Source organism: Cryptomeria japonica, chromosome 3 (assembly GCF_030272615.1).
Source record: "Cryptomeria japonica chromosome 3, Sugi_1.0, whole genome shotgun sequence".
NCBI lineage: Eukaryota > Viridiplantae > Streptophyta > Pinopsida > Cupressales > Cupressaceae > Cryptomeria > Cryptomeria japonica.
Window position 1 is genome coordinate 695,320,845 of NC_081407.1, and position 134,317 is coordinate 695,455,161.

The window sequence follows — 134,317 nt, forward strand, 5'->3', positions numbered from 1 at the left end:
AGTCTAAACCTACAATTACAGCTGCACACCTGCAACCTACACACAACAAAGAGAGGAAAAGTTGTTGGGATTGGGGGTTTGCCTTTAGGTCAAACCCCATTTTGGAATTAACAAAATGATGAAAAAAACTTGCAAGTAAATGAAAGGAAATGTATGAAGTAGAATTAACCACAAGAGAGGATGCAATTGAAATGTAGATAGAGTTCTTTGAAAGGATATGTAAATTTGAATACTTTGAATGTTGATAAGGATCTCATCTTCAATGGTTGAATCCTTGACTTGAATGCAACACCTAGCCTTGAAAGGAGACTTGAGATGCTCAATACTTGAAAGGAATGCTTAATTTTTCTTGTTATCAACTTACTTGTTGTCAGTAGGAGGGGAAAATTCTCCTTATATACTTGCCAATTAGGGTTTGTAACTGATTTTCCATCTTAGGCCGACATAGAAAACCTTTCCCCGCTTCACAATTGGCAAGTCCAATGTAGGGTTAAGTAGAGGGAGCCCAAAATAGGGCAAGGACAAGGGAGCCACACCCCTGTCCTAGGAGGACAGGGTGCCACTCCCCTATCCTACCCTAATTTAGGATAGAAAGCTAGAACAGGCAGTGCAGGGTGCAAGGAAATGCATGTTCTAGGTGATATGAGCATGTCACGGGTCTCTAGTCGGGCTTAGGGATTCCTTCACCAATGTGAAGACCCAAATGCGATCGAAAATTGCAAGGTCACAATTTTATGTTGCTACAAAGATATACAAATTTATCCAATAAGAAACTTAGAAAGTTCACTCGAAGAAGCTAAGGAGGATATTAATTCATTTGAAGATCTGGATTCAGAATCACATTCAGACTGAGAAGCAGAGGATGGTGATGAGTTGGGTCTAACAATGATTATGGGCATCATGGACAAGAAATCGTTGGACCAATTTTATTTTTTTAAACTGAAGGCATTAGTGGGGGAAAAGAAGAAGACGGGTCCAAAATTAGCTAGAGTAAAGTTGGAGATGGCAGGTAGTGCATCGGGTCAAAAAATTGAGATCAGGAAAAGGCTATGCCTTTTCTCGAGAGACATGAGGGTCCTATCATGGAATGTCAGGGGCTGCAATGCCCCTGACAAAATTACTTTGATCAAGCGATGTTTTGATCAAATGAGGACTGAAGTTGTGCTTTTACAAGAGATGAAATTAAGTGGAGTCAATGTTGATAGATTTAGGAGAATTTTTAAAGGTTGGCAATGCCAAATAATTGATTTGGTTGGAGCTTCAGGTGACCTGGGTATTCTGTGGAATGAAGCGGTGGTGGAGATACAAACTATCAAAGTCGAGAGATCTTGTCAATGGATAGAGGTATGGTCAAAACAACTCCAATCCAAATTCTACCTGATCAATGTTTATGGACCTAACAATATTCTTAAGTTGAAGTGTGTATGGGAAGCTTTGTTGGAGGTTCTTTTGGGTAATGGCAGTAAACTCTTTCTCCTAGGGGGTGATTTCAATGCTATGAACTAGTTGGCATAACTAGAAGCAAAGAGATTTCAGTGACTTTGTCAATAAAAATGGACTGCTTGGTGTACCTTTCAAAAGGGGTGATTTCACTTGGACAAATAGACATAGTGTATTCTCAAATATTGTTGAAAAGTTGGATAGATTTTTATTAAGAGGCAATTGGAAGGAGTCTCAATGGATTTTGTAGGTGGAAATCATTCCCATTACTAGCTTGAATTATTACCCAATCTATGTAAGGATTCATGAGGATGTGGTTCTGAAATGATGCCCTTTCAAATTTGAAAATATGTGGTTGAGGGAGGAAGGATTCTTGGATCGTGTTGCAGAATGGTGGGAAGAGGCACCATAAAAGTTTGGAAATAAAGCTTTTAATTTCTATAAAAAGTTGCAGTATATCAAAGAACATTTAAAGCAATGGAATAGGGAAGTTTTCAAAAATATCTTTACTTAGAAGCTTAGACTGGAAAAGGAGTTAGGGGACTTGCATCAAAAAGTTATTGTAAGGGGTATGAGAGAGGATGACTTCCAGAAAGAGAAGGACCTTAATAAGGAGTATTATAAGGTTTTAGCTAGAGAGGAAGTGTTTTAGAGGCAGAAATCCAGAGAAACGTGGTTGAAAGAAGGAAATTGCAACAGTAAGTTCTTTCACAATTTTGTTAAGGTAAGGAGAGCCAGTAATAAGATATTTTCCATCTAGAATGTTAATGGTGTAGTTCTTACAAAAAAAGGAGGATATATGCAATGAAGTTGTTCGATTCTTCTCTGAATCTTTTAACAACAATGTTCAAGACCCTCAAAGGTACGATCTTCTAAATGTGATTCTTGCTTCCATCTTGGATGCTCTTAATGAATTTCTAACAAGAAGTGTTTCATTGGAGGAAGTGAGAGCAATTATTTTTAATATGGGTGCAAATAAAGAACCGAGGCTTGATGGTTTCCCAACTCTTTTTTATCGGTGTTTATGGGATGTGCTTGCAAATGACCTCCTAGAAGTGGTGGAAGAGTCACGGGTGGGTGGTTTTGTTTTGAAAGATTTTAACAATAATTTTATTGCCCTCATTCCTAAAAAGGAGGAAGTGCGGTCCTTTAGCGATTTTAGGCCCATATCTCTGTGTAATACAATCTACAAAATCATTTCTAAGGTAATGGTGAATAGGTTAAAGGTTATTCTGGATTTGGTCATCTCCTTGGAGTAGAGTGGCTTTTATCCCAATCGTTCAATTTATGAGGGTGTAATTGTGGCACATGAAGCAATTCACTCAATTCGGACCTCCCGAACTGACAAAATATTGGTGAAATTAGATATTAGGAAGGCTTACGATGAAGTGAATAGAGACTTCCTTCTTGATGTTCTCAAAAAATTTGGGTTTTGCGTTGGATGGGTGAAATGGACCTTGAAAGTTGTATTAAAACACCATGCTTCTCGGTCTTAGTTAATAGTAGTCCACAAGGTTTTTTGAGTCTAAGAAAGGGCCAAGGAAAGATGATCCAATCTCTCCCTTTCTCTTTATCATAATGGTCGAGGCTCTTGGAAGACTGATATCCAAAAAGAGGAGGGATGGGATTTGGAAGGGAGTTAAAGTTGTGGATGGCATTGATAACATCTCACATTTACAATTTATAGATGGTACCCTTTTGTTGGGAGAGGGTTTTTTGTTGGAATAAGGGATCACTAAGAGGGGAGGGTGAATCAGTGATCTACTAGATAATAAAATTGCAAACTTATTCTTTATCCATCGGTTAACAATGCATAACAAATATGAACACGAACATGCAACAATAAAAGCACAAATCCACAACACCAAAAATTTTACGTGGAAACCCGGAAAGGGAAAAACCATGGTGGGGCTGGAACCCACAATATCCATATACTATGGCCAAGAGTACATAGATGGGGAATACACTTGCATTTAGGCTCACTTCTTAATTACAATTGCCCGGAAGGCTACAACCTTCAGGGAAGTCTCACTGACTTACATTTTGATTACAAAGTGAGTTTACAATTAAATGAACTCTTAGAAAGCATCTGACAATGCAAAATTGAGTTGGTTAGGCTTTGTATCACTGACTATTTCTGCTCTGTTGATTACTCTGTTCTGGTCTCAATCAGTTACCGGTTTATTTGAAAGCAAAATGCGCACGTGAAACTGTGCTCAATCACACCAAAACTGATTGCCAAACACTCAATACATCATGACATCACAAAAATCAACTGCTACAATAATATTATATATTCAATCTCACCACAAAAATAATTTCCTTCAAGTCAGCTTCAAGAGATGTAACGTGTAGATGAAGTCAGCTCCAATCTCGAACATACCATAGCATCAGAATAAAATATTACAACTACACACTTCCTAAAAGTCTTAACACACACTGAGATCACAAAAATAATTACTGCAAACACCGCAAACACCGAAGATGATTCTGGATCAACACATTACCAAAATACCCTGTTCTGTCATGTTCTGTCGGTTAACTATCTACCGATTACCTCCATCTTCCGAATAAGCTAAGTCACGACTGTCGAATTGAATCACCATGAAGAGTTGATATCAATGACAACCTTAAACAACTAATCAACCACTGAAAGTCTCCTGAAATCACCAGATGAGTGTCAATTGCCAACAATCTCCCCCTTTGGCATTGATGGAAACTCCTGTGAAAAATGACTCAGTACTGAAATCTGTATAACCGGATGAAAAAAATAAAAGAATACAAGAATTCCAAGACTCCCCATAAGATAAACAATCCATAAGTCTACAATACACTGGGTTGTACACTCCATACAAAGAATCAATGTATACATTGTACACTTTTCACCTCATCTCCTCTCTCCCTCTATACATTTTTCACCGAATCTCTCTCCCTTTGACAACAATGCCAAAGATAGTGTGTCCATCAAAATTGTTGTACATATATATACATTCACCGGACTATTAACTCTATGCATGCCTCATTATATCTGCATAAGCTAACTTAAGGAACCCTAGATAGTTGTTCTAACATGCCCACAACTTCTCCACTATTGAAACAAAACCGTTCAAAACATATGCATGAAATTATATAGAAACAATGTTTGTAGGAGTATCCTGAGACATATTTTGTATACAGTCCATTTTATGATACAATAAGGTGTCCAGTCGAGGACCATTTAGGTTCTGGAGTTCACCTATTCTCCGGATTATCCTCTCCTTCTCCTCAAAATTTATGATATGCTCAATAATATTCAAAATTTTGCTCCTCTATACTACCGGTTAGATTTGATGTGGGATCATAGGCCCGATAGATCTGAATTAACTGTCCTTTATAGTTTTCTATTTGCTTGTCTATTTCAGTTGTAAAATTAGTCAAAATTAGACAAGACTTATATGTTTTATCGCCTTCTACTAATGCCTCATCAACCAGTTTTAGCTCCTTATCTAACCGTGCCTTATCATTATTTATCATTTGCAAATATGTTCGATTTTTAGCATCCTTAAACTTCTCCATGGTTTGTAGGGTGGATGCCTTAGACAAGAAATCAAATTTGTTGGAGATATAAATTGTTTAGCTTACCGGATGAGCTAGTACTAGCATCAAGTTGCACTTCCAGTATCACCTGACCCAAAAATTTCATCGATTTTTCAATTAGTTTCTTCTCCTCTAACTCAGACTGGGCTAACTCTTGGGTGGCTTGCACCTGAAGAGAAACAACAACTATCATCCTCTCAGCCAAAGATATTTGAGCAAAAGGTTTATCAAAATTGATGTTGAGTTGAGAAAAACTCCCTAGGCTATGAGTTTTAGCAGTGTCAATTGCCACTAATACCAGAGTTTCCAAACCCTTGCCCTTATTCTTATCCTTATCCTTATTCGATTCGGCCTATTTTTCCTCATCTTTCTTCTCAGCTTCAATAGGTCTGGATTTATCTTCCTTGGGTGCCTCTTGTGCATTGGTGTCACCACTTGATGCACCATCCATGGCCTCAGTTGGTTTGTCATTGTTATTTGTAGCCTCATCAGCAACAAAATCCAAAATTTGCTAATCACCACCATCTTGCGTATCCTCATCTTTATTTACAGTTTCTACAAGAGGTTTATCTGACTAAGTGGCTTTATTTTGAGAATCATTATCTACAAGTCGGTCCTCAATTAGAATTTTTTTTCCAAATCTCGCTAGTCTCTCTCCTTATTTCTTCAACTCTTCCGCCCATTAAACTGTACATCTTGTGTTTACTCCAAAATTCCTTTTTATTAGCCAACAAAATCAATCTATCAATTTCTTCTATGGCGATACTAGTGCAATGATTAGCCAGCTTACTTTCCTTTATTTCCCTATGTTAGTCCCAACCGGTGTTGAGAGGGGAGGGGTGAATCAGCACTTGATCAAATCTTCACAATTAAAACTTTTAACTCTAATATGCATTTATTTAATATCCATCAATATACTTAATCACTGAAGTAGAATATGCATGCATGAAAAGTTGATAGTGACACCAAGGTTTATCTCGTGGAAACCCAAATGGGAGAAAACCACGATGTGAGTAGGAACTCACAAAATTTGTACTCTTCTGGAGTATGCCTAGTGAGGAGCCATCCCTGTTAGGAGATTACAAAGACACTATTAGGTGTCACCCAGTTAAGGGATTTAGTTTATGGTCGATTAGTGCCTTTACCCTATTAAAGGTAGCCTGATTAAAGGACTTAAGAACATCAATTAAGATGTCACCCGGTTAAGGGATTTTACAAAAGGGACCTGTTAAAGTCCACTTGGTTAAGGGATTTAAGTTGCAATGGTTAGAAAGAAACAAATGGATGATCAGTTGAATTAGCTATTGATAGCTTGATCAGATCACAAATAGAATCACACTCTATCCACATCGGTTGTGTCTTCTCTTGCAAAACACCAATTTTCTTCTGAAACCTTCAGCTCTGCACTTAGTCAGTCCTCTATCCCTCGGCTTCGCACTCTATCAGTCCTCTAACCTTCAACTCTACACTCTGTCAGTCCTCTGACCTTCGGTTCTACACTCAGTTGGTCCTCTGACCTTCAACTCTGCACTCAACCGATCCTCTGACCTTCGACTCTGCACTCACCCGGTCCTCTGTCTTTCGGCTCTGCACTCAACTGGTCTACCTCAAACACCATCTACTTTGCTAAATCCTTTTAGCACTTCCCCTCACTCTGTAATTCACTTTGGATTGCCTTCTACAAGATCTTCCTTTTGTAAATTTTACGATCAAGTCTTTCTGAATGAATTCAAAAATACTTTATACATTTTCTACCAACACCTCCAGGTGTTCCCTCAATCAAAGCAATCACAGATTTTAGAAGATTTCAAATTCAAAATCTCCCACTCTTTCTCTGCGCACCCTGCAACAATTCCACCAAGTGTTCAACGAATTCTGCCACCGCAACTTCCAAAGATAGTAACTTTTGGGTCGAGTTCAGTCAATTAAGTGCGACCCAGAAAATTCACAGGTAATCATGCTTGACTGCATGATAACTGAAGTTGACCTTACCAACTTATGATTTGGCATAGAAACAAGCTCACCAACTCACCTTTTGCCACCGCAACTGAATAACAGATCACCACTCTGAGATTTATGGTGATCACCTATCTTCCTTATGTCATACTGGTGTACCGGTATACCACTGCACTTCTATATTACCGGTTCATCCTTTGATTGCCAGTTTGTTGTGCTAGCATCAAGTCTCCTCCCTTGTTTGCCAATGAGGTTCTGGTTTGCATATAACCTCAAGTCTTATTGCCTGAGTCATCTTTGTGACTTCATCATCATCAAAATGACCGATCTTCTTGAATGAAAGACCGGTTGGATTAGTCTATCTTCCCTTGAGCTGATTGAACTTTTAGTCATCTGTTTCCAATGTTGTTTCCATGTGTTTGTAAGTCATCACCTTTGTTTACTGAAATACACCATTCTATCGATACCACTTCACCGGTCAATATTAGACATCAATGACAAATCTTAGCTCATATACCGGTTCTCTGGATTGACCGGTTTTGTCAATGCCAACACCCTATCCATCTGACTTGCTGATTTTCTTCTAGAATCAATAAGACTGTACAAATATTTGGGTAAATATTTCTCTGAATCAATTAATGCTTTTCTAAATACATCCATCTATAAAATTACTGCTTCTTCTATCTGTCTCTGATCTTTATCATCCATATTTACATAATATACATATATATTCTTTAAATTCCCATCTTTTATAATCTCATCGATCAATTCTTGAGTAGATAATGGAGGAATAATGTGATACTCTATTTTTGAGGATTTCATCTTACCGACTTTAATGGCTTCATCAAGATCAGACTTTGTCTTCTTTCCTTTCTTGGATTGGCCTATTGGTTCAGGTTCAAATCTTACTTTCTTCTTCTGCTTCTCACCCTTCACATCACCAGAATGGGGCTTCCGGGTTACCCTAGAAAATTCACCCTTCTTAGGTGCCTTGTGAACATCAGAATCAGATTCAATTTCTAATTCCACCAGAGTAGCCACCACATGTTCCCTTTGTGTTTTCTGCTTCCTCTTCAGAATACCTTTTCCCTTTGCAGATGTACTAGGGGTTTCAGCTTGGGCAGTAGATGTCTTCACTAGAGCGATAGAGGGTCCTGTTACCTTTATTTTGACAGGAGCAGATGTAGATTTTTGTTTTTCTTCCTTCTTTGTTGCATCCCTTGCTGCTTTAGAAGCCCTCACCTTCTCCCAAGGATGGCCCTTCTCAACAAGAATATCCTCTACTATCTTAGCCACCTTCCTCTTCCTTGTCGATTCTGTAAATTTGGAGTGTAACTCCATTGACTTTTCCTTACAGGTACCGAATCTCATCTCCTTACTGTCTTCTGAAGATTTGAGAAAATGTTGTGCATATGCTTCCAAGGTAGCTTCATCCACCTCATATCCCATAGGCATTATCCAAATAGTGCGAGTTTGGACTACTTCCATCAAGCATTCGTCTTTATTCACCATAAAACATATTGTCCCCTCATACTTCTTGACAATTTCCTTGGGGATTCTCACTCTCTGCTTCATCTCCTCTTGAAATATTTTGAAGAAGGCCCACAAAGCAGCATTCTGATTGATTGCCAAGACTATCCAATCCTTGCTTAATCTGTTGCACCACCGGTCTGTCATAAACCCACTAGAATCTACCGGTTCTGGGGATTTGATTCATGAAATATAGGGAAAGACAGATAATCAATGATCCAAACTTGAAAACATGATTTTTGTCTTGTTTAATCTTCTTCAAATTGATCAACTATTCTTCCAACATCACACTGCATAGGTAATAGTGGCTGTCTTCCTTAACCATTTTGTATGTAGCATGAATTGCAGTGCCAGAGACCGAATTCAATCTATTCGATTGATACACCTTGTACCCAATCACCATAGCAGCAAATTTAACATCATCTTCCCTTATGGTACTGATTTTCATTGATCGTCTGTCGAATTATGCACCAGTTAGTTTATTTACTGTATGGTTTGTAACCTTCCATAACCTTGGTTTCTCACCAGTTTGATGTAAATAGGTAACTTCTTTGATTGCTTCCACAGTGATCTTGTATGGCTTTTCCAGCCACGTAAACTCAGCATGAACCCTACTCAGCACGTATCGAGCCCATTCTTTCTCATCAAAATTCAGGAAGTTCACAAATTGGGTAAAACCCTTCCTTACCAGTTGAGCAAATTCCAACTTAGGATTGCCGATATTGTCCATGATTTTATCTATGTACAAATCCAAAATATCTTCTGAGCCAATCTCCTCGATTTCATAGTGAATATATGCATGAACATCATCAACATGCAGAACACCATGCGAAACGAAGGAAAATGCACCTATCGGGTCGTCCTCCATGGACTTGTATGGGTTTTTCTTGAATACAGGACGAGTCTTGTCCTTCACTTCGATCACCAATGGAGTAGAGACAGAGGATGCAGATGCCATTGCAAAATCTTAGAAAATAAGACTCAAATTAATGCCCTTCGACAAATACCTTGAACAATTGTTGAATGCCCTAGATTGCTTTGTCAGATTGTTATTTGCTCTTAGATCATCTGAAAACTTTAATAGCTCGAAAACACTATTCACAAGGTGAAGAACGATTCTCGTATGTCCCATTTTAACCTTGCAAACCCTAATTTCCCTTTGAAATAAATGCACCTCAAATATTCAACCAGATGCTCTATTCAGCTAATGGATGCCACAATCAACCATTTGAGTTTTAGATATCAACTACCATCTGTAATCCATAGACCACATATCTCATCAAGGGGTTCTTGCAAGATTTTCATTGATTTGCCTCCCCCTAAGGCCCAAAGCCCTAGTTACCGAATGAAGGTTCTGCACCAGATACAAGGACATATGCATTATCTGTCTTAGATGCATTCTTTCTCACCCACATCTTCTCATTATTCTCTCTGATCTCTTCAATTTTTGGTTTACCCTTCTTATCCGATTTATTCTTGTCTACCGAAGCACTATTCTTACTTCTGCAGTACTTTGCAATGTGACCGGTTTTGTTGCATGCTCTACAAAGAACATTATTCTTCACAGATCTAAAGTTCATCTGATTTTGTCTCATCCTGCACTGATTAGAGATATGTCCAAACATTCCACAGGCATAACATCTTTTGATTTTAAAGTTGTTCATCATAGCTCTACATACATTTTACTTGTGTCCAAAATTATTGTATATGAAACACTGAGCGGTAAAGGTAGAAGCATTGTTGTTCATCACATTTTTATTGTTCATCATTCTATTATTCATCCTACTTCTATACTAACTTTTCATATGACCAAATTTATTTCAATTAAAACATCTACCATTAAATTTATAAGAATTAGGCTATCTTACTAGAGGGTTCTTGCTCTTTTTCTAATCAGATTTAGCATTGCCTTGTCCAAATCTAGAGGATTCACCTTTCTCATATCCAAGACCTCGCATATCCTTTCCATGTCTTTGAATTTCCAGCATCTCATCAAGTCTTGTTGAACTCGCTTTGAATTTTTCTTTGTATTCATTGGCAGCAGCAAGTTCATCTCTCAAGGTATCAACCTGTCTCTCAAGTTCTTGACCATTATTCCTTGATTGTGTCAACTCAAGCTTCAAATGATCATTCTCATAGGTAATCCTAAAGCATTCATCAACTCTATCCTTCAATGATTGTGCTAGATTCTCTTCATTCTTCTTTTGGTCCTCAATCTCCTTAGTCAGTCTCATCACAATGGATTACATCTCATTCTTCAAAGCAACATTTTCCCTTTAAAGCTTGTCCACTTCATCAGCTTTGTCTTGGTATTCCATTATCTGATCTTCTTTCTCCTTTAACTTGTCCATTAATTCCTTCCTTTTTTCTCTGCAAATACTTGCTTGATCCTTCAGCTCACTAATGAATTCATCAGCTACATTTAGATTCTTCTTCAATGTACAGACCTCACTTCTAGAAACATCAAGATCCTCAAGTGCCACATTAAGCTGTCTCTGAAAAACCAGTATCCATTGAATCAATCTTCCAGATCTTCCTCAAGTGGTTAAGCTTCCTCAGAGGTACTAGGCTCTGATACCAATTGTTGGAATCAGGGATCACTAAGAGGGGGGGTGAATCAGTGATCTACCAAATATTAAAACTACAAATTTATTCTTTATCCACCAGTTAACAATGCATAACAAATATGAACATGAACATGCAACAATAAAAGCACAAATCCACAACACCGAAATTTTTGCGTGGAAACCTAGAAAGGGAAAAAACATGGTGGGGATAGAACCCACAAGATTCATATACTATAGCCAGGAATACATAAATATTACATAGATGGGGAATGCACTTATATTTAGTCTCACTACCTAGAGCTCACTACTCAATTACAATTGCCTAGAAGGCTACAACCCTCAGGGAAGTCTCACTAACTTACAATTTGATTACAAAGTGAGTTTATAATGAAATGAACTCTTAGAAAGCATCTGACAATGCAAAATTGAGTTCCAGTTAGGCTCTATATCACTGACTATTTCTTCTTTGTTGATTACTGTTCCGGTCTCAGTCAATTACCAGTTGATCTGAAAGAAAAATGCGCACGTGAAACTGCACTCAATCGCACCAAAACTGATCGCCAAACACTCAACACATCATGACATCACAAAAATCAATCGCTACAATGGTCTTATATATCCGATCTCACCACAAAAATAATTTCCTTCAAGTCGGCTTCAAGAGATGTAACATGTAGATGAAGTCAGCTCCAATCTTGAGCATACCACAACACCAGACTAAAATATTACAACCACATGCTTCCTAAAGGTCTTACCACACACTGAGATCACAAAAATAATTACCACAAATATCGCAAACACCGAAGATGATTCCAGATCAACACAGTACCAAAATACCTTGTTCTGTCAGTTAACTATCTACCGACTACCTCCATCTTTCGTATAAGCTAAGTCACGATTGCCCAATCGAAACATGAGTTGACATCAATGACAAGCCTAAACAACTAATCAACCACCAGAATTATCCTTAAATAAACGGATGAGTTTCAATTGCCAACATTTTTTTAGGGAAGCGAGGGTAATGAAGGAGGTGTTGGACAAGTATAGTCGAATATCCAGACAATGCATTAACTGGAGGAAATCTGAAAATTTTTTCTTTAACACTTGATGTTACAAATGAAGGGAAATTTGTTCAATATTGGGCATGAAACATGGTACCCTACCTGGAAGATATTTGGGTATCCCACTTTTTGGTGGAGCTAGTAGAACTTCTATGTGGAAGGATTTAGTGGCGAGCTGCCTAAAAAGAATGGATGGCTGAAAAAGCAAATGGCTAACATTGGCAGGGATGATTCTGATGTTAAAATTGGTTGTCTCAGCAATCCCAATTTGTTCAATGATGTGTCTTAACATTCCTAAGAAAATTGTTAAGGTTATCAGCCAAAGGATAAGAAAGTTCTTTTGGAATGGTGCAAGTGATTAGGATAAGATTCCTTTGCTCGCATGGGATAAGATTTGTTTGGTGAAGAATAAAGAGGTTGTTGGTCTCAGGGACTAGAACATTATGAATGAGGCCTTAGGGGCTAAACTTGTTTGGAATATTTACTCTCAGCCTTCTCAACTTTGGGTTAAGATTCTAAAAGCAAAATACTTGGACTCTATGGATGAATACAGGATCTTTACTATTTGTAACCCCCCACAAGGTTCTGCAATCTGGAACTTTATTATTTCTCGTCACAGGGTCATTGTTGAGCATATCACTTGGTGAGTTGGCAACGGTTTGAGAGCAAAATTTTGGGATGACTCCTGGAATGGTCTCCTAACCCTAAAAGATAATCTTGATTTACATGATTTAAGACTTTGTTTTCTATAGCATTGGGGTGAAATTTTTTGTGACTATCGAACATTCCAAGATGGAGTTTTGGGGGGTTTTTGGATGTGGAAACCCATACAGGATCTTGGCATCTCAGATCGGCAGAAAGCTTTAATGCGAGGGATTTTTAGATCTAGGAAAATATAAAAAATGAAGAGTGAGGATAGAGTTATTTGGTGTGAGGTAGTTGACAGTAAGCACTCCGTGAAATTGGGTTACCAATTTTTGGAGGTAGGTGCAAGAGGGGAAAATTGGCCAATGGATTTATTTTGGGGGAAGGAAGTTATGCCTAAAGCTAGAGCCTTCACGTGGTTGGCATATAGAGGTCGTATTCTTACAAGTGACATAAGAAAGTGATTGGGATTTTGTGAGTCATCCAAGTGTGTGATGTGTGGTGAGCCAGAGGAAACTACATACCACTTATTGTAAAATAGAAAATTTGCCTTCTCCTGTTGGGAGATGCTTAGAAGCCTTTTGAGGTGCCAGAGTCCAATGCTGTAAATTTTGAAATGAGTCTTTGAAAGTTGGTCACGTTGGAGTGGAGAAAATCAACTTTATCATGTATATGGAAGGTAAGCCCTTCCCTAGTCATTTGGGAGTTATGGAAAGAGAGAAATGGGCATCTTTTCTTAGATAAGATGGAGTCATTGGACAGATTGAAATGGAGAATAAATCATGTTATAGAGGAGATAGTAGGAGCTGCAACATCCCAGTTCTTCAATCCAAGGGTCCCTTTTACATTGGATGATAGGTGTGTGCAAACTCTTTGGCCTGACATATGCCTTAGGCCCATTAAGGGGCATGGTTGGGTTCAATCCAGTATTTCTTCTCAACCTAAGGAGAAGTGGGTGAGACCTTCAGAGGGATGGTGGAAGATTAATTTTGATGAAGCCTCTAAAGGAAATCCTGGACCATCTAGGGTGGGGTTCATTGTTCGAGATTGGAAGGGGGATGTGGTGGCACTAGGTGCACAAAAACTTGAACTAGGAACAAATAATATAGCTGAAGCATCAACTGTATTAATAGCAGTAAAAATTGGCAAGAAATTGGGAGCTAGGAGGTTTCACTTAGAGGGAGATTCATTGATCATCATTCAGGCTATAATGAAGGCTAGTATAGAGGCATGGCACTTACAAAATCCAACTATCAGTATAATGGAGGAGTTGAATTTTTTTGAATATTTTCAAGTTAGTCATGTTAGAAGAACGAGTGATATGGAGGAAAACTTCCTTTCTAAATGGGTTTTATCTTTTGATGAGATTGGTGAACTTAGGTTTGAAGACCTTCGGCAAAATATTTTTTAAGGAAATCTAAAGGCTATAGAGTGTTAATGACTATTTTTTTTTGAATTGCAAGGACCGTAGAGGTGATGTGGTAAGTGGCGGCGGGCAATAAAAACTTGTAGGAGTATTTCTGAAGGACTTTGAATTGATTTAACACACCATTAAATGCATGTCATATCTCTACATCAATGTCTTATTTCAAGTTTATGGTGGAGAAAGTTAGATTCTTTGCTAAGGTTTTTTTGCAAGGGTGGATCTTAGAAGTGTGGAGAAAGGTGGTAGAGTGGAGCAGGTAGACAACATGGAGGCAAACTTCACCCTGTGAACAAAAAAGCAATTGTGTTCGTTCTATGGGGACTTAACAAAGAGAAGGTTGAGATGAATTTTCAGCTTCTCATATGAGCATTTGACATTGTTGCGTGTTCCTCATTGTGAGCAAAGCTTTTGAATTGGTGGAGCATAAATATAAAATGAGAATGGATATTTATTTATTGATTATGGTGTGGGGTTTGAAAGTTGGTGAGGATGTAGGTATGATGAGGCGGGTGATGGAAACCATAGTCCACAAGGATTTCCTGGACGGGATGGAGTCCTTTCTAGAGTGGGTTTTTCCTGGAGAAGGATTGGAGGATGGCGGACAGGGTATTAGGGTAGTGTTGATCCCTTTCGTGAGGTGGTCGTGAGGACTATGTAAAGTGCACCGTAGAGCCGAGGCAAAGCATGGATGGGAGGCTTTGAAACTCCTAGTGCAAATTTAAAGAACTAGAGGTAGAAATTGAAATAGCTAAGGCTGAAGCAGAGGGTGTGGGAAGGAGAGTGTTGCACCTGAGGAAGCAGAGAGAGACAGAGGAGAAGAATCATAATGGTGGATTGAGCTCTTTGAACAAGAAGAAATAATGATTTGGTACAATTCCAGTTAGTTTGTGTTTTGTTTTGTCTTTGGTGGGTTTATCCACTTTTTTGTATCTCGTCTAGTCTATAAAGAAGTCGATTGAAGGGTTAGTTTTTGGTGTAGAAGCTATACTGTCAGTGAACGAGCATTTTGAAAAAGCTCGTTATAGGAGTGGGTGGGATGTCTTATTTTTGGCATATTGTGAACTCTTTGGAAAGTTGTCTTTTTGGTCAAGTATTAATCTTTTCAAAAATAAATAAAATACAAACTTATTACCAAGCAAAAAAAAAAATATAGTATTATTATATATTAAAATTTATATAATAATATTTTACTATAATTATAATAATTTAACAACAATATAATAATGAAAATACAATAATAATATTGTGGAGATGTTTTGATTATGACCACTTAGATGAATAATGAAAATTTTGGTCATATAAATCTAAACTTTTTTTTTATTTGATAGATGTTACAAGGTAACTAACATGACAAATGAATCTTGCCTTCATTATTGAAACTAGGTGAAAATATTTTGATACTAATTAATTAATTAACTGTGAAAATATTGGTAGTTATCACTACAAGGTAACTACCATGACAAGTGAGTGAAGAACTAATATTAATTGAATAATAAAGAATATATTCTCTAGCATTATTGATAATCTAATATTGAATAATAAAAAATATATTTTCTAATATTCAACTAAGATTACACATTTTGTAAATATTATTATTAAGATTGAATGAACTAACTTAAAAAAGTACAAAGATTACCAAATACATTCATTATAATTAAATATTTTTTTATGTATTATGACTAAGGTTTGAATTATAATTAGGTTTACTTAATGTTAAAATGATATAGTGTATATGTCCCTATTCCTTCAAATAACATTATCCTTAGATCAATCCTCAAAGCACGAAGAAGTGGATTTATTTCTGCACACACATCATTGTAATTAATAGAATAAAACAAATTCTATTAATTTTTTTAAGAAATTGGTATTACAAATTATTAATATGCTCCTAAGTTACAATTGTACAATACCTTTTCGAGATAAACATCGATGTGAAAATTTGATGTGTACAACATAATATTTTTTCAATACAAATAAATTAGAATTTGTGGAATCAAAGGATATCAACAATTCCATCTGAATTTAGTGATAACTATAACTATTATTGATACTATTTATTCTTTACATAAATCTATAAAATTAATAGCTTTACTAAGCCTCTCATTTATTTGCTACATTTAAATGTACTAGTTTGATTGAATATGAATTAACATAGTATAAATTATTAATCTCTTCTATTTGCTAATTGTTTAGATTTACAATTACAATTAATCACAAATATTAAATGACACTTATTAGTACTTGTCCTAGGCTTGCTTTCACTAAGCATTTTATTCAATTAGTTTGCACCAATCATACGTGATTATTATTTTTTCTTTCAAAATAAACTTAGTAAAGTTGACATTTATATTTTTAAATTTAAGATATTGCAAAAATTGTTTATCTACACTATGATTGGTTTAAAAAAATGGTGCTATAGGAGCAAATTTTTAGGAATGATAGTTTTTTTAGGTTTTTTTTGGATTTCCTTTGTATTTTAGAAAAATAAATGTTTATTTTAAATAGTTTTTTTTTTAATTTTTATTATTTATAATATCATAAATGAAATATTTTTTCAAAATGATATATAAATTTTAATAATTATTTTTTGTCTCAAAATATAGATAACAAGACCAATTATAGGGATTTTATTCAATTTAAATTAAATCAAATGAAAAATTAAATACAACTATTCTATTATAAAAATCTAATCATTATGTGTTCTTTATAATTGTATTTTATATATCTTTTTGAAATCGTTCTATTTTAATACTTTTTGAAAATCATAAATTTTTTAATTAGTTTAAAATATACAAAATAATAAAATAACTCTTAATCATAAATTTAAATATTTTTCATTAAGTTATTAAAAAAATGTCTATTTTCACTTTGATAATTATTAATAGTTATTTAATTAAGATCAATTATAATTAATATTACATAAATATAAAAAACAATATAATATTACACTACAAATTAATAATTAAATTTGAGATTAATTTTATTATAATTATAATTATATAATATTTTTAAATTAAATTAGGATTATGATTTTCAGAAAAATATAAATTTTCACTATAAAATTTGTATTATATTATAATTATTTTATTAAAATAAGAGATAATTAATATTACATAAATATATTTAAAAAATATAATTTTAAAATAATAATGATTCAAAATTATGATAATTAAAAATTATTCTAATTTTTATTACAATTTAAAATTATAATAATTAAAAATTAGAACATTGTTGCATTAATTAGTCAATTAGTTTGCACCAATCAAAAGTGATCATTTTTTTTCTTTCAAAATAAACTTGGTTTTTGTAAAGTTGAGGTTTATATTTTTAAATTTAAGATATTGTAAAAATTATTTATCTACACTATGATTGGTTTAAAAAATTTGGTGTTATAGGAACCAATTTTTAGGAATGATAGATTTTTTTAGGTTTTTTTTTTTGGATTTCTTTGTATTTTTTTAAAATTAAATATAGAGAGTAAACTTACAAAAAGTATAGCTTCAACAGTAACGTGAGGTCATGCCTCAAAACCAACAATCATGACCTACATCGGTCCGACCAATGACTACTAACAGTTCTGCATGCACATTATAAACAACATAATCATATACATAGCCTATTCTATGATGTGTCCAAGCAAAAAGAGTATAAATAGATAATGTTCATGTTTGAACAAAAAAAACTAAACAACATCTCAACACTCATGAAGATGATCTTGACAGGGCTCCATCCAAGTTGTCCACCCCAAAGGGCCTTCCATCCAAATTCTCTTCCTTCCCTCATGCGGTTGAGTCAACATCTGGATCTGTTCCATTGTTGGGTTTCTGGCTTTCTGAATCTTAGCACCAAGATTCTCCATTGCAGTGGCAAAATATGTGTGGTCTCCTACAACCCACTTCCATTCAAATCCATTCTCCAACTCATATATGAACATAGTAGCATGACCATCTTTGAGAAACCACAAAAATTTGTTCTTCTCTATCCTCATAGTTACAGAGATCTGCAAAATAATGTAATGAAGAGTGAGTCCATGAAATAACTTGGTAAGGGCCAGAGTTTTACCTTGGAATTTATCTTCATTTCTAATTTTCCAAATGTACCATAAGATATCAGTAGAAAGAATATGCCTAAACAGATTAGTATCTTTTTTCAAACCATGGATGCAACCAGTAAGAACTTCCATAATATTAACCTAGTTAGGAATAGAAATACCAAACATCAACCAGATTTCTTTAGCAATAATGCACTCAAAGAAGACATGTCTAACGAATTCAGGTATTCTACATATATTGCACATATCAATATTGGATTGATCTTTCCTAAAAGGAAGCCTGTTAATTAACATCAACCATTTAAAACATTTTTTCTTAGGAACAATAGGACCGTTCCATAATCCTGTGAATACTTTCTGCCATTGCTTTAAAGATAAATCTGCATACCACAAAGTATTAGCATGATTGGTAATACTCATTATAAGAGAGAGTATTATAAACAATGATAGACTTGACATTAGAAATAAGTATATCATTATTCCATTTATAAGCAATAAATATGTTATTATCCACATTAAAAAATTTAGGCAACTAAAGAACAACAGACGCATTTTAACCATATTGTAAGTTCTTTTTTGGGAAGCCGGAAGATCATAATTAGCACTAAGTGCTTCCCAACTCATAAGTATATCACTACCAATAATGTCTTTAAAGCAATAAATACCTTTATTAGCCCATGCTCTAGCACAACAGCCTTGTGTAAGCGCAAGAGGTTTGGAGGAGTGGAAAAGGTTCCACCAGATAGATCTCTATCCATGAATGTGATCATTGTTATTGGCCCTACTATTGGTGATGAATGGTCTAACTATTTCCCAAGCCCTCCAGATAGATTTAAAGACACACGAACCCTTTACTGAGACTGGGAAACCTCCAACCATTAGGTCACAAAATGGTAAAGACTTCCAAGATTTATCCCCCTTAGGTACAACCCTCGTCATGTTTCTTCTAACCAAGACTTTCCATGGTTCACTGCCTTCAAACACCTGAAAGATCCATTTTGTAGCAAGTGCAATCCCTTGGAGTCTTGGATCCTTTAGTCTGAGCCCTCCCAATCTCTTCTCAATATGACACCAACCCCATTTAACTGAATGCATCTTATTGTTTCCTTTCCCATCAGACCATAAGAACTTCCTTATAACTTTCTAGATTTCAAGGTTCTAATAGTTACAAAACATCCAGCCAGGCAGATGAATAATAAATGTTGTATGAAGATAGAATCTTTTGACAAACTTGCACTCTGCTAGCAAGCAACAAATATCTATTGTTCCACTTATTTAATTTCTTTTCTATTTTACCTCTAACCCATATCCACATTTCCTTTAGAGAAGGGGAGATAGTGAAGGGTATCCCTAGGTATCTAACAATCTTGTTAGGACCCCCCCACTGGAACCCCATTTGTTGTAACCAATCTGGAGGGTCCTCTCTCCACCCAAGCAAGGTGAATTTAGTTTGAGAGATTTTGGCCCTTGAGGTCTCACCGAGGAACTTGATTTTTCTTTCAAGGGCTTCCATGTTCTGCTTGGTGAGTTCTACAAATAATGCAATATCATCTGCAAACTGAATATTAACTAAATCTGACACATTAGGAAGCACAACACCTTCGATTTTAGGGGAAATGGTGCAGTCTCTCAATATGTAGTACAATGCATCAGAGGCAATGACAAACAGGGTCGGGGCAAGGGGGCATCCCTGCTTGATGAACCTTCCAAGTTTAATGACCTGAGTGAGTGAGACATTAACCTCAACCTGTGTGGAAGCATCTTTGAGAAGAACCTTCACAAATTGACATAATTCACTTCTAACATCATCAATATAAAATCCCATTCAACCCTATCATAAGCTTTCTCTAAATCTAAGAGGAACATGGCAAAATTTTGCCCGAAAGCATTAACCCAGTCCATCACTTTCCAACTGGTTATTAGGTTTTCCAGAATGAATCTTCCCTTAATGAAACCTATTTGAGTAGGACAGATAAACTTAGGAAACACATTTTCTAGTCTGAGAGCGAGAACTTTGGCCAAGATCTTATATGACACATTGAGAAGTGTAATAGGTCTCCAGTTTTTGATAAGTGCCTTATCCCCCTCTTTGGGTAACAACTTGATAATCCCTTTGTTGATGATATCTCCTAGGGATCCTTTCTCAAGAGCCTCAACATACAACTCATGTAGATCTTGGCTAATCCATTCCTAATTAGCTTTATAAAACTCAATAGGCAATCCATCAGGGCCCGGTGCTTTGTCATTATTAAGGGCTCTAATGGCATTTTTCACTTCCTCCACAGATATAGTTTGTTTCAAGGAATGAGAGTCTTCATTAGTTATTCTGCTAGGAATAAGTGCTCTGCATCTTTCTCTAGCTCTTTGTGAATTGGGAGAATCTTCAGAGGAGAAGAGCTCCTTGTAGAATAGGGAAAAGGCCTCTTTAATATCTTCTACCTCCACTACCTCCTTGTTATCAACCCATAGTCTATCAATTTTTTCTCTGTTCTGCTTCTGTCTAAGAAAATTGAAAAAAGAACTTAGACCCTTTGTCACCAAATTGCATCCACTGACTTTGGGCCCTAATCATTCCACCTCTAATCTTAACCTGTTGGTGCCTCCTCAAAGCATCCCTAGCATGTACAACTTTGCTGGATAACTCAAGGTTACCAGGGTTGCTCTGAATATCCTCTTCAATCCAGTGCAACTCATCAGCAAGTGCTCTTTCCTAAAATCTACTATCCTTAGCTCTTTTCTGTCCAATAGTCTAAAGTAAGTTTTGCCAACTCTTAACATTTTGATTCCATCTGCTGATATGAGATTGCACGTTCTTATTTCTTTTATTAAGCAACCTAATAATGTTAATGGCAGCCAACACATCCTAATCCTTAAGGAGATAGGTGTTGAGGATGAATTTGTCTCCACCTTTCTCCTTCTTGGTCAGTGTGTCTCCAAGCCTAATGAGAGAAACAACAGGGTGATGATCAAAGAGGGAAACCGACCAGACTGTTACTGCATTACCCTAATCATCTGGTGTAAAGGAGAAATGATCTCTGTCTGCATAAAATCTATCCAACCTACAATATATTATGTGTTTTCCTTTCTGGTAATTGCACCAAGTGTACCATATCCCTCTCGCATATTGCTTATTACCAAGGGGTCAAAGAGGTTCTTACAATTCTTCGTCATTTCCCAATGCAGTTTCTCATACCCTTTCCACTCCATAGAATGTCAAGAAGAGAGGCAATCCAGTCCCATAGTTCAATCCTCTCCCTATAATCATTGGCTGCATAAATTGAGCAAACACCTATGATAGAATTATTCAAGCTGAATGAAGCCCAAATTGCTCTATTACATGGAGAGTGTCCCTGACTAATAATATGATCTTTCCACTTAGGGTTGATGAGTAGCCCAACTTCCCCTCTCCCTTTATCATGATGTGAGCAGATCTTAATGGAGTCTCTCCAAATAAAATCAAGATTGACCTCCAAAGTAAATTTAGTTACCTTCAATTCTTGTAGCATCACAAAATCTGAATCTCTATGTTGGTTAAGAAACCTCCTAACAATCTGCTTCCTGTCTGGTGACTCCAGACCTCTAATGTTCCATGAAATGCACTTCATCATATCTAGGAGATTTGTTGTAACTCTTTAGCAGTCTTAAAACTGCTGAAGCATTTGGGGAGATCTTTTTTCTCTTCCACCTTCCTTCTATTGGAAGATCCTTTATTTTTGGACCCTAATAGTCTACCCCTCCTTCTGGGTTTATGATCAGTGTTCTCACTATCAACCATCTCATCACCTTCTTCGATAGAGTCTTCATCGTATTGGGAGTCATCCCCATAGTCTGAATCCTTGTTGGGATCAGGTTGACTTGCGGCCACCTCATCCCTATTACAAGGTTCGTATGTGTTCAAACTATCACTATTGCCTATGACATCAAAACTATCTGTTGATGGCTCACTAGGGTTGGGGTCACCTCTATTAGGGTCGGCAACAATGATCTCTATAACGCAATTATTTGCAATCTCAACAAACTTCTTGGGGGGGAAGGGCTATAGATGACTCAGTAGTGAATTTTGTAAGAGGGGGGGCTCCCTTAGCCAATCCAGGGTCACTAGATGGAGATATCTCATAGGATACATCCATATATGTAGAGTCCCTATGAGTAGTAGGCTTGATGAGTACCCCACTAGAGCTCCCTCCCTTACCCGGTTCACTAATGTTTCTATCTCTCCCTTCAAAATTCTTAACCAAAGATTTTGCATTCATACCTAAGAATCTCCTCTCAGGGGACATCTCCTGTGCATCATCTTCCATAGGAGAAGTAAAATTGTTCACCCCAACATTTTAGTCTTTACTATGCTCACTGCTATTGGGGTTATCCGCTCTAATTTTTTCTAGCGCCAACTGCTAGGCATTTTTCCTCCTATTTCTAAGGTTTTTGCCAACCATTTTAAAACCCTCTTGTTGATCTTTATCCATTTGTTCTAGGGCTTTTGCAATTGCAGAGTGGGACGAGGGAGCTTCATTGAATTTCCCAAAATCTATATTTTTATCAAACTCAGGAAGTGTTTTATTAGCTCCGCTCATATCATTTTAAACATTTTTACTTAAGGAGTCAAACTTATCCATGAGAGGCACAAAGGCTGATAAGGGAAAATGATTCTTGGAGGTAGACGAGGAGTCATGAGCACCCTTTTGGGATTTCTCCACACCTTTTTTTTGATTGATAATGGGACAATTCTTTTGAATATGCCCCTCTTTTTTGTAGAGGAAGCAAGCATTGACTCCTCCTATAATTTCAATAGGGCAAGAGACAATGTCATCCCCTAATTTAACATTGAGAAGTTTAGGAACATCTAAACCAGGGTTAATCAAAACAAGAACCCTAGCATCCAAAGCGGTATAAGGGAGGCCGAATTATCCATACGAATGGTTTTTCCAATTGGCTCAATCAGTTGGGGTGTGAATCTCCACAACAATGGAGGGACATTTTTAACCAGAAGCCACCTAGGGCATGACAGTGCCAAGATTTCTTCATTAATGGCTTCAGGAGACCATCTTAGGGCATGAAATGTGCATCTATCAACAATTCGATATTGCTTACTAACAACTTCAGATGGGACCTTATGATCTTTGAAAAAAGTAACAAATAATCCTTTTTGAATTAATCTACAAAAGGAAACATGAAAACCTAGTTTCATATTCCACACATTTATAAACCAATCATTAAGGAATTTTTGGGCTGGACATTTATCAACATCAACAACAGCGAAAAAAATAGCAACATCTTTTAATCTACTCTTTTCAAGAGCAATCTCATTACACATTGAATCATTAGGAATGACAGAAAGGGAGCCCAGGGAAAAATTAGGGTCCTTACCTTTCCCACTGGAGTTTCCATTATCACCTATTGTGAAGGGTTCAATAGAGACAAACCTAGCACCTTCTGTGATAGTTGAAAGTGGTTGAGCAACGACCTCCTTGAAGGCTTTGGTTTTCACATTTTCCACTCCCTCCGTTTTGTCAAGAGTTGATGGTTCTCCTCCAGAATTGTTTTCCATGAAATCACATTAATCTTCGCACGCGCCCCTCAGTTGATTCTCAAACCCTAAAGAAATCAAAACAAGCCCTAGAACAACCACAACACACTGGCCAACATGCATAGCAAATAATAAGAAGCACTAAAGCCAAATAATGCAAGGCATAGAGGCGAAGAGAGGTGTGGATTAGAAGACGCACGATAGTGGGCATCTGTTATCATCCAAGCATTCCCTTGACTAATTCAATATTCATCATTTTAGAAGGATTTTGTGATTTGCAGGTTCACCATAACCATAAATCAAAAGGATCTGTCGCACAAAATCCTCCTCCGATATATGAAATAGAGTGCCTTTTATGCAGGAACCGAAAAAATGGAACCCTAGGGTGTTCTTGCAAAAACCCTAACTTGCGGAACTCACATAATCAACATCTTTTTCTTTTTCTTTTTCTTTTTCACAACCGATTTCTTTGTATTTAAAAAAATGAAATGTTTATTTTAAATAGTTTTTTTCATTTTTTATTATCTATAGTATTGTAAATAAAATATTTTTTTTTCTAAATAGATATAAATTTTAATAATTCTTTTTTTATCTCAAAATATAGATAATACAATCAATTATAAGATTTGATTTAGTTTAAATTAAATTAAATTGATTTTTTTTCTATATTAAAAATTGGTGATAAAAGAGAGAGTTTACATCAGAGTTCCTGGGGACAATGCCTCAGCTATAGCACTCAAGTTACATCACATACATTAGATGATAGCAAAAAAGTATAGTTCAGATATGAAACAAAAAGAGATAAGTAGGGCCTCAACAATTGGCCAAGCTAAGAAAAAACATGGTTCAAAATTTTCATCCAAGTGGTCCACCCCCTTGGCCCTTCCATCCATACAACATCTCTATTACCATGGAGCTGGAACAACATCTCAACCTGCTCAAAAGAGGGTTCCCTGCTATCATGGATCTCCCGCGTCAGTTTCTTCAACGCTCTGTCAAAGGCAGCCAAGTTCTGGGCGCAATGCATCCAATCATATCCACATCTCATCTCATCAACAAACATGGTATTCGATCCATCTTCCAGGAAACGCAACAATTTGTTCCTTTCCAAATCCAGGATGATGGAGATCTGCATAGCAACATTATAAAATGTGAGTCTTCTAAAAGACTCAGTAAGCGATCTAACCTGTCCTTGAAAACATTCCTCATTCCTAATTTTCCAAATATACCAAATGATATTAGCAGAAAGGATAGACCAAAACAGATTAGAATCCTTATTAACTCCCTACACAGATCCAGTAACAACTTCCATAGTGTTCACAAAGTGGGGAATCCAGATCCCAAACAGAAGCCAAACCTCCTTAGCAATAATACAACCAAAAAAGATTCCTTGGCAATTAAATTAAATACAAATATTTTTATTAAAAAACTTATTATTATATGTATTCTTTATAATTATATTTTATATATTTTTGAAATCATTCTATTTTTTAATACTTTTTGAAAAGCATAATTTTTTTAATCATTTTAACATATACAAAATAATTTAATAACTTTTAATCATAAATTTAATTTTTTTCATTAAGTTATTCAAAAAATGTCCATTTTCACTTTTATAATTATTAATAGTTATTTTTTCAGACCAATTATAATTAATATTACATAACTAGCAATTGCACCTTAGTGTGGACTAGGTATGCTGAAGAGATATCAAAATTCAATTGGGAAAAAAATTGATTTTTTTTTGGTATAAATTTGTATAGTACATGATGCCAATTGGTCGATCATTTAGAAAATGATAATGTTTGTGCAATAAATTCCTTAATGGAGAAGTGATAGCTTAAAATCAATTATGCATCCACTTACATGTATCCAAATGTAACTAAAAGGAAAAAATTGAATCAAGAATGTAATCAAGCTCCATTACCAATAGGGTCATATTATGTTTGAAATAGGGAGAGGAGAGAGAGGGAGAAATAGAGATAGAAAGAGGGAGAGGTAATGGGGAAAGAATGAGAGAGAGGGGTAAGGAGATAGAGATAGAGATCAAGATGGAGATGAAAGTGGAGATGGATATGGAGAAGGAAATGGATATCAAGAGAAGGAGCAAAATGTCTATGCAACATCTAAGAGGGAATACAAAGATATAGAGATATAGATGCAAAGAGATGTAAATATAGAGGTATAGGAAGAGTGACATGAAATAAAACAAGTTAACTTTTCTAAATTAACGACTCATCCTACTCTAAAACAGATGCAAAACAATGTGAATAATCTTGGTTGTCTGAGTTAAGGTGGATCACACAAAGACTAAGCTCATGGATATGTGCTTATTTGTTGCCCTTCTCATACAATGAGATTCACTTAATATCTCTTGTATTTTATCAAATTCATTCTAACTCAATACACATGACAACATCTAATTGATCAAAAGGATGACAGTTATTCAAATGGCAATATTATGGATATATACATGAGTTTTATTATTGCCTCGTCAAATGTAACTATCCATATTATATTGATGTGATCTTCTGGTTTCAGTTGAATTTGCAAATTCAAAAGAAGGTTAGAACTTCAAGTAACATTGGAACAAAATTTTGGCTTGGTAAATGTCTTGTAATAAAAGGAGTAGTTATGACTACTATGGATCAAACCCATGGGGTTGGTGAAGGAAGAGTTTCGTCTGGTAGTAAAATACACCTAACCCCTTGGGGCTATCACACACTTGGAAGAAAGAGTCAGAAGAGAAATAAATATAGTGATGTTTCAATCCTTCATTGATGTACTTGTAAGAATAGTTGTAAACCATCTTTTTATTTTCTATCAATAAGATGAAAAGTAATTAACCATGGCATGTTCATTAATCTTTGCTTACTTTTCTTCTCCCCTTAAATAAAGTGGGAGATCGATACTCATTACGAGAATTTGATTAACAATGTAATTTAATGTAAATAACATAGCAATGAATTGGATTGCATGTTGCATTGATAACGATGGAAAAAACTAATTTTAAAAATTTATAGTACATCTAAAAAAATAAAATAAAAATAGTTTATCCTAATCATTACAATAGATTATGTAATAACATTTTGTAAATATCTTTATTGATTAATTAATACTAGACACAAATTAAAATTAAAAATAATAAAAAATAATAATATAAAAAACAAATTTTCTTTAAAACTTTATAATTAAAACAAAAAACTTACTATTTATAATAATAATAGTTTAAAAATAATTAAAAAATAAATTTAAAAACTAAATTTAAATATAAAATTAAAATTAAAAGTTGAGGAATTTAATTTTTCCATACTAGATTTTATTAAAAAAAATAATAATAATCTACTTAAAAAATTTATAAATAAAAAAAAAAACTTGCTCTTTGAGTAGTAAATAAAATATAATCATATATCACAATTTAAAACTATAACTATTTTTTTTATTATTATTTTTTTTAAATAGAATTATATGTGACCATGCCAACATAAAATTATTAAAATAATGCATGTAAATGATCTTATTTTGTTTAAGATTAAGGACAAATGTCATTCCATTGTCATGTCATGTGTCTTCCATGTGTGAAGTTGCATGTCTTCTAGATTTAAATGAAAAACATTAAACTTGGGTAATGAGCACTATGTAGAAAATTCAGAGAATGGAAGCCTAGAGGTGTTTTATTTCCCTTGGGAGGGTTCTAACGAGAAAATACCGTATCTTATTTTTATAGCAACTTCAACATAATAACACAAATTATCTTATTCTAACTCATCAACAATGCAAATTTTGCATAGTTTTAAGACTAGTAGGAGGCAATAGTAGATGGGAATAGGCATATGTATATAAGCATGTATGCATATCTCGTCACATTTTGAAACATGCAGATATGGATATATAGGTATTACTATTCACATATACATTGTATTCTATTAGGATTAAAATTTTACCTAGCCATTAAAATTCCACCATTTTTCTTATCTTTGCCACCTAAATTTAGTAGACCTCTTACCCTTAGCCTAAGCTGTCAGTAGAGATGTGCCTTTCTGATGGCGGACATCATGCGTCAGCATCTCCTCCTCGATCAGTACCATTGTGACGACACCCTAGTAAATGTTGAGGTGGCACTCACCCAGTGATTTGAAATCTTGAGTACTCTCAGCTTAAAGGCTTAAGCGATGGTAATTATGTCTTAAATCTTTGGACATCGCATCCCTTGCATCGTGACCCTCCGATCTTGACCCTAACCTTCTCTAGGCTCTTCTTACGAAGCATCAACTCGCCAGCTTTATCTAGGTTGTTGGGTTGGTGCCTTTGTCTATCTCTCATTCAACTATGATGGATACCACTCTTGGACTTCTCGGGCTGAAGCGTCAGATGGCCTTTGTTGGAGAGATTAAAGAGGAAAGAATGAAAGGCATCCTGACCCAACAGAATCCTTTGATTACTGGAACCGTGATGAAAACTCTGGGGAAAGACTATCTCCTGAATGAGGACCGAACTAGAGCGAACTCTGACATCGCAACAATGTTACTAGCTATCGCCATGCATTTAGAGAAAGATAAAGAAGTAGTGGTGAAGATGTGTAAAAAGGTCTTCAAAAAGGAAGTCTTGGGTGAACTAGATAGGGCGGTGGTCAACATTGATGAGGAGCTTATGGCTCCTAAGCCTTAGGACTATGATGTTCTTATCCGAAAGAATAAGCCAGTGCCTTGATTCCCCATCCTGGTCATTGAGGAGCCTGCGGCCTTTGATGCTTATAGTCCTGTCAGAAGCAGGAATTTCGTCTTCCTCTCATGGATTCTATAGGTCAAAAAGCCCCCACGGGAGAAGTGGCTAATTAACTACCTCGAAGCTAAAAACATCACAGTCATCCTGGACAATGTGCCAATCCCTCCCTCTCCTGCTGACCCCTCTTCAGCAAAGCCAAAGATCTTGGGTTCTAGGAATCCTCACAAGAAAGGTAGGAAAGGATGAGACTCCTCCCATGAGGAAAGCCTCCTGGTTTTTTGGCCCTCTGGGTTTCTGGTGTTATGATAAGTGTTTTAAACGGCCACTATTGGGGATCTTGCCTCTGGGTTTCCTTTCGTCTCTTTTGGAATCTCTATGGTTTTGCTTCCATACATACTATACATGCTAAGAAGACTTATGAATGTTCAATATATATTTTTTCTAGACTTAGTTATGTTCTCACTCAAATTCTGGCGTATGGGTTTTTCTATTTCTCTTTCTCTGTTCATTCGATCTTCTATCTCTCTTTTAAGGCATGATGGCCCAACTTCACACACACACACACACACACACACACACACACACACACACACACACACACACACACACACACACACACACACACACACACACACACACACACACACACACACACACACACACACACACACACACACACACACACACACACACACATATTCATATATATACAGATGCTTTTAATTTCATATATTCTCAGTAACCACTCAGCTATCTTTGCATATGTTTATTTATTTGCAATATTAGCTCTAGCATAGATTGGATCTGCTTCCTTATGAAAGATTTCTAAATACCTTGAGCATTCTCAGTAATGAGGTCTCTTATCCTAGGTAGTTGTTAGCTTCATAACAAGAAATTGTCTATGATTTCGGCTAGTTTAAATCTATGATGGCTATCATTGGTTGAATTCTCCGTTTTCCCCCAAAAATCTTCCTTGGGCAGATTTGGTACTAGATGAGCATTATGGATACAAGACATCTTTGCTGGCTAACAATTTTTGTGATACTATGGTGTTTTGACAGGTTGGTAAAATCTAGCAGGTATTTCCCGCGGTAAGATTTTGTTAAGTTAGTTATGCCCCAAGCGTTATATCTTCTATAGTTTGAAATATTTGCTTTACTCTAACATTAAGCTGGGTTGAAAGGTGTATTGAGGTTCTTGTGTAGTTTAGGGGCTCTGTCAGATCCATTCATCGCATTTTTCAGGCAAAGATTGGGCTATCATACCGATCGAGGTGGTTATTTTCAGGGAAGGGGCATCTTGCAGCTCAAAGGAAATTTCGATGTTTCTAAAATCATTCTCTTGTAGATCTTCCTGGATATTAGATCCACAGATCCTTGTATCATCTCCCTTATTAAGCTGCTTCTAGTTTCATTTTTCTGATCCATTAATGGATCAGGGCTAGACCAGAGGTTTTCTTCCCTCCATTCTTTCCTACCAGTGCCCACACTGAATGGAATTGTAATTTTTTCTTATTAATAAAAACTCTTTGCCCTTGGCCTTTTATCGATAAAAAATAATAATAATAACACAAATTATCTAAGCCTATCTTGCTATGTGCATCTTGTTGAATATATTTTATTTAATATATTTGGTTGTGGATGTTGTGCAAATCATTGTAAGAGAGCAAAAAGATCATCTAAAATGATCATCTAGTCTAGTGAAATTTGTTGAACATGGATTTGTAAATTTGTAAGAAAGCAAAGAAATCATCTTGTTTAATGAATATTGTTAAAACATGGACTTTTAAATTTGTTGTTGGTCATCCCTATATACAACTTATTGTGTGTCTCCCCAGTATGCAAATTACTTGTGGTCTTCACCATCTTGTTCCAATTTGCTAGCAGGCAATATTTGTGTCGATGCGAGTGTTATTGGAAATAATTTTCTAGGAATATTTGTGTGGATGTGGGTATTATTGGAAACAATCCTTTCATAGTCCTACATCTTCATATAACCAGCCACCACCAAATGATATCATTCCATGTACTCATTCCTCTTTGCAACTAAAACAATTCATGAATACTACCATTCCATTGCTAAATGGCAGAAGTACCTTTATGGATTGGAAAAGTTATAGGCCTCTGTGAGCTTCCTATAGCCATGAAAATCTCAGTCCTTACACAAGCGCTACCTATGTTCTGGCCATACCTGCACAACAATTGGAGTGATATATGTGATATGGGCTCCAATGTTATGCATTTAGGAGTGTCAGTATCATTTGTCATGGAGGTCTTTTGGTTATAAAGAGTTCATTATCATACTGGATGAGGGTCCTTTTAATTTGAGCTTGCATTTTGCTACCAGTTGTTAATCTTTTCTTTGTTTCAATTTAGATGCTCGACAAAGTTGTGAGAATCTCTAGAAGGAGATTGCGTAAAAGAAACTTGCAGCTGAGGATTTTATTGATGCTCAAAAACTTGCAACAATGGACAAACTTGTGGTAAATTAATTAATCGAGATTGGCATTGAAGGTAAAATGATTTAACAATATTTAAGAAACTGTAGAAGAATTTATGGAGGTGTCAGAGACACATCGGTAGGAGAAAAGTACAATGACCCATTTCATGAATGCAATCCAACAACAAAAAATCAACTAATTAAAATGACAGAAAATGAACGGTTGATATTAATGCAATCGTCTTGCATAATGTCTAAGCAACTCTCAACAACTGATTTGGAGAAGCAGACCGTCTATTCCAAAAATAATATAATATTACAAATAATAATATAACAAATAATATAATATTACACTACAAATTAATAATTAAATTTGGGATTAATTTTATTATTATTATGCCGAAGGCGTTCCCTAATTTGAAAGGGACAAGCTAATTTCAGCAATCAACAACATGTAATGATGGATGAGAGATGCAAGACGATCCAAACGTCTGCAACCATTAGATTTTTTCTTAAATTTTCATTACTCATTTTCTATTGTCACTATTTTTCGTATTTCCACATATATCTGCCTGTATTTTTTTATAGGATGCATTGTTATCGTCGTTGGTCTATCATTTGCGAGGGAGTTTTTACTTTATTATGGTTTATGACTTCATGTATAGAAATCCTATACACTTGTGTCCCAGTAAAGGACAAGAGTATTTAAATAAAACTTTTTAAGATTTTTCTGTTATTCTATTTGACTTAGTACATTTGCCTGAGATCAAATGGAAATATTTCAAAAGAACTTATTTTTTGAGTTTTAGAATAATTAATTTTAATTTCTTTCTTTTAATTTTTTAAATTATTTTTTATTTATTTTTACATTAGTCATGTAATTAAATTAATAGTTAATTATTTATATTTTTTTAATAATAAATTATATGTTTAAGATTTTTTATAAATTTATTCTTATTTTTATTTTTATTTTTATATTAAATATAGAGAGTAAACTTACAAAAAATATAGCTTCAATAGTAACGTGAGGTCATGCCTCAAAACCAATAATCCTGACCTACATAGATCCGATCAATGACTACTAACAACTATACATGCACATTATAAACAACACAATCCTGTACATAGCCTATTCTATGATGTGTCCAAGCAAAAAAGTATACATAGATAATGTTCATGTTCGAAAAAAAAGAAGAACCAAACAACATCTCAACACTCATGAAGATGATCTTGACAGGGTTCCATCCAAGTTGTCCACCCCAAAGGGCCTTCCATCTAGATTGTCTTCCTTCCCTCATGCGGTTGAGTCAACATCTAGATCTGTTCCATTGTTGGGTTTCTGGCTTTCCGAATCTCAGCACCAAGATTCTCCATTGTAGTGGCAAAAGAGGTGTGGTCTCCTACAACCCGCCTCCATTCAAATCCATTCTCCAGCTCATATATGAACATAATAGCATGACCATCTTTGAAAAACCATAGAAATTTGTTCTTCTCTATCCTCATAGTTACAGAGACTTGCAAAATAATGTAATGAAGCGTGAGTCCATGAAATGACTCAATAAGGGTCCTAGTTTTACTTTGGAATTTATCTTCATTTTTAATTTTCCAAATGTACCATAAGATATCAGTAGAAAGAATATGCCAAAATAGATTAGTAACATTTTTCAAACCATGGATGCAACCAGTAAGAACTTCCATAATATTAACCTGGTTAGGAATAGAAATACCAAACATCAACCAGATTTCTTTAGCAATAATGCACTCAAAGAAGATGTGTCTAACAGATTTAGGCACTCTACATATATTGCACATGTCAATATTCGATTGATCTTTCCTGAAAGGAAGCTTGTTAATTAACATCAACTATTTAAAACATTTTTTCTTAGGAACAATATGACTGTTCCATAATCCTGTGAATACTTTCTACCACTACTTTAAAGATAAATCTGCATACCACAAAGTATTAGCATGATTGATAATAGACTCATCATAAGAGAGAGTATTATAAACAATGATAGACTTAACATTAGAGATAAAGATATCATTATTCCATTTATAAGCAGTAAATATGTTATTATCCACATTAAAAGTTTTAGGCAACGGAAGAACAACACAAGCATTTTTAACCATATTGAAATTCTTTTTTGGGAAGCTAGAAGATCATACTTAGCACTAAGTGTTTCCCAACTCATAAGCATATCACTATCAATAATGTCTTTAAAGCAACAAATACCTTTATTAGCCCATGCTTTGGCAGAACAACCTTGTGTAAGTGCAAGAGGTTTGGAGGAGTGGAAAAGGTTCCACTAGATAGATATCTCTCCATGAATGTGATCATTGTTGTTAGCCCTATTGTTGGTGATGAATGGTCTAACTATTTCCCAGGCCCTCTAGATAGATTTAAAGACACATGGACCCTATAGTGAGACTGGGAAACCTCCATCCACCAGGTCACAAAAGGGTAAAGACTTCTAAGATTTAGCCCCCTTAGGTACAACCCTCATGATGTTGCTTTTGACCAATACTTTCAATGGTTCATTGCCTTCAAACGCTTGAAAGATCCATTTTGTAGCAAGTGCAATGCCTTGGAGTCTCAGATCCTTTAGTCCGAGCCCTCCCAATCTCTTCTCAATATGACACCAACCCCATTTAACTGAATTTATCTTATTGTTTCCTTTGCCATCAGACCATAAGAACTTCCTTATAACTTTTTGGATTTCAAGGATCTGATAGTTACAAAACATCCAGATAGATGAACAGTAAATGTTGTATGAAGATAGAATCTTTTGACAAACTTGCACTCTGCCAACAATCGACAGATATCTATCGTTATACTTATTTAATTTCTTTTCTATTTTACCTCTAACACATATCCACATTTCCTTTAGAGATGGGGAGATAGAGAAGGGTATCCCCAGGTATTTGACAATCTTGTTAGGACCCACCCACTGGAACCCAAATTGTTGTAACCAATCCAGAGGGTCCTCTCTCCACCCAAGCAAGGTGGATTAAAATTTTAACATTTTTTGGATTAGATATCAAATAGTCATTACATATCATCAGGAATGTTTGAGTTTAACCACATCAAGGCACCGTAGGAGGGTGCATACACAAAAAATATACAGTTTCACGAACACCTCCACTTATGGGAAGATGATTACAATAATTACATCATAATTATATGAGCAAAAAAGACCAAAAAAGAGAGTTCTAAAGGACTATGAAAAAGAGATTTCAGATTCTGGAGCAAAGTTGTCTCCCACTGGTGGGATCCAGGCCACCCAGCCCATGTTTCCATCCTACCATACTTCCATGCAACCATCAAGTATGTCTTGCTTGTGGGGGTGTGAAGTGCGCTCATGAAACAAGTCAGCTTCCTCCCGAGAAATCTCCATGTGTAGGTGTCTATGGTCCATCTGTCTCATGAAGGCCATGAGTGCTTGCTCAAATGCGGTCTTTCCTAGTTCATCTCTCTCCCATGTGAAGCCGTGGGGCAACTCTCTGATGTAAACGGTGGTGGCACCTTCCTTTATCCATCTATCAAACTTTTCTAAGTCTAACTTTATAACCACAATGACCTGCATTGAAACAGTATAAAAAATGAGTCTCCTGAGAGACTCAGTGAGGTGCTTGGTGTTGTTATTAAAGACATCATCATTACGGTATTTCCAAATGAGCCAAAGAAATTCTAAAGATAAACAGGACCAGAAGATATTTGCAGTTTTCCTACATCCCTTAATGTAGCCTAAAACAACATTTATGATTTCAACACAATTAGTTTCCAGATTAAGACCGAACAAGTTCCATATTTCCTTTGCAAAGTGACAATAAAAAAAGATATGTTTCACAGTTTCTGGTACTCTACAAATTTTGCAATTTAGGTAGTTACCCTCCTTGTCTTTAATGGGGAGTTTATTTAACAATAGTCTCCAGCCAAAGAATTGTTTTTTAGGTTCATTTTGAGTCATCCAGAAATTACCTAACATATCTTTCCATTCCTTTGGTTCCCATTTTAGTTCTCAGCATCTGTTCAGGTGAAGAAAAATGGCGTCTGCCTTGGTGAGTGACGCATATATGCATTTGGCTTTAAGGGAGGGGAGAGGTGTGCCATAAACCTAGCAAAGTGTAGAAATGGAGGAGTGGGGGAGAGGAGGGTGAGGTGGGGGAAGGGTAGTGGCTAAGGCCGACTTAAGGATGTTATAGGTTCTGCTCTGGGACAACGGGATAGAGAAGGTAAGTTTCAGGTCCTCCCATGTTCTCAAATGGCCAATCTCTAGAATCTGGTCAAAATACTTGACTCCCATATTGTGCCATTTTAGTGCAGAGTAGCCTTGAAGAGCTGCCAATGGTTTCCCATTATAAAATAGATTCCACCATATAGATTTGTCACTGGTAATCTGCCCCAGTCTATTTCCATTTACATTGTATTGTACCAAGTGTTTCACCTGCTCCCAAGCTTTCCATAGGAACTTAAAGACCCCTGACCTAGTTGGGGCTACCTCTATCTGTCCAAGAAGAAGGTCAATCATGGGTAGATCCTTCCATTTCTTGGCTTTCTTAGGAATTGAGGATGAAATATTGTTCCTTATTAGGATTTTTCATGGCTCATCTCCATCCATGGCCTTGAGGATCCATTTTGATGCGAGGGCAATACCTTGTATATTTAGATCTTTTAGACCCATCCCACCATAGAGTTTATGCATAGTACACCACTCCCATTTCACTGCATGTTGCTTCCTGGTACCTTTTCCATCAGACCAAAGGAAATCCCTTATCTGTTTTTGGATATGATTAAATTGATAGTTTTGAAGAGCCAGGCAGAGGAGAAGTAGATGTTATATGATGCCAAGATCTTTTGACAGACCTGAAATCTTCCAGCCAGAGACAGATAGTTCCTATTCCATTTAGAGAGCTTCTTCTCTATCTTATTCCTTACCCATTCCCACATTTCTTTTAAATTTGGAAGGATAGAGAATGGGATGCCTAGATATTTTACAATATGAGTAGGGCCCAGCCAGTTGAGAGAGAATTTTGAGAGCCAGTTCGGGGGGCTGTCATCTCAGCCAAGTAGGTTGGATTTGTGCATAGCTATCTTACTTCTAGAGGCTAGGCAAAATATATCTATATTTTTTAGCAGAGCAGCAAGGTTCTTTTCATCAAGTTTAATTAAAATTGCAACATCATCAACAAATTGGACATTACAAATTTCCTTTTTATTAGGTAATGATATGCCCCTGACAGGAGGAGTGACAAAGGTGTCTTTAAGTAGGTAGAACATTGCATCAATAGCTAGGACAAATAGGGCTAGGGCTAGGGGGCATCCTTGCCTGATAGATCTGGTTAGTGCAAATTTGAGGGATCTCATCCCATTCACTTCAACAAAGCCATTAACATCACATAAAAGTGTTTTGACCAATTTGCAGAACCCAGGGGGGAATCCTAGTGACTGGAGCATCTGAATAATATTCCCATTCTATTCTGTCATAAGCTTTCTCGAAGTCTATGAGTAACATAGCTCCATTCTGTCCTGATTATTTTGCCCAATGGAGTGATTCCCAACATGTGATTAAGTTCTCTAGTATATACCGTCCTTTGACAAACCCTGTTTGTGTAGTGCTGATAATCTTAGGTAAGATTTTTTCCAATCTGCTTGCTGTCAATTTTGCTAAAATCTTGTATGACACATTTAACAGTGTAATGGGTCTCCAGTTTTCAACTAGGGTTCTGTCACCTTCTTTAGGAATGAGCTTGATAAGACCTTGGTTTATGTTTTCTCACAGGGACCCAATGTGAATAGCCTCAGAGTATAGAGCATGAAGATCATCCACAATCCATTAAATATTTTCTTTGTAGAATTCTACTAGGAATCCATTAGGGCCAGGAGATTTGTCATTATTGAGGGCCACTATAGCTTCTTTGATTTCTTCTTTAGAAATAGTTCTTTCATGCATCCTGCTATCTTCTTCCTCATGGAGTTTGGGGACTAAAGACATGACTAATTTCCTTGCATTATCCTGCTCTTCCTTAACTGGTTCTGTAGAGAATAATTGCCTGTAAAACTGAGCAAAGCACTCTAGAATTTTATTTGGTTCAAAGAGGTTCTTATTCTCTTCCTATATGGTGTCTATTTTCTCTCTTGCTTGTTTCATTTTGAGCATTTGGAAGAAAAACTTAGATCCTCGATCCCCAGTATCTAACCAGTTTAGCTTAGCCCTTGTTCTCCATCCTTTGATTTTTTGGTTTTGCGGCCTTCTAAGGTCATTTTTGGCCTTGATTAGTTGGCTGGTGAGTGTTACATTTTCCGGATCCTCTTGAAGTTCAGATTCTGCCATTTGTAAGGCACTGTGCAATTGCATCTCAGATGCTCTGGCATCTTTAGCTTTCTTTTTACTTACCACTTGACAAAGTGAGGTCCAGGTTGTAATATTTTGATTCCATCTATCAATGTTTGTCAACTGGCTGTTTCCATATTTGTTATACATTCTGACCAGGTACAGTGCACATTTTAGATCACCATCCTTTAGGAGGCTAGTGTTCATTCTAAAATTCGAGCTTGGGCTTGGTAGGGCCATTTTACAATTAGTTATCTTTAACCCAATCATAATGGGGTGATGATCAGACAGTGTATACGATATGACAACATACTGAACACCCTCCTTATTTTTAATAATTTCAAAAAAATCCTCATTGAAGTAGAATCTATCTAGTCTGCAATAGACCCTCTTATTATACTGTTGGTGGTTACACCAGGTGTACCATATAGAGTTGTGCTCACCTTTTTAACCTGCTATTGGGTCAGTCAATCTCATTTTGTTAACCATCCTCTCCCAATGTATTCTCTCTGCACCTTTTCATTCCACCTTGTTCCCTCCTTGTTTATCTTGTGCATTGATTACCATGTTAAAGTCCCCTCCCAAGAGCTAGGGGATGTCTTCTAATTTAGCAATCCACTCCCACATCTCCTCCCTTTCTCGATAGTCATTAGATGCATAGATTGAACAAAGACCAAATGTAGTACTTTCATTCTGTATGATTACCCATACTGCCCTATCACAAGGGGATTGTCCCCATTTGACAACTTTATTCGACCATTTAGGATTTAACAATATTGCAGCTCCACCCTTTCCCTTAGGGTGATTGGTGAAGAAGGGGGTGGCCTCCCTCCATATGGATTTTAGCCCAATTTCTAGAGAGAATCCCACTGATTTTAGTTCTTGGAGCATAAGGCAATCAATTTCCTTGTGCATATTTAGAAATCTTTTGACCACATATTTCCTGTCAGGGGCCTCTAATCCCCTGATGTTCCATGAGATGGTTTTCATAATTAAGAGGTTGCTTCAGTATTGTCCCCTAGGGATTTAAACCCTTCAAAATATTTGGGCCATTCCTCAGGTTTAGAAAGATGGCTGGCATCAAAGGCCATAGTTTATAGTGGTCTACCTCTCTTCTTCTTGAGTTCGGAGATTTGATCAGGTCCCAAAGACTCTTTCCTAGCTGTATTGTCTTTATTTACCTTAGGAGATCTTTTCCTCCTTTTTTTTTTTTGTTTTATTACCAGCTAGCTCTTCTCCCCCATCCTTAGCTCCAACCTCAAAGGTTCTAGGGTCAGGGGAAAATGAAGACTCCCTTTCATTATTGCTAGTCACAATTTCATCCGACTGCAACCCAGGTTCAGTACCATGCCCTTTCTCTAGGGGTTGGTCAGAAGGAGAAGTGGTAGGCCCCACCTCCCCATCAGTGATATCAGAGGTCCTTTCAGGATGATTGATGGGGTGTGGTTTTGTATCCCCTCCATCCTTAGTCTCCAATGGAGTATTTTCAATATGAGGGATGCTCATATCCTCGGAGGGGTCAATTATAATATCTTTAGGTCCATGAGGGGAGTGATTAACCATCTCGGTAGCACTGGTGGTAACATGAGTACCACCATCTTCCCCTCCGATCAACTCTTGGAGGAAGGGTATGGTACATGAATCAATCTCCTTCTTTTGGTTAATTAATGTTAATTCAAGTTGTTTTCTATGTTCTGCGGCCATTTTCAACTTTTCAAGGACAATTTGCTGAGCATTTTGCTTCCTGGGTCCACCCATATTAGTGGAGATTTTGTTATTATCTGGTTCCAATAATTCAGATTCACTGGCAGAAAATTTTAACATTAACAATTTTAATATATTATATATCATAATAACAATATAAAATTATATGTTATAAATTATATCTCATTATACTATCTTATTCATATTTATATATTTAGAATGTGATTATCAACACACAAAAGTCATTAGAAGGATGCAAGGTTGTATGAATTTTAGGATGATTTGACCTCATAACATATCAATATTAAAGAACATATAGTCAACATAGTATCTTCATGGTCATAAGGTTGTATGTGAAACTAAAGAAAAACAAGAACTAATATATAAAAAATAATGGCATAGTGTAATTTAACTCTTAAAGGTGAGAAACAAGTACAAACAATAGAAGTGAACAATAAGACACAATAGATCAATTGTAACAAATTCAAACCAATAAATAATTTATGACATCATACATATTTAATGAAAAATGACACCTTGTATGCAATTTCTAAGTAGCTTCCTTCCTTGACACTCTTTCTACAAAATCCCTCAAATGTATTCTATCTTGAGAAGTGGATAAGGGAACTAAAGGATAGTGCATACTTGGCAAAAAAGAACAAAGAGAGGTTATGGATGTCAAGTACAAATAATTAAATATTTTGTTAAAACTTTTAGAATTGGTTGAGGTGTCAACCTATGTTGAAACATCTTCCTTGACGAGTTAGTTACAACTTGGCCTAGACATATCCCCCCTCCCTCTCCCTATCTCTATCTTTATCTCTCCCTCTCCCTCTATATCTCTCTCTATTTGTCTCCTTCTTCCCCTCTCACTCTATCTTCATCTCTACCTCTATATTTCTCTCCCCCTTATTTCTAGACATGTCTCACTCTCTTTACCCATCCATATATCTTAATCTCTCCTTCTCCCTCTCCCTCTTCCTAGACCTCTATTCCTATATGTCTTTGCCTCTATATCTCCCTCTCTATATTTATCTCTTCCATATTTATCCATCCTTCTCTCATCTCTCTCTATCTCTCCCTCTTCATTTTCATCTCTATCTCTCTCTTCCTCTCTTCTCCTATCTCTAGACACGTCTCACTCTATTATCTATCCATCTCTATTTGTCTCTCTCTTCCCCTCTCACTCTCTCCTCATCTCTCACTCTATCTTCCTCTTCCCCCATCTCCAGACATGTCTCACTCTCTTTACCCATCCATATATCTCCATCTCTCCCTATCCCTCTCCTTCTTCCTAGATCTTGACTTCTATATCTCTTTGCCTCTCTATCTCCCTCTCTGTATATTTATCTCTTCCATTTTTATATGTCTCTCTCCCCCCCCCCCCCCCTCTCTCTCTCTCTCCCTCTCCATCTTCATTTCCACATCCATCTTTCCCTTCCTCTATTCCCCTATCTATAGACATGTGTCACCCTATCTCTCCATCTCTCTCCCTCTCTCATTATTGCAAACATAACATGAGCATTTTGGTATGGAGTCCAATTATCTCCTTTATTCAAAGGTTTCATTTCACTTATGTTTGGTTTCTTATAAATGAATGCACAAATGATTTAAACAACATCATTTTCTAAACGACCCTTACAAATTTACCTCATGTACTACACAAATGCATGCAAAAAAGGACCAATTTTTTTTAATTGACCTTCCACACCGGTTTGGCGTACCCATTGCACACCAAGGTGCAATTGCTAATAATTATAATTATAAAGTTTAAAAAAAAATTAAATTAGAATTATGCTTTTAAGAAAAATACATAGTTTCACTTTTGATAGCATAACTAGAATAACTCTGACTATAGGATAAGATTTATAATGAAGGCATGTCTAGGTCTGGTTCTCATGTTCTGACTGTATTTTGGTTTTTATGCGGGTATTGTCAAATAGTAGTTTGGGGAATTTTGTTAGGGTATCTCCATTTTCATCTTTTTGTGTCAAGTTTGAAAGTAGTATAGCTATTCTCGACCTATGGGGTTCTCTTGGTATTGAGTATTGTGAACAATTTCGGTAAATTTTGTTGCTATCAATATAATGGGAGTTGGCCCTACCCATCTATTTACTTACCAAAAAAAATAAAAAACATATATTTTTACTATAAAATTTTGTTTTATATTATTTTATTCTATTCAAAATTATAAGAATTAAAAATTAAAATAATTATTTTTATTACAATTCAAAATTATAATAATTAAAAATTAGAACAAATATTTTTATTACAATATTATGACAACAAATATTCTCACACTTGTTGTCTTATAAAAATAATTTTGAATAATCTATTTATATGTTTTAAACTATTATAAATTTTCTAATATAATTGTATTTTCTATTATTATATTTAATACAATATAAAAATTATATTCGAACAGAAATTTTGACGGTTAACGAAAATCTGCTTTCATGTTGTAACCTCCTCAATATAATGCGTCCATACAGCCATCAAATTAGGCTCTCGAACTGGCGGTCAACAAAAAAGTGAACAGAATGTTAAAAAAAACTCAAGTATAATCTGCACTAAATCTAGGTAATTATCCTCACCATTTTAATTACAGCTGGCAAGGCAATATATTGGAAAACTAAGTCTGTCTGAACACCATTTACTTGGGAACTCGTGTTTATAGTCTGGTCTCGTCCGTCTCGAACCCTGGACCCCTCGAAACTTCTGCACAACTAGAATTTCTGCTTTTAGTATAAAAAGTGCCACAAAATATGGTGCATTCTTTCACGCATAAAATTGATTTTTGCAAAACATTCCTTATCCGAGTAGAGTAATTTTTAATTGCTGAAGCTTAGCAGCTTAATTAACTCGTTCATCGAAGAATTAGGTAAGATTTATTTCTGCTCCCCGCAGATTATTTTTTATTCATCTTTTTTCACTATCGGCGTAAAATCTATAGTTCTGCAGTCGTCCGCGGAAGCTTCTCAATGAGCTTTGATCGGACTGTTTCACGTATGTCTTTTTTGTTCTTGCAAGAAAACCAAATTTACTTTATTAAGTTTTAAAGTTCCTGTTAAAAAAGCTTTACTTAGCTATAAGCTCGGCATCTGTGTCGATTTTTCTATTTTGTTTATTAGGGTTTGAATGATGAAACCGAGCCAGAATTAGGGGAACAAATTCATCTTGTTTTCATTTATCGCTAGAGTCTTCTGAGAACTATTCAATTCCCTTACTTAGAATTGGTCTTTCATTCTTTGAAAGATTATAGCTATCTGGATAAATTTAAACCCCTTCCATTAGTATTCTTCCTTTTTTGATCAATTATTTTGCCGATCTGAACGGTCTGAACTGGAAAAGAGAACAGCAGCATCATCTTGGCTATAGTACGCTGCTTGCATTTAAACTGGAAATGAGCAGAACATTTATTACATTTTAAGGGATAACATGGGTATGTTTTCTGTAAAGGCCGGTGTAAACATAGGGCCCATTGCCTGCTCTCTTCCTATCCTGCTTCTCATCGTAGCAACAACAGGTGTATTTCTTGGATTTGTAGTTACACCCTGGTTCGGGTTGCCCCTGAGATCCACTATACAGAGCTACATTTGGGACGCTGGTTTCGAAGATCTTGGCAAAGATGCAAGCCTTACTTCTAATTTTGACAATTTGACTAGTAATTACATAGCTGTTGCTAATTCAACTGGGAAGGTTGATAACAAGGAGGAACAATATGAAGGAGTTTCTATTCTATCTGCAGCTGAGCCAAATCAGAAAGAACAGAATGACAGCATGAAACAAGAGGATCTTGTAAGGCCGTTTCTTCATGGGGACACTGTGTCTACATCATCAAATTTCAGTTCAAAACCCAGTGGTGAGCATTTTGAGTCCGATGTAACTCAGTTTACTGCGGGATCCCCTGGGGATCGGCTAGACAAGTCTGAAAACACAGATGAAATCTCTGCCAATGGTCACCAGTCAGGACAAATGGCGTTATCACCGTCTATAATCACTGAGAGCAGTTCTGCAAGAATTGTTCCACCTGCTACAACTCTGGGTCAGTTTCTTTGCCTTTCTTGTTCCTTGAAGATTGAATTTTGTTGAAGATACACTGTCTTTTTTAACTCCAGTTTGCCCCCCGTTTTTTTACAATCATCATAATTTTCCTAAATGCCTACAAATTTCAAAATATTTTGCATAGATGGAGCAAATTTGAATCTATACAAGATTTACATTTTAATTTCTCCTCATAGGTTTCTCATATTACAGAATTTCAAATTAGTTTTTCAAGTGAATCAATTGTAGACAGATTATTGGACAAGCAACGGTGATATTTGACAGATGAAGTTGGCAGGTGGGAATGATAAACAACCAACATACAAACATCGATTGCTTGTTTAGTAAGGTACAGTGATATGATGATCAACAGACAACATACAAACTTTACCTAATTTTCCATGCTTTTTTAATAGGGTATAAATAAATTTAGTGATGCTGGGACACACGAACTTTACATAGATTTGTATCCTTTTATAGTATGCTATAAACAAATTCAGTGTCACTGTGATTGTGGTAACGAAACCACCTCAGGTCTCCTTGTGAAAGTTGATCAAGGTTTGTTAAGGATTCAACTTTTGGTCAGCTTAATTTGTGCGACCAAGTTTCACTATAATCGAGTTTACCTTTCTTAAAATATCATTGTCAAGACTCAAGATTGTGAATTTTGTTCTATGGTATATGTACTCATTTTCCAAGTACACAACTATTTTTTAAACTGCAAACATTCAAGTAAATAGCAAGAATGCAGGCACCTGCAGAGCCAAGTAAAAGGTCTGCACCTGCAAATAGGGAAAATGAAAAAATAAAATATCTGTCTTGATAATTGTTTGATACGTGAGATGGAGGAGGAAACTAACATGATATAACAAATTTGAGATTTATAATAAAGAGGTATGTTACATCACATAATATAATATGTTTTGTTGAGGGTACATACTATATAGTGTAAGATACCTGATTTAGTTATGATTTTTTATTTATATTTTTTTGTATGTGAAAATTCACACAAACCACTCACTGCAAAGCATATCTAACATTTCAAAAACCCTTCTTTTCAATACATTCCATTACACGTTTTAGGTCAATTTGACCTAGCAAACAGATACAACTGTGAAATCGATTTTGGGATTCAACACAATGATATGATTGACCAGGGCGGACTACCTAAAACTGACCTAAATTGCTCCTTTGCTTCAGATCTGGTTTATACTCACTTGGAATGGTATTTGTCCTGCAGTGACAGGTGCATAGGAGCTGATCTGGAATCTTTATGTCCAGGTGGTAGGTTGCTGACTTTCCGAGTAATGATGAGGGTTCCAATGATGACTTGTGCTGGGTGGTAGGCTGGTTAAAGTAAATCAGATGCAAATCCAAGTGTTAGGGCAGCTGCAGGTGGTCCCTAAAGGGTGCACAGCAGGAGTGGCGCCCAACTGGTGTCGTTATTCCTTGTAGCTGCATTGAATCCAATGCCTGGTACTCCTTATTTCTGCCTGGAAACCCTTGTGCTAGGCCGGATGCTGCTGAGGTCTCCCAGGTATAGCAATGTGCAGACTGGGTAATCTGAAGTCTGCTGTTTTCCATACACTGTTGTGATCTGCTCTACACCAGTAAATTTGCCCAGATCTCTGCCAGGTTGTTGGAGTGGCCTGTGACCTGCAGCCACTCTTGATTTCTTCCCAAACACTCCCAGAATAGCGATTCAACTCCTGGAACAGACCCACTCTAGGTTATAATAAAAATCTCAGATGTAAAAATGTAGATTGAATAGAAACTTGATAGGGCAAGGTAAGCTGCAGAATCTTGGAAAAAAATTCAAATACTATATTAAACTTCTAGAGATGGTGCCCTCCACTGCGAAAACAAATATATAGCTGTTTGAATAAGGGCACTAGAGCCCAAAATAGGCTGACTTGTAGTTTCAGCTTATTTTTATTTTATTTTTTTTAAAATATAGGTTTGCCCAAAAATAGGCACCAAATTTAAATCTCAAATGTTTTATTTAATTTCTTTATTATTTATTTATTTATATTTTATAATGCTGTTAAAAAACACCTTTTATTAGTTGCTGGCTGATCAACTAAGGGACATGACAGTCCCTCCCTTCCCCAAATTGCTTGCCCTCAAGCAATTTCAAACTCGGGTGCTCAAAAATCTCCACTCCTTCCTATGCAGTGTCCTCAAGTGGAAGATTCTTGCATTTCACTAAATGCTCTGGAATAACCTTGTTTCTCAACTTCTTTTCTCTTACATTTATGATTCTCTTGTGCTCCAAAATCAATTTTCCTTCATCATCAAATGGGGGGCAACTCTAAGGAAGGAGTGATCTGCTGTTCAAGGGGCTTCTTAAGGCATGATATGTGAAAATTTTAATGAATCTTGTTGTTCTCTAGAAATGCCAGATGATATGCAACTTTACCAATCTTCCTTATGATCTTATAAGGTCTATAAAATTGTGGCTTCAACTTTTCATCTCCACTTCTCTTGAAGGAAGATTGTCTACAGGGCAGTAACCTCAATAATACTATGTCACCCACCTCAAAAACCCTTTTGATTTGGTGGCAATCAGCATACAACTTTTGCTGGTTTTGGGACTGCCGTAGGTTTTCTTCGAGTTTGAATACATTTACAATGTCTAAACTTTGTTGAATCAAATCCCTAGCCCTTGGTACTCTACTGTCTGAAAGAATTAATTTATGAATGAAATAGCATCAGAACTATAGAGTGTCTTAAAGGAGTCATACTTATAGACATGCGGTGAGTAGAATTGTAGTAATACTCCCCAAGGTGCAGCCACATGACCCATGTTGTTTGCTGCCTTGTAACATTAGTTCCTCAAGTAGTCGTCTATCCATTTGCTCACAATTTCCTTTTGCCCATCAGTTTGAGGATGGTAGCTAATTCTTGCGGTCAATTTTATACTTGGTCAATCCAAAGAGTTCTTGTCAAAACAAATTGATAAATCTGCTATCTCTGTCACTTACAATGTTCTTTGGTAACCCATGAAGTCTAAAAAATCTTTCTAAAGAACAAATTTGCCACTTTTGGGGCGTTGTAATCTGAAGATATAGAATGAAATGAGCATATTTAGGGAGTCTATCAACGACCACATATATATAATCTTTACCTTGCACCTTTGGGAGTTTTGTGATGAAATCCATGGAGATACCTTCCCATTTCTGATTTGGAATGGATAGGGCTTCCAACAAACCTACTGGAAATACATGCTTTGTTTTGTTTTGTTGACAAACCAAAACACTCCCTAGTATGCCTCAAGACATCAGTTTTGCGTCCTTTACATGAAAAATGCTCCTTTACTTGCTTGTATGTGTTGTAGAGCGTTGGATGACTAGTAAGCTAAGTTATTGGGTATGCCTTTAAGGCTTCCCACACTTGTACCAGGTATCTCTAGGTACGGGTTTGCTTGGGTTCGTATAGGGTGCATACCTGGGCTACCCAAGGTACCCAAAGGCGCTGAGCACCAAAGAGTAACAAAAAAAAGACATTTAAAAACTTTTTTTGCATCGAAAAATCGTAAAACTCCCCTAAAAGCATCATTTGCCCAATACAAAGATCATTTTGCTCTCTTCACTCTCTTTTCTCATTTTGGCAATTTGAAGGGCAGCTGATATATATTATATGGCATATGACATAACATTGAAACTCTGAACTATCAATTGGAATTTAATATTTATCTTTATCACTACCATTTTGGCATTTGGCATTGATCAATGATGAACTACATACTATCAAATGTATTTAGTTTTACAATTTTGTATTTTTTTTAAATTTTCAATATTTTTGTATATATATATATATGTATGTATGTATGTATGTATGTATGTATATATATACTATATACTTACATATTTATATGCATGTATATATATGCATTAGCTAGTAAGTGGTGTGTCATGACATGCCCTCAAAATTTTCTCCTTCACTTTTGATTCTTGTACAAGATACACCCGATCCTTTCATCAACCACTTTGTCTTGTAGCTTTCCATCCAAAATGTAAATAGCAAAGGTGTTCTTGGCATATTCAGCTATTATGTAAACCTTCCAATTAGCAAATATATCAGCTACAAAGTATGAATGAGGTTTCCTAGAGATGGCATAAACAACCACAATATTCTTTTAATATATTAATGTCAATTTCATAGGCTTGTAGCTTAGTTACCCATTTTTTTTTGTCTATCATACAAATCCTTTTGAATGAGGAAGAATTTCAACCTATTATGATCCATTTTCACTACAAACTTGCCACAAAACAAGTATTGCTTGAATTTGGCTAGTGCATGCATGATGCCTAACATCTCTTTGTCATAAATACGGAAGCTCCACGCAGTCTCCTTGAGGTTTCTACTCTCAAATGTTATATGGTGCCTATTTTCCATCAAAATTGCTCCAATCCCTTTCCTCATAACAACCACAATACTAAGCAAGGAAAGGCATTAGCAAATATAAGAACAAATTGAAAGAATTTACAAACTAACATTTAATTTCAGCTGAAAAAGAAAACTGTTAACTAATTAACAAACTAACTTTCATCAGAAAGAGAAAACTAACTAACAACTGAAAATTGTTAATTTTAGCAATCAGATATAACAGACTGAAAGTAAACTGAAAGTGCAATGAAAAACACAAGACAACAACACACCAATACCCTGGGAAAACCTCCCTCTTGGAGGTGAAAAACCCAGCTTCAAATCTAATATATATTATCTCAAATGTAGGCAATTACAAGGCAATATAACTTATCTCAGTTTGCTGTTCAGACAGCAAGATAGCTAAATCAGATTTGAAAGGATGCTTCCTTCACCCTTGAATACATAGACAATGTAGTTCGCTGAAATGGAAAAGGTATTTGCAGCCTTGAAGTAAGAGACAGCAGATGACACTTTCAATGCCTTCAAGGGATTCGCTTGGAGAGAGACTTCAATAAATTCGCATGGATCTTGAACAAATTCGCCCTACTGTCAGCCTTAATAAATTCGCACAATTGACTTGAACAAATTCGCGCAAGTGAAGGAGAAATCGCTGATTTGGAGAGCACATTATATTCACATAAGATGGTGGTGATGAATGACTTGAATGATGTTTGTTATATATCCAACTTTGGGCGCTATCTTGCAAGGTTGGCCTTGCTATGATATTTTATTTATTTTGAGCCGCCTTAAATAGGACAGGACTCATAATGATAATATTGCCTTTATCAAATCATATTGCCTTTATTAAATTACATTGCCCTTTTGGGCCCAGCCCCATAATAGTTCGATTTAACATAGATAAATACATATTGAATTTTAATTGTCCATGACATAATATTCAAACAATCAGGTATCCGAGCTAGCTATTATTTTCAACACTCCCTCTTAGCTAGGGAGGATTCTAGCAAATAGTGTAATCATACATTATGGACTTCTTCATCTTACATTGTCCGCAGAGGATGAAAAAGTAACCTGCAAGAAGACAACAAAACTTTACATCTTGCATTGCCTGCAGAGGGTGGAAGAGGTCTTTCACCTCAACCTTCTCCCAGAGAAGGAAATACTGTCACCTTGCATTGTCCGCGGAGGGTGACTCCACCATGCATTGCTCGTAGAGGGTGGAAGATGCAACTTAATGCATCACTGAGACTGAGACTCCCTCTCAGTCATAGCTGGATTCTCCACAATTCCAAGCGTATCTCTGAAGTATTCAAACTTCACACGAGCAAGGGGCTTGGTGAGAATGTTTGCAACCTGCTCATCAGTGCTGACATATTTCAGCTGTAAGGCACCTCTTTGTACCATATCACAAACATAGTGATAGTGAGTTTCCACATGTTTTGATTTGTCATGAAACACAGGATTAACAAACATTTTAATACAACTTTGATTATCACAATGAATAACTGTGGGTTCCCAAGGTTGTCCAAACAACCCAGCGAGAAGCTTTTGAAGCCACACTGTTTCTCTCGATGCAACACTCTATGCAATAGCTAGCTTTTGCAGTACTCAAGGCTATAGAGGACTGTTTCCTGTTGGCCCAAGAAATCACAGCAGAACCCAAACTGAAACAGATACCTGAAGTGGTCTTCCTGGTAACACTTCTTGCCCAATCAGAATTTGAGTAGCCTTCCAAGGTAACGAAAGTGTTGATTGGATATTTTTGCCCATAGCCAACAGTTCCACGCAAGTATCTTAGAATATGTTTGGCTGCAACAAGGTGAACATGCTTTGGCTTGTTCATAAACTGGCTGAGTGCACTCACTACATAACAAATGTTTGGTCTAGTGTTAACTAGATACATCAATGATCCAATCAACTATCTGTACTCAGAAGGATCTGCAAAATCAGAGTTAGTTGTAGATAAACTCAATTTCTTCAAGTTAGTTTCCATAGGAGTAGACATAGGTTTGCAATCCAACATTCCAAATCTCTTCAAAATATCAACAATATATTTTCCTTGATTAAGAATAATTTCATTAGATCTTTGCCACACTTCTAACCCTAGAAAGTAATGCATTAGGCCTAGATCCTTCATTTCAAATTTAGTAGCTAATTCTTTTTTACACCTAATGATGAGACTATCTTCACCATTTAGGAATAAATCATCCACATATAAAACCAGAATTAACTTTTCACCATTAAATACTTTAAAGTAAATGTTAGGATCAACATCATTCTTACAAAACCCTAAACTAACCAAGTACTTATCAATTATTTCATACCAAGCTCGAGGAGCTTGCTTGAGGCCGTAAAGAGCTTTCTTTAATCTGCATACATGTGATTCTTTATTATGAGTCTCATATCCTTCTGGTTGCTCAATATAGACTTCTTCCTCAATGACACCATTAAGGAAGGCAGTCTTTACATCCATTTGATGTAACTTCCAACCCTTAGCTGCAACAATGGCTATAATAGTTCTAATAGAAGTATATCTAGCAACAGGAGCAAATGTTTCTTCATAATCTATGTCTTCCTTTTGAGAAAAACCACGAGCTACAAATCTAGCTTTATATTTTTCTATACTACCATCAGCAGCATGTTTAATTTTAAACAACCATTTAGAAGAAACAACAGACTTACCTTTAGGTCTGGGAACAATATCCCATACATCATTCTGGATGATGGACTTGTATTCTTCATCCATGGCTTGCTTCCAAGCTTGTTGACTCATAGCATCTTTTGTGCTGGATGGTTCAGTCTCAATGATGTTGCACATCATTGCAACATAGTTGGAGAACTTCTGAGGTCTCTTACTTTCTTTGAAAGTGCCACTAGGAGTTGCAAACTTTTCTGCTTCTTGCACTATACTTCTAGCCCAGAGTGGTCTTTTCTTGCTTACTGCAATATCTCTGGGTCCATTAGTTGGATCTAGACGCTCAGAAGGATCACCATGCTCAATAGGTTCGAGAGACATAGAAGACTCCCTCTGAATCTCAGGGTTAGTATCAACATCCATATTTTGATTATCATTAACTTCTTTATCATTATCAATAAGAGAACCTTTAGATTTCTTGAAAGCAATATTTTCTTCAAAAGTAACATCCCTACTTACCTCAATAGACCTTTGACCGGGAATGTAGATGCGAAATGCCTTGGAGGATTCACTGTATCCAACAAGGATACCCTTCTTCCTGGAAGGCTCTAGCTTAGTCCTCTTTTCCTTTGGTACATGAACATTGCAGTCACTGTACCCAACAAGGATACCCTTCTTCCTGGAAGCTTCCTCGAGAGTTATGTTCTTTAGGACACGGTGAGGGCATCTATTCTGAATGTACATTGCAGTCTTGGATGCTTCGGCCCATAAGAAGGTCTGCAGATCCTGATCGTGAATCATAGCTTTGGCTGCTTCAACAATGACTCTATTCTTTCGTTCAGCTACACCATTTTGCTGAGGATTGTAGGGGACGCAAAACTCCCTCTTAATTCCTGTTTCTACACAAAGGTCATTGAAGCTACTTGAGGTGTATTCGCCTCCATTGTCAGTTCTTAATACTTTAATTCTTTTACTAGACATATTTTCAGCTAGAGCTTTAAATTCCTTAAACCTACTTGGCACTTCATCAAATTCTTTTGATTTTAGAAAGTAAATCCAAGTCTTTCTAGAAAAATCATCTATAAATGTAACATAGTGTAGAAATCCACTAGGAGAAGGAACAAACATAGGTCCACATAAATCAGAATGAACAAGTGCTAGTTTTTCCTTGGCTCTATTTTCACTTTTATGAAATGGACTTTTAGTGTTCTTACCTAATACACAACCTTTGCAAGTATCATCATGAAATTGACTAAGTTTAGGCATACCTTTAACCATCTTTTCAAGTGAAGGAAGTGCCTAATAGTGAAGATGGCCGAGGCTTCTATGCCTTAGCTCGCTAGATTCAGGAGCTTCATGAATGAGTGCTCGAATGGGATTAGCTGAAAGCTTATACAAACTATCATATCTATTTCCAATAACACGAGTAGATTTAATACTAGATTTCTTAGGCCATGCAAGTACTTTACCCTCAGAAAATGCTATTTGATAACTTTTATCTTCTAGGGCAGAAATAGAAATTAAATTCCTCTTAATTCCAGGAACAAATAAAATATCACTAAGATGCAAGGACATGCCAGATTCTAAATTTAACAAAGTATTACCAAAACCTCTTACCGAATACCGAGCATCAGTTAGCACATGAGGGTTGGACTCTTTCTCCATCAAGTCTGAGAGATGCTCTTGATATTCCGTGATATGTCTAGATGCACCACTCTCTATCAACCAAGTGTTGCTATCAGTTGGCACATTGCTGGACAAGGCAGAAATGAAGAGGTAGCCTTCATTATCCTCTGAATTTGCAACTTCAATCAAGTTGGCTTCTCCTTGCTTGGGCAGGTTCTGACATTCTTTAGCATAGTGACCAAACTTGTCACATCCAAAGCACCGGATTCGTGAGAGATCCCTTTGCTTCTTCCTTGAATCATGGACAACAGGAGGTCTGAATTCTCTATCCCTTTTGAAGTTGTTCTTCTTCCAATGGCCTCTCTTTTTAACATGTTGAGATGCAAACACATGTTGATCTCCTCCATGAGTGCCTTTATGCATTCCTCTTGCAGCTAGGCGTGACTCCTCTTGAATGCAATATGAACGGAGGCGATCAAAGGAAGTAAATTCAGCTCTTCCACTTATGCTTTGAATGAATGGATCCCAAGAGTCAGGAAGACCATTCAAAGCAATCATGACAATATCTTTGTCCACAACTTCGCTTCCAATGGCGCTGAGTTGGTCCTTCAATTCTGAAATTTTCATGAAGAAGGACATGACTGAATCTCCTTTGCTCGTTTTGACTTGAAGAAGTTGCTGCTTCAATGTAAGTGCCTGACTGATGTTGTTGATCTCATACATTCCTTCTAGATGTTTAAACATCTCCCGGGCTGTCTTCATTTTGGAGATAATTTGAACAAGATGATCCTTCACGCAATCAATAAGGAACTTCTCTGCCTTGAGAGCATTCTACTTGAATTGCTTTAGCTCATCCGGATCGGAAGGCTCAGTCAGATCCTTATCTTCCACAAACTGTAACAGCTCTAATTCTTCAAGGGCAAGGAGGATACGGACCTTCCATGGTGTAAAATTGAGGGCACCTTCAAGTCTGTCCTCTACTTTCAGACCTGTAACCATCTTGCAAAACTAAAACAGCAAACTGAAAGTGAAGGACAACTAATAATCTGATTATTTAGAATGAACCTAAAGCTTTGATACCATGTTAATTTTAGCAATCAGATATAACAGACTGAAAGTTAACTGAAAGTGCAATGAAAAACACAAGACAACAACACTCCAATACCCTGGGAAAACCTCCCTCTTGGAGGTGAAAAACCCAGCCTCAAATCCAATGTGTATTATCTCAAATGTAGGGAATTACAAGGCAATAAAACTAATCTCAGTTTGCTGTTCAGACAGCAAGATAGCTAAATCAGATTTGAAAGGATGCTTCCTTCACCCTTGAATACATAGACAATGTAGTTCGCTGAAATGGAAAAGGTATTTGCAGCCTTGAAGTAATAGACAGCAGATGACACCTTCAATGCCTTCAAGGGATTTGCTTGGAGAGAGACTTCAATAAATTCGCATGGATCTTGAACAAATTCGCCCCACTATCGGCCTTAATAAATTCACACAATTGACTTGAACAAGTTCGCACAAGTGAAGGAGAAATCGCTGATTTGGAGAGTAGATTACATTCGCATAAGATGGTGGTGATGAATGACTTGGATGATGTTTGTTATATATCCAACTTTGGGCGCTATCTTGCAAGGTCGGCCTTGCTATGATATTTTATTTATTTACATTTTATTGAGCCGCCTTAAATAGGATAGGACTCATAATGATGATATTGCCTTTATCAAATCATATTGCCTTTATTAAATTACATTGCCCTTTTGGGCCCAGCCCCATAATAGTTCGATTTAACATAGATAAATACATATTGAATTTTAATTGTCCATGACAACATTAAAATTCAAACAATCAGGTATCCGAGCTAGCTATTATTTTCAACAAAAAATAGTTAGTCAAAGCAACTAAAAGAGGAGAGTTTAGAGATTACAAAGCAACAAGCATCCTGCTGATAACTGATATGAGCCTCGACAAAATATAGGAGAGGGAGAGCATCATCAAGGGCTTTTCCACCCAACCATAAACTTGCAAGTCTCTTGTGCCTCTTCCGTTTGGAAGGGCTTGGCCCTTTATGAGGGTGACAGACAAAGGAAAGATCAATTACCATTTTAGCCATTTGAGCTTGGTGTTTAGAACCTACACGGACTAGCCGGTCACACACTATAGGTAGCCCCTAACTAACATGACCATTTGACTAGTGGTGTATCTGGTTCATGTGAATTGGCGGTCGCATGCCAACTGCAGTGCCACCCTGGCCAAGGTTTCTTAAACAAGCACTATAATGTGCTGTTAGCATTCAACACCCTTACTCGACTTAAACAGACTGGAATGCAACTGTAAATTCATTAAGAATTATGGTTCAACTGACCAAAGGGAAGAACCTATTGGTTCAACATTCACAAGACAACTGACAAAATGGCTATTAACGACCTTCAAGGTGACTTGATTTATCATCCAGCTTATTGCTGACTATAGATTATAGCATCTCATGATACCTCAAGGAAAACAAAAATCACTGTCATTGTTCATAATATTCAATCAAAGATGGATTCACAATTCAGATTAACAAAACGTTGAGAAATTCAGAATTACATATGATATAATAACATTGCTCCATTGGCCTATTTCCTTTATACAATGAACAAATTGCTGACCTTCGAATCAAACGTAATCCTAACACATATTCAACGACTCCTGAGAGTAGATTTTCAGCTTTAAAACTTAAAATATATTGAATTGATATCTACATTACTAATTGAGCTTTCATGCAGTAATTATTCTTTGGATTTCTAAACAATAAATTAAATCCCTAGACTCTACAAGTCCACTACGCAACACCATGATAAGGGTGTGCAGAGTGGTTTAGTAGATCCCTATATATACAACTTGTTCTTTTAATGCATGCCCATCTTATTCAATACGTAATCAAGGATTGAGAAAATTGCACTCAAGTTCATATGCGCATCTACAACAAAAGATATGCATTGACGTATATTAAACACATAATTGAAATAAAATAAGCAATGGCTCATGCTTGACAGACGAAGCCTTTGTACGCTATCTCTTGTTGAAGTATTGTCAAAAATCACTCCTTGATGTGATGCTAGATAGAAAACCGATAATGCGATCCTAGAGTATAAGCCAAAAGTGCGATACTGCCAAAGATTAATGGTAATCTCTTTCCTTCTTTCCAAACCAGAAATTGTGTTACCAACTATGAGTTATAGAATGTGGAAGTTCCTTTCCTGTCATTTACTAAATGTTTTTCAAATGTGCTCCTTCCATACAAAAATCCTAACCCTCGACGAGCCAAAGGTAAGGCTATATGTAAACAATGCATCGTGGAGAATATTGCTCCAAGAAAACTAAAATCATGACAACTCGCATAGTGGAGGTGGCACTAACCTTTCTCAAAGGCAATGAACTACACCCTCATTCAAATGTTTACAATCGCACAATAACCCCTGACTTACTAGTTGGTTTATAATTAAAGTAGGATGAAACATATAAAAGCATAACCATTATGAATACGCTCTCTCAATTTATTAACATATAATAATACATTTGAATGTATATATGTATTTATATATGTACATCTTTTCTATGTACATGTATATATACATATACACTAAGTCACAAGGTTCGAATTCGAATTCGAATTCAACAACCATGAAATTCGACCTGGAAAAATTCGAAAAAAAAAAATCGGATAAAATTTGCCTTTTATAAATTACTATTATTTTTAAATATTTAATATTTTTATTCAATATAAATAAAAATGATAAAACAATAAATAAATCTAAATCTATTTAATAATAATGAGTAAATTAAAATAACATATATATAATATGAAATCTTTAATCTATTTAATATTAATAAGTAAATTAAAATAACACACATTTAATGTGAAATATTAACTTAAATATATAATATTTTTATTTAAAATAAAAATGCTAATATAATCAATAAATCTAAATCTATTTAATAATAATAAGAAAATTAAAATGACATAAATTTAATATGAAACTTTAATCTATTTAATATTAATAATTAAAATGACATACATTTAATATGAACTTAAGAACCAAAATCACAAAAGTAAATTTAATATGCCTTCTTGCATTGAAAGCATTACCAGTCGAGTCTGCGAGGGACAAAGAGCTTCAATGGCGGCACTGCGTGGGAAACAACGGTGACGGGGCAGGGGTTCACACTCACAAAGCATGAAAAAATAGCTTCAATGGCGGGCACGAACATATACCTTCAGTCACGCGACAAACAAAAAGAGCAAAAAACCCTCAAAACGGGCAGACGTGGCTGAGCGGGGAGTATTCGACGACCTTCAAACCTCTGAAAAATCTGTCAAAACCTCAACAGATATACCCTAAAAAATGCTAACATTTCTGCCTTGCGAATTTTACATGAACGTTTCTGCAAACACCCGCGACCCAGCAGTTGTTGAATTTATGGACGAATTTAATCGATTTTTTTATAAAAGTTTGAAATTCGATTAAATTCGAACCTCACCCATGAAAATCCCCATATTCTGTGACTTAGCATATACATATACATATTGTTGATGTGTGTTTTGTGCACATAACCTTTTAGAATAAAATACCAAAGTAATTTACCCTCTCTTGAACAAAATCACCTCAGATGCTAAGGGTAAGATCAACTAAAATGATACCAAGGTTTCTACATGTCAGGTCTTGACGAGTGGGTAACTCAATGGTCGATGTGAATTGCTGTGTTCACTTGGGGACTTACACAAATGTTAGGATTATCTTCTTCGATCATGAAATATGCGGAATAGGTGTGCTGACAACTTAGGATTTAACAATATAGCTTTGGACTTAATTCTTACTAAAAAATGGGCAAAAGGAATAGGGTTTAGGAAATCTATTCTAGGCCTAGGAATGTAGGAAATGATGAACAAGTTTAGTGGAATCAAACTAGGCAGGGTCTCACAAATAGGTACTGACACAAGCTTAGTGCAATCGTTTAAGGTATACTCAAGGATTTTCAGACTATCACCATCAAACATTGACACCATCCAAGTTTATGCTTGTCAAGGGATGCATAATAGTTGAAGTTAAGCTCACTTAAATCTCCAGTTGACCACACAAGGCACACTTACCAGCGGTAAGAGGCTAGTGGTATGGATTAAGGATTCCACACAAATATATTCAATAAATCTATCATTCAATCTAACAAACATGAAAATAAATTCTAATCTAACTTGGAGGAATTGAGAACCATGAATGCAAAGACAACATTTGAAGAGTGAAATCATCAACAATTGAACAATGATTTAGATTCAAATAGCTGCAACATGTACCAACAATTCTACAAAAACTCTCCCTTACAAATGAGAGACAAGGAGGTATATATAGAGTCTCTTACAAAATGGATGGCCAAGATTGATACAAGATCAACGACCAAGATCATGTCAACAAAACCCTAGAATTGCCCTAATTAGGGTTTACATAAAAAATGGGTCACCAACATATGGCCCAATAAAAAGATACCTAGTCATCAAATAGAGAATCTTCTAGAAGATTCCTCCCTGCATCTCTCTCTCTCTCTTAGCATACTCCAAGAATCTAGCCAATACGGAATCTAATTCCTCCATGGAAATGCTAGGCAAGGTATCTTGCTGCAAATCAACCACGTCTAGTGAATTTGAGCAAGCGTCCAAAGTGTTCTCCCAATCTGGCATGAGCTTCTGCGAACTATGAACATGAATCAACAAAGAGACCAAATTATCTATCTAACTCTTCTTCAAAGAGTCCAACTGACAAAAATACATAAGTTTCATCTTGTCTCTTAATTCGGCTAAGTGTAAACCACTAGCATCACTAACATCAACACCCAATAACTCCTCAATTGAGGCAAGGATCTTCATTTGAATGTCTTGAATCAATCCTTCTATCTCCATACAACTCAACTGGGTGTTCTCATAAGTTGATCTCTTCATGGCCAATGAACAATACTAGCCATGGAAATCATATCTGTCTCCACTGTGCACAGTGTTCTCGCTGATCAACGTGGACTTGGGAATCTTCTTCAAATCTTTGAGGCGTGGAATAGTCTTCTCCTGAATAGGCCGGAATTCTTCCCAAACTCCCTCCAAATACTGGATTCTAAACACGAGCCCTGTTGTCCTATCATATGCCTGGACAAATTGAGTAAGGAAATCATCCGCCTGTTTTCTTGCACTCTTAATCCACTTTTCCACCTCCGAGAGTGTATCTCTCGCTGCCTCATAGTGTGAATGTAGTCCATGATCAACCGCAATAGGGGAAATAAGGGTGGGATTCTCACGCCTTACCCCCGCAATATACTCTCTAAGTCTAATATTCTCTTCTCTGTACTTCTCCTTCTCTTCAATTTCTCTATCTAACCTTGCGTTGATTGCCTTAAGGTTATCACCAACCTCCTAAAACTTTTTCTCTCTTGATGTACGACCAAGGGCAACTGAAGTAATCTGGAAATCCATAAGAGTAGCAATGTCCGCTGTCACACCTCCAATAGGAACAACCACCTGCGCAATCCGCATTCCTGTCTCATCTCTAGCTATGTGCCGCAAAATCTCAGCTCTCTTGGGTTCTTTCTCCTTATTTCTCCTAACTAGGTAGTCATCAATGTTATCAATAGGCTATACTTCTATCATTTTCTTACTCTTTTCCATACTTCTCATCAGCCAATCAGGAATAGCGGCCATCTCCCTACCATCATCGAGACACATATCTCGATCAAGTCCTCTCAATGCCGAGATAACATCATCATCATCATTAGGATTACTCTTGGTCAAATCATATATCTCATTTCCCAAACTAACCTCTAAAAGGACATTAGGGGATCCCGATTGATCATCATTCTCATTTGGTGGAGTAGATGTCGCTGTGGCATGTAACTCTTGAATATTCTCTGGTAGTATCACTGTGTTGGAACATTGCTGGGTTTCCTTATTCTACTCTGTTATTTCAATTTCCTTAATTGATGAGACATTGAGAGGTGGCAGAGGAATGATAGGTGAAGGAATGATAGTCTTTTGTTTCTTCTTCTTGACCTCCTCAATCTTCTTCCCTCTAGCCTTGACTCCTCCTGGCGTGTTTTTCCTTCTCTTGGGAGCTTGACTCTCTTTGTTTGCATGAATCCTAACATCATTGATAGTTCTTTGATCATCTTCGGAAGTAGACTCTTCCGGCTTCATCTTTTCATAAGTGAAGGAAACACCCATATCAACTAACTTATTCATCTGAATGTCTACCCATGTACGGGAGAAACTCAAGACCTCTCTCATCAATACGTTCAGATCAATCTCTTCTGATTCTGACCAATTAGGCAATAAGATTGCCTTATTCATTTCATTCTCATACAGTGGATGTGTATGATCCCTGTCATCTAACCCCTGATCAGGAATGACGAAAAGTCCACACTTCCTCATGAAATCCACTGACGTTCTGGACCACATTCGTCTCTTCACTGCCTGCTCGTCCATCAGGTTGGCCCAATAATCTTCTATGTCTACCTTGTGGATGAACTTCTCTCCCCCGATCCTTCCAACTTTCTTTTCGGGATCAAATCTTTCTCTTTTCTTGAAGGTTACAAATCGATCTAGTGCAAGCTCTTCACTCGCAGTGTTGGAGGCTAAGGCAGACTGGCAAATCTCCAACGTCTTCCCAACTGAAATAGGGAATGTCATGCCTGTCCTATGCTTCTCTCTTTGAATGGCATCAAACTCTAGAAGCTGTCTCACCATTTCCAACAAAATCATTTTGTCAGACGGATACCTAGGAAGCCTGTAGGGTTCGGATTGAAACCCCTAAATCCTAAGGTACGTGAAAGTGGGAAACTGAATATACCACGATCCATATTTCTCTATTAGCTCTGTTGCCTCCTTGGACAATCTTCTGTGAATTCCGCCTTGCAGCATTTGCGTGATGTACATGGTGAATACATCATTCACTCTCTTATGGTCTTCAATTCTATACATGTTCAGTTGGGGATAGCACTCATGACTCCTGAATTGTCCTCTCCCATTCCCGACTTCACCTCTGCATATCAATCCTTTGTATGAAATGAACCATGCAAGCAGACATACCAAGTAGGAAGTCATGGCGAAAGACTTGGACTGCTCTACATTCCTTAGCTAAAAGTCCAGATTGTCACTTATGATTCTAGACCAATTTATCAATGTCCCTCTAAGACAATCCTAGATGAAGTAGAACATCCATCCGTTGAATATTGCACCCTGCGACGTCCCCATCGCTCTGTTAAGTAGGAATACTAAGTCACTATATTCCTCTTTGAAGTCTGTGCACATGAGTGTCTTGGGAGCCTTGGAATGACGAAGCCTAGGCTCGATCATCCACTCTTTGTTTATTATACTCTTACACGCATCCATCTTCTTCATGTACCGCTCTTCATATTCATCTTTAGTTGCATCCTTCATATCCTCTCCGCGTGGAATTCCAAAAACCTCAGCAATCGCATCCTCAGCAAGGTAGGCAATGACAACGCCTTTAGGAGTCTTGATCATTCGCGAGCGAGGATCATAACATCGTGCACACTCCAGGATGAGCTCACTGCATTGTATGGACTGTGGGAATCCAACGGCTTGAAAAATACCACTCTTCATAATGTTTACATACGCTGGGGAAGGAATTTGATTTCCAACTCCGAACATCCGCTGTCGCATCAGGTTCAGGCTCAGGAAATGCATGTTTGTATCTGTAATCTCTTTCCATTTGGATGACATCTTAGACTTTGGATAGAATTTAGTCTCCAGTATCTTCTGCTGTTCTCTTCTCTCCTTAAATCCGGACGTCGACATCGCACCTGTACGAAACTTGAAGTTAGAACTTAGGAAAATATAATATTCTTAATAGAATTCCTGACTTCCTAATAATTTAGGCTAATTAGAGCATGAAGTCAGGAAAATAATCCACACTCTAGGTAGATCTTAATAATTTTAAACACAAAATGTGACAAGACTAGGGTATGAAACCCTCATGAAATCAACACCTTATACTTAGAAATTTCGTGCAAATCATAGTGCAAAGGAGTATAGCGGATCAAGAGTGACTAGGGAAAGGTGTGAAAGGTTGTGTTTTCACAAAATTTATGTCTGAAGACACCTTCCGCAGTCAACAATAGAGGTCACAAATCTGAAGACAACCTGCAACTAATAAATTAACCTCTCAAAACATGTTGCAATCCTTTAAAAATATGCACAAACTTGATAAAAATCTGTCTTGATGATGAAAAATAATCAATCTTGGGAACATAGTTATGGCTGGTAAAAGATAAATTTCTGAGGACAAGCAGCCAATAGCACAGTTAAAGACCTGTGACAGCCCTCCAATGGTCTGAAAATGATCCCAAAATGCCTTCTAAATGTCTCCAAATGCAATTTGCTGAAGTGGCAGCTGGCTGATAATAAATAAGTCTGAAAAATGAATGTACAGCCAACAATGGAGGTCAAAACCTGAAGCAATGGAGTTAAAACTCAGATCTGAGGCAAATGACAGCTAGTAGGGAACAATGGTGGTATCAAGCATGCAAGGAATCCACCAAAATATGCCCCAGACATTTGCCAAATAAAAATCGAACTTTCCCAGCTATGGCGCCATCCTCCACAAATTTGAAAATGATCTTTAATGTACACCAATTTGCCAACAATGGTCTGAAAAGAGCAACCAACCAGGCGATACCAAGGAAAATCACCTTTGTTTGGGGATGAAACCCCAAACACAAAAAATCGCCTTACACCAAAATCGCGATTTTCACCAAAATGGCGAACTTCACCAAAATCGTGGCTTGGGGGGGGGGGTCTCAATGGCAGCAACGAAAAATTTGAAACAATGGAGTCAATAAGCTTCAATGGCAGCCATGGAGTGGATTGTCCAACTGGCTGCAATGGAGGAAGGAATAAGTCTTCAATCTATCACTTCACTTCAACACTTGCTCCAAAATCGCCAACTATGGAGGAAATCGCCCTTGCATGGAATCCACCTGGCAAACTTAATAATAAAATAATGCTGGACTCCTCCCTTTAAACTTACTTTCATCACCAATTTTCACCACACAAGCAATGTGGGATAAAACACTTGTTCTTATACTTGCTTGAGTGAAATTAATTTGCTTCTAGAAGGTGCAAAACATTAAATGCTCATTGCAAATCATTTATTAATTGCTTTCATCTTTTAAATAATCATTGCCTTTTATTAAAAACAATTAAAATGAGGCTCATTTATTAAAATATTTCAATTTAAATCCAAAATGGGCCAATTGGGGAAAATCGATCCTAGTAAGGATTAAAAAATCCTCACAAAATCACTTTAAAAATCGTCAAATATCCCCTTAGGGGAAAATTGATCCCAGTCTGGATGAAAATCCAGACTAAAAGTTTATCAAATGTGCATAAAATGGTGCTAGGGGAAAATCGATATGAGTGTGGAATGAAAAATTCCACCTAAAATTAACTCATCACCCAAAAATACCCCTCTGGTGGAAAAACGACCTCAGTCTGGATGAAAATCCGGACTCAAAATCATGAAAATGCACTCTCAGTGGAAAATCGCTACGAGTCTGGATGAAAATCCGGACAAAAATCCTCAAAAACTTGTCACAAATACATGGTGGAAAATCGACCCAGGTGTGGAATGAATGCAAACATCATCAACAACCTTGTCCATACCTCCTTGGTGGAAAAATGTGGGTAGTCAGGATAAATCCTGGCACTTAGTCAAATTTTAATGCTTCCAGGGGAAAAACGACCCTAGCATGGATTCACAGTGGTGGAAAAATCAGGCAAGTATGGATTTCAGGGGAAATCCACGTCCAATTTGGATTCTGAGAGGGGAAAAGCATGGGTAGTTAGGAATATGAGGGGAAAAGCACCTCTAGTGTGGAATTTTGACCTTTTAACCCTTAAAATATGGATTTTACTTCGGAAAATGATGATTTTTCTACTCATAATCACTTAGAAACTTCAAAACTCAATAAAACTCATCTGGACTTGGGCAAATTCATCAAAAATTGGAACGTAACACAAGGGAATCTATTGGAACAAAGTGCGAAATCAACTTGAATAATTCTCTAGGAGCGAGAAAACAACTCCAAAAGGTCTGAAAACACCTTAGGGGAAGGGTTCCAGTAGTGGACATAGTTCCAATGGTGGACACCATTTTGTCAACCCAATCCCTTGGTGCTAGATTGCAAAGGAGCCCAACAAATTGATAATGGAAAGTTCATTAATGAATATCACATGTACCAATAGTGGATAATTTTGCACAAATGTTCTAGTAGTGGTGCACAAATAGGCTAGTAGTGGTGCACAAATGGGCTAATTATAGTAAAAAAATGTCAAAAAAGGTGATCTACTACTGGGGCATTTGTCCACTACTACTGCAAATTTTGAGTTATCTACTTTTGGTACAAAGGAGTTCATGTATGGGTAGACACTTTGAAATGACCACTTTTTGACCTTTCGGCACATCATGATTTCCACAATGTGCATCGTCACTACCCAGAAGCTGGATCCTTAGTTATAAGGAGTTAAGTCGTATACAGAGACAACCAAAAAAAAATTGAAATCCGACGTACGGTTTGAGAGTTCTATGTGCGCGAAGTTAGCTATGTCCACTACTGGTACCCTTCCCCTAGCACTTAAAATCATCAACGAGGACATTTGAAAACACGTTAACGTTCCAAAAGGGTTAACACTTGGACAAAACTAGGATCATTAAAAAATCTCAATTTTACGTGCTTGATCCTATAACTTCAAAAACCCTAAACAGCACTAGGCATGACCAAAACTCCGAGACTCGGGCACGAGAAACACAAAATTGCCCACTAAGCAGCCAAAACCCTAACTTACAACGCAGAAATCAGGAAAAGCGGGGGTCCCTGTTAGCAATGGGGCGATGTGTGAAAAAGGTCACAACACATACATACACACACATATATACACACGCATAGTTGAACTACTCGCCAAAACCAAAAATTCACCTAGGCCTGAAAACTTGGCAAAAAACTCAAGAACTTAAAAAATTGCTTAAATTTAATTAGAAATGCATTTTTTTGCAAAATTCAATGAGGAGATGCATCTAATGAATCAATAAATGAGTACACAAAATAAACAAGCTAATAATTGATCTAAATGCAAATCGGGTACAAAATCGCATCCTCATGAGGAATGCTGATGGCTGGAAGCAAAATAGTAAATAGTTTTTGTAAAACTAAAAGTAAATACATCAATACAATTACATTATCCTCTTCCTAGCTCTAGTAAAAACTAGGGGAGAGGAAGAACTAGAGGGTCTAGTTGTTAAATATGAACCAGAATAAAAGAAATAGAATAGAGAACAGATACTAAAACAAGAGCACAACAACACAAAACCTTATCCTAGGAAAACCCTCCACCTAAGGGTGAAAAGGCCAGCCACACCAAATCAAACTTTATTATCAACCCAAATTTGATGCAATGCTCTCACACTAGCACAGATTGTTGTCACTTCAACAATCACAGAATAATAAAATAACTTCAGAAGGATTGGTTACTACCATTCAAATGACAAAAATGTCCTTTTTACACTTATACCAAAATAATCAATAATCGAATATGCAGATTATGTGAGAGTCAGAAAAACAATGTGCTGAAGCTACAAAGATCAAAATATTATACAACCAACATTCGCTGAGCTCCGAACACATAAATATGATGTCTTCCTTTTTAACAACGAAATTCAACCCGCGAATCGTGATAATATGACTCACACACGGAAGCATAAAAAAGGCAAGACTTGTTGCATACTCCCACGATGACTGTTATACTTCACAAAGGGAAACTCTAGCGCCATGCACGAAGAGGGCCTGCGGTTACATCACCGACACAATAGAAAGTGACAACAGTAAACCTCCACATAGAAAGAGTAACAGTGCCAACGCAGCCAGGTAAAATCCACGAAACGGAAACCATCTGAAGAAAGAGGAATCGATGCCAATCGCATACAACTGACAAGGAAAGAATGAAACTATAAACACAGCAGCAATTTGAACGAAGAGTCTTTGGGATGAAGTGGACCAACTCGATGAACACATACATATTACAAAGAGGCTCGAAGAAGACAAGAGCAGGAAGAAGATCTCTATTGAAGCTAAAATCTTCAACCCTCCCTCGTAGCAAGAGAGAGATCTTCAAAATGTCATCACATGACAAGTGCACATAGCTACAACCAAAAGAATGTCAACAAAAAAATCTCATCACAGATTTTCTCAAATAAAAAAATGTTTATCTCAGCATAACAATATTCACCATAGCTACTTATAGAGGGTGAATCAGAAAACAGAAAATAAAGTCATAGAGTCACACGCATGACGTCCACCATGGCTACTCCCAAAGGGTGGATCCACCATAGCTACTCCTAGAGGGTGGAACAAGGGATTTCACCTCGAACTTCTCTCGCAGATAAGAACTCACTAACAAGGGATTTCACCTCGAACTTCTCTCGCAGAGAAGAACTCATTAACAAGGGATTTCACCTCGAACTTCTCTCGCAGAGAACTCATTAACAAAATCTCTAAGACAATGAGGCTCTTGAAATGTCAAATGTCAGACTCCCTTTGAAGCTGGAATGTCAGGCTCCCTCTTAAGCTGAAATGCCATATTCTCATTTTAAAATAAGAAACCTTCTGAATTTTACATTAGACCTTGGCTCCTCCTGAGGTGTCCCTATGTTGATTTCTGCAAAAGAAGCTAGATGAGAAGACCTGAATTTGCAATATCGAGCAATGTGACCATATTTGTTACACCTATAACATTGAATGTGGGATAAGTCCTCCTTTTTCGGTTCTGAAACAGGATCTGATTCTCTGTCTCTATCCCTCTTCTTTTGCCTTTTTCCATAGAAGAATGAGTAACAAGGACTTGATTTTCCATATCATGATGAGTACGCCCAATACCTCTCGCCTCAAATCTGCATTCCTCTTGAATACAATCAACTCTCAACTGGGTAGATCATTTCTTCCACTAATACCTTGAATGAAAGATTCCCAAGAGTTGGGAAGTCCATTCATGGCTAATATCATCAAGTCTTTATCAGCAAAAGATTCTCCAATTGCATTGAGATGATCCTTTAACTCTGTAATTTTCATGAAGTATGAAACAACTGATTCTTCTTTTTCCATTTTAACATGCAGCAGTTGATGTCTCAAGGCTAGAGCTCTGCTGGTGTTGTTGAATTCGTATAGGTCCTTCAGAGTCTGAAACATTTCTTTGGCTGAACCCAACTTAGAAATAATAGGAACCAGATGATCCTTAACATAATCAATCAGAATTTTCTTTGCCATGGTCCTGTTCTTTCCCCATTGAACTTTCTCAGCATCAACAAAAGGTTCTGCTACATCTGAATTGACATAGTCAAGAAGATCATTCTCTTCAAGAGTAATTAGAATTCTAAATTTCCAGGAAGAGAAATTCGAAGAACCATCTAGTCTATCTTCTACTTTCAACCCATTCACCATTGTGAAAGGCTTAACCAAACAACTGAAAAAGATAAAAAAAACTTAATACTTCTGGTTCTGGATTGATTCCTTAGACCTGCTCTGATACCATGTTAAATATGAACCAAAATAAAAGAAATAGAATAGAGAATAGATACTAAAACAAGAGCACAACAACACAAAACCTTATCCTGGGCAAACCCTCCACCTGAGGGTGAAAAACCCAGCCACACAAAATCAAACTTTATTATCAACCCAAATTTGATACAATGCTCTCACGCTAGCATAGATTGTCGTCACTTCAACAATTACAGAATAATAAGATAACTTCAGAAGAATGGTTACTACCCATTCAACTGACAAAAATGTCCATTTTACACTTATACCAAAATAATCAATAATCGAATATGCAGATTATGTGGGAGTCAGAAAAACAATGTGTTGAAGCCGCGAAGATCAAAATATTATACAACCAACATTCGCTGAGCTCCGAACACATAAATATGATGTCTTCCTTTTTAACAACGAAATTTAACCTGCGAATCATGATAATATGACTCACACACGGAAGCATAAAAAAGGCAAGACTTGTCGCATATTCCCACGGTGACTGTTATACTTCACGGAGGGAAACTCAAGCTCCATGCACGAAGAGGGCCTGTGGTTACATCACCGACACAATAGAAAGTGACAACGGTAAACCTCCACATAGAAAGAGTAACGGTGCCAACGCAACCAGGTAAAATCCACGAAACGGAAACCATCCGAAGAAAGAGGAACCGATGCCAAACGCATAAAACTGACAAGGAAAGAATGAAACTATAAACACAGCAACAGCTTGAACGAAGAGTCTTTGGGATGAAGTGGACCAACTCGATGAACACATATAGAAACAGAGAGGCTCAAAGAAGACAAGAGCAGGAAGAAGATCTCTATCGAAGCTAAAATCTTCAACACTAGTCCTTAGGAGTCTACTGTGGTTGTGCCTCCTCGCTCAACACGACTAGCTTTGGGTCAACCTCCATTCTGGTTTTAGCTCTACCTCTGCCAATAGTTGCTCTTGGCAATATCAATGACTCCTCATCATCCTCATCCTGCTCAATGCCATCTAGTGTGAATCCAAATCGACCCCTCTCCTCCATAGCCTGCCTCTTAAAATCATAGATGTCATCCTCGGTAAACAATGGAGGCTGCTCCTGCGATGTCCAATCACTGTAAGGATCTATATCATCCAAATCAGTTGGACCAGCAGGTGCTTCCTCTACCTTCCTTGCTCGCAACCGAAGATTATATTGCACAAGGACAAGTTCATTGAGGTGTTTTTGAGCTAATTTGCTCTTCTTCTTCGTGTGGATAGCCTAGAACAAGTTCTAATTGCGCTCACAACTGGATGACCTACAAGGTTGGCATATGATTCTAAGGGCAAATTTTTGGAGAACATAGCAAATTGTTTTTTTAAAACTATGAGTAAATAACTACATCAAAACATTTTACATCTTCCTTTTCCCAGCTCTAGTGAAAACAAGGGGAGAGATAGAACTAGAGGGTCTAGTCCTAGGAGTCCAATGTGGCTCCTCCACCTTGTCAAAATGAGGTTGAGGGTAGCACGCCTCATGGGGGTCTAAGGGTGAGAGAGAGAGAGGTAGAGAGATAGGTCTAGATCTTGGGGGAGAGAGGAGAGAGTGAGATAGAGAGTGGTAGAGAGAGGGGATAGAGGAAGAGTGATAGGGAGTTAAATAAGTCTAAGGTTTGGGGCAAATAACGTGAGTGAGATAGAGAGAGCGAGAGAATGCTGATAGGAGCCTACTGATTACTGAAATTTGACTGTTTGAAAATTCAAAAGATCTTCTAAAACCTAGAATTTGCATCATAACTCCTAAAGATCTGAAACCACTCTCAAACATCCTGCCAATATATACATGAAATATAACTTAAAGTCTAAGTCACATTTCAATATGTCTTTTCCTTTCTTATACTTTTATATTTACATGTTATATTTCATGTATATATTTTGATGAAGGGAATGAGACCGACTTGAAAAAAAATTGAGATGATGTTTTGACGTATTTGGACCTCTTTTTTAATGCAAACGAGTTTTTGCTAGACTCATCGAGTTTTTTGTGAAAAACTTGCCAAAAACTTGGCAAGTTTTTCCCAACAACTCTGCGAGTTTTTTGTGCGAGTCAATGGCATAAATACTCGCAGAGCAAAAAAACTCCCGAGTTTTAAAAAACTCGCCGAGTATTCTGTGAGTATTCCATCTATATATATACATAGATATGTTATGTATGTATGTATAACTGTCTTCTATATATATGTACATATTTGCATATAATTAATTTATAAATAATTTAATAAAGGAAGGAATAATGGTTACATATCAAAGGTACAATACCCACTCAAGCAAACCGCTAGAGAAGAAGGCATACACTGACCAACAATTGACAGATAAAGGTGAGACGAACACTTCTTGTACCAAGGTGGCGGCCAACTAGGAAACACAACTTATCTCCCTGTTTAGGGCTCAATGGGATTTGATCTTTGCCGAAGTCTGCAATCCTCTCCTTGATGATACTCTCCCTCCCTCCATAGAGTGTTGTGTATCCTACATCCACTTGGCTACATGAAAAACCAGTTAGTCAAATCTTAATCATAATAACTGAATACAAGAAATATCAATATCAAAATAACTTCCTCATTCAATCGTTAATCATTAGGAGTTTTCATCCACATGAGAAGACAAATTTAATATCACTGATTAACTAATTACATAAGCATAATAAGCATATTTCCAAACTCAGAAAAGAGGGATGTAATATTCCTAAAGCACCACATTCTAGAACAAAAGTAAGTGAAAAATCTGGAATAGTCTAAACAGAACAGTAACTCATTACTTCCTTGAGCTTGTCGAAAGCTCTTTGTGCTGAAATATTCCAAGAGAAGGCTCTCTTTTTCGTCAAATCTGTCAATGGGGCTGCAAGCTGTGAAAACACCTCGACAAACCTCCAATAATAGCTGCAAAGTCCCACAAGTCCTCTCAAATGTGACAAAGTCTTAGGCCTAGGACAATCCCTTATTGCCTTTAAGCTAACCCCTTGCAATAATCTTATGCCTCAAATACAATATTGGCATCAAACCAAACTTACATTTGAATGCTTTGGCATAGAATGAATGATGTTCTAGTATGCCAAGGACCTCATTTATGTGCTTCTAGTGATCCTCCCATGTCTTACTGTAAATCAAGATATCATCAAAGAAAACTAACACAAATTTTCTCAACTGTAAAATAAATATTTGATTCATGTATGATTGGAAGGTGTTAGGTGCATTAGTCAACCCAAATGGCATGACCAATATCTTGTAATGCTCGTAATGACATCTGAAATCTGTTTTGTGCACATCCTCATCTCTAACCCCTATTTAATGATAGCTTCACCAGTACCAGAAGCATCCTAGCCAGTTTGGACTGTAAATCTATTTGGATAAGTATACCACACTCCGAAGCTCATGTATTAACTGATCGATTCTAGATATGGGGTAGTGATTCTTGATTGTCTTTTTGTTGAGTGCTCTCCTGATGGCCTCTTGCAAGAAATTTGGATCACATGCCCTTACCAAAATCTTAGACCCTCGACAAAAAGCACTATGAGGCCCCTTTTTTTCACATCTAAAAACATAATTGATAGTCTCTGAAATTATGCCACATAGTGCTCAATTGTGCTCTCTTGTCTCAACTGTGCAAGCTCCCTGAAGCAAATCTCAAGATCCTTTTTGTCAAATCTTTCCATCAATCTCTGGCTTAACTCCTCTAGGGTAGTGGTTGAGTCATGTCCTTGGGTCACCATGCCATGGTACCACCACTCATGAGCCACACCCTCTTGGTGAGGTGTTGCAAACCTAATTGCTTCCTCCTCATACATGGGGTTTGAGGAGAAATTCTGAAATAGGTATCCAATTTCTGCAACCAATCTCTAGTTGTGACCCCATTGGATCTATCATAGTTGGGTATAGCGATCTTTCCCAACTGCCTTTGTATATCTCTCCTTGGCTGATCCTGATATCTTCTTCCCCCATGATGATCATTGCTTGTTTTCATTTCATAATACTCCATGAATGACATGTCATGGTGGATGGTTGGGTTTAGAGCACTATATTTTGCATGATACCTTGTCATATCATCCTTAAATTTGGGTGGGACTTGTTGCTCTTTTCTTCACTTTGCAAAAAATTGGCTCTGAAAGTTTTAGTTGGTGGATTGATTAAAACCCCATCATTGCCTTAGTGACTTCCTTTAGCACCATTGGATTAGAACTCTCAACACTGCATTACTGATTCATTCCTTTCAAAGTCTTCAGGCTCTACCATTAACTCCCTCATGGTGGATTAAAATTCTTTGGCTGGATCTCTGTTTTCATTCTTAATGACCTCACAAACATTGATTTCCTCATTCCTATCACCCATGGCTTCTTCTTTTCTCTTTCCCCTTCGCTGATACCTAATTTCTTGATCATTTTTTTGCATAATTCTGCATTACACACACTCAGAGGTTGGCAGAAAAGTGGCTCTGCTACCCGTGTAAGATACCTGCTTTAGTGATGAAAAATTTCTAATTTTTTGGTACACAAAAATTCAGACAAACCATTCATTGCAAAGCATATTTAAGATTTCAAAAACCCTTCTGTTCAAAACAGTTCATTACAAGTTTTAGGTCAATTTGACCTAGTGAATAAATACAACCACAAAACCTATCTTTGGATTCAACACAATGATATGATTGGGTAGGGAAAACTACCAAAAACTGACCTAAATTGCTTGTATGCTTCAGATTTGGTTTATACTCACTTGGAAGGGTATTTGTCCTCTGATGACATGTGCATAGTAGCTGATCTGGGCTCTTGATGTCCAAGGGGTAGGTTGCTGACTTTTTGAGTAATGGCTAGGGTTCCAATAATGACTTGTGCTGAATGGTAGGCTGGTTAAAGTGAATTGGATGTAGATCCAAGTGTTAGGGCAGCTTCTGTGGTCCCTAAGGTTTGAGCAGCAGGACTGGCACCCAACTGGTGTTGTTATTCGGATTCCTTGTAACCGTTCTGAATCTAATACCTTGTACTTCTTATTTCCGCATGGAAACCCTTGCGCTAGGCCTGGTAGCCCTAATTGTGGGTGCTGTTGAGCTCTCACACACAACAATGTGCAGATTGGGTAGTATAAAGGTCGTTGTTTGTTGTTGCAGTTTTCTGTACATTGTTTGATCTGCTGTCCACTAGTAAATTTGCCTAGATCTTTGTCCAAGTCCTTCAAGGGTACCTTGTTGGGTGCTTGGAGTAGGTTGCAACTTTCAACCACACTTGATTTCTTCCCAAACACTCCCAGAATGGTGATTCAATTCCTGGAACTGACTCACACTAGGTTACAATAAAAACCTCAGATGTACAAATGTAGATCGAATAGAAACTTGATAGGGCAAGGTCACAGTTTTTCAAAGTTGCATGGACACGGATACGGTATCGGGTACGGATACGGCTATTTTTTAAGACCCCCAATATGGATACGGCTGGATATGTCATTCATAAAAAACACATACACATATATTTAACACAATTTTCTAAGTTATTCAAGGAGATTTTCATTACTTCAAAAGCAATATAGACACATAATTGCTACATAAATAATGATAAGTTGATTTGATATTTTACAATATGTAAAAATAGTAGAGTTGCATTGGAAGATAACCCAAAAAATGGGTCACTGAAATAGATTCATTTGTCTTTCTCATTTGGTGAAGGTTTTGTTAATATCATTTTTTTTCAAAAAATGCATGAATGAAGTTTATTAAAATTAAATTTAGGAAGATTTATGTCAAATTAAAAAAAAATCAAATCACATTAGTATCTAGCATGGTTGGAAATCAAGGAGTTTTGGGCATGCGTGGGTACAATATTCGACGTGTATCTGGGCTGTATTGGACACATATCCATTTCAGAAATGGGAACAGATATGGGGATACGTGTTCCCAGGGAGGGACAAAGGAGTTTCTGGCAACTCTGCAGTTTTTGTCTCAATCTTGATGTCTGCTAGGGTTTGCATCTTGGCAGCACATCCTTTGAAAAATATTCCAAAACCATATCAAACTTCCAGATGACGGTGCACCCTTCATTGCAAAAACAGAAATATAGTTGTTTGAATAAGGTCATTAGAGCCCAAAATAGGCCGACCTGCAATTTGAGCTTATTTTTATCTAAATAATTTAAAATACAGGTTGGCCTAAAATTATGTGCTAGATTTAAATTTCAAATATTTTTTTTTTTTTAATTTATATTATATAATGGTGTTAATAAAGCACCTTTTATTAGTTGCTGGCTGACCAACTAAGGGACGTGACATATATCATCCCTTCTCTTTAGGAGCTTTTTTCTTCCAAAGCTAGAGGACCCCACCATATGGATGCATGAAGGAAAATGCTAAAAACAGGTTGAAATTAAGTTTTTTTGCCACAATATACATAAAAAATGCCTATTAGATTGGATTAGAAAATACATGATTGTGCTTCCAAATGTAAAATTAGTTTTAGTTTGTTGAAATTCCATTGCTTGGAATCTTGAAATTTTATTGTCTGGAAATGTTTGAGCTTGGTATGAAGAATGCTCTTGCAAATTAAATATGATTCATATTAATTGATGCCGGGTTTGGGAGCTAGGCCTTGAGCTTGCTACAATTTGTACAAATTGCAAGCATGTATGAAATCAATAAATCATTAGAATATTATCGAGGGAAAGACTTAAATTCCTGCTTCTCTATTTAACAAGGCAGTGCCGATGAGTAGCACAATAGTTAGATTATCGAATTTGAGGTATGAAACTTGAAAAGGGACTCTTAATTTTTTTTCCACTTAAGCCATTTACTATGCTTGGATATCCAGAATGGCCATGGAAGTGGCCCTACTATGCAATCTCCCCTTTATTATCTTCTTCCAAAGTTTGGGCTTGCACCCACTTGGAAAACTCATAAGGAATCCAGGGAAAACTCACAAGAGATTCCAGTTATAGGAAAGTTCTAGTAGGGAAACCAACCAAATAGCCTAGGCAAGCATGACTATGCCATTTTCCAAAGGGAGGTTAAATTGAGCTTGGAAGCATGGAAATTCCAACTTGTAATTTGATCTGTTAGTGTGAAAGTGGAGTTCTACAAGAGATTGAATTCTCCAAGAAATAGATTCTATACAGGCCAAAAGAAATTACAATTCAATAGCAGATGATTCACTTTATCTTATCCTTTTTTACATCAGGCATAACATGGCAGAGTTTGATACCCTCTTCTTTTAATATTTTTCCATAAGTTGACATTATGTATAGGAAATGCTTAGATTACCACATATTCCCTTCATGAGTTGTGAAATAGGTGTAGCTCCCTGATTAACAAGTCTTAAAACTGCAAATACAATTTATTTTTCGTTAACCTTGAAACACCATTGTAGTCTGTCTTCCTCATTGTTTAACAGAGTTATTTATATCCAAAGAAGACAAATAATTTGTTCTCAAATCTTTAGAGACATTGATAATCTAGTTCACTCTTCTTGATCCTTCTCCTAAGTATATGGGGCCTCCTTAGTGATTGAATAGTCTCTCACTTTGTTAACTAGATGGTCAAAATTGGCTATAGTCATAGTTAGAGCTGCCTTTGATGCATATTTTAACCACAACTTCCCAAACGTTGTTTTCTCTCCATTTTCCCTATGTTCATGAGCACTGCTTTGTAAAGTGAATGACCTACTGCAACAGATATATAAAGTGTTAAGTTTTGATCAGATTTGAATGAGCAGGTAATTTTAAATTTTGTTTGTGCTTTTGATCACAATCTGATATCAATGGATGATATATATAATCTATAGTCTGACTTATGTTTGATCTACTGATGTGTATGCGATCTGCCTCTGAACAAATTCGGCCTGCTACAATGAATTCAATCTAGTCACAAGTGAATTCAGTGTGCTACGTATGAATGCCGATCTGTCACTGCGGTCTATCTTGAATAAGCTGTGTTCGATGTTATATCGCAGTATATACTGTCCTCAGAATATATAGATATATACACAGCTTATATAAACCTATTGCAGTCTTTATCTGACCATGCCTGACACGATCACGCAGATCGCAGTATATAATCACACCGGTCTTCACGTAACATAAACACACAGAGGTCTTCACACAGTAATATGTATATCTTCCTGATATATGTTATACACACTGCAGAATATTGCACGCACTGCTTTCTATCATGCACTCGACTCATATGTATGCACTACTCTATAATATATTTCTGATAATAACATATATGCACTGCATCTTATAATACTTCCGCTATATCAATTGATCTCCTTGAATATGAGTTGATCTCCTTCGTGAGGATCTTTTGATTAGTATCTGACTGTGTGAATGTATATACAGTTCGCTATTTGTTCTGAAGTTTGTTGTTATTACTTCCAATATGATGTGCGTATTGGTTGAATGTCAAAGAACATGGACTTTGATTTTCTCCTTAATGAATATATTCGGTCTGCTAATTGTATCTTCGATCTGATGCAATAATGGAAACCGAACTGTGAATATATGTAAGTTCGACCTGCCTATAATCTGACCAACCCCCAAGGAGTGGTGGGATGATGTTTTCCTTATAATCGCTGATGGAGGACATTCTTCAAGGGCCGGCTTCCTTCAAGAAGCCACATCTCTATAAAACAACGCATCCTCTCCATGAAGGGTGGCGGACTTTAGTTAAGAGTCAGCCCTTTATATTAATGACAGGTAAATCGGTCAAACCATATTACTGATTCAATAATGCAATTGCTAAGTTAATCAAATCACATAATACAAGTCGGTATATGATTATTTGCTTATAAGGTGATGGCATAAGTAATTGTCCAAGACCGAAGGCCACTCAGACAACTAGGATAACTCTTGTTGGCTCAGAATTATTCTGACCGACACTACCATATCATCAACATAAAGTATGCTCTTGAGTTCCATACTGATGCTAATGAAAAAGGATTTACATTTTTCTTTGTTGGCTTTTTGTCCTTTTGTGTTTTCATATAACTGTAGAACTTTCTTGATCTACTTGACTCTTGAAACCTGGTAACAACTGTTAATTATAGTCTCAGTCGTAACACTCAGGAAAATAAATCTGTCTCCTTATTTTTATCAGCGCACAGAAACTAAGTCTGTCATTTGCGATTTAATTAGGATTAAATTTAGTTAGTATTAACTAACAAATTTGCTATGCTATGATTAGTTAATGCATCGTTGAGTTTATTTAAGGAAATAATCGCCGGTGTAGAAGGATTGTGGCTACACACAGGGGTCACGACCCTATGTGGAACTTAGTATTAACTAACAAATTTGCTATGCTATGATTAGTTAATGCATCGTTGAGTTTATTTAAGGAAATAATCGCCGGTGTAGAAGGATTGTGGCTACACACAGGGGTCACGACCCTATGTGGAACCACGTGGTTCCACATAGGATCGCGACCACCTGTGGAGGCACGATCCAATGGAAACAAAAGATATATATGCGCTACCCTCTTTGTTGATAATATATTGGATAGAAGAAAACAATACTGTGATCGGTAGTAAATATAATTGTTTGCTTTTCATCTGCAGAGGCAAATCGATAAGACTAATAGGTTTTACATTCCTTATATCCTACGCTAAAACTTCTAAACTAGTTGTCTTAGAATTCTGATTGCCCAGAAAGTAATAACAGTCTATTTACATTTACATTGTATCAGAGCCTAACTACATAAGATCCGAATAGACTGAAAGCGAAGTTTACAAAATTGAAGAGTTCTAAAATGGCGAACACAATCAGATTCGAGGACAGACTCGAAGGAGCAGCAAATTTTGTGGCTTGGAAAGTCAGAATTATGATAGTGTTAAAAGAGAACAAAGTAATCAAATTCATAAAAGAAGACAAGCCCGAACTTGAAGGTGAACCTGAGAAAACTGTATGGAATGAAGGAAATGATAAAGCTGTAAAAATCGTGATAGATGCAGTAAGGGATCACATAATACCACTTATATTAAAATATGACAACGCATATGAAATGTTCAAAACCCTTGAAAGGACGTATGAATAAACAATCCGAGCAAAACCCTAGCTCTAAAAAGACAGTTGAACCACATAAGTATAAATAAAGGTGAAACAATAAACTCATACTTCATGAGGATAGGTTCACTCAGAGATCAACTGCAAAAACTTGATTATCATGTTGAGAATCAAGAACTATCAATGATTACCCTAGACGGATTACCTGAATCCTGGGAATCATTCAAACAAGGCATAAATGCAAGGGATAAATTCACAGAATTTGATCGACTAAGGGATGATAGCCTCCTTGAAGAATCAAGGCAAATGAAAGGGGGAAATCACAAAACTAAAGATGAGGACCTCCACATTCTGAATACCGACTCCCGTAAGAAAGGCAAGAAGAGAAACTTCAAGAAGAGAAAATCCCATCATGGGAAAAGCTTTCATAAGAAAGACATGTCAAAAATCCAATGTCATAGATGTGATCGGTACAAACATATGTCATTTAATTGTCCTGACAAATTAAAACAGCATGCATCATTCACCAAAGTAGAGAGGAACACAGAACTTGAATCTGAGAAGTTTGTATTATATTCAGCACTATCAAGTCAAGCTTCAAACAAGTCCAGTGGATCGTCAAGACATGTCACCGGGTTCAGAGAATTATTAGACTCAATGGAAGAGGGATCAAATGAAGAGGTAACAATAGGGGATGACTCTACACATCCGGTAAAAGGCGTAGGGACATGTACAATCAGACTAAAGTTTGGAACCTCAATCCAACTCACCAGAGTACTATTTGTACCAGGCATCAAAAGGAACCTAGTCTCTATCTCTGCACTTGAGGATGATGGATATAGAGTCTCATTTATAGAAGGAAAGGTAATGGCATGGCCAAAAACATCCACCTTCAAAAGAGCACAAGTGATTGGTTACAGACAAGGGCATCTATATGAATTGTGTAATGAGCCAAATCAAACCTTACTTCATGAAGTCACAGATAAAACAAAAATTTGGCATAGAAGACTAGGGCACTTACACTTTCGTGCTCTACCCTCTATGGAGAAATTAGTCACAGGACTACCTAAACTAAAGCCAATTCATTTAGATGTTTTTAAAGGATGTGCACTAGGGAAAAACACTAAAAGTTCTTTTCCCTGCAGCTCTAGGGAAACTAAAGGTGTACTAGAACTAGTTCACTTTGACTTATGTGGGCCTATGTCTGAACCATCACTAGGAAACACATTATACTATGTAATCTTTGTAGACGATTTCTCTAGGAAAACTTGGATTTATTTTCTTAAAAGTAAAGAATCTGAAGATATTCTTAGGAAATTTAAAGAGTTCAAATCTATTACACAAAATCACTCTGGTAGGAAAATCAAAACTCTAAGGACTGACAATGGTAGGGAATACACATCAGAGGTATTTAAAGAGTTTTGTAAAGATGTTGGGATTAAGAGGGAGTTCACTGTACCCTACAATCCTCAACAAAACGGGGTTGCTGAAAGAAAGAATAGAACAATAATAGAAGCGGCAAGGGCTATGTTGTTGGATCAAAACCTAGAAACTGCACTTTGGGGAGAAGCCACTAATACCGCTGTATACATTCAAAGCAGATGTCCTCACTCTCATATTGGTGACAAAACTCCTGAAGAAGTCTTTACTGGAATTAAACCTGATATTAGCCATCTCAAAATATTTGGATGTCCTGTTTATATTCATGTACCTAAGGAGAAAAGAACTAAACTAGAACCTACTGGGCAGAAAGGGATTTTTGTAGGATATAGTGAAACATCTAAAGCCTACCGAATATTCATCCCTGGTCAAAGACAAATAGAATTAAGCGGAGATGTCATATTTGAAGAAGATGTAGCCATTAACAAAACAAGGAGTTCCATCACACCTGAAATCCCAACTAATTCCATGAATTTGGAAGAAGATTCTCTTTCTGAAACTCAGAGGGAGCAACCTGAGGAAAACACCTTGGAACATGAGAACACTACAACAGAGAATCCCAGGAAGAGACCACTATGGGCCACCAAAGCTGTACAGGAAGCAGAATCCTTTGCAGCACCTAGAGGAACATTTAGAGAAAGCAAAAGACCTTCAAAATTCTCTAGCTATGTTACTCTTATGACAGACCTCATAAATGCTGAACCTTCAAGTGTCGGAGAGGCTCTTAAACAACAAGTATGGAAGGATGCCATGATAGAGGAATATCAATCTATCTTAAAGAATGATGTGTGGAAAATTGTGCCTAGACCTAAAGGAAGATTTGTTGCTCGAGGCTTCTCACAGAAGGAAGGAATTGACTATGAAGAAACATTTGCACCAATTGCACGATACACTTCTGTCAGAACAATCCTGGCTATAGCAACATCTAAAGGATGGAAAGTTCATCAAATGGATGTAAAAATTGCATTTTTGAATGGAACAATTGAAGAAGAAGTATATCTAGAGCAACCTGAGGGATTTGAGGTAAATAATGCAAAAACACATGTATGCAAGTTAGAGAAAGCACTGTATGGATTAAAGCAAGCTCCTAGAGCATGGTATGAAAGAATTGACAGTTACTTATTAGGGATAGGTTTCTCTAAGAACATTGCTGATCCAAATCTGTATTTCAAAACAATCAAAGGTGAAATGTTGATACTAATACTATATGTAGATGACTTATAATTACAGGCGAAGATCATCTCATTGCAAAATGCAAATAGGAACTAGCTTCAGAGTTTGAGATGAAGGATTTAGGTCTACTCCATTATTACCTTGGATTAGAAGTATGGCAGAAACCAGATGGTATTTATTTAAATCAAGGTAAATACACCATTGACATTCTGAAGAGATTTGGAATGATGAATTGCAAGCCAATGTCATCTCCTATGGAAACAAACCTTCATAAACTAAAAGAAGCTATAGCAGATTCCAAATTTGCAGATCCAACATTATACAAACAGATTATTGGATCATTAATGTACTTAGTTAACACCAGACTTGATATATGTTATGCAATAAATGCACTCAGTCAACACATGGTTGAACCCAAAGAAATACATTTGGTTGCAGTAAAGCATATATTGAGATATCTACAAGGTACCTTGGACCATGGACTTCATTATGAACACACTGCATTGAACCCACATGGATACTCTGATTCAGACTGGGCTAGAAGCGTTATAGACAGGAAGAGCACTTCAGGATGTTGTTTCAGCTTAGGATCAGCTATGGTATCTTGGATCTGCAGAAAACAATCATCCGTAGCTCAGAGCTCCACAGAAGCTGAATATATAGCTGCATCCATGGCAGCTAAGGAAGCCGTATGGTTGAGGAAACTGATAGTAGGACTGTTTGGTGAAAGTCTGAAGCCTACAATCATTCATTGTGACAATCAGAGCTACATTAAACTTTCAGTGAATCCAATTTTCCATGATAGATCCAAGCACATTGAGATCCCATATCACTATGTGAGAGACATGACAGAGAGAAAGGTAATAAGATTGGAATATGTCAATACAGGAGATCAGACAGCTGACATTCTCACCAAACCCCTAGCAAGAGTGAAAATTGATCACTTCAGGAGGTATCTTGGTATGGTTAAAATGTAATTGATGCATATAAAGATGTTTAAAATTTATGTAAACTTCTTGATTATATAATTAAGTATATGAAGTATGTAACCTTTCCCTGTGTACATTTCTAAAGGATGACGATTCTTTAGTTAATGAACACTTGTATTTTAACATTGTAAGGTGACGATCTTATAAATGTTTGAAAGATCATATAAACTGAAAATCTGAATATCAGTAATATGATACGTTATAGTAGACATTATGTAAGCAGATTAATGTCAGTGCACATACTATAACAAGGATATCAAAGTGAGTATTTCTTAGTATCACAGGTTGATACTTAAACTTGGATATCAAAGTGAGTATATCCTTAGTATCACAGGCTGATACTTAAACTTGGATATCAAAGTGAGTATATCCCAAGTATCACACGATGATACTTCACACCTAGGTGATGTAATTCTCATGAGATTAGTGGTGAGCTCAATTAAGTTTTAGGTCTATACTCCTAAGACTAAGAGGGAGTGTTAATTATAGTCTCAGTCGTAACACTCAGGAAAATAAATCTGTCTCCTTATTTTTATCAGTGCACAGAAACTAAGTCTGTCATTTGCAATTTAATTAGGATTAAATTTAGTTAGTATTAACTAACAAATTTGCTATGCTATGATTAGTTAATGCATCGTTGAGTTTATTTAAGGAAATAATCGCCGGTGTAGAAGGATCGTGGCTCCACATAGGGGTCACGACCCTATGTGGAACCACGTGGTTCCACATAGGATCGTGACCCCCTGTGGAGGCACAATCCAATGGAAACAAAAGATATATATGTGCTACCCTCTCTGTTGATAATATATTGGATAGAAGAAAACAATACTGTGATCGGTAGCAAATATAATCGTTTGCTTTTCATCTGTAGAGGCAAATCGATAAGACTAATAAAATCGGTTTTACATTCCTTATATCCTACTCTAAAACTTCTAAACTAGTTGTCTCAGAATTCTGATTGCTCAGAAAGTAATAACAGTCTATTTACATTTACAACAATTATCAAAACAAATTTGTCCACAAATTGTTTTTATGTTAAGGGGTCATGATTTTATGATATCTTTACAACTTTTAGGCATTTTTTTCATTCTATTAGTCTTGAGCAATCTCCTAGTATCTGTCATAAAAAAGCCTATATAGGTAAGTGTACAATTCCTCTTGTATCAGACCTCATGTGGAATTAAAGAACCCCATGGGAGAACCACTTAGCATAGTTGCAAAGCTTTGCAAGTAGTTGCATGACAGAAGGGATGGTGACTTACTTGTGACTTTTTTAATCACATGACAGAAGGGGTGGTGACTTATTTAATCGCAGTGATTTTTTATCAAAAAATTGTGTGTTTTTCACCCTAAAATCCATAAAAAATTGGCCTGTTGAAAGCTAAACTGATTTATGGTGAAATGCGATCTATTCAAAATGGTTTTTGACTGTTTTGTTGATGACGTGAATAAAAACCGAAAAAAATACTGGTGATGGAGGGCACAGCAACGGCAGTGCATGACTGGTATTCATCATTTTGATTCTCAATTTTTTTTCATTGTATCAGGCAGCAAGCTATCAGTGTTTTGGAAATGTTTTCATTGCTTTGAAATTTTGAACATTTTGAACTTTGCAACTGTCACAAGTGGAAGCCCTAACTTGTAACATTTGCCTCAACTGACAATAACATTTTTTATAAATTTATTGTAAATTTGAATGCATATTTTTTACAAGAATTAAACAATTCATTAGTTCTACAAGAATTAGAAATCTAATTACATTTTTTTTGCTCGGTAATTGTTGTTTATTTTATTCAAAATTGGGTTTTTGCCTGGCCCGAACTAGTTGGGGTTATAACAAGGGAACCTCCTCCCGAAATCATCAAAGCACCACAGTGCAAGACCCATTAACAGGTCTATCATTACATAAAACTTTTACTCTGCCCTTATCATGAGATGGGAGAATCATATTGGAAGGGAACATACCACTTTTATCTCTTTTCCTCTTCACCTCTGTCCAACCCTCCTCCTGTCCTCTATCACCCTGTGTCTCTTTCTTGGATCCATCCGAACTAACCTCCTGCCATCTCACAAGATCTTGGTTTTCATTCTCCATCTTCCCGTCATCACAATCTGTCTTTGGGCAAGATTTTGTCCTTGCTCTAGGAGTACTGGCCTCTTCTGCTACGACACTCCTACATCCATCATCAACACTGGATTTTGCCAAAGCCCCTGAAACAGATATTGGCACAAGAGAAGTGGAATGAGCACACAGAGAAGTGGCACATTCAGCTTCTGGCCCCTTGGGCGTTTGAGGGGAGACATTTTGACTGTCACTTTCTACCACATAATGGGTATCAGCGTCATCTTTCCACTACATGCCCTGTTTGTTTAATTTTTTCTGATCACAGCTTGCTGCAAGATGACCCATCTGAAAGCAGCGACGACATCTAAAAGGAATGCCCTCGTAATTGATTACTTGCAGCCAGTTTCCTTTGCCAAACTTCAGATTTAAGTCTGCAGGGAGTCCCTTTTTTAGATCCATCTCAACCAGGATACGAGCAAAGGTTGTGTGATGAATCCCTAGGGAATCCACATCCACACCCAAGAATTTGCCCAACAAATCGCCGATGTCCTCAAAGCAATATTCAAACCAATACTGCAAAGGCAAATATGGAAGTCTTACCCACATTGGAACACAATTGAAGGATTCCGTTGTAGGGTTGAAGGATGGATGCCACGGTTTCAGAAGCAACATGTATTTATCCTCCCAACTCCACTGGTTCTCGCAGAGGACCTTCTTCTGATTTGCTTCATTGTCAAAAAACCACCACGAAATAGCCTCGAGCCCCTGGAAAAATCTGGATATCCCCCTTAAGACTGGGTTTCCAAAATGTAGTGATCCATTTATGGAGGTCGGGCAAACTTGGCCAGAAGCCCTTAAATCTCCCGATAAGACCCATTTTAGAGAAGTATTTCTCATTATCCTTAACCTCATTCTCGAGCTCCTCCGCAAAATGGACCGTTGGTCTTTCTGCTACCGGAAAACTTTGAGTATAAACCCTAGGTTTTCCAAAAATACTACCATCCTCCACACCCCTTCCTCTGGAAATTTCGCCAGACGGATGCGTCCTTTCCCTTAACCCCACGTCCAGTTTGGCGGCTCGAAAGGGGCATTTTCTGGTTGAAAGATCTGTCACCTCACGCCCAGCCGAGGCAAATACCCATTACCTTCGCCGCCACCGCTGTGCACATGTCCTCTGCCTCCATCATGGTAGAGGGCATTGCCATTCGAATGGAAGCCTGATACAGTCCTTGAAACCCTAGCGTAGGAGGGTCCCTGCAGCGCCATTCTAATTATAGTAGAAATCTAATTACTTATTCTCTATAAGATGTATTAGAAATCTGAAACAGGTTGAAACAAAAATGCTGAATTGGCAATAGAGAGAGGGGCCTTCTGTTGTCTATAATTGAAATCACAAGACAAGAACATCTAGAACTAACATACTGTGCAAGTCAATGTTTTGTGAGGGATAAAAAGTGCAGCTAGCATATGTTTTTGAATCTGCATGTGTTTTTTTAAGAATATTTTTTAAAAATAATGTATTTTGATATGTTCGGTAAATTTACCGAGTTATTGCTGAGTTCTTCCCCGAGTTTTTGCCCAGTCCCAAGTTTTTAAGCTTTTGGGGCCTGACAAGTTATTGCCGAGTCTGAGTTTTTCATCTGTGCCACTTATTACCACTAAGATTTTTAGGTTAAAAATAATTCTCTTATTATATACACCTGTATGAGAATTCTTATTATCACAAGAATTTCCTAGAAAAGTTTGAAACCCCACATGCTTTGTCATATAATTCATTGATTTCCAACTTGAAATTAATTGGAGTGAAGGAGGTCACATATAATAGTAACCCATATAGGATTTGCTTGCCTTTCTTAAAATGAAGGCTGGGAGAATAAGTGTCTTTGTCTTGTCTTTGGAAGTGATGCATCTACTTGTGGTTATCGTGGTTTTTGACTGATTTTGACTTGGTCTGTGATTTATTTGGGATAGGGTTTTACTGGATAATGCTGTAGTCTTGATTGTCAGTGGGGGGATCTTGGTTTTGCACCTAACATGCCTAGTCAATTTGGTAGGTTCAATGGAGATCATGTGTAGTGCATTTAGAAGAATGCCACTCTACAGAGGGAAATGCTATTGTATTGGAAGGAGAGGCCCAATAGGTTTAAATAGAGGTGGAAAACCTAGATCATGTATAGAGGGGATGGCTTAGGTTACATTGATGCATTCCAAATCATCTATTTTTTGTTAGATCTTTTATCTAGGCAATGCATAATCATATCCTCCTACACAACTCTTGCCACTTTGATTAGTGATATTTATATACATAAATTAATAAATAGTTTTTGTTTTTAAATTTACTTTTGGTATGGAGGAATCTACACCTTTTGGGAACCCCTTTGCGAGGTCCTAAATATGTGGCCTCTATAATCTTTGGCCATATGAGCCACCCTTACACATGCAATGGTCGAAGTTGGGAAATCAAATCTGCAATTAATATATATTTTTATTAATATTGTTTATTTTTTTAATATATTTATTAATAATTGTATAAAAATAAATATTACATATATTTATTATTAATATATATAAGATATCTTATATATTATAATTTATTATTAGTTATATTAAAACTAAGATATTGGTTTCTTCTGTTTTAGCTTGGGTCCTGGTACGGGTACTGTTCGAGTGTGGTTACGGTTTGGGTATGGCTTGGATTCTTCCTGGGTGCCTGGGTTCCCTGCACCCAAGAAGTACCAAGGGCCAAGCATTGTTTCATAAATTAAAACGTCGGTTTTACTTTCACAACTTTGTGACATCATTTTTTATCAGAATATGCCAGCAAGCAAGCAATTAAATATCATTTCAGTTGCATTTGTGAGCTATACATATGAACATGGGGTTAGTAAACTTTATATCAGCATTACTGAGATTGATTTCAGTTGATTTACAGTATGCATATGTAGCAGCTGTTTTCTTATGTTTTGTGAATTACATTCCTTGTGTTGTTAATGATTTGGCATTTTCAAACGTTTGAAAAATGAATTTGAATCAGCTTCTGCACTTGACACAGCTAGTGGTAGTGGCGATCCAATTGACTGTGGTTCAAATGAAATTGAACCAAATGTTGATATTGACCTTGATGCTTCTGATGAACAACATGAATATAAAAATCAATTATAATTTGAATTTTCATTGTATAATGACATTTTGAAACTCGAGTATTTTCATTATTGCAAATTATGAAAGAGGTATCAAAATATTCTATTTTTTGATATTTATAGACAATTATGGATTTATGAGTATCACTCTTCTTTTAGTTATACACTGATGTAGTTTATATTTAATAATTTTGACTAAGATTAAGATTTGATTTTATAATTTTAATATATTTATTATACACTGATATAGTTATCCACTGATTTTATCTCAATCAAATCCCGATTTTTGAAAAATCTTGATCTTTTGGTTTGTGACTTTTTTTCCCAAAAGATTTTTTCTGCAATGATTGAACAATTCCTGCTAATAAAGTAGCATTTTTATTTGTTCTCTATATCTCTATGCTAATAAAATGCCTTTAAATTAAAAAACTGCCCCCCCCTCTCTCTCTCTCTCTCTCGTTTTTGTATGTTATTTGAAAATCTGATTTTTCCTCAATTAAATCCTGATTTTTTCCTCAATTAAATCCTGATTTTTGAAAAATCTTGATTTTTTGGTTTGCGATTTTTTTTCCCAAAAGATTTTTGCTGCATTGATTGAAACAATTCTGGCTACTAACCTCTCTGGATCACAGTCAGGGTTGGTAGGGCAGGTGGATGTTACTGTACTGGCTTCTTCTCTGTATTGGGTGTTAGTAAAAGTTCTAGGGGGTGTACCTTGGCTTTCTATGCTTGTCCTGAAGTGCCCCATTAACGCTTGACAGTCAGTGATAAAAATTATCAGTTCTTGCTTTCGTGATTTTGGAGTGGTCAATTAGGATGCCTTTGGTTATTCTGAAGCAATCCTTGCTGTAGAACTATGACAATACCGTTTTTCATTCCAGGTCACATCTCTTTATCTTTCTCAGCTTTGTGCTTTGTTGATAGATCCATACTTCTCATCAGTGTTGGAACGTAGATCTTAGGGCTCAGGCAGTTTAACCACTTTCAGGTTGTTCTCTCTTGCTTTGTTTTCTTCACTTTAACTTTCCTGTTATTGTTTTGATTTATTTTCATCGCCTAGGGTCCTCTTGCCTCCATTTCTTTTCTATTGTAAATTATTTTGAGGTTCATTGACTTACTTTGGTCACGTTAATATAATTTCTTTCAATCTCTTCCTTACTGCTGCAGCTCTTTTCAGTTTTCACAACTCAGAAGTTCCAGTAAAGTACATTTTGTTGGAAGTTGTTTTCTTCAATAATTGACCCATTCAAACCATTCTGTCTTTTGTAAGGACTTTCAACACACAAACCAATAGACCAAAGCAAATCCTCATTATTCAAAACTTCTCAGATGATTATTAGCCACATTTGGACAGGACTAGTTTACTGCCTTGTATGCTAGATGGTGGTTGTTTCTCCAAGCAGTAAGAAGACCATTAGATAGTTTTCCTGCCCATTGTATTTGTGCTTTTATTGAAAAACAATGGGTAGGATAGTATTAATTACAAAGCATCTTATTGTACCTCAGGACACCGAAGGAGAATTGTTTATTTCATTTGATAAAAGAGTAATATTTCATTCTTAATCTCATGCTAAATGTGTCTTTGTAACCACTAGTGCATACCAAAATGAGGAGTGAATGCTATGTCTAACCTTGTAATATAGAAATATTTACGGGGATGCATCCTAGTCCTCCTTGCTCTTGTTCTTCTTCCCTCATTTCTGTCACCTTTTCCCCATACCTTTGCTGTTTTCCTTCGTTCCATGGTGTTTCAGGATGGGGACAAGGGGGTGACAGGGGATGCATTTCCAGGACGTCCTCTAGAGGACATATGTGTGTGTGTATATATATATAGTGTGTGTGTGTGTGTGTGTGTGTGTGTGTGTGTGTGTGTGTGTGTGTGTGTGTTTGTGAATATAGATATATATATGTGTGCGTGTGTGTACACATACACATACACATACATATATATATGATTAATATATCAGAGAGAGAGAGAGAGAGAGAGAGAGAGAGAGAGAGAGAGAGGAGAGTGGTCAATAACTGATAATGGCAACATATCTTGAGAGTAGTATAACAGCATAATAAATTTCAATAAAGCATTATAACCTGTGTTACCTCAAGATTCTGTGACGAGGTAACAGAGGGATGGGGAAATGGGTTTTTGGATGTTTTTCTTTTTTGCCATTTTAGGGGACCGGGGGATGGTAGAGGAGATGACTATATAAAAAAAAAGGGAAACTTTAAAATATATAGGGAAATTTCAAATTTCAACGATGTAACATTGATAAATCTAAATTGAAATTCTAAAATTTAAATCATTCATCAATCATCATATACATTATACATAGCAATTGAGTTGAAAGTTGAAATTCACAAATTCATAAGTTCACACTCATTCATAAATATAATTTATTGAATCTGGAATCATTGTCAATATCATGCATATAATTCTATCAATATCAAAATGCCCAAAGGCTGCAAGTTTCAATGTATCATATATGTCAAAAGCCTCAAACGAGTCAAAGACTCAAAACTAAAAGTAAAACAAAGAAAGTATGCTGCTGCCCCTAATCTTCATCAAATTCAGTCACCGCCACTGTTAGCCTCAGCCTCAAAGGTTGCATCATCCAACAGAATCCCAGTCAATCCCTCCTGTGCTTCCTCCTCATCAACTTGGGTGGCATCTTTGGGATTAATATCCCACTGTAACGTTGGACTTTGTCAATACTTTAGAGTCTTACAATCCTCAAGTCGTAGAGCACCATGCATAGCCACTAACTTCTCTGCTCGTCTAGAGGTAAGCCTATTGTAGGTGTGGGGGCCACTTAGCAAAGGAGATAGGATTTTTTTTTCTTAATTTTTAGTTGTTATTTTTATGAAAAAAGGGACACTTTCGAGGGGGATGACCGACCATCCTCACTAGACATGCCCCACAATGCAAAAAGTGGGTAGGGCAAGGGGACGTTTTCCACCGTCCCCTCGTTCCCCAAAGGTTTCCATTTACATTTCCAAAACGGGTGCAAAAGAGGTGGAAACGCGTCCTCGAGTAACACTGAATTTATAACAGCAGTCTAAAACATCAAAAAACCATGGTCTATCAATATCCAAAAGTCTCAAACATGTATCCAACAGTCTCAATCATCAAAATACAACAGTCTATGAAACTAAGCCTCATTCGGGCTATTAATATCCAAAGGCTTAGAACAATCTAAGTCAACATCACCCTTTAGAAGAAGAGGATCATCCAATGGTAGCTCAACTAGTCGTGGTTGCTGGGTTAGTGTTTTGGTTTTAACTCTTTATATCATTTTAGGGTGTTGAAACAATGTAGCTTCGGTAAGATAAATGATTGAATGAGAGATAAATGAAGTCTCTCATTCAATCATCTATCCTATCGATAAATCTACATGCTAATGGTAGACATCATAATCATCTTTATAAGCATTTCTATCATCGATCGAATCTCGATCGTATTTGCTATGTAGTGATTTCATTTATATGCTGTGATTGTAATTGGTTATGCATATCTATTCTAGTTGTCATATAGTGTTGTCATATGATAACTACAATAGTTATTGTATTAACATACTTTTGCTCTTATACCGATCCATAATCGGGTTGCATTTACCATCGATTACCATGAAATAGCATTAAGAATAAACCGATTAGTGATCGGTTAATGATAACTAAAATTGCATTAGAAACTAATCGATTCATTATCGGTTACAATGATAATCAAACCGCATTAAATCACAAACTGATTGGCATCGATTATCATTTGTTATGTATTGGAATTTATAATAACCGATAGTTATTGGTTTGTATTATGAAGATGCACCACCCTTGATCAAGACATGTCTTGATCGGACATGTCATGAGACATGTCCGGTCAAGGCATGCCTTGATCTTACAAGGCAATGCCTATATATATGTGCCATGAAGAATGCTGGAGAAATATCGAAATCAATAAATATTATCTACAGCCACTTGCAAACAAAGAAGTTTCAGTTCATAATCAGAGATAACTAGAGAGCATACATTAATAGCATTGAATATTGTCTAAGGAATTAAAAGAAAGACAAAATCCTTAACATTCCACTTTTGAACATAAATTTGAATACTTTTACATGGTATCAGAGCAGGGTTGATCAAACCTAAGGCATTCAAATTTGAGAAGTTCAAATCGAGGATATAGTCATCACATTTCCATGGCTAACGCTATCAAATTTGAGGATAGACTTGAAGGAGGCGACAATTTCTCAGCATGGAAATTTAGAATTAAGATGATTCTAAAAGAGAATAAAGTTGAATCATTTGTAAGAATTGAATCTAAAGAACCTGAGAATGAACCTGACAAATTGGCATGGATCGAGGGAAATGAAAAAGCCATGAAAATCATAGTCGATGGAGTGAGAAACCACATTATGCCAATAATAACGAAGCATGAGACTGTCTACCATATGTTCAAAGCACTCGAAAGTGCATTCGAGATAAACAACGCAAGTAGAACCTTGACTTTAAAAAGGGAAATAAATCATATAACTATGAACAAAGGAGAGTCAATCAATGCGTACTTTATGCGGATATCAGCCCTAAGGGATGAACTGGCAACACTTGGATATGAGATCTAGAGCAAAGAGCTAACGCTCATTGCTCTAGATGGGTTGCCTAGTACATGGGAAACATTCGTCCAAGGCATTAGTGCAAGGGCTAAATATCCGAAATTTGATAGGCTAAGAGTAGATTGTCTTCAAGAGGAGTCAAGGTTAAATAAGAAGGGGATCAAGCAAAAGAACATAGATGAAGATCTCCATGCTCTAAATACCAACTCCAACAAGAAAAGCAAGAAGAAACATTTCAAGAAGAGAAAGAACCGACATGAGAAAAGGTCATCTAAGAAAAAGACAACTCTCACATTCAGTGCTTTAGGTGTGATCAATATGGACACTATGCAGCAAGATGTTCGGATAGAATCAAACAACAAGCTACATTTGCAAAAGTGAAAAGGGAAGAATATGACTCTGAGAAGCATGTATTCTACTCTGCCCTCTCTAGCCAAGTATCCAATAAATCTAACACCTGGATCATTGACAGTGGGTCTTCAAGACACATCACTGGGTATAGAGAATTATTGGATTCCATGTTAGAAGAAACTGATGAAGAAGTAACCATTGGTGATGACTCTGCACATCCAGTGAAAGGCGTCGGTACCTGCACTATTAAGCTAAAGATAGGCATGTCTCTCCAACTCACTGGAGTCCTATTCGTTCCTAGCATCAAGAGGAACTTAATCTCCATATCTGCACTTGAAGATGATGGGTACAGAATAACCTTCATGAATGGTAAAGTTCTAGTATGGCCACAAAACTCTTCCATCAAGAAGGCTATAACTCTAGGACATAGAAAAGGCTATTTGTACGAGGTATGTATTGAATCTAACCTAGCCCTACTTCATGAGATTGCAGATTCTAATGAAATTTGGCATAGAAGATTAGGTCATTTAAACTTTCGTGCTTTATGTTCAATGGAAAAATTAGTAATTGGTTTGCCTAAGTTAAAACAATACCATTCCGGTACATGTAAGGGGTGTGCCCTAGGCAAAAATACCAAGAGTTCCTTTTAGAATAGTTTTAGGAAAACGAGCAATGTTTTGGAACTAGTTCATTCTAACCTATGTGGGCCAATGTCTGTACCATCATTAGGAGGGTTCCTTTATTATGTAATATTCATTGATGACTTCTCCAGGAAGACTTGGATCTACTTCCTTAAACGTAAAGAATCTGAAGAGATTCTCAAGAGATTTAAGGAATTCAAATCCCTCTCTGAAAACTCTTCCGAAAAGAAAAGAAAAGTCCTAAGTACTGATAATGGGAGGGAATATACCTCAGACATCTTTAGGGAATTTTGTAAAGAAGCTGGGATTAAGAGGGAGTTCACTATTCCTTACAACCCCCAACAAAATGGGGTTGCTGAAAGGAAAAATAGAACCATTGTAGAAGCAGCCAAAGCCATGCTCCTTGATCAAAACTTAGAAACTCACCTTTGGGCAGAAGCCTCCAACACTGCTGTTTACATACAAAATAGATGTCCTCATTCCCACATTGAAGACAAGACCCCTGAAGAAGTCTTCATCGGGATAAAGCTAGATATCACCCACTTTAGAATATTTGGCTGCCTTGTTTACTTTTACATACCTAAAGAGAAAAGGACAAAACTAGAACCCTCTGGAAGAAAAGGAATCTTTGTTGGATATAGTGAAACCTCTAAAGCTTACAAAATTTTTGTACCTAGACATAGCAATATTGAACTTAGTAGAGATGTTATATTTGAAGAAGATATAGCCTTCAAAAGGGCTAAATACTCTATTGAGTCGGAAATCTATGCTCCATCTTCAGACCTAGAAGAGGATCCCACTCCTGAGATTCAGAGGGAGCGTTCAGAAGAAAATGAAGTATAGATTCCTCCCCAAGAAATCCCTAAGAAAAAACCTCTATGGGCTCACAAAACAATGGAGGATGCAAGGGACTTTGCAGCTCCTTCAGGGACTTTTGGAGAAAGAGGCCCTGAAGATTTTCTAGCTATGTTGCCCTTATGAATGGTCTGTCCAAATCAGAACCCTCTAGTGTACCGGAAGCTCTTAAACATCAAGTTTGGAAAGATGCAATGTCCGAAGAATATACATCCATACTTAACAATGATGTGTGGGAAATTCATCCTATGCCAAAAGGGAAATCCATTGTTTCATCCAAGTGGCTGTTCAAAATCAAACATGCCGCAGATGGTAGTATAGAGAAACACAAAGCCAGATTTGTTGCCCGGGGATTCTCACAGAAAGAAGGCATAGACTATGATGAGACATTTGCTCCAGTTGCTAGGTACACCTCTGTCAAAGCAGTACTGGCCATTGCAGCAGCCAAAGGTTGGAAAGTCCATCGGATGGATGTGAAAACTGCTTTCTTGAATGGTAAAATTGAGGAGGAAGCCTACTTAGAACAACCAGAAGGGTTTGAGATCCACAATGCAGAGACACTTGTGTACAGATTAAAGAAAGCCCTATATGGTTTAAAACAGGCTCCCAGGGCCTGGTATGAAAGAATTGACAACTATCTTCTGGGATTGGGGTTCTCAAAGAATGATGCAGATCCAAATCTATACTTCAAGAAAGTCAAAGGTGATATGCTGATATTGATCTTATATGTTAATGATCTTTTGATTACAGGAGAAGATCACCTTATCGAACAATGTAAGAAAGACCTTGAAAAGGAGTTTGATATGAAGGATTCAGGCCTTCTACATTACTTTCTTGGATTGGAAGTTTGGCAAAACTCTGGCAGTATTGTGCTTAATCAAGGAAAATACACCTTAGACATATTGAAGAGATTTGGTATGATGAACTGCAAACCCATGTCTTCTCCTATGGAAACTAATCTTCACAAATTGAAGGAGGCAACAACAGATTCCCCATTGGTAGATCCCACTCTCCACAGACAGATGATTGGATCGTTAATGTACTTGGTCAATACTAGACCTGATATCTGTTATCCAGTAAATGCCTTGAGCCAGTTCATGTGTGAACCTAAGGAGATACATCTTATGGCTGTGAAACATATTATGAGATACCTTCAAGGTGTTGTTTGTAATTAGGGCTGGCGGATTCCAACATTGGAATCCACCTCCATCATATAGGGCCAGGCCCAATACTCCTCGGCTCCCACCTAAAAAGGCTCCCACGCTACACTTAAACATATCGCGCCTCCTTGATAGGGCCGACCCTATTCAATTCAATTAAAAGGAAGTAATATAATTAATATAATTAATAATGTTAATACATGAAGGACGACATGTTAAAAGGAAATAAGTCTCCTATAAATGTGACTCTTGCTTCTCATTATCATCATTCGAACTCAGGCAGATGAAAATTTTATTTAGTGAAAAGCGAACTTTATATTAAAGGCATCTGGCAAACGGCGAACTCCATTAGTTAGCAGCAGATCCTCGACAGTAGACAACGAACTCCATTAGTTAGCAGTAGATCCTCAATAGGAGACAGCGAACTCCATCAGACATCTGCAGATCCCTAGTTAAAGGCAGTGAACCTCAGATCATCAATAGGAGACAACGAACTCCATTAGACACCTGCAGATCCCAAATTAAGGGCAGCAAACTTCATAAGAAGCTGGAGACCATACAACGAACTTCATAAGAGGCTGGAGATCATATGTAATGTTCAGTTGAATTCAAAATCATAATAAGATCTGAGGATCCTTTGGCTGGGTTTTTCCTCCTAGGAGGTTTTCCCAGGGTAACTGTGTTTTGTCTTTTGCATTTCATTTCCTTTATTATGCTTAAGTCTGGAAAACAATAAGTTAATTAACCTTATTCTAATTTTCTGAGTTTTATTCAATCTGAAAGTACTAAAAATAACATGGTATCAGAGCTAATTGGTTAGATCAATCTTCAGATTTAAAATTCAGTACACCTTTATTTCCAGATTGCTGTAGCTTTTGCAGATCAGGTCAATGGGGCTGAAAGTTGAAGATAGGCTTGATGGGAATCTAAATTTTACTGCATGGAAAGTTCGAATCAAGTTGGCTCTTGAGGAAGAAGATCTTCTCCAATTCATTGAAGCGAAAGAGCTAACTGAGCCTTCGGATGCAGCTGAGTTGAAACAATTCAAAAGGGATGCTATCAAGGCCAGGAAGATTCTCATTGATTCAGTCAAAGACCACCTCGTCACCTCTATTGCCTCATTCACCACTGCAAGGGAAATGTTCAGCCATCTACAAGGTACATATGAAGTTAACAATCTTAGTAGGGCAATTACGTTAAGACAACAACTACTTAATATCAAAATGGCTAAAGAAGATTCTGTTATTTCCTATTTCATAAAAATTTCAGAACTAAAGAATCAGCTAGGTTTAATTGGCCATAACATGGAAGATAAAGACCTTGTCATGATTGCCCTTAATGGTCTACCTCTCTTGGGAGTCATTTATCCAAACCGTAAGTGATCGGTCGGAGTTACCTACTCTTGATCGCCTTAAGAATGATTGCATCCAAGAAGAGTCTCGCCTCTTCACAAGGAGTCAATCCAAGAGCCCCCATGTAGATGAACATCACATGCTTGCAGCTCAATGCAAGAAAAGGGGAAATTGGAAGCAACCTTATCCTAGAAGAAATAGGGATTCCAGATCCTTTAGTTCCCAACACCCTTGGAAGAAACCAAGAGATACCTCGCGTGTGTGATGTTTTAGATGTGACAAATTCGGTCATCATGCTAAGGAATGTCAATTTAACCCTAACCAAAGTGAAGCAAACCTAAATGAAGTCTCAGAACAAAATGATGACTTCTTATTCATCTCCGCTCTATCTAGCAGTGTTCCCTCAGATAGCAATACATGGTTGATTGACAGTAGTGCCTCCAAACACATCACAGGTTATTGCGATCATCTTTTAGGTCTAGTAGAAAAGGATACCAGCCTTCACGTAGTAATTGGTGATGACGCTCGTTATTCGGTAAGAGGTTCTGACTCTACTTCTCTAAAATTAGATTCTGGTATTTCCTTGCATCTTAGTGATATATTGTTTGTTCCTGGAATTAAAAGAAACCTAATTTCCATTTCTGCTCTAGAAGATAAAGGTTATCAAATTGCATTTTCTGAAGGAAAAGTTCTTGCTTGGTCTAAGAAAGATAGTTTTGAATTTGCTCGTATAATTGGTCATAGATATGATAGTCTTTATAAGCTCTCTACTAACCCTATTCAAACCCTCATTAATGAGGCCCCAGAATCATGTGAGTTATGGCATAGAAGACTTGGACATCTACATTATCAAGCTCTTCCATCCCTTGAAAGGCTAGTCAAAGGTATGCCTAAACTCAGTTAAATTCATGATAACACTTGTAAAGGTTGTGCTATCGGTAAGAATGTTAAAAGTCCTTTTCATAAAAGTGAAAATAGAGCTAAAGACAAACTAGAACTTGTTCACTCTGATTTATGTGGTCCTATGTCTATAGCATCTCCTAGTGGATTCCTTTATTATGTAATCTTCATAGATGATTTCTCTAGGATAACTTGGATCTACTTCTTGAAATCTAAAGAATCTGATGAAGTCTTAAGTAAATTTAAGGAGTTTAAAGCATTAACTGAAAACCTCTCTGGTAAAAGAATCAAATGTTTAAGATCTGACAATGGAGGTGAATACACCTCCGGTAGCTTTCATAATTTTTGTGTTGAGTCAGGAATTAAGAGGGATTTTTGTGTTCCTTACAATCCTCAACAAAATGGTGTTGCTGAAAGAAAGAATAGGACCATTGTGGAGGCTGCAAAGGCTATGATTCACGATCAAGACTTGTAGACCTTCCTATGGGCTGAGGCTTCTAGAATAGCAATATATATCCAGAACAGATGTCCTCATCGTGCTCTAAAGAACATGACCTCGGAAGAAGCCTTCACGAGACTCAAACCAGACATTAGTCACCTCAGGATCTTTGGAAGTCTCGTCTATGTTCATGTGCCCAAGGAAAAGCGATCAAAGTTGGAACCCTCCGGAAAGAAAGGCATGCTAGTCGGATACAGTGAATCCTCCAAAGCATTCAGGATTTACATCCCAGGTCAAAGGTATGTTGAGGTAAGTAGGGATGTTAAATTTGAAGAAGACATTGCGTTTAAGAAATCTAAGGGTTCTTGTGTTATTGATGAATCTGATGATAATCAAAATATGAACGTTGATACTAACCCTGAGATTCAGAGTGAGCAAGTTGAACCTCCACCACAAGATGATCATGATGATCCTCCAGAACCCATGAATCCCACTGATATTCCTAGTGACATTGTCGTTACCAAGAAGAGACCACTTTGGGTAAGAAACACCATTCAAGAAGCTGAAAGATTCGCTGCTCCAAGTGGCACCTTCTGTGAAACTAAGAGACCTCAGGTATTTTCCAACTATGTTTCTTTAATGTGTAATCTCATTGAAACTGAACCTTGCAATGTTGAAGAAGCCTTAAGTCATCATGCCTAGAAGCTTGCTATGGATGAAGAATATTAGTCAATCATCAAGAATGATGTGTGGGACCTTGTGCCCAGACCCAAAGGTAAGTCTGTTGTTTCCTCTAAATGGTTATTTAAAATTAAACATAATGCTGATGGTAGTATTGAAAAATATAAGGCTAGATTTGTAGCGCGTGGTTTTTCCCAAAAGGAAGGCATAGACTATGAAGAAACATTCGCTCCTGTTGCTAGATATACTTCCATTAGAACAATAATTGCTATTGCTGCTTCTAAGGGTTGGAAACTACATCAAATGGATGTTAAGACTGCCTTTCTCAATGGTGTCATTGAGGAAGAAGTCTATATTGAGCAACCTGAGGGATATGAGATTCAAGATAGATTAACCCATGTGTGCAGGTTAAAGAAAGCTCTATATGGTCTTAAACAAGCTCCTCGTGCTTGGTATGAAAGAATTGATAAATATTTGCTAAGTCTAGGTTTTTGTAAAAATGATGCTGACCCTAACATTTACTTTAAAGTAGCCAATGATGAAATGCTAATTCTAGTTCTTTATGTGGATGACTTATTTTTGACTGGTAAAGATGAACTTATTATTAGATGCAAGAAAGAATTAGCTTTAGAATTTGAAATGAAAGATTTAGGTCTAATGCATTATTTCCTAGGTCTAGAAGTATGGCAAAGATCTAACGAAATCTTTCTAAGTCAAGGGAAGTATACTATTGACATTTTGAAAAGATTTAGAATGATGGATTGTAAACCAATGTCTACTCCTATGGAATCTAACTTAAAGAAGTTAAGTGTTTCTGCAGCTAACTCTGAATTTGCAGATCCATCCGAGTACCGACAGTTGATTGGATCACTGATGTATCTAGTTAACACTAGACCGGACATATGTTTTGTTGTGAATGCCCTCAGTTAGTTCATGAGTTTGCCCAAGCATGTTCACCTTGTTGCAGCCAAGCATATTCTAAGATACTTGCGGGGCACAGCTGGCTTTGGGCTGAAGTATCCACGTAACACCCCAATAACCTTGGAAGGTTATTCTGATGCAGGCTGGGCTGGAAGCGTCAAAGACAGGAAAAGCACCTCCGGTATTTGTTTCAGCTTGGGTTCTACAGTAATCTCTTAGGCCTGCAGAAAACAATCCTCAGTGGCATTGAGTACTGCTAAAGCTGAGTATATTGCAGCAAGTGTAGCATCCAGAGAAGCAGTGTGGCTTCATAAGCTTCTTGCTGGACTGTTTGGTCAGCCATGGGACACTACAGTTATTCACTGTGATAACCAGAGTTGTATTAAAATGTCTATCAATCCAGTGTTTCATGACAGGTCAAAACATGTGGAAACCCATTATCACTTCATTCGGGATATGGTGCAAAGGGGTGCCATTCAGCTGAAATACGTCAGCACTGATGAGCAGGTTGCAGATATCCTTACCAAGCCTCTATCCAAAGTGAAGTTTGTGTACTTCAGGGATAGACTCGGTATTGTAGAAAATGAAACTCCGATTGAGAGGGAGTCTCAAGTTTAGTGATACTTTGTATTGTATAAATCCACCCTCTATGGGCAATGTAAGGTGGTAGTGTAAACTTCTCAGGGAGAAGTATAATTCTTAACCATCCTCTGCGGGCAATGTAAGATGGTGTTGTAAATGTTAGCCACCCTCTACGGGCAATGTAAGGTGGTATTGTAAACTTCTCAGGGAGAAGTGTATTTATTAACCATCCTCTTCGGGCAATGTAAGATGGTATTGTAAAAGGGAAGTGTAATTGTTAAACCATCCTCTGCGGGCAATGTAAGATGGTATTGTAACCTTGACCATCCTCTGCGGGCAATGTAAGATGGTAGAAAAGGATCCTCTCCACCCTCTGTGAGTAATGCAAGGTGGATCCAGTCTATGCTTGTGTGCAAGCTGGAAGATTATGATTATGATTCTATTCCCTAATTAAGAGGGAGTGTTGTTTGTAATTAGGGCTGGCGAATTCCAACATTGGAATCCGCCTCCATCATATAGGGCCAGGCCCAATACTCCTCGGCTCCCACCTAAAAAGGCTCCCACGCTACACTTAAACATATCACGGCTCCTTGATAGGGCCGACCCTATTCAATTCAATTAAAAGGAAGTAATATAATTAATATAATTAATAATGTTAATACATGAAGGCCGACATGTTAAAAGGAAATAAGTCTCCTATAAATGTGACTCTTGCTTCTCATTATCATCATTCGAACTCAGGCAGATGAAAATTTTATTCAGTGAAAAGCGAACTTTATATTAAAGGCATCTGGCAAACAGTGAACTCCATTAGTTAGCAGCAGATCCTCGACAGTAGACAACGAACTCCATTAGTTAGCAGCAGATCCTCAATAGGAGACAGCGAACTCCATCAGACATCTGCAGATCCCTAGTTAAAGTCAGTGAACCTCAGATCATCAATAGGAGACAGCGAACTCCATTAGACACCTGCAGATCCCAAATTAAGGGCAGCAAACTTCATAAGAAGCTGGAGACCATACAACGAACTTCATAAGAGGTTGGAGATCATATGTAATGTTCAGTTGAATTCAAAATCATAATCAGATCTGAGGATCCTTTGGCTGGGTTTTTCCTCCTAGGAGGTTTTCCCAGGGTAACTGTGTTTTGTCTTTTGCATTTCATTTCCTTTATTATGCTTAAGTCTGGAAAACAATAAGTTAATTAACCTTATTCTAATTTTCTGAGTTTTATTCAATCTGAAAGTACTAAAAATAACACAAGGTACTCTTAACTATGGACTCAAGTATGAGAAAGGTGATTTGGATCTTCATGGGTTCACTGATTTAGATTGGGTTGGAAGTGTGACTGACAGGAAAAGCACCTTTGGATGCTGCTTCAGTTTGGGTTCAGCCATGATATCTTGGATTAGCAGGAAACAATCTTCAATAGCTCAGAGTTCTACAAAGGCCGAATATATCGCAGCTTCCATGGTTGCACGAGAAGCTGTATGGCTTAGAAAACTACTTGTGGGATTGTTCGGTAAGCCACTAAAGCCTACAATAATTCATTGTGATAACCAGAGTTGTATAAAACTCTCTGTGAACCCTGTATTTCATGATAGATCCAAACACATAGAGATTCCTTACCACTATGTGAGAGATATGGTGGATAGGAATGTGATTTAGTTGCAATATATCAGTACAGGAGACCAAACAACAGACATACTGACCAAGCCTCTATCCAGAGTAAAAGTTGAACACTTTAGGAAAGGACTTGGTATGATTGAATTGTAATTTGCTTTATAATCTGTACTAATCTATAAGATGTTTAATGTGTAAACTTCTTTTGTCGTGTTATGACTTTATGGGCTCCTCCCCCTGTGTCCATTTCTAAGAGGTGACGATCTTGTAATGTTGATATCATGCTGACTTGATATCATCTTGACTCATGGATGTGCCATGATATGTTATGGTAGACATTATGTGGCGTAATGTCAATGCACATACCATAACTTGGATATAAGAGAATTCAATATTCTCAAATTATTTTATATCCAAGGTACTGATATCACGTGCTATGTGATATCTCTATATCACGAGATGATGTGATATATTTCTGTATCACGTGTTATGTGATATATCATGTCACGAGCATATGTGACTTGATCTTTTGTATTACGAGGTCATGTAATACATTCTATTATGAGAAATGTTATGCTATATAATTAGATGATTATTTCAATGTTTACATAGATCTCCATTTATCTTCCCTAGCTAAGAGGGAGTGTTGAAACAATGTAGCTTCGGTAAGATAAATGATTGAATGAGAGATAAATGAAGTCTCTCATTCAATCATCTATCCTATCGATAAATCTACATGCTAATGGTAGACATCATAATCATCTTTATAAGCATTTCTATCATCGATCGAGATATGATCGTATTTGCTATGCAGTGATTTCATTTATATGCTGTGATTGTAATCGGTTCTGCATATCTATTCTAGTTGTCATATAGTGTTGTCATATGATAACTACAATAGTTATCGTATTAACATATTTTTGCTCTTATACCGATCCATAATCGGGTTGCATTTACCATCGATTACCATGAAATAGCATTAAGAATAAACCGATTAGTGATCGGTTAATGATAACTAAAATTGCATTAGAAACTAACCGATTCATTATCGGTTACAATGATAATCAAACCGCATTAAATCACAAACCGATTGGCATTGATTATCATTTGTTATGTATCGGCATTTATATTAACCGATAGTTATCGGTTTGCATTATGAAGAGGCACCACCCTTGATCAAGACATGTCTAGATCGGACATGTCATGAGACATGTCCGGTCAGGGCATGCCTTGATCTTACAAGGCAATGCCTATATATATGTGCCGTGAAGAATGCTGGAGAAATATCGAAATCAATAAATATTATCTACAGCCACCTGCAAACAAAGAAGTTTCAGTTCATAATCAGAGATAACTAGAGAGCATACATTAATAGCATTGAATATTGTCTAAGGAATTAAAAGAAAGACAAAATCCTTAACATTCCACTTTTGAACATAAATTTGAATACTTTTACATAGGGTTTCATTGTGGTTTAGAAGTCCTTGTGGGCCTCCTAGGGACCAATAGAAGCAAAGAAAATTAAAAACAATTAGTTTTTTGGTTTTGTAAGCTTGGAATCATTCCTAGCCAAAGGGGATGGCTGGCCGTTTTGGGGACGTCAGGACGCCAAGAGGACATCACCTTACCGTCCCGGGGATGGCGAGACGTCCCCAAATGGCTAGGGATGTTTCTTGGGGTTTTTGGTGTAGTAGGCACGACAAGGGGGCATCCCCTTGGCGTCCCCCCATCCCAAAACAATTAGGGGACGAGGACAGTGGGTTCCGGGGCTGGGGATGCCTCCTTATGTAAGCTAGCTGTTTTCCTATTCAGATATTGATTCTAGGATTTTGGGGGTACATCTAGGCACTCCCTTTTTGCATTCTTTTGTTTCTCTCTTGTATCCCCCAACCTCCTAAAATGGATGTGCTGCAACTTATAATTTATTAGATCCCAATTTTTTAATCTACAAATAATATATAGATTGTGATACTATAGGGGTCATAGTTCATGGTTGTTTTGGAATATAGAACACCAAACTTAGTTCAATTCAGTAGATCTTGGATTTTTAGCTTGAAAAATAACTGTTCTTCAATCTTTACTGGAATAAACATGTAAGAGATTACAAACTTATGACATACTATTTGAATAGAATGGCAATTAAGAGCAAATAGGCTGTACATGGTTAGTACTTGTTGGATTTAATTTGATTCATTATATTTCTACCCACATTGTATAATGTTTCTCATTTTCTGAGTTCTTCATGATTGGAAATATTTTATTATATCGTTACGGATCACGCATAGATAAAAGGTGAAAATTTGTGACTTGAAATATCAATCTAATCTCTCTCCCGCCATTTTTGCCCAAAATCTGTTTTATTCACATATAGATGGTTAAGACAGCATTGCCAGATTATGAATTCTTGCTTTTTATGATAGTTGATTTACTTAACATTTATGGCATGTGCAGAAAAGTGTGACTTTTCCCAAGGAAAATGGGTGCATGATTCCCTTGGGCCCCTATACAAGAATGATTCCTGTCCAATATTATCACAACCTCAAAATTGCCAAGGTAATGGAAGACCAGATAAAGATTATGAAAATTGGAGGTGGCAACCTATGAGCTGTGATCTTCCAAGGTTGGATGCACACAAATTTCTTGAATTAATGCATGGAAAAACCCTTGCTTTTGTTGGTGACTCGGTTTCCAGAAATCAAATGGAGTCAATGATGTGCATATTATGGCAGGTTAGTGATTTTGTCGTTATTTTCAGTTTGTGTTAAACTATGATTTGTGTGTCCTTCACTAAAATATAAAATATTTAGAAAATCTGCCCTATTAAAGTTTGTGAATTTGGATCAACTTTGTATGCCTGTCCAGTCTTCAGAACGTAGTAGCACATCTATGCAGTTTTGCTCTTGACATATAAAAAAATGCACTAAAACACTTTGGGTTATCTCAATTGTCTGTAATTACTAAAAGAGCCTTATTATTATATGACCTTGTAGTGCACAAGTTTGTATCATGTTTGACCAAAACTATATTTGCTGACTAAAGATTTTGCAATATGTTTCAAGTAATTGTGAAAATGTTACGCCCCTAAGAAAGCCCTCCTTATGTGGAAGACCTTTTAGAAGACTAATCCCTGAAATTTGAATAATGAATATTGTTATAAATGATGGATAATTGACTTGGGAAATATATTCTTTGGTGCTATCTTTACGTAGCTTACCTCGCTTGATCATCATTTTATATGTTGACTAATAAGACTAAGAATTCTGTGCTGAAGAGGATTGTATAATAGGAAAAGTGGTCCAAAACATTGTTTTTGGTGCAAGGGATTCACGACCTCTGCCTCCATCAAGGATTATTTTGACAGCTCAGGGAGGATTAGACACCATAGGATATAATATAGTTCATCTCATTGCATAATTTATAAAGTTGTTTACAAGAGCTGTGTGTGTCACAGATGAATGAAATTGGTGTTTTTGTGTGAACATTTGTCTGAGACAGTTTTTGAACTGTTCTCTTGCGTAGCTGATGGTTGTTGGTTTAGAAAGTGAAGAACAATTTGTTATGATATAACATCTTCAGTAACGATTCATGAGACATAATGGATATCAATACTATTGAATCATTGACAACATCAGACAGGATGCAAATTCAGCAATTGCAATGTTTTTTTTATTATTGTCTAATTTCATGATGCCTTCTGCATATATATGGGGGTTCAAAATCCAAATGTCCTCGGCCAATGACAGTCATTTAGCATTCATATTACAACAATTGTGCTACCATTATGAGTTAATTTTTTTATTATTATTTCTGTCCATGACAAGGAGGGATTACTCTACTTTATCCTGAATCTGAATTTGTCTTCACATGATCGAGAGGTGATTACTGTACTTATCGTCCATATTCTGAGTTTACCTTAGGTATCTAGAATAGCTAACTAACTGTATAGCCTGTATAATAATGTACTAGAAGCAGTTAATTAGTTGAAATATTATCTGTTAGGCATGTTCATGATATATAGGTTAGTTTGAGAATCTGATCTGAAATTTGAACTATTTTTAATAGCAGACAGCTCCAAGTCATTCTTAACAAGTTTACTTAAGATATCTAGATTCACTTTTCTTTATGCTTTTTTTTCCTTTGAAAGGAAAAGGTTTTGCATAGAACATTTGCAAGTCTAGACATTAAATGCATTAATATGGACCTTAAGTGTTGCGTAGTTTTCTTGTGGGTCCAAATGCATTAGGATAGGCCACTGTGGGCTCTAAATGAATGTTCTAGTATAGATTACTTTCGAGTCTAAATGCATTCTTTTTTGTAGATCACTTTTGACTGTAAACACATTCTTTTTTGTACGTAACTTGTGATTCTAGACACATTAGCATATGTCACTGAGATCTTAAGTACATAAATGTTCCATAGGTCTAAGTATATAACTGTTGTATGGGTTCCTTGTGATACAAAAACATTAGTGTACTGCTTACATTCAAATATCAAGCCATTATTGTTGTATAGGCCACCTTTGAGTCCAAAGACCCTAAACACATATTGTTGCAATGGCCTTGTGTGGGTGTAAACTCAATTTAGATTATTTAGTTCTCCTTTACTCTTGATCTTGTCTAAGGTATAATCGAGATTTTGGATCTTAGTTGTTTAATAATAAGGTTCGATATGACAAGTTGTTGAAGTCCTAAATTAAGGAGATGAAGTGCTTTGAGACAAATTTTGATTGGATCCCTACATTTAATAATGGAAATAATATAAAGCAGAAAATAAATCACACACAAGACGAGATGTTTGTGGGCTATGATGCTCTAATAGTAATACCCAATATACGAAGAGATAGAATATACCCTAGAGGTAGGGTAACACCGTATAATACTTCTTATGGAATAAGCCAAATCCACTCTAGATCTCCAAGAGATCCCAAACACAATATCATACCACACCTTTACTATGATATTCACCATCTTTATATAGACATCTCCCAAGCAATATAATGGAGTTGCAAACCACTAAAACCCACTTAGGCCTCCTAATTACCTAACATAATTGATGATTTAATATATCTAACTTAAGGAATGTGCCCTACATGTCAGCATCATTACACACTTACATTCATTAGTATAACATGCCTTCCTTCCTTGACATATTTTATCCCTGAAACATGAAAAGAAACTAAATAATATTATAATTATGCTGCAAGTCTTTACAAATATGATGCCATGTCCTATCACCAAACCATCCATAGGTGATCTTTGTGGTGGTTGTAGCTTGGATGCTTCTTGTTGCTTGCTTCGTTGACTCAAGAAGGAGAACAAACTTTTCCTCTTTCTTTATATGTGTTGTGATGTTTTCACACCGCCCCATTGCAAATGGGGACCCCCACTTTTTGCTTAGTCGGTTTTACTTAGTTTGTGAGCTCAGCAATATGTTTCAGTTACTCAAGCTTTTTGATAGGCGAGTGATGATCAATCCTTGATGTGGTTAAGGAAGAGTTGCACATTTTCATGACGAATTCATTGAGTGGGTGTTGAGTGATCTTGAAAGTTGAATTTGGAAATAGATTGCCAAGCCTAGGTAAGCTTGCATTCAAACATGTTTTTTTCAAGGGTGAAGTATGTTCGAAAAGAGAGATCAAGTGTAATTTTGCTTGAGGATTGCATAAAATAAATGCAAAATTTGAAAATTCCAAATTTGAAGTTAGGAATTTGTCCTTACAGAAGAAAATCAATTAAATTCCAGGAAAAGTCAAGGAAAATGAGGGAAAGAGTGAAGATGGAGCAAAGTAAGTATTATTTTTTTCCATGTAAAGTTGATGAATTGCAAATTTTTCCATGGAACTCCAAAATCCATGACTTTTTTGGAGAAGTTGAATTTATCCATGAAGAGCTAGAATCCACTATTTTCCTTCAAGGGCTTGGTTTTTTTTTGCACAACTCTCCAAAATCCATGACTTTCCAAACACTTGTAAAATTTTCCTTGAGATGCTCTAATCCAGGAAATAATTTTGACATGCGTAATTCTCCATTGAGTCTCAATATCCATGACTTTCGAGAGGGTTTAACATTTTTTCCTTGTACCTTGAAAATCCACGAAAAATACATGAAGTGCAAACTTTTTTGTGAAGTGGTAAAATCAACGAAAAAGTGATGCAATAGCAAAATTTTCCAAGCCTTGCTAAAATCCACAACAAAGTGAGGAAATGCAAATTTTTTCTATGCTAACTGAAAACCTACAAAATTTTCTGCTAGGGCAGAATTTGCATGGATCAGAAACATATGAAATTTGTTAGAAAATGTGAGCATTCAACTTGTTTAAATATCCCTCTTCAAATGTAAAACATGTGGAGTAAAGAAAAGGCCAACCTAAGCATAAACATCAATCAAAAAGTGTGAAGGGCAGCCGACTTACCTTTGCAAGATTAAATTATAAAGGAAAGGTAACGTGTGAAGCAAGAAAAAGGCGGAGCTCCTTATAGAGAAAGCGTACACCGCATATAGTGGGGGATTAAGGAATTAACTCTCAATCCAATTCAAAAACAAATCAAAGCCAGAATTTGAGAGTGAATTAGCAGCAGACCAGAGGAGTAAGGTGTGAACCCTCAACTCATTAAAACAATTCCAAACAAATCAGATGCAAGGATCAGAAGCAAATTGCAGAAGGGGAAGCAGAACTCAAACAGCAGCAAGTGCAAATTCAACAACTTAAGGAAAGAAATCAGATCAATGACAGAAGTAGCAACAGCTTTGTCGTGACGTTTTCACACATTGCCCCAATGCAAATGGGGACCCCCTACTTTTTAGGCCCTCTTGGGCTTTTTTGGTTTTTGTTCTTTGGGTCTTTTCGCAGCAATCCTTTTGGTCTCCTTGGTCTGCAAGTGTTTTGGTGAAATTTGATCAAGTTTGCAAGTCGTTTGAGTAAATTTTGCTAAGTTTGGAACTCGTTTGGTCTATTTTATCGTTTTTCCCTTTAGACTTAGGTTTGAGGTCTTTTCCTTAGGGTTTTAAAAAAACTGAGTTTTGCATTGAAGTCAGAGCCCTTCAAGGAAGCCACCAGTGAAATTTGAGCGAATTATGAGTAACTTTCTATTTTTAGAAAGTTACTATTTTTTAGGGGATTTCATTGCCTCCTGGATTGTCTTTATTTTGCCAAAAATCAAACTTACTATTTTTAGCAGTTTCTATTTTTAGTAAGTTTTGAAAAAGCAGATAGTTGATCAAAATGGCTGTCTGAAATTCTTTCCTGAAGTGGAAATTATTGAAAATCTCCCTAAGGCACATAAAATCCACTTCAATCCCAAATTGGCATCTAAATTTGGAAAATGAGCAGAAATTGGCTAAGTTTGGTGAAGAATCAATGAAAAATCCTTGCATTGGCAAAATGGGTTTCAAAGTAGGTGGGCACCAAATAAGGGTCTTGGAGGAATTTTCCTCCTAGACAAGAAATTCTTCACTATATGTTTTTGGTGCTCAAGTATGATGAAGAGTGCTAGAATGGGGTTGTGGAGGAATTTCCTCTCAAATGTACTTTTCCTCCACATCATGGATTCAGCGCCCAGGACTGGATGGTGAGCGCCAAAATGGGGTCATGGAGGAATTCTTCTCCATGACATGGATTCCTCCAGAGCATCAAAATTTCGCCCATGCATGGAAGGTGGGTGCTAAAGGGAAGGTGGTGAAGGAAAATTTCCTAACGCAAAGAATTCCTGCAAGGCATGAAATCCAGGCCCAAGTTGGAGATAGGGCGCTAGAATGAAGTAAGGGAGGAATTCTTCCTCCAAGGATAGTATTGAAGAGGAAATTCATAACAAGGAAGAAAATCAAAATTCCTCCACAAGGTAGAAATAATGCCCAAGGATGAAATTAAGAATGGAATTCCAGAGAAGGTAGAAATTACGACCAGAATGAAGAAATTCCAAAGCAAAGGAAAAATTTGCCAAATAAGAGAATTTTCTCTCTTGAACTCGAGAGCTCAAAAATGAAAAATTCCTAAAAAATAGGAAAAGTGACAAATTGATTAAAAATCTCCCCTAGAATAGGATGAACTCAAAAACACGAAGAAATTCTCCTTGGATAAAAATTTCTCTCTCCAGGTTTCCAAGGCGCATTTGGAAAGTGTTTCCTTGTTCTTCAACATAATGCGGATGACTCAGGAAATGGTGGCGGATTGGGAGAAGTGTTTCTCCATGTGCGAAGAAGAAATTTCCTTGCTAGAATTTAAAATGGAAAATGTGGCAAGTGTCTCCGTAGGAGAATTGGGGGCCATCATCACCAGATTTATTGCATATGCCATTAATGAGTGAGATAGTGGTCGTCCATTTTTGGACAAGAATCTTTTGATTGCATGACATAGTGGCGCATTCATGGCTGGAATATTTGACCAAGGTGGCGGCTAATTCATTGCATGACAGCTATCATACTTAATGAAATGGAGCATCTTTTGCATGTAACCAATTTTGGAGGTGATGGTGCATTTATTGCACCATGGGCAGTTTTTAGCATGATAGAGCATTTATTACACATTGGGCGAACTTGGTAGATAATGGTGCATTTAATGCACAGTGGATGCCATTTTTTGCAAACAGGAATTTATTGATAAGTGGACATGATGCGTCATTAATGTTTATTCCTACCTTGTTGCATCATGTGTGTGGTCTTTTGTGTCTAATCCTAATTAGTGTTTGCATGTAATCAAGGTTGGAGGCCTATATAAGGGGGTGACCCCTTCATTTGTAAAAGGAGGGAGATTTGTATGAAATTGTTGTAAAAGTGGTACAATATTCTTTGGTGGTGTTCACTTAAAGTTATTTTTCGAAACTTGCATGGCTTCACCTTCCTCACTTGGAGTAGAAGTAGAGTAGTTTTTTGATTTCAATGGAGAATGTAATGGTGTTTGATGAATTTCCATGCTTCATACTTTTTGCATCTTGTTGATTATAAGTTGTAGTCTAAAGTTAGCTCAAGCCACTAAATTTGTGCTAAGTTCGATTGTGGATGCTCGTTTGGATTGCATCGTTTAGGGTATTCAAATGCACCTTCTTGATATGAAAATCCTTCAACATCCTTGGAAGATTACACCAATTCTTTTGGAGTTGTAGTTAATCTTGGCGAAGTAGATCTTGGTTTATTTGGAATTCGTCCATTAGAGCACACTCTATTGATATCATTGCCCTTAGGAGTAGATTTAGATCCTTCTAACTCTCTTTCCCCTTTAATTTCAGTTCATTCCAGTTTAGTTCGTTCGAAGCAGAAGCATCACAAAATTGCTATATTTGATGATGAGGTTCCAGCCACAACAAAGAAGTGAAAGAATGATCCAAACGTAAGTCCCCTTGGATTACCAAGAAACATCAAGCCAAACGAGTCTATATCCATCAAAAAGTCGCTAGTATGCAGTTGGAACCTTGTTGTCATTGTATGATCTTCTTGCAATCTTAGCATACGTATGATTTTGATCAAGAGGGGATAAGGTGTCCGTTGGAAACTTTATTTTGTGTTGGTGTGGTCATAAAAAAACGTCAACAAGTTCCAAAAGAGAAGAGATGCGAATTCATAGCAGAGAAGAGGCAGATTGGAATAAATTTGTGGAAAAAATGAGATTGCAAACAAGGCAGTGAACGAAGGAAGGAGGTACCTAGCTCGTCATTGTGGACCTTGAGGAGATGACTTTTGAAAGGAAAATAAGCGATTTACTTACAAACTGAACATTTCCCTCATGAACTTGATGCATTTCCAGTTTGTAAAAGGGGGTTTGTTCTTGTTGTTTCACAATGATTTTAATGCAAGAGGTTTTAACTCTCATTTTTTGTCATGATTAACTTAATGTTTCATCTACAAATCACAATTTAGGGCATATTTTCTTTTCAGGTTTCATGTAGCGAGTGATGCAATGGCTCTACAACAATGCTAATAAGAGGAATCAAGGTTTGAGTTCGAGAGAAGATGAAAAGACAATATCAGGACTTAGCACACGCCAAGGCTCAAGGGAATGCATTACTCTAGAAGGAAGGACTTTGCAATGACCTTGGATTTGGAAATCCAAGATCAAAATGGATAATGACGAGAAAGAGAAACACTTAATGGGGGAATGAAGAGGTAGCTATAAGATTGAATAGCATCAAGGGTTCATTCCAAGGCAAAAAAAGAAGAATATACTTCACCATCATGAAGGAGGAAGGCCAAATGGAAAGATACTACAACATGAAGGGGGATTACAAAAGAAATATTTCAAAGGATGAGGAAAACATTTCAAGAAAGATTCCAAGACACGATGAAGATGAAGGCAAAATGATGTTCAAGATAAGTATTCCTAAATGTGAAGAAGAAAAAGTGAAATATGGTCAAGAATGGATGATAGTTTTAGAAGAGTTAATCAAAGTTAGAAACTTGATCATCAAGAGGATGCAATTTGGGAATATGAACCATCACATCAAGCAATTGGATGATGTTGAGTGTCGAGATATTGCTAGGGAGACATGCAAACTAAGGTGGCACTTGATCATCATCGACCAATTCAGTGATGCCAAGTCAGTTCTTCTAGGTGTATTGAACCTAACTCATCAAAAGAGGAGCAAGTGACATATGGCATTACATCAAATATTATTCAATGTACCTAATCTCATTTCTCATTGATCCACATTCAAAGAGGGACATGTGCGCAAAGTGTTGTAGTTTTCTCATTGGTTAAAGTGGTTGTTGTTATAACTAGCCCTAATTAGGGTTTCATGGTTAAATCTCGTCCATTGATTTCAAATCAATCTGAGCCATTCATTTGTATCAAGATTTCTATATAAGGTTTGCCTTCTCGTTTGTAAAGGTTAATAGGTGGATAATAGAGTAGAGCAGAATAGTTAGCAAGTAGAGTAGGAGGAGGAAGCTAGAGATTGTTGCCAAGACTTGTTGAAATTAATACATAATTTTTGTTGAAGATATGGTGGGTCTTTGTGTTGTATTTCTACATTTTGCATGGTTTCTTGTTACTTCTCAAAGTTAATTGAAGTTTATTGATTATGATGGAGAAATGCGAAGATATATGATGAATTCCTTAGTGTTCATACCATTTGTTATTTGTTGATTGCAAATTGTAGTGCATGGTTGGTCTAAACCTCATTGTTGCAATAGTTCGATTGTGAATGTGTAATTTGGATTGCACCACTATTGGGTATTTTGATGAAGATTTACAATATGAAAATATTTTGTTACGTTGGGAGATTGCATCGGTTTTGTGTAGTTGTTATCATGGCAAAACAAAGCTTGGTTTAAGGAGTTTGTCTATTTGAGTATCATTCATTATCATCATTGTTCATAGGTCTAAATTAGATAATTTAGATTAGATTCTCTACCCTTTTTTCTTTGATCTTTGTTTGGTAGAAGTAAATTTAGTTTCCAAGTTCCAATTGCTTTGCAGAAGCATAAGCCCCTTTGTGATATCGTCATATCACATCATTTCACTGAGACTATCCAATTTGCATCATCGAGACCTGACTAAAGAAACCTTGGGGTAGCCTTACCTGATCACAATATTTAGCATATAAGGTTTCCTTGTTCAAGAGAGGATAGAATACTTAGTATTTTATTTTGTGTTTGGGGTGTCATAAAAAAACACATCAACAATATCCATCTCCTCATTTTGCCCTTTGATTCTTTGGTGCACTCTTCACTAGCTTCTTGAATTTGCCTCTACCTTGACTTTCCTTTTGTCTTAATTATGTGTAATATCTTGTAATGTAACTTTTTCCCTCCTATACGAAAGCTTCATGAATTTATTTTGCACATTAATGTGTACTATATCCCAAATATTCTCTTTTGCACATAAAAAATAACCATGGATAACCAGTAGCAACATCCAAAGTATCCATATCCAAAGCATAAATGTTTCAGTGCAAAACATATTTATCCACGAAGAGCTTTAAATCTTCAAAAAATTGAATATCCTTACTTTCCATTTTAGAGTCCTTGATGTGCTTTGCTTGTACCTATAGTTTCTTGGCTAGTTCCTTGCTGGTGAAGTTATACTTGATGCTAAGATTTATAGAAACAATAACCTTTATCTTCTAAATGCATCTCTGAAATTTAAGGATTGAATCTTCCTTGGAGGTGAAGTGCATGTACTTGTATCTTTCATCTTCACTTCATCATCATCTTTTCCTCTACTGAATTGTCTCGTATTATTTCTTTTGGTGCCCATTTATCTATAAGAAAGCTTGCTTCATATCAATCAAAGAAGAAAAATTGTTATGCAATGACACATACCAACATTTAACTTCATCTTTTTAAGTATAGAGAAAAAAATATTTTCCATAATATATTATCATTGTAAGATCTTTTATATTGGTGCCACCATTCTAATGTATCTCCACTTCCATCAAAATTAGGAATCCCAATTGAAACATGCTCTATCCATATTGTTGTCCCAACTCTGAGCGAATCATTTCATAACATTGTCACCCTCAAAAAAAATAATATAAACCCCTAATGAATTTTCACAAGCTTTCAAAAAATGTAAAAATACATAAAAATTATGTGATTTGCAGCACGAGGAGCAAATTTCTGAAAAACCCAAAAATTGCAATAATAGTGAATTCAAATCTAGACTTCTGGTGGATCAATGCGCCCTTGTTTAACCGGCTGGAATTAAGAAAAAAAATATTGTTTTGCAGCTCTGGGAGTGAATTTGGTGGAAACCCTAATTTCACAGCAAGTCTCTCAAATTTGCTTAAAATATCGATTATAATAGCTTCAATATGTTCTTGATCAACTGTCCAAAATTTAGATTTTTTTTTGGCGAATTGAGATAGATATGAGCTTCACATTTTGACCTTCTCAATTGAGAAAAGATTGTCTTTGTTTCTCACCTTCTTGATGCTAAGATGATGCTTTGGTAGCATTTGATAGGATATAAATATATAATAATGTAAATAATATAATGTGGAAGATAGATCACACACAAGATATGTTCGTGGGCCAAGATACCCTAATATCTAATATAAAAAAATATAGAATAAACCCTTGACGTAGGGAAGAAGCCACTCCATGATATATCTCCAAGAGATCCCAAACACAGTATCATACTCGAAACATATTGTTACAATGATAATCACCACCTTTATATAGATTTGCTAATAATATAACGGAGGGATAAACCATTAAATCCATGTAAAGCCTCGTAATTACCTAATATAATTCATGACCCAATATGACTAGTCTAAGGGGTATGTGCCACGTGTTGGCATCTCTATCCAATTATATACATTATACTATCATATCCTTTGGGCACATAACATATTTCACCTACTCCAAACAAGAAAATTTGACAAGCATTGTTGTAACAGTAGAGCAAAGGAAGAAAAAACAAGGATGATGAAAAACAATATATTGAGTTGCTATTATCAAGACCAATATTCATAGTCCAAAGAGAAGTTAGATTGATATTAATTCTGTTCCTTTGTGTCAGAAGTGTTTAAAATTTCTCTCTAAAATTCAGTTACTCACTTGTAAACATGAATATACCCATTCAGGTCATGTACAAGTAATTCAATTTATTGAATCATCAATTCCTGCATTGGTGACATGCAGAAGATGACTGTTGCAGCAGTCAAGCATGTGGATTAAGCAAGTCTTCCTCAGAATTCAAGCTGGTAAGCTGTGGAAGATCTAGGAAGATCCACAATGCATTTGAAGGGTCATTTAGCAATTGGCTTGTAAAACTTCCAAGATGATAATGGAGTCATAAACCCACTTTTCTGGTCTTCTCCCTTACGTGTTAATCTATAGTTTGTGTCTGTGAGTTTTTTGCCTGCCCATTTTCATTCTAGGCAACTACTTCACATGGTCAAACACTTCAGCAGATGTATAAATAGTGTGCCAAGTTGACAAAAAGCATAGAACATGTTCATAACAGAAAACAGAAGTATATTTGAGATGCATAGACCTTATTCAATCAACATACTCTTTTTATACAGTCTTGTGGGATTAGAGGGGTGACATATTGTTATGCATCATATGTGTAACGTTGTAGGCACATATTTGAGCACATATAAAATTTCAAGACAAATGGAAGATCTAGATGTAGAAAATATCAATTTTGGCCTTCTGAGTGTTGACTTAAGTAGTATATTGCATTTGATCAGCACATAAGTAAAAACAGTAAAAATCAGTGTTGGTGAGTTTACACAAGAATATTTAAGTTGATTACTGATCAGTTGGTATTGGAGCAAATTTTTCCATGTGACCTCTTTAAGGGTGTTGCTAAAACATTTTAGATAAGTGTATGTATTTATTCCATATTTGATAGTTGACAACTTGACAAGGAAGTGCAAGCCATTTGGTTGCATAGTTCAGCTATGGGCAAAAATTTGAAGAGAGAGACTTTAAAATATTGAAGATACTAAACAGCAAATCTGGATCAAAAAAAAGAAGTTGAGTAATAAGATGGTGCAACACTTGGAAATGGAGAGAGTCAAGACTTCAACTCATGGAAACATCTGTTCTGGCATTGGAGAGAGTTACCAAATGAGTGTAGCAGCCAAGCATATTGTCAAGCAATTTTTTCCACAACAAGAAAAGATTGAAGGGAATTATAGCAGTGCTAGGAAATGTTCACAATGTCTTTAAGGCTCAAATTGAGCAGTTGGCTTGTGAATCTTGCAAATTGATAATGGAGATGAGGTACAACCCCATTCTCTTGGAGATTTTTTGGTAGGTTGCTCTAGGGAAAATTCTTTTGTTGATCACTATTTTATATGCAATTGAGTCCTACATGCTTGCTTTCATTTTATGCAACTACTTTCCATACACAAACATTTAAGCTAACATATAAAGGATGTTTTAACAGATATAAGCCTCAGATACCGGTTCTCCCCTATTTTGGTTGGTTCCTGGTCCTGGTCCGTGCCCGGTCCTGGTCCTGGTCCGGTTCGCCCTGGGTCCCACCCGGGTCCTGCCCAGCCGCCTGGGCAGGACCCGGGTGGGACCCAGGGCGAACCCAGGAGGACCCGGGTGAACCCAGGAGGACCCGGGTGAACCCAAGCCCGTGGGTTCCCAAAAACGGGGCCCACGGGTTAGCAAGCATTTAAAAACAATAAAAAAACAATATTTTTAATCTTCTAATTACATCTAAACCCTAATCCGCCCCTCTATGATGCATTTCATGCAATTATGGATTTATGATTTATTGATTTATGATTTATCTGTTATCATCTATGTATCATTGTATGGGAAAGTTACATTGTATGTTTGATGTTTCATATTTGTATGTTTGAACTGTGAACATATATAATTTTGATGTTTGAAGTTTGAACATATATATATATATATTAAAAAAAATTAAAATATATATATATATGTACGGACGAACCCGTACCCGTACCCAAAAAATTTATTTTTTTGCCGAATCCGCGAACGCGTACCCGAATCCGCGAACGCGTACCCGAATCCGAACCCGAATCTGAACCGGAACCGGTAACTTAGATATAAGCACAACCTTTGTTCATAAAGACAAATAGAAGTATGGTTTAGTCACATAAGCCATAAGAAGCATTATACTCTTTGTGGCACTATTAGTCTTGTGGAATTAGAGGATTCAAATTATGATATGGAGCATAAAGGGGTGTGAGTATAGAATTGTTGGTATTTATGTGAGCATGTACACAATTGCAAGACAAGTGAAAGATGTAGATGGAAACCGCATAGATATAGCAAATACCAATTTTCCACTATATTAATGTTGGTTTCAGTAGGATATTGCATTAGATCAGCACACAAATAAAGCTAAATCCATCTTTGATGAATTATACATAAGTAATGAATCATTAGAGGTCATTAAGCTCTATGGGGAGTTAAAGCTAAAAGAAAGATGTGGCATCATTAAGAGGGTATAAAGATACGACACAAATAGCTTGAGTTGACCTACTACCTGCTAATTGCTAGGATGGGAGATTTTTCTTAGATGGTTGTGCTATTCGTACTGGGTTGTTTAATCCATATATTAGTGACACATTCCTGTTGTGTAGGTGAGATGGTAGAGATTCTCTTCCCCAGCTTGTTTTGAGGTGTCTTGATTCTAACCTAGTTCAATAATAGAACAAGTCTGATTTTGATACACTTATGTGGGAGTTGCTGCGCATCAATGTAGTAAATGTGACGAGAAGGTCGGCTCACATTAGCCCATGGCATGGAGTTCAACAACATCGATTTTCCAATTTGGTAAGTGATTACCTAGATGGAATTGAAGCTGCTTTCTTTATGCCGGTGGTGACCCTCCTAGCTATGACTGAAGCAGGGGGACACATCATTTCATGCCCTAGTCGGATTGAGTGGCTTGTCTTGTTATGTAACTGCCTTCAAGACAACACCCAGTTGGGTAGGTTAAACCCTCCTCCCACTCTATGGAGGTCAGAATATTGAGCTTTTTCTCTTTGTAAGAATTGGGTGATTCCTCCTGCAATTTGGTCTAATGCTTGGGCTGTTAGATTGCTTATGATTGATCAGTGTGTGTCCACATGCTGGAGATAATTTGGGGTTTTGTTAACTCAATGCACATCTCCAAAATCCATGCTTTCATGTTGGATGCATTAATAAACATGTGGCAACTTAAATGTCAAAATTTGGTTTGCACTTGCCTAGTCTTATCCTTGCTCTCAAGGTTCATGGTTTGATTATTGAACCTGCCATATGAATCATCTTTTCTTTAAAATATTGGTTGTGCTATTCTCTTACTACCATTCAATTCTTATAGTGTTACGTGCCCTAACTATATCTATTTTTCATATTTTTGTTTGTTATCAGATCATAATAAATTAATTTTTGTTTGCAAATGTTTTTTCAAGTCACCCAAACTTTTAAATGACCTTTACAAATTCTATAAATGAATCTGTGGCAGTAGATCTCAAGGCTGCTAAAAAATGTAGTAGTCATCATTGAGTTGACCACTAGCAGTCCTAATTTAACAAGTATTATCTTCATGTAGAGAATCTTGCTGTTGCCTGCAACCTTGTGCAACTTTGTTCGTCTATGGTGGAATTGAGCTTACCACAATGGTAACCTTTTTCCTCCTTGGATTCATCTTCTCATATTTAGTCAGTTTGGCATAGTCTCACTTCATCTGTTGATTTGCGATATCCTGCTTACTTGGTAGAAGTTAGAACAATACCAAGCCTTGAGTGGTCCTTGCAGCTTGCTTTATTGAGTCTGCCTTTGGTCCCAAATTCTATTGGATTCCCGTGGACCTCCATGACTTACATGATCTCACTTTAGCCATCAAACAGTCTCTGATTTCTCTTGTTTTTCTATCGACCCCTTTAGTCATCTAACAGGATAATGATTGTGCCCTACCAGAAACTTCTTTGGCCTTATCTTCTTAATACTAGAAACAAATGTCTTTCTAATCTTTGAAGAGAAAAGGAATTAATAGCTTCAGTTTCTATTTAACATTGTCCTCTCTCTTTCTCTTTCTCTCTCTCTCTCTCGCTCTGTGTGTGTGTTGTCATCCAGATTGAATCTTATTGATCCTTAAATAATGTAAATAATGTTTTATACAACAAATGGGAAAGTAAAAAATGTTTCTTGATGTGTAGATTATGACCTGGACCTTAAAGACTTTATGGACATGATATTTTGTGAGTACTTTAACTTCTTACAAGCTCCCTACATAAATGATGCTCAGATCATGGCCTACTTAAATGCCCGAATGCTTTTTTGCAAATTTTTATTCTTTTTGTTCTTGCACGTGGAATAGTTACTTTACACATTAACTTTGTGGTATCAACTTTTTTATTTTATAACTATGCCCGGGGGAAATAGTTTTTAACCTTTTATAGGTTATTCAGTATTCACTTTTAATCTGGACCTTCTATCATAGAATGCGGCTATTGCCACATCACTTTATTCATTCTTGATTTTTAATTTCAGCTGAAGATGTGGCATAATATTTGAATCCCATGATGGCATACATGCAGAAAATAATGTTTAGCCTTTGCATTTTTTTTCGTGCACTAGAAATGTATTTACCGTTGCTTTTCAATACTCTTTAGTATGCTCAGTACAATGAAGCTAATTATGTTTTATATATCCAAGTCACCTAACTTAATGAGTATCGAGTACAAGCATTGCAACTTCGCCGAAAAGTTAATGACATGAGAGATGAGCTGAGTGTCTAACAAAATGAATTTATTCCTATGCATTACCACCGAATTTCAGCAACTATTTTCTAAAGTTGAGAAAAGACGACTAGACAGGAGAATTGCACTATTCTAGCCTAGAAATATGCCACCTCTATATAAAGTTGGGGTGGATTATATGTTATAAACTGTTTTAATTTCATTAGATATAGTCAAACAAATATAGTAAATGGAAGAAATGCAAACCTTTTTTAAAAATTAGTAATGCTTGCAATAATGGCTATTTTTTTTAGATGCCTTGCCTGGTTTGTCACAACCGAAGTGTATAATGTAAATCTTCAGAGAGATGGCTGCATCTATAAATATTCTTCTTTTGGAAACTTTCATTCACTTTTCAACAGTGTAAACATGTAGTAGTCTCACCTTTCTACCAAAGGAATGGACCTTGTTGAATATTTTTCAAAGCTCTGGTTTTTCTCTCCCTAGCAGAAAATACAAATCCATTATGTTGTTAAAGAAGAACATGGTGATTATTGTTTGTTAGAAAGGGAAAATGTAATGATCAGATGATGCGAAACTAAATCATGCTCTTGCTGAGAGGCAAAATTTTGCAAACAGTTTCGCATTGAAGCTGTTTAAATAAAGAGTAGAATATGATACTAAGCAACCTTTTAGGTGAATTAGAAATGGATTATGCCTCTTGATATTATCATTTGGAGATAAGAAATTCTATTTGCAGCTTCACATATTTTAATTTTTATGTCTTACAGTTATTTTGCAAATTTTTAATGGAGAAATTGTCCAGATTAAAATTGTAATAAGATTTCACTAGTGGTTCCCGAGTCAGAAACAGAAGAACTAGTAGAGAGGTTTTGAGTTCAGCCTTAAGTGTTGAAGAAACAATCGTTATAAGATAATTGCTTGCATACTCTTAACAAGTTAAGTACTAGATGATATTAATGTGTCTGACTCTGTCCTGACTTTTAATAGGGGTGACCTACTAAAATGAAGCCTAGGAATTAGTTGAATTTTATCTCATAAGCTGGGGATGAATTCCTGTTATGGATGTGTTCAAGGAACTCACGGGCAAATGTTTCCTTAATTGGGAGACTATTTGGTCATGTGGAATTGAGTTGCAATGTCCACACAGAACACACATATTGTTTGGATTTCTTTCAAGACTGATTTAGGCTTGCATTCCTTTGATCTCATGATGACACAATGCTCTGGTGTTAAGTTTAATTCACTTTCCAAAACAATTACTATTTCTAGCTTTTGTTTTGTCCATGACATCATAAAGAAAATAAAATGTTTTCCTTTTAGTATTTGTGTTTACAAGAACCTAGGATATGATCAGATAGCTTGTGTTTCTCCTCTAGGATGTTGACTTTGATATTTGCATCTAACTGGTACGTACAGGTTGAAACTCCCCAAAACAAAGGAAACAAAAGAATGCAGCGCTGGTTCTTTCGTTCCCATTCAGTCACAATCATCCGCATATGGTCATCTTGGTTGGTGCATACTTCACATGAAGCTTTCCAGTTTGCTCCAGAAGGTCTTCCCAAATTGCATCTTGACAAAATAGACGAAACATTTATGGATTATCTTCCTCAATTTGATGTTGTGGTTATATCATCTGGTCATTGGTTTGCAAAGAAGGCAGCATTCCTTCTCAACGATAGTGTTGTAGGTGGACAGTTGTGGTGGGAGAAAGGTCACAAACGTCAAATTGATAATGTCGAAGCATTTTCTATTGCCACAGAGACTGCATTGAAAGGAATTGTTCACCATCCAAATTACAAAGGAATAACAATCTTACGTAGTTATTCTCCTGACCATTATGAAGGAGGTGCTTGGAATACTGGAGGTTCTTGCACTGGGAAAGTGAGACCTTTCACAGATAAAGAAGTTGTTGCCAATGGTTTTACAGACTTGATGTGGTCGCGCCAAAAACATGCACGTGACAAGGCTAAGAAGAGTGTGAAAAATGGCTCCAAATTGATATTTATGGACATAACTTCAGTTTTTCAGTATAGAGCAGATGGTCATCCTGGACCGTATCGGAGTCCTGACCCCAACAAAAAAACTCAGCGAGGTCCAAATGGACAGCCCCCACCTCAGGATTGTTTACATTGGTGCATGCCTGGTCCAGTTGACACATGGAATGAGCTTGTCTTTGAAATTGTGAGAAGGATTCTAAATGGCAATGATGTGTGAATTGCTATCTGTTCATTTTGAGAATCTACTTTACCGAATATACATAATCAAATAAAAGGAGCACAGCATATTTTCCCAGTTTTGGCAAATGATGCTCACAGCTTCCCTTTCCTTAATTCTTTGCAGCTCACAAGTGCACCAGCATCTCCCTTGCCAGACTCATTAAATTAGTAAGCGTTGGCTCATTTTTTAAAAAGCCAACTAAGGAATTCAGATGGAAGTAGATCTGAGGAGCATTATTTTTAGCACAGCCACTCCAACCTTTCTAATTTGACAACATTTTGCAGTCCTGTTTTCAGAGGACTTGTGAATTGCAACGAATGTTGGTCTACAGAATGGCAGGCATGTCCATTAATAAGATATGTAAAGCAGGGAAAGAAAGGAGTTAATTATATATTATTCTTCAATATATTTTGGGGAAGAAAGATATTGCAATTTATGTAACCATGAAGCTTTATGCCTGCAATTTTTATTGATATGGAAGAAATTCATTTATTTGGGGTCTGGTTTAAGTCTGGCATTATATACATTTTCTGCAATTTTCTGGATCGCACATGATGGCTTCAACACGCTTATAGGTTGCATTCACAACAATTAAGTAAATGATATATATTATAAACTGTGGTGGCTTCAACCTGGATATTGAGATTGGCAGTCAGAGTGAAACTTGAACAATTTGCACGTGATTGGCAATGACATACATTCAATGGGGCATGTTTTCACACCACGACAAAGATGTAATGTGTGAACCTTATCCTTCACAGAGCGAAAAGGAAATAATGACATGCATAGCAGTACAGTGATAGAAGAACACAGCATATACTAGCCACCCCCACAAATACACATTGCAAACTTGAGTTTGGGTTTCTAGTGTTACCGTTATGGTTAAGGCCCATCAAGCGGGTTTAGCCCGATAATTAATTCTTTTAAGAGAATTTAATTTACATAACTTCAGGAAATGCGAAACCTTAGGTGGAATTGTAATTTTTCAATGGTGTGCTAGGTTTTGAGATTTAACACGTCTTGTAATCATTGAAATGTGTTGTGAACTCTCAAATTAATTAGTTAAGTAAAATAATTTAATTTATCTGATTGAGAGCGATTGATAATCAATTAAATTAAATTTGAAATCAAAGTGTAGTATATTTTTATTTTAAAAAATTGGTTTTAAGAGAAAATAAAATATCAGTTTAGAATTTAGAAAATTCACTTTTTATTTCATTTTAATTTAGTTGAGTTGAACTCTTTAGAAGAATAAACTATTGTTGTAGTTAATAAAGAATAAACTATCGTTGTAGTTAATAAAGAATAAACTATCGTTGTAGTTAATACTTAATTAAAAAATAGTCTATTTACTTATTATATTTCATAGAAAATTATCATTTATTTATTAGTTGCATTTAATCTCTTTATTTATCATTGGTGATTAGTTAAAATGTGTAAAGTTTAAATATAATTTAGCTTAGTTAGGGTTTATTAAGCTGTAGGTGTTAGGTCATGCCTTAGGGTTTATTAAGCTGTAGGTGTTAGGTCATGCCTTAGAGGTTCAACTAACTTCACTACCAATTAGGAATTAGAGAGAATGTTACGTTCAGGAGGTTCTCCATTGAGGTTTATTAAGCTGTAGGTGTTAGGTCATGCCTTAGAGGTTCAACTAACTTCACTACCAATTAGGAATTAGAGAGAATGTTACGTTCAGGAGGTTCTCCATTGAGACATGTTGCATAAGGTTTCAAAATCTCAATTAGGTTATCATCGTTTTATGTTGTGCAAAATGAGTTTCATAATACCCACTCATCTTATTCCTTCTCTCACCTTGTCTAGTCTGATTGTTATGACATTGCGTTTGTAACGTGCATATACTAAAACGAATTTGCCTTGTACACCAAGTTCATCACACACACACACACACACACACACACACACACACACACACACACACACCCACACACGCGCACACACACGCGCACACACACACGCGCACGCCCACGCACGCACGCACGCACGCACGCACACACACACGCACACGCACACGCACACACACACTCTGACACACTCAAATTAATATGAATCCTTAATGTTATAAACTAAAAATTTAATGTCCTTAATGTTATAAACTAAAAATTTCATGGTAATTCACACACACACACACACACACACACACACACACACACACACACACACACCACACACACACACACACCAACCACACACACACACACACACACACGCACACACACACACACACGCCCACACGCGCACGCGCACGCGCACCCACACACACGCACGCGCACACCCACACACCCACACCCACACACACACACACACACGCCCACACGCGCACGCGCACGCGCACCCACACACACGCACGCGCACACCCACACACCCACGCACACACACACACACACACACACACACACACACACACACACACAAATCAATATGAATCCTTAATGTTATAAACTAAAAATTTAATGTTCTTAATGTTATAAACTAAAAATTTCATGCTAATTCACACACACACACACACACACACAAACAAATATGAATCCTTAATGTTATAAACTAAAAATTTAATGTCCTTTACACACACACACACATTTTTATAATAAAATCAAGATTATCCTACCCACACACACACACACACACACACACACAACAATATGAATCCTTAATGTTATAAACTAAAAATTTAATGTCCTTTACACACACACACATATTTATAATAAAATCAAGATTATCCTACCCAAGTGTAAAAAGGTTTACAAGAAAGATGCAATAGTACTGGGGTGGTTAGGGCCCCACATGTGTGCACCTAATTATCCAATGTGTCAGGTCAAAATCCAAAATATACACATTTGCATTGCAAATCAATTAAGTAAACGATATAAATTTCACACATAATTTCAGCGGTCAAACAATTTGGACTACTTCAAAATCTAGTTGTACATATTAGGTCCACAATCCAACGTGCACAACAATGGGTTGCAACACGACCTCCTGAACACGTTACTGCACCCTTTGTACCATCTGTCCAGCTCGAATAAGCATGTAGTGGTCACTTCATCACACACATATTGGTCATGTCACCAACTCTCCCACCTAAATCCACCGCAAGAAACATATAAGCCCACCAATTTTCATACAAAATCAATCAACTCAGACTTAAATAGCGAAAACAAATTGGCTTTGCAAATTGAATGGAGATTCAAAATTCAAATTGGACACAATTTAAACATTAAAGAGGGCACAACAACAAATACATGTATACATACAAATAGACATGAAATCATTTCATTGCAGTCGTGAAGAAGACACAACAAGAATCAAAGAGGAGTAAGAAGACACAACACGTCGAATAGGAGCAAGAAGACACATGAGCAAGAAACATTTTTTTGTTTCAAGTATTCTTCTTCTTCATAGTCCATGTTTGTTGTAATTTGCCTAGGGTATTAAGGAAATGATATATCATTTGTTTCATTTAGGTTCATACAATCATTAATATATAAATGTAGTTTTATAGTTTAAATAAAAAATATTACATACCTTACAGAAAACCTTAAAAAAAGCATCGCCAAATGCTCAGAGAACTTCAATCCTTGCAGACCCCCATGGGACCATTAACCCATAAGTCTCCCAACTCGTATTTTGGCTTTGACGGTCGCGACTCATCACCATCTTCCCCACCCACACCTCCCACTACCTTTGTACCATGCCCATGAGGGCCTGATTCTTTCTCTTGATATATTGTTCCAATAATTTCCACTCCACCGTCGCTTCTGCCCTCCTCGAATCCCGATCCTCTTCAATTTTCCATCTACTAAAGGGGAAGAGGAAACAAACTACTTCCTTTGCGTCTTCCCCATCCTCAAGATCATATCCCATACCTGGGATGGTCTTGTCGAGCACAAGATGGAGGCCATACATCCATTCCTCCCCCACGCATGCCTTCAACATCCACTCTACTTTGTCCTTCTTCCCAATCTCTAGCCCCCATGCCACCACCATGGTTACAATATCCACATTAGTATGATACCTGTGTGGTGTTTCCATGAAGCATTCCCCAAGAAGCACCTTTAATGCAGTTAGAAATTCATTATCTTGATACTTGAAGATTGATTTCAACCTCTTATCCGATATTTTGCCGACAACAACTAGATGTTGCCTTGTTATGTAAAGGGTGAAAGTGGCTTCCATGCTTTCTCTACAACTTCCCAATGCCATCTGTCCCCTACAGAGTCAATAAAATAGACTATATTCTCCAAGCAATACCTACTTCACCCCTATAAATACTACCAACATCTTACATCCTCGCGGTGACTCAAGCGCTTTGGAAATACGGTGATGTCTCAAATATCTCCATGATCTTCACACAATTAATGCACACTTCCCATTTGAACATTGCAACCACCACCTCATCCCGTAAGTGGATTCCATGAAGGCTTTCAAATGATTTGTTTCACTAGCATGAAGGCCATTAATTGTTAAATGCATGGGAAATGAAAAAATTACTATTAATTTTTCTGATCACTGAGATTTTTAATCCCTGCATCGATATTCCTAATTTATTTCGCATCTAATAGTCCTTTTTTTAATTCCCATGCATTTAACAATTAATTCTCATGCATTTAACAATTAATGATCTTCATTACTTGTTTCACATCGCATTTATCTATTCCCACACACACACACACACACACACACACACACACACACACACACACACACACACACACACACACACACATATATATCCTTTCTTTTAGAATTTATATCGTCACTGTTTCACTTCATATATATACATAATTACATATAACATATATAGCCTTTGTTTCAGAATTTATACCCTAATTTTTCCTCCTTGCAACATTCAAATTTTTAAATTTAAATTTTTAAAATTAAGTAGTTTATGCAACAAACCCTAATTTTTAAAATTAAATTAATCTTGTGCAATTTCAAATTTTCCTTTAAGCATTTAATTGGTTCAATTAAATCTAAAGCCTCTTGTTGTCCTTCTAAACATCATAAAAGTCGGCCCTTAAGTGTATTTTATCAAACATCCTAACTATTTCCTATTTCGACCTTCAAGGCTTATTTTCACATCTCACAATATCTTGCTTCCTCAAAGATTTGGTAAAAAGTTGGTCGGACTGTGTGTTCGGACCAAGTCGCTATCAACTTGGTCTTGACTTTTTCTGCTCAAATTTTGGGAGCCTGTTTTATCTATATTTTACTTCACACAATTCCAGAAATTTGTGAAATTTTATTGATTTTAGGTCACCCTTAGGTCAAAAACAAATATGAATTTCAACATTTCCATTTTTAATTTATTTTTTAAAATTAAGTGGTTAACTAAATATACCCTAATTTTTAAAATTAAAATGATTTCTTCAATATTTCAACATTTCAAAATCTCAAAATTTTAATTAAGAGGTTAGATTTGGACAACCCTTATTTTAAGTTTGATTTTCCCTCATTTCAAACTTTTAAAATTAAGAGGACATTTTCAACCCTAATTTTAAATTCAAATTTCTATCTTCTAGGGGATAATTTCAGATTTAATTTAAGAGGTTATTCTAACAAAGCCCTAATTTTAAATTTCAAATTCCTATGAGATTGCATTATTCTTTCCAATTTCTTTTCCCTAGTGCATGCGTTTTATTACTATTAGTCCTACCTATACTATCCGCCATAGAAGAAGTTGTAGAATTAAGGGTGCCCAAGGTTTAATTACTGAGGAAATGGAGCCTAATTTGACTAGCTTTTTTAATGAGGATATTGGTGGTTCTTCCCATCCTATAGATATTCCCGTTTATCCTCTTGATAATTCTCAAAATGAGGAGGAATCACTAACTAGGGTATCCGTTGATCAATTGGCGAAGATGAACAATCAATTTGACAATCTTGAACAATGGATGAGTCAAGAATACTCGAAAAGTGAAGGTCTCCCATTGAATGAAGGATTAAAAAGAATGATTCAAAGTAATAAACATGGTGTTGATATCTTGCGTGCTATTGCTCATATTGTTGATTCTAATATCATGCCTATGAAGAGTTGTGCTGGAAACCTAGGTTATACACAAACTCCTAGTTAAGTTAATCATTCCATTCGTTTAACAACTCCTATGAATAGTGTTCTTACCTTCACATAAAACATCATGGCTACCTCTAAACAAAATGTTATACCTACAAATGTTAGTCATGGGGGCAATACCTCTTCTTTCATTTCTCCTATCATGAGTGTTCCCCTTGTTACCCAATCAGATTCACCACGTATAAATGTTAGTCAAGGGGGAAACTCCTTCAATAACAATTCTTTTATTCCTCCCATGAGTCTTCCATGTGCTACCCAACCTTCTCCATTACCTACTTATTATAGTGTCCCACCTCCTTATTCTCAATCTCTTCCTTCATTCAACAATATTACTCCACCCTCTCAATCAAACATGTCTAATTTTAATCCTTCTACCAAAGCTACAATCAATAGTCTAGTCGAGACAATGTCTTCCTAACAACAACAAATAGCTTCTATGAATCAATCCAAGTATAATGTGCCCACATTTGATGTAGCGAGCCCATTATCCAATGACATTGCTAGAGCCGTCCCTCCTAAACATGTAGAAGTCCCTTAGTTGGAACTTTATAATGGAAAAGGTGATCCCTTAATTCATGTTAAAAAATTCCAAACTTTGTGTAGTGACTTTTCTCATGATCAAAGGTTGTTAGCAGAATTGTTTACTAGAACATTAAGGGATAGAGCTTTGCAGTGGTATTGTTCTTTGCCTCCTTATTCTATTACTTCTTTTCAACAATTGGCTAATGCTTTCTTTCAACAATTTCACAATAACATTGGTCCTAAGGTTACTTTGACTGATTTGATGCATTGTAAAGAAGGAATTAAAGAAAAAGTGACTGATTTTACTAATAGATATAAGCATTTGTATTCTTAGATTTCTTTTCCTGTGTGTGATCAAGATATTTAAAGATTTTCATTGCTAATTTACAAAAATCTTTTAGGGATAAACTTCTCTTAATTGAGTTTACTTCCTTTACGTAGTTGTGCATAGCACTTCACAATTATCAATTGACTGTGAGTCAATTGGAACAATCATCTCTTCCATGACTCTTAGTGATAAGGGTGATAGTGCTCAACAATCGTTTGTGAAGTTCAAACCAAACAAAGGATTTATCAAATTCAATGATAATAACAACAACATTCAAGTAGCAACCACTATAGGTGTGCCTCCTTTGTCTAAATTCTTTAAAAGAGAAAAAGAGTTTACTCCTTTGAATGAATCTTTACATAGTATTATGCCTTAGTTAATACAAAGGAATGTGTTAAAATTCCCCCAAATCAAATCAATTGATCCATCTAAGACAATTTCCCCTTACTTTGATGCTAAATATTTTTGTCAATACCATCGTTAGCTTGGTCATGATATTGAAAAGCATTTTTCATTGAGAAGTAAGATTCAATAATTGATTGATAACAATACTATATCTGTGGCAGGTGTGAATGATAAAGGAAACAAATCTGTAGCTCCTAATCAAAACTTTCAAATTTTCACTGATCCTTCACCATCCCATTCCAGTAATGTGACTGAGACTGACCATCTTGCTTTCTCTCCAAATAGTGTGACCCTTGAAACTAATAATATGGTGAACCTTGTAGATCAACAATAACCTCCTAAGGATTTGTGTATAACATTTGATCTTAGTGAGACCATTAAGGCACCTGATGGCCAATTATACATAAGTGCAAAATTCAAAGGTATACCCGCTAGAGGAGTGCTTATTGATCCTTCTTGCATGGTTAATGTGATAATTGAAGAATTTCTTTATACTTTGCAGTAGCATCAAGTAATATATGATGATACTGATGTTAGAGTTAAGGTTTTTGATGGCTTCTCTTGTCTTGCTATTGGTTGTATCACACTTCTTATTGATGTCGACACTAAATGCTTAGATGTTCAATTTGCTATCATTCCTACATCCGATCAATTTCGTGTGAAGTTGGGACATCCTTGTCTCTCTTCCATGAAAGCAATCACATCTACTATTCACAAGTGTTTGAAATTTCCTCACAATGATAAAATCATAGCTGTTAATCATAACATATTTCAACCTACAATGAGGTGTGGAGATGTTTGTCTTGATTACTTTTGGTTCGAATAATTCAAACCTCTTCAACCTAGAAGTGATGCTCTCTTTAGATCATATCAAAATTGGAAAAATGAAATGATTTTGTCATTGAGTAAACCTAGAAATCCAACACTTAGCATTCCTCTTGATGATCATATACCCCTTCTTGAGGGTATGATTATTCTTCCTCCTAAGGAAAGAAATAATCTTCTTCCCAAAGAGGCACCTATTCATTCTCCTAAAAAAGGAGAGCATCCTTCCTCCTAAGAAAAGAGATATTCCTCTTCCTAAAGAAGAATCTATTCCTTCTCTCATGGATGAGTCCACTCCTGCTCCTAAAGTTAGAAAAACTCTTCCTCCTAAACAACAAACTATTCCTCCTAAGGTTAGACCTATCCTTCCTCACGATGGACTTGGTCTTCTTCCTACACCTCCTATTCCTCCTTTATATGGTCTGGTTCCTCCTCCTCCATCTTATAGAGAGAAACAACCGACCTCTCCTGTTGTCCAACCTAAAAGACCTCAGACTGTTCATCCTTCCCTAAAAGAAGAGATGAAGCCTATACCCGATGAACCTTAAATTCCTCAACCTTCATCCAAAACTAGATGAAACCGTTGTGCGAGAGAACACCGACATAGATGTCGTGCTAGAGCTCGTGAAGCTGCTTCTCAAACCATTTCTTCTCCTAAAACACTAACAGTTGGCATGATTCCATTTTCTCCTAAACAAGATGATTAGCCTAATTCTCCAAGAAGCAAAATCATTAAAACAAATGATGCTTCAAGTTCTATTCCTATTAGAGCTCCGATTCTTATTAATCTTGATGAAGAAATAGGTGAAAATGTTCGTATTGATGAAAATGTTGGTCCTAATATTTCTGATGATGAATATGAACATGTTGATGTTGACAATGATTTATCTATAAATTTTTTAAAAGCATTAATCCTAGCTCCTAGTAACGAACAAAGTGACTCAACATTAAAGAATGGTCCTTGATTGGAACTTGTGATAGCTCTATCTACCATGATCAATGTGGCTCCTCTTGTGCGTTGTCCACCTTCCTGAAATAATGATCAACAAGATCGAGGGGAGGATGACATGCTTTATTAGCTTCATTAGCACCGTAGATTCTCTCTCTCCTTCTCTCTCTCTCCTCTCTTGCTTATTTGTGACATTCTTCTATTGGTTCTCCTTCTTCTATTTGTTGTTCCTAGTGTTGTCTACTTGAGGATGATACAAAGCGTTGAGATCTCTTTCGGTCTCTCCCATGTTGACTCAAAAGACACATGTGTTCCTTGCTTCCATAGTGGTTTCTTTTCTTTGGGGGATGAGGACGATTCTGTGCACATATATACTTGATATCCATGAGTTATCATAAAAATCATACTAACTCCAAAGTTAGGTGAAACCACCTCATGTTTTGTGCTTTATGTTTATCCTCTGATTTATCCTCTCTCAGGGGCTAAATTATTGCGATAATGTGCTTGTCTTTTTTGGGTGTATCCTACCTTAAAGAAATATCTCCCGGAAAGGCGTATGCAATAGCTTTAATGTGGGGACATACACTCTGCTCATAGTAAGAGAACCTTACTAGTTGTAGTCATGGTTCTCTCTTTGTCTCATGATCTGCCCTTTTATCTTATGATTGAAGTCGTAAGATCCTAAAGTCCATTGGGGGCTTGGTGAATCTTTCCTCCTCGTTGTGGTGAAAGTATTTCAATTTGAATTCCTTGTACTTTACCGACAGTATTTGCGTAAGCTCATACTCCTGCTAAAGTGGGGGCTAAATGTAACGTCCTAAAAGTGCACCCCTCACAATTTTTGATTGCATTTGGGTCTTTGCCTTAGTTTTTGCGTCCCTCAGCCTGAATGGAGACTTGAATATGCTCATGCACGTAAAAAATACCTTGCAACTCAACAATGCACTATGCCTGCACCTTTATCCTGCCGCAAAATAGGACAAGACCAGGGCATGGCACCCTGGTCCCCCTTAATGGGGACCTATCTTGATCCCCTCCCCCTGACCTAACTCGAATTTGTAGTGCGAAAATCCTCCCTCTATCGGCTCATTTCAAAAAATCACTCAATTAATCCCACTGGCAAGTATATAAGAGGGATTTACCCTCCAATTTGACATCCACGATCTAACGCACATAATAGGTCTTCAAGCATTCAAGAGATCAAGCATTCAAGCATTTAAGAGCAACTGAGCATTTCCAGTCTTCCTTCAAGATTTGGAGTAGCGATAGAGTCAAGATTTCAAGCATTGAAGAGGAGATTATCATTCTACTTCATGAAATTATAATTCCATGTGGAGTCAAGCAAAACTTCACAAGGAGGTATAAGCATTTCATTTTCAAGAAATTCAAGATCCCCTCAAAGAGGATGATTTCTACTTTCAGTCATTTCAATTACATTATTCCAACCACTTGGTTAATTCCAAAATCGGGGTTTCACCTGAAGGCAAACCCCTATTACCAACACATTTCCCTTTCCTTCTGTATGCAGAAAGCAGGTGCGCAACTATACTTTTTGAATTGAGCTTTATTTGCAGAGACGGAAAAACCCTCTTTGACGCGTGGAAAGTTCAGAGGACCAGGTTGGGGGCGCCCCTGTCCGGACACACGGTCCCTGCAACTTTTTCCCAATTTAACGGAGCAGGTTCGAGTCATCTCAAACTTCTGAGATCCAAGTGCACGACTGAATCCCAAATTTGTAGCTCGTTCTTTTCTCACACTTTGTCTTCACTTCTAGCAGCTAGTCTTAATTCAATTAATCAACTTACAAAAACGGGCCAATTACATTCTAAACACATCCAATCTACTTAGTATTAAGTCCTTACATCATTTGGGATTGGATCTAGTAGATTCAACCCCTCTTTTGAACGTAAAGTCCCCCTCAAGTGAAAATTGAGCTTAGTGAATTTTCCATTCCCACGTGGAGAATTTGCTAAGCTCCCAATTTTCCACTTTACACATTTTTCTACTGTTCACTGAGAAAGGTGGATTTGAGTTTTACCTCTATAGTTGGGATTCTATTTCCAAATCTTTTCCCTTCAAGCCCATTGTTATCCATCTCTTGTGACTTCTTTTCTGCTTTCCTAGAGTCTTTACATTTAGGGGTGTCATTGTATGTCTCTTCGATAGGTGTCTTTCTTTCCTGTGTGGAGGGTCTTTGTGTGTTCTTTTAAATGTGAGAGATTAGGTTTTCATTGGAAAGGTGGATTGTATTTTTTCCTACCTTCAGTGTTCCAAGGGAGCTGCTGCCTTTTTGAGGGGTCTGTTTGCTCCAGGTGCCAATTATTTTTGGCCCCTGGAGAGAGTTATATTTTGCATTACCATATGTGATGGTATTATTAGCACTACTTGTGTGGGAATTTTAGCCCTTATGACTGTGCCCTCTATCTCATATTCTAATGGGGCAGGTTTTGTCCTTGGGACTAGCTGTTTCGACGAGAATACTACTTCCTTCTCTCTTGTCTATTCTACACTGGATCCTATTGAGGTAGACTTTACTGTAAGCTCAACCTAGAGAAGTACTATTGAGGTGGACTTGTTTTAAGGATATGTTGCTACCAATCCTTTATAGGTTATTTTAGAATATTCTCTTTCCTGTTCTATAACAGGTTGTATAGATGTGGGCTTTTGGAGAGTTATGCTAGGCTTCTGAACCTATAGAGACGCCTTGGGAAGCAGAGTCTGTTCGAGACCCGACTCCATGTTTGATTTCCTTGGTAGGTAGATGGTTTGTTGTTAAAGGATAGAGTGTGAGGGCTTCTCAACGTAGGTTTTCTACCACCTTCCTTTTCTTGGTTTAGTTTAGCTCCTTCTACTAGTTAAAGTAGTTTATTTTCAAATGTGTCAATATTCAAGAGACCAGGATTTAGTTTGAATCTCTCTTCTCTTTTGCCAAATTAACTTTATATGCATGTTACTTATGATCTTCTTTATTTCTTGGTTCTATGTTTGCCTCATTCCTTGACTGATCTTGTCTCTGTTCGATGTGTTTTATTTGGTGTGCCTTTCAAAACCCATTGGTTCTATTTTGCGGTTTTGATGTGGCCCTTGGATATTTTAACTAGAGTTCAAGATGTTTGGTTAAGATTTTATGGTCCATTTCAAAACCAAAAGATTGTGAGAACGTAGCTTTTGTTCATGGTTGAGGCCGTTGTTTCTCGTCAGTTCAAGTTCCAGTCAAAAGCTTTGGATTAGTTAGTCTCACTCCTTGTTCTCACCTTCTAGTGTATTTTTTTTTGCCTTTATGGCTAATATGTAACGAGTCAAGGCCTTGTTTTGTGTTTACCTAATCAAAACATAAATATTACCTACCTTGGTATTCGTGGCATCTATTACAGAGGTCAGTAAATCTCTATCTCTTGCATGATATTTTTATGTTGTAAAACTCTATAAACATCTCTTCTATTCCCCTAAATATCATTCAGATAAGAAAAGAAGGAGAAGAAGGAGAAGAAAAGGAGGTGTTGGGAAGAGGGAGGTGTGGCTCAAAGCCCACTTTAAGGTCACAAAAATTGAAAACATTTTTATCGAATTTCCTAAGCCACCCATCAGAGTCAATGCATCAACTGAAGATTTGGGATCAAGGCATGTATCTTTTGAGGTGTAGTTGGGTATGGTGTACGACCTCGAAGTAGTGAAGGGATTGAACTCCCTTTGTAATAGTTAACTCAATCACCGGTCCCTCGTTGGTTCTCTCTATTTTTTTGTTCTTATCTATTCTTCTCTAAAGACTCACAAATTTTTGTTTTTGTTTAATCTCATTCCTTGTGAGATCCACCCTACTTTCCTTAATGGTAGTTGTGTAACGGGTTCGGGCCATTTCCCATGCTAATGTAATCAAAAGAATAATACAATATTTTACCACATTATATTCTCATGTAGAATAAATCAATATATTCTAGTATTTTTGACATAAATGTAACCCTTACTATTGCAAAACCTTTATAAGTACATGATTGCACATTATAATATTCTAGTGCTCATATTGAAGCAATGGATATATAAAAGTGAGAGTGATACTTTAAACCATTCCTTCCAAACTAATATATCCTTAATAGTCCCATCGTTGTAATTTATGGTAGTTATTTGGATTTAGAAAATATTGTGAACCCGTCCTACTCATTTAAGTCACTTCCAAATTTTTTAATATATGTTGAATTGTCAAAATAAATTTCACACACATCGGTGACTACTAGGATCTCAGGGAAGTCAATATGATTGATCTATTTAGTATTTATATGGATCTTCCTCATCTAGTAGATTCAAGGCATCCACTTGTTCTTAATGACTAATAAGTTTAATTCTACTCGATCCGAAATACTATATGCTTTGGCAATGCAAATACATTTTTTAACAAACAACTACATAATTTAAATAATATATATTCTAGAATAGGAAACCACATGAATCGTTTATTCTGTTTTGACTCTATATGTATTCTTTCATTCTGTTGAGATTATCTCTCTATTTCTTGTGCGTCCTTTTAAAAAATTAAGTCACTTATTCTTTTTTTATTCATTTATTCCTTGCACTATGACAGTTATTAGAAATATAGGAGTTGTTGTTGATGCCTTATTTCAATGATATGATTTTGTGCCAAAAGTTTTCCATTGAATAATTTGTACTCATTAATGGATATTTTGAATTCAATTTCTGTTGATCATTTTTGACAAAATCCATTTGCATCTTCTTTGTAGTTTCCCAACTAAATTGGGTTGTATGGATTTACAATGTGACTTCCTCTACAATTAAGACATATCTCACCTTTTTCTATTACTAATTAAACTACCAACTGCTAAGGGGAATAGTTAACTAGACTCTTATTATGTGTAGGGGCAATACCTAAACAGATAAATTCTAGAGATTTGGATTGAAGGTTGATGCAACAAAAATTTGTACACTCGTTAATTCAATCTAGATCAAGGAATTTAATGAATAATAATATAATATAGTATTTCGGACTCAATTAACACATATAACATCAAATATGAAAGTAAGAAAATTTAACAACAAAAAAAAAATATTTTACTATTTGCAACATTATATAACATGCACATAAAGTTACGCATTGCTTTAGGAAATGTTAGAATTATTCTATATCCTATAAATTTTGGTATAATTGATTTTGCCAACATAGCCTTCATTACTATGTATTTTTTATTTAATTGCCTTTCTTCTCTTCTTTCTTGTTTGTTACCATCTTTTACTCTTCTTTTTATTTTCTTCCCTAATTCTAGATTCATTAACCTCTAAAACCTCCTAGTGACTACAATAAATAAGAGAACTCATAATCCTTTTACTAGATCATGTTGTTAGCCAATATGTAATACATTTACAACCCCAATAAAGTGAAAATGCCCCCTTAGATAATGAACAACCAAGAAAATAAGACATTAGGTCATTGTGTCTTATGTGCATTAAATGTAAAGTATAATAACTGTGAGCTTCCCTTATTAAAGATATGTCAAATGCAACATAACCAAGTAAGGTCACAACGTTGGCCTGATGTGAGGTTATAAAAAAATTAAACTATGAATATGCTAGCATGTAGAAGGAAACAAAATAATAAAATTATTGGAAAAGATTAGAATAAATAAAAAGCTATTGAAATTATAAATAAGACG

The 134,317-nt window shown here is 36.6% G+C and overlaps 1 protein-coding gene across 3 annotated transcripts; it reads left to right on the forward strand.

Moving 5' to 3' along the window:
* Window positions 1-41,510: 41,510 nt before the first annotated feature.
* Window positions 41,511-120,046, forward strand: LOC131058282 (protein YLS7). 3 transcript variants are annotated; one of them, XM_059218533.1, is made up of 5 exons: window positions 41,511-41,860; window positions 42,439-43,024; window positions 94,864-94,941; window positions 101,654-101,931; window positions 118,737-120,046. In XM_059218533.1, the coding sequence occupies exons 2-5, from the start codon at window positions 42,760-42,762 to the stop codon at window positions 119,532-119,534; spliced, it is 1,419 nt and encodes a 472-aa protein (XP_059074516.1). In that variant the 5' UTR covers window positions 41,511-41,860; window positions 42,439-42,759; the 3' UTR covers window positions 119,535-120,046. The 3 variants fall into 3 exon arrangements, with proteins under 3 accessions (XP_059074516.1, XP_059074515.1, XP_057848142.2); XM_059218532.1 differs by having other exon boundaries at window positions 41,511-43,024; XM_057992159.2 differs by lacking the exon at window positions 94,864-94,941 and having other exon boundaries at window positions 41,511-43,024.
* Window positions 120,047-134,317: the final 14,271 nt, after the last annotated feature.

Excerpts from the sequence above, each read along its gene's own strand:
- LOC131058282 (XM_059218532.1), top strand. The coding sequence starts at position 42,418 with ATGGGTATGTTTTCTGTAAAGGCCGGTGTAAACATAGGGCCCATTGCC. Across the intron at positions 43,025-94,863 it reads TCCACCTGCTACAACTCTGG|AATCATGTGAGTTATGGCAT; the intron begins GTCAGTTTCTTT and ends ATGAGGCCCCAG. Across the intron at positions 101,932-118,736 it reads TGATGTGCATATTATGGCAG|GTTGAAACTCCCCAAAACAA; the intron begins GTTAGTGATTTT and ends TGGTACGTACAG.